The sequence below is a fragment of the Plecotus auritus genome (assembly GCF_963455305.1).
Source record: "Plecotus auritus genome assembly, chromosome: 8".
Taxonomy (NCBI): Eukaryota; Metazoa; Chordata; class Mammalia; order Chiroptera; family Vespertilionidae; genus Plecotus; species Plecotus auritus.
Genome location: NC_137782.1, coordinates 102,383,450 through 102,520,795, shown reverse-complemented (window position 1 = coordinate 102,520,795; position 137,346 = coordinate 102,383,450). Strand labels below are relative to the sequence as shown.

At 45.6% G+C, this 137,346-nt stretch overlaps 2 protein-coding genes and 2 long non-coding RNA genes across 7 annotated transcripts; 2 read left to right on the top strand and 2 right to left on the bottom strand.

Moving 5' to 3' along the window:
• Positions 1-24,256: 24,256 nt before the first annotated feature.
• On the bottom strand, positions 24,257-33,151 carry LOC308257407. Its single transcript, XR_013961582.1, has 3 exons — positions 32,932-33,151; positions 29,832-29,916; positions 24,257-24,882 (listed from the first exon to the last, which is right to left on the bottom strand). It is a non-coding gene; the product is annotated as an uncharacterized lncRNA (long non-coding RNA).
• Positions 33,152-33,239: 88 nt separating this feature from the next.
• RNF149 (ring finger protein 149) lies at positions 33,240-71,829 on the top strand. 4 transcript variants are annotated; one of them, XM_080683463.1, is made up of 9 exons: positions 33,240-33,851; positions 47,863-48,113; positions 50,385-50,453; positions 54,976-55,058; positions 57,511-57,607; positions 61,034-61,232; positions 67,684-68,737; positions 69,901-69,972; positions 71,478-71,829. In XM_080683463.1, exons 1-7 carry the CDS (start codon positions 33,392-33,394, stop codon positions 67,737-67,739), a joined length of 1,215 nt encoding a protein of 404 aa, XP_080539589.1. In that variant the 5' UTR covers positions 33,240-33,391; the 3' UTR covers positions 67,740-68,737; positions 69,901-69,972; positions 71,478-71,829. The 4 variants fall into 4 exon arrangements, with proteins under 4 accessions (XP_080539589.1, XP_080539588.1, XP_080539591.1 ...); XM_080683462.1 differs by having other exon boundaries at positions 67,684-69,972; positions 71,478-71,828; XM_080683465.1 differs by lacking the exon at positions 50,385-50,453 and having other exon boundaries at positions 33,243-33,851; positions 67,684-69,972; positions 71,478-71,828.
• Positions 71,830-73,539: 1,710 nt separating this feature from the next.
• CNOT11 (CCR4-NOT transcription complex subunit 11) lies at positions 73,540-90,569 on the bottom strand. The gene is made up of 7 exons (XM_080683461.1): positions 90,027-90,569; positions 87,429-87,593; positions 82,340-82,492; positions 80,281-80,483; positions 77,740-77,942; positions 74,682-74,778; positions 73,540-74,600 (listed from the first exon to the last, which is right to left on the bottom strand). The coding sequence occupies exons 1-7, from the start codon at positions 90,544-90,546 to the stop codon at positions 74,403-74,405; spliced, it is 1,539 nt and encodes a 512-aa protein (XP_080539587.1). The 5' UTR covers positions 90,547-90,569; the 3' UTR covers positions 73,540-74,402.
• Positions 90,570-90,667: 98 nt separating this feature from the next.
• Positions 90,668-101,305, top strand: LOC308256990. The gene is made up of 3 exons (XR_013961495.1): positions 90,668-90,816; positions 93,951-94,090; positions 98,606-101,305. It is a non-coding gene; the product is annotated as an uncharacterized lncRNA (long non-coding RNA).
• Positions 101,306-137,346: the final 36,041 nt, after the last annotated feature.

The window sequence follows — 137,346 nt, the reverse complement described above, 5'->3', positions numbered from 1 at the left end:
TGAAGAAGAACCAAGAAGAAATGAAAAATGACATCGCTGCTGTAAAGAACTCAATAGAAAGCATCAAGAGTAGACTAGAAGAAGCAGAGGACCGCATCAGTGAGCTAGAAGACAAGATGGAAAAAAATACCCAAGAAAAGCAACTTCTAGAAAAAAAAATTAAAAGGCAAGAGGAGAGTCTAAGGGAACTTTGGGACAACACGAAACAAAACAACATCCGCATAATAGGGGTTCCAGAAGGAAAGGAAGCTGAGCAAGGAATAGAAAACCTCTTTGAAGAAATAATGACAGAAAATTTCCCAGATATAGGGAAGAAAAAACACACACAAATCCAAGAAGCTCACAGAGTCCCAAGCAAAATGAATCCCAAAAGACCGACGCCAAGGCACATTATAATTAAATTGGCAAACAACAACGACAAAGTAAGAATCTTAAAAGCAGCAAGAGAGAGACAGAAAGTTACATACAAAGGAACCCCCATCAGACTAGCAACTGATTTCTCAACAGAAACTCATCAGGCCAGAAGGGAATGGAATGAAATATACAAAGTCATGCAAAGGAAGGGGCTGAATCCAAGAATACTGTACCCAGCAAGGCTGTCAATCAAAATTGAAGGTGAAATCAGGAGCTTCACAGACAAAAAAGGACTAAGGGAATTTATTACCACCAAACCAGCAATGCAAGAAATGCTAAAGGGTCTGCTGTAAAAAAAAAAGAAATAGGAAGTGAAGAAGTAACACAGGGGTAAAGAATAGGAATGGCGACAAATAAGTACCTATCAATAATAACTTTAAATGTAAATGGATTAAATGCCCCAATCAAAAGACATAGGGTAACGGATTGGATAAGAAAACACAACCCATATATCTGCTGTCTACAAGAAACCCACCTCAGAAAAAAAGACGCACACAGACTGAGGGTGAAGGGATGGAAAAAGGTTTTCCAGGCAAATGGAACTGAAAAAAAAGCTGGGGTAGCAATACTTATTTCTGACAAATTAGATCTCAAACTGAAGGACATAACAAGAGATAAGGAAGGCCATTTCATAATACTAAAGGGAGCAATCCAACAAGAAGAAATAACTCTGGTAAACATATATGCACCCAATACAGGAGCACCCAAATACATAAAAAAACTCCTGGAGGATATCAAGGGAGAGATTGACAGCAATACAATCATAGTAGGAGACTTTAATACCCCACTATCACCATTGGACAAATCCTCTAAACAAAACATCAGCAAAGAAACATCAATCCTAAATGACTCACTAGACCAGATGGAATTAATTGACATCTTCAGAACATTTCACCCCAAAGCCACAGAATATACATTCTTCTCAAGTGCACATGGGTCATTTTCAAAGATAGACCATATGTTGGGACACAGGCAAAGTCTCTTCAAATTCAAGAAGATAGAAATCATATCAAGCATCTTCTCAGACCACAGTGGCATAAAAGTGGAAATCAACTACAATAAAAACAACCCAAAGAAATCAAACACATGGAGACTAAACAGCATGCTATTAAACCATGACTGGGTTACCAGAGAGATCAAAGAAGAAATAAAAAACATCATGACAACAAATGACAATGAAAACACTACAATCCAAAATCTATGGGACACAGCGAAAGCAGTCTTGAGAGGGAAGTTCATAGCTCTACAAGCCTACTGCAAAAAACAAGAAACAGGGGTAATAAATTACCTAACCCAACAACTCAAAGAGTTAGAAAAAGAGCAACAAGAAAAGCCCAGTGTAAGCAGAAGGAAGGAAATAATAAAGATCAGAGCACAGATAAACGACATAGAGACCAAAGAAACAATTCAAAAGATCAACAAGACCAAGAGCTGGTTCTTTGAAAGGATAAACAAGATTGATGAACCTCTAGCCAGGCTCACCAAGAAGCAAAGAGAGAGGACCCAAATAAACAAGATCAGAAATGAAAGAGGTGAAATAACAACAGATCCCGCTGAAATACAAAGGATTGTTAAAAAATACTACGAACAACTCTATTCCAACAAACTGGACAACCTGGAAGAAATGGACATATTCCTAGAAAAATATAACCTTCCAAAACTCAATCAGGAAGAATCTAAACAGCTCAACATGCCAGTAACTATGGAAGAAATTGAAGCAGTCATCAAAGAGCTTCCGGCAAACAAAAGCCCGGGGCCAGACGGCTTCACAGGAGAGTTCTACCAAACATTCAAGGAAGAACTAAAACCTATCCTCCTCAGACTATTCCAAAAAATTCAAGAGGAAGGAACACTTCCAAGCTCCTTCTATGAAGCCAGCATCACCCTAATACCAAAACCAGATAAAGACAACACAATGAAGGAGAATTACAGGCCAATATCCCTCATGAATGTAGATGCCAAAATCCTCAATAAAATTCTAGCAAATAGGATCCAGCAGTACATCAGAAAGATCATACACCATGACCAAGTAGGATTTATCCCAGGAATGCAAGGATGGTTCAATATCCGCAAATCAATAAATGTGATACATCACATAAACAAATTGAGAGATAAAAATCACATAGTCATATCAATTGATGCAGAAAAAGCATTTGACAAAATCCAACACCCTTTCTTGATAAAAACTCTCAACAAGGTGGGAATAGAAGGATCATACCTCAACATAATAAAAGCTATATATGATAAACCCACAGCTAACATCATACTCAATGGGCAAAAACTAAAACCATTTCCCCTAAGAACAGGAACAAGACAGGGATGCCCACTCTCACCACTCCTGTTTGACATAGTACTGGAAGTATTAGCCACTGCAATTAGACAAGAAGAAGAAATAAAAGGCATCCAAATTGGAAAAGAAGAAGTAAAGCTGTCCTTATTTGCAGATGACATGATATTGTACATAAAAAACCCGAAAGACTCCATAAAAAAACTAACAGACTTAATAAATGAATTCGGCAATGTAGCAGGATACAAAATTAATGCCAAGAAATCTATGGCATTTCTATACACCAACAATGAACTTACAGAAAGAGAGACTAAAAAAGCAATTCCATTTTCCATTGCACCAAAAAAATTAAGATACTTAGGAATAAACCTAACCAAGGAGGTAAAAGACCTATATGCGGAAAACTACAGGACACTGAAAAAAGAGATAGAGGAAGATGTAAACAGATGGAAGAACATACCATGTTCATGGATTGGTAGAATCAACATCATTAAAATGTCCATACTACCCAAAGCAATCTATAGATTCAATGCACTCCCCATTAAAATACCAACGGCGTATTTCACAGACCTAGAAAGAACTCTCCAAAAATTCATCTGGAATAAAAAAAGACCCCGAATAGCCACAGCAATCCTGAGAAAGAAGAATAAAGTAGGAGGGATCTCAATACCAGATTTCAAGCTGTATTACAAAGCCAATGTCCTCAAAACAGCCTGGTACTGGCACAAGAACAGACATATAGATCAATGGAACAGAATAGAGAATCCAGATATCGACCCAAACCAATATGCGCATTTAATATTTGACAAAGGAGGCATGAGCATACAATGGAGTCAAGACAGTCTCTTTAATAAATGGTGTTGGGAAAATTGGACAGATACATGCAAAAAAATGAAACTAGATCACCAACTTACACCATACACAAAAATAAACTCAAAATGGGTACAGGACTTAAATATAAGACGGGAAACCATAAAAATACTAGAGGAATCCACAGGCAGCAAAATCTCAGACATATGCCAAAAGAACTTTTTCAGTGATACTGCCCCTAGGGCAATGGAAGCCAAACAGAAAATAAACAAATGGGACTACATCAAAATAAAAAGCTTTTGCACAGCAAAAGAAACCATCAACAAAACAACAAGAAAGACCACTGTATGGGAGAACATATTTGCAAATGGTATCACTGATAAAGGTTTAATTTCCAACATCTACAGGCAGCTTATACAACTTAATAAAAGGAAGATAAAGGATCCAATAAAAAAATGGGCAACGGACCTAAATATAATCTTTTCGAAAGAAGACAGAAGGAAGGCCAAGAGACACATGAAAACATGCTCAAAGTCACTAATTATCCGAGAGATGCAAATCAAAACAACAATGCGATACCATCTCACACCTGTCAGAATGGCTATCATCAACAAATCAACAAACGACAAGTGTTGGCGAGGATGCGGAGAAAAAGGAACCCTCGTGCACTGCTGGTGGGAATGCAGACTGGTGCAGCCACTGTGGAGAACAGTATGGAGTTTCCTCAAAAAACTGAAAATGGAACTCCCATTTGACCCAGTAATCCCACTCCTAGGAATATATCCTAAGAAACCAGAAACACCAATCAGAAAGGATATATGCACCCCTATGTTCATAGCAGCACAATTTACAATAGCTAAGATTTGGAAACAGCCTAGGTGCCCATCAGCAGATGACTGGATCAGAAAACTATGGTACATCTACACAATGGAATACTATGCTGCCGTAAAAAAGAAGGAATTACTACCATTTGTAGGCACTTGGATGGAATTAGAGAACATTATGCTAAGTGAAATAAGCCAGTCAATGAAAGAAAAATACCACATGATCCCACTCATTTGGGGATAATGAAAAACATTATAAACTGATGAACAAAAAAATAGTTACAGAGGCAGTAAAGCATCAAACAGACTGTCAAATTACAGTGGTAAGGTTAGGGAGAGGTGGGGGAAATAAGAGATCAACTGAAGGACTTATATGCATGTATATAAGAGTAAGCAACGGATACAAAACATTGGGGGGTGAGGGCATGTATGGGAGTGGGGTGGGAGTGGGGGGGCAATGGTAAGATATGTACACGTATAATACCTTAATAAAAATTTGAAAAAAAAAAAAAAAAAGAAAAAAAAAAAAAAAAAAAAAAAAAAAGAAACAAGAGTGGTAACTGAGGCCACAGGCGGTCCCTCCTCCTGCACCCTGACTCCTGAGCCACCGCGCTGGACCGGTGGGCCTCCTGCCCGGCTCCTCTCGCCCTCATGCAGGCCTGCCCAGGCCCACGGGAAGCCACGGGGGATGACGCCAGTGTAACAGGCAGCTTTACACCGAGGTGCCACCCAGCACTTCACACTCAGTCCTCCTTCAGTCCTCACACCAAGTCTTATAAGGGTGCGTCTTACAGAACTTGCGGTGACTGTGGCTCAGAGAGCTCCAAGGCTGGCGGCCTCACAGGGATCAGAGTGTGGGGCCTGCCTGGAGAGCTGACACACACGCCTCCTGGTCACCCCTGGCAGCCGGGGCAGCCCGCACCACGTGCCCAGGCTCATGTCTCATGCAAACAACCCCTGTGGGCTCCAGTCCTGAGGTGGGCGATTGTTAGACTTCTCAGTGCTCCCGGGAGTGTGTGAGTGTGTGGCCTATGGCAGCACTGCCTCGCTGTGCAGCGTGACACACCTCCCCCCCCCCCACCCCGCAACACACACACACCCAGGGGCGCACCGGGAGAGGAGAAAGGCGGGCTCACACATGACCTCGGGAGCTGCGCTAAGTCATTCCCGCCTTCAACCTGAGGTCCCTGTTGTGGCAGCGCTGTCACTAAGAACAGCAGCACAAAGCCCAGGGACAGGCTGCCCCCCCCCCCCTCCCAGGGCCCTGGTCCATCCAGGAGGGGCTGCCCAGGGACACTGGACTCAATCCCTGGTGCACAAGGGCCCTGCTTGGCATCTGCCCCAGGCCCTTGGCAGAGTCCTCCAGGGACAACTGGGCCCTGCTCTGACATGTAGGGTGGCTACAGGCCTGCCTTGCCCAGGTCTCCATGGAAAGTGAAACCGGACATCATGGGCCAAAACCCATGAGGCAGGGTTGAATCCTATCTGAGCGTTTATTCCAGTCCTGCCGGCAGCATGGGGAGCAGCAGGTCACCCTGGAAATTCTGCTCTGACCCCCTCGCCAGCTGCTGGTTATACACACGAGGGGAGACAGCTACCTGTGAAAGGGCAGGGAGAGACCGACTCCATGTTCCCTTTGTTCCATGTCCTCCACCTCATAGAGTCAGGTTCCCGCCCTAGAACCTCTCCAAGAGCCCAACCCACACTTTTGAATTAGCCAATAGAAATGCAAGAGGAAAGTAAGCCGTGCCCTGCCCCCATGTGCAACCTGATCCCGATCAATCAGCGGAGGCCACACTACCTCACCCCTCCTACCTCTCCCAGGCCCCCTATAAATCAGTGCATTTGGGGCCTGGGACTCTCTCTCTGCCTCCTGCCGCTGTGTCAGCGAGTGTGGTGGATGGGGAGCTCGAGCTAGCTCGATTAAAGGCTCTTTGCTTTTGCATCGGACTTGGCTCCCTGGTGGTCTTTGGGGATCACGAAATCTGGGCATAACACGTGCAGCACCAGTGTCACAGGGAAAGGGGAGGGAGGGACCCCAGTCGGCCTTCGGGAGCTCAGAGTCCAACAACAAGGTGGCTAATCTTCTGTGATGTTACACACTGTTACACACAGCTCAGCCCGCGCCTGCGCCCCAAGGACGGTCAGCCTTCCTTCCTCCCCTTCCCACCTTCCCCCTTCCCCTGTCTCCTCCCTCCCCCTCCTCCCCTTTTTTTCATCTTCCCCTTTCCCCTCCTCCTCTCTTCCCCCTCTCCTCTCCTTCCCCCCTGTCCTCCCCTTCCTCCTCCTCCCTCCAACTTCCCCTCTCTGAGGCTAATGAGGAGGAAGGACTCGCAGAAGCTCCTGGGGCAGTGAAGAAACTGACAAGGATGCCCAGCCACACAGTGCTCAGGCCAGCACCCCACTTCCCTCTGGGCAAACCTGCCTCTCACGTGTTTCTCCGACCAGCTCATCCCCCACTGCTCCCTTCTGTTAACTGGGTCTTCTCCAGGAAACCTCTGCCCCCACAGAGGTGGGTTCTGGTGGTGCTGCCTGATCACATGATGGCTCAAGCCAGGCACACCCCACCCCCACACCCACCCCCAGGCACACCTTCACCACCCTCCGTGGACAGATAGCATCATCTGGGTGTGCAGAGAGCTTGGGGAGCCGTTGAGAATGTTCTGGAACTAGGCAATACTGTGACTGTGCTGGGAGTCCCTGAATTGCAGTTTTCAATGGCTGAATGGTAAGTTCCAAATTAGATGAATTTTACCACTTTAAAAAAAACAATTAGGCTGAGTGATAAAAAAAAGGGGGGGGGGCATTGTTTGACCTGAAGTTCCTCCCATAAGTGCATGATAATGAGTCATGTTCAAAAGAAAATCTACTCCGCCTCCTGCCTAGGACAATGGTAGCAAGCAGGACAGGATGCGGCAACACCTGTTCTCTGCTTTTGAACCAGTGGAGGCAACACCTGCAATGACCCACCGTGACCACATGTTGTACCAGAGAGGCCATGCACCCACCCCAAGGTAGGGTCTGGGGAGGAACTACCCTTCTGGTTGGGCCGGTCGTGCCATCTGCATCGAGTCCTCAATGACCTTGGAGATGCAGGATGCCTCGGCCAGAGGGGCCCTAGAGGTGGCACAGGTACCAGAGTGGAAACAGAAATGCAGCGTCTGGTGGAAACGTGGGCAGCAGGTGGGCTAACTGCCTCTGGGACGCCTGGGTTCTGGTGGAAACGCGGGCAGCGGGTGGGGTAACTGCCTCTGGGATGTTGCGGGAGGGTCAGCCCTGCGAGCTCGCCCAGGGAAGACCCTCACAGCTGTGAGGATCCCGTCCTGTCCCCACACTTCACACTAGCGAGTAAGCGACTCTCATCAAGCTGGGCCACCTGAGGTAAGGTGAGCATCTGGAAGGGCTGAGTCCAGAAATCAGCGCACTTCTCTGTCCAAAGGAACTTTTTTCCAGAAGCCCCCAAAGGTGCTGGTAATATGGATGGCAGCCACTGCCACTGGTTCGCACTCGCTCTGGGAGAATCCCACGAGGGACTGCTGGTGTCATCGCCGCTCTGAGGGAAAGCAGGACCACCAGACATGGGGCCTGGGTGACCCTCAGGCAGAGCAGGCATGGAAACAGCTGGCCTCCCCTGGCCCCACCCTCACACCCTAGGCTTCAGCTCTCCCTCGCCTCTTTCTTGTCTGGCTGCTTTCCTCTGCAGTTCTCATGGGCTCCTAGAGGAGTGTCCAGGTGCAGGTGCAATGAGATGTGAGTGAGTTTGCTGTATGGTGGCCAGTGATTGCCTAGACGTTTGGCCCAGGGGCAGACGTGGTCCATGGCAGCAGAGGGGAGGGGGGCAGATGTCCAGGGAAGGCAGCAACGTGCATCTTCCTGGTCTCCCAGGGCTTCCCCAGCAAGCCTGCGCTGCTCACCAAGGCCCTGACCCAACTCAGGCCAAATACTCAAGGAGCCAAACATTCAAGGACTGACAACTTCAACCTGTGCTCCTCCCTGGTCACCCCCACCCGCAGGCTGATGTCTGCCTTTGTGTTAATGTACTAACATTTTCAATTTACATATGAAGATCAAATACTTATACTTTTGCCCTTTACAATTTATTTAATCATTATGATCAAATTCACCTCTTCAGAGTAATACTTTCTAATTGAGATATATAGATATATACATACACACACACACACACACACACACACACACACACACACATATATTCACATACTGAGTGGCCAGATTATTATGACCACCCCATCAATACTTCGTTGGGCCACCTTTTGCCTTCAATACTGCAGTGATTCTTCTTGGCATTGACTCCACCAGATGTTGAAAGGTGATGCGACGAATCTGACACCATGCCTGATGAATAGCACTGTCCAGTTCTGTGAGATTTGATGGTTGTGGAGCCAGCTGCCTGATGGCTCTTTTAACTTCGTCCCACAAATGCTCAATTGGATTGAGATCTGGTGATTGTGGGGGCCACCTAAGCAAGGTAAAGTCTCCCTCGTGTTCTTGAAACCACTCCTGCACAATACGAGCACCGTGGCATGGCGCATTGTCTTGTTGGAAGAAGCCATCTCCATTGGGATACGCCATCAACATGATAGGATGAACTTGATCAGCAACGATACTTAGGTATGTTGTGCTATTCAGACGTTGTTCCACACGAATTAAAGGGCCCAAATCATGCCAGAAAAACATGCCCCAAACCATAACACTGCCCCCACCAGCTTGAAGGGTTGTACTCATGCATGTGGGGTGCATGCTTTCATGCTGTTTCCGCCAAATTCTCACTCTGCCATCAGCATGATGCAACTGGAAATGTGATTCATTGGACCACATGACTTTTTTCCAATGCTCGACTGTCCAATCCTTGTGTTCCTGTGCGAATTGGAGACGTTTTATCTTGGTAACTGCAGACAGCAAAGGTGTTCGAACAGGCCTTTGGCTTCCATATCCCATACGATGCAGTGTACAGCTAGGTTGCCTACAAATGTCAGGTGGTCATAATAATCTGGCCACTCAGTGTATATTCACTTACGTATTTTTTAAACTTAATGGATTTTCAGCTTAATAGATTTCCTAATATAAATAACCCCGGGTGACCTTCACAGCCTTTGAATTCCTGCTTCATTTTTCAAAATGAATGGCACATAGTTGCCTGATCAAAATCATCCGCAGCCCCTCTGAGAGAGCCCACGGTCTGCGCAGCTTACTGCAGAGCCGCGTGACCCCCTAAGCGAGCATGGAGACGCGACAGGCTTATTCACTTAGATCTTGTGGGAACCACACCAAGGTCCCCAGATAATCAAGGCCAATGGGAGCACAGAGGCCTTGTCAATACACCAGAATGGCCAAGGTTACTCTGAGCATGAGCCTAACTGGGCCAAGATACCATGCTCAGGTGCAAGGACACTGTGCCCTTCTGCAGCCAAATGATGGATGTCACTGTGGGCAGCCAGCCTTCTTTGTCTTTGGATAATAGACAGGCTACTGACCAGAGCGCCACTAGAGAGCAGCTGGGCAGAGCAGAGCAGAGAGAGCGTGGAGAAGCAGAGGCAGTAGGTGCAGAAGATGTAGCTCCTACGCGTGCAGGAGATTTCCTGGCATGATTTGGGCCCTTTAATTTGTGTGGAACAACATCTGAATAGCAGGAGAGAGTAGAGCTCAGGCAGCTGAGAGCTGGTTCTGCTGCAATGTGAGGCTCCGAGCTCACAGAGAGCTCAGATACAGCTGCCACGCTACCTCACCAGCGTGCTGGGCTGCAGAGGCTGCTGAGGCTGAGGCTGCAGGTCTAGGGAAAGCGCAGGCACGGTTGCTGTGTAAAGTAGGGGTCTCGGGGGCAGCGTGCGGCTACTCAAATAATCGCTGTGGGTGCAGAGACTGATGCTGTTTTGTGGGAAGATAGACATGTTCACCAGCCCGTGTCCAGCTGCCTGCCTGTTTAGGATTGCTGTGCCACTGGCTTCTGCAATAAAGACTTCGTTTTATACACCCAGAACCTCTCATGGCTTCTCCGTCTAAGACCCGGCGTCCAAGGAGGTCCAGCCCCAGGCAGGGGGGCTCGGAGCCAACACCTGTGACTAGTGAGCAGAGGACAGAGGAGGAACTTGGACTAAGTTCCCAACAGTCGGCACAGAAGGACCTGCCCTGGTGCAGTCGGGAAGCATTGAGAAGAATACATGGACTCGGAGCAGCGGTGCCGTGCAGGGCTCCTGCTGCCTCTGACAGGTCTCTGCCTCTGGCTCTTCGTAAACTTTCCCCAGTTCCCAAACAGAAGATGGGTTTGTTGTTGGGTCACACCTAGCAGGGTTTTTCCAACGTCAGTGTGCATAGGAGCCATGAGGAGAGCTGATGAGAACCACAGACCCCTGGGCCCACCCAGGAACAGCGGAGGCTAGGCGGCCAGGGACCCCATTTCAACAGGCGCTCCAGGAGACCTGCGGGCACTGTCTGGAGTTAGACTTGGAGGGAGACCATCCTTGCATGATGTCACTCACCACATGTGCTGGGGATGGGACAGTGCTCCTGAGAAAACCCTGAGAGTGTGGGCACTGGGGTTTGCCCATTCTATTCGTATCAGCAGCCACAGGGGGTATCTTCCAAGAGAAAAAGAACTTTTAAAGTAAAAATAGCGAGAGATGTTTAAAACTTGGTTTGAAAAGGGCCTGCAACAGTGTGATTAAGGAATGGAGGGAAATCCTTGATCAAGTAAAGCTGGAGTCAGGATGAGAGGGCCCTGCTTGCCACGTCCGTGCTGCTCAGATGGGTAAGCGGCTCCCGCGGGAGGCCAGGAGCTGAGCTCAAGAGGAACTCTGAGCAGGGAAGCCCCTCTCGCTGCACTGGCTTCCAGGCGTTACCTCCTGGGCCCTGCCATCGGAGAGGAGGGCCGTTTGAGAGGACTCTGGTTTCCCCCCTTTTATGTAGAAAAATAATTTGTAGTATGAACTGTGATGGAGGGCAGTGGGGCATAGACGTGTAAGAAGCCCTGGGTGTCACTGAAGTGTTAATTATGACACTCTTCCTCAAGTATCTGTGATCTGTCTTTGGAAAGTCCCAGTGCCCCCTGACCCATCACCACAGAGAAAAGGTTAATGGCGTGGTTCATCACTAATGTGATCACCAAAACACTCCTGCCTGTAGGCACATGCTGGGATTGTTCTCCCTGTGCCCCTGCTACTGGTGGTGGCCATTGAATTGCTTTGGTCAATACTGAAACATGAGTGAAAGTGACGTGTGTCCATCCTAGGAGGAGGCTTGAAAAACCAGGACATGATTTACCTCTTTCTCTCCCCCTCTACCCCCGCACCCGCCCCAAGGCAAACAGAAATACTCCAGATGGTGGCTGATCTATTAGCTTAACCTAATGAAGAAGACATGGGGGAGCAGAATCCCCAGCCAGCCCACTGTGGATATGTACACACATGAGAAATAAACCTCATTGATCTGTATCAGAAACTTGGGGGGTTGTTACTGCAGCCTGACCTAGCACAGCCTTACTGATTCAGTGGTAATGACAATGGTTCATGGATGGCCTTTTCAAGAACAAGGACCTCTTTTCATTTTAATATTCATTGACAAAGAAAATACTTGTTGTCTAAAACCAACTCAGGCCCTGGCCAGTGTGGCTCAGTTGGTTAGAGCATCATCCTGGACACCAAAAGGTCGTGGGTTTGATTCCCGGTCAGGGCGTATACCCAGGCTACTTGTTCAATCCCTGGTCGGGGTGTGTGAGCATGTGGGAGGCAACTGATTGATGTTCCTCTCACTCTCTCTCAAATCAGTAAATAAACATATCCTTGGGTAAATTTAATCTACTCTGAATTTAATAATATTTTAATACATTTTTTATTAATCATAACCTTTACAGGAGAAACCAAGATGGCAGCATAGGTAAGCACCTAAATTGCTGCCTCGCACAACAATTTCAAAACTACAACTAAAAGACAGAACAGACACCATCCAGAACCACAGGAAAGCTGGCTGAGTGAAAATTCTACAACTAGAAGGAAAGAGAAAAGCTCACAGAGAATTGGAGGTACGGCAAAGGGTCTTTGTGCGTGCAGAGAGGAAAAGTGGCTGAGAACCTGGCTGACTTTCTCTGGCGGAAGGGGGAAGGAAGCCCCCGACCGCACTGAACCCCAGCTCTGACTGCATTGAACCCCAGTCCTGGGCAAAACCCCGTGGACCCAGGCTCATACAGGGGGAGTCTGGACTGTCAGGTAGAGAGAAAGGCACCCGGAGACTCGGAGACCCGGGGGAGCCCCGGCAGGCAGGGTTCTGGAGGCGCGTGCGCGCCAGTGTGCACAAAGGCTGCGGAGGTTGCCACAGGCTTTCCCTAGCAGAAGGGAGTCCGAAGCTCCTGACTGCACTGAACCCCAATTCTGACTGCACTGAACCCCAGTTCCAGGCGAGCCCCTGGGTACCCGCGCTCTTACAGGGGGGAATCTGGACTCTCGGGCGGAGACTCAGGAGCCGGGGAAGGCAGAGGTCTGCAGGCGCGCACGCGCACAAGGGCAAGGCTGACTGGAAGCCAAGACTGTCTGCTCCGCCCTGAGACTCCACCCCATCCAAGCTGAGCACAGAGGCTATTGCAATTTGGCAAGTCTAATCCTATAAGGCTGTCTCCAGCACCGAACTTCTCCCAGCGTAGACACAGCTGATCCTTACAGCCAACTGGCCTGGAGGTCAATTCCTCCCAGTGATACCAACAACAATCAAGACTTAACTACAACAAGGCTGTACACACAGTCCACAAAGAGGTGCACCAAGAGTGTCCACCTCAGGTTAACTGGGGAGGCCGACCCACTGGGCCATATAGGAAACCTAGCACACAAATTTACCCTACCAACTCAGGGAAGCAGTGAAAATGAGGCATCAAAGAAACAGATCACAAATGAAAGAAATGGAGGAAAACAAACGACTGGATATAGAATTCAAAACCATGGTTTTAAGGCTTTTCAAGAATATCCTAGAAAAGGCCGATAAATATAATGAGACCCTCGAAGATATGAAAAAGGACCAACTAGAAATTAAACATACACTGACTGAAATAAAAAATATTATATAGAGACCCAACAACAGACTAGAGGAACACAAGAATCAAGTCAAAGAATTGAAATACAAAGAAGCAAAAAACATTTAACCGAAAAAGCAAAAAGAAAAAAAAAATCCAAAAAGTTGAAGATAGTGTAAGAAGACTTTGGGACAACTTCAAGCGTACCAACATCAGAATTATGGGGGTGCCAGAAGAAGAGAGAGAGCAAGATACTGAAAACCTATTGGAAGAAATAATGACAGAAAACTTCCCCCACCTGGTGAAAGAAATAGACTTACAAGTCCAGGAAGCGCACAGAACCCCAAACAAAAGGAATCCAAAGAGGACCACACCAAGACACATCATAATTAAAATGCCAAGAGCAAAAGACAAAGAGAGAATATTAAAAGCAGCAAGAGAAAAACAGTTAATTACCTACAAGGGAGCACCCATATGATTGTCAGCTGATTTCTCAACAGAAACTATGCAGGCCAGATGGGAGTGGCAAGAAATATTCAAAGTGATGAATAGCAAGAACCTACAACCAAGATTACTCTACCCAGCAAAGCTATCATTCAGAATTGAAGGGCAGATAAAGAACTTCACAGATAAGAAAAAGCTAAAGGAGTTCATCACCACCAAACCAGTATTATATGAAATGCTGAAAGGTATTCTTAAAGAAGAGGATGGATCTGGAACCGGAAAGTGGAGCTTATCGGAAGCCTGAGAATCCACACCTGCGGCACCCACGGAACAGCTGCAAGCCCCAGAACAACGCTCCCCAATTGGCGCAGACGCCCGGGTTCAGAGGAGCTCTGCACTCCACCATGGAAAGGAGAGAGAAAACTACATAACCAGACACCCAGAGAAGAGAGACCATGGGGAGACAAAGACACAGCCCGCATATGAAAGAAAAGCAGGCATCACCAGAAAAGGAAGTAAACGAAATGGAGGCAAGCAACCTTCCAGAAAAAGAATTCAGAGAAATGGTCATAAGGTGGCTGAAAAGAATGGAAGACAAATTCGACAATATGAGCAAGAACCAAGAGGAAATGAAGAAGAACCAAGAAGAAATGAAAAATGACATCGCTGCTGTAAAGAACTCAATAGAAAGCATCAAGAGTAGACTAGAAGAAGCAGAGGACCACATCAGTGAGCTAGAAGACAAGATGGGAAAAAATACCCAAGTAGAGCAACTTCTAGAAAAAAAAAATTAAAAGGCAGGAGGAGAGCCTAAGGGAACTTTGGGACAACACGAAACAAAACAACATCCGCATAATAGGGGTTCCAGAAGGAAAGGAAGCTGAGCAAGGAATAGAAAACCTATTTGAAGAAATAATGACAGAAAATTTCCCTGATATAGAGAAGAAAAAACCCACACAAATCCAAGAAGCTCACAGAGTCCCAAGCAAAATGAACCCCAAAAGACCGACGCCAAGGCACATTATAATTAAATTGGCAAACACCAACGACAAAGTAAGAATCTTAAAAGCGGCCAGAGAGAGACAGAAAGTTACATACAAAGGAACCCCCATCAGACTAGCAACTGATTTCTCAACAGAAACTCATCAGGCCAGAAGGGAATGGAATGAAATATACAAAGTCATGCAAAGGAAGGGTCTGAATCCAAGAATACTGTACCCAGCAAGGCTGTCAATCAAAATTGAAGGTGAAATCAGGAGCTTCACAGACAAAAAAGGACTAAGGGAATTTATTACCACCAAACCAGCAATGCAAGAAATGCTAAAGGGTCTGCTGTAAAAAAAAAAAAAAATGAAATAGGAAGCAAAGAAGGAACACAGGTGTAAAGAATAGGAATGGCGACAAATAAGTACCTATCAATAATAACTTTAAATGTAAATGGATTAAATGCCCCAATCAAAAGACATAGGGTAATGGATTGGATAAGAAAACATGACCCATATATCTGCTGTCTACAAGAAACCCACCTCAGAAAAAAAGACGCACACAGACTGAGGGTGAAGGGATGGAAAAAGGTTTTCCAGGCAAATGGAACTGAAAAAAAAGCTGGGGTAGCAATACTTATATCTGACAAATTAGATCTCAAACTGAAGGACATAACAAGAGATAAGGAAGGCCACTTCATAATACTAAAGGGAGCAATCCAACAAGAAGAAATAACTCTGGTAAACATATATGCACCCAATACAGGAGCACCCAAATACATAAAAAAAAACTCCTGGAGGATATCAAGGGAGAGATTGACAGCAATACAATCATAGTAGGAGACTTTAATACCCCACTATCACCATTGGACAAATCCTCTAAACAAAAAATCAGCAAAGAAACATCAATCCTAAATGACTCACTAGACCAGATGGAATTAATTGACATCTTCAGAACATTTCACCCCAAAGCCACAGAATATACATTCTTCTCAAGTGCACATGGGTCATTTTCAAAGATAGACCATATGTTGGGACATAGGCAAAGTCTCTTCAAATTCAAGAAGATAGAAATCATATCAAGCATCTTCTCAGACCACAGTGGCATAAAACTGGAAATCAACTACAATAAAAACAACCCAAAGAAATCAAACACATGGAGACTAAACAGCATGCTATTAAACCATGACTGGGTTACCAGAGAGATCAAAGAAGAAATAAAAAACATCATGACAACAAATGACAATGAAAACACTACAATCCAAAATCTATGGGACACAGCGAAAGCAGTCCTGAGAGGGAAGTTCATAGCTCTACAAGCCTACTGCAAAAAACAAGAAACAGGGGTAATAAATTACCTAACCCAACAACTCAAAGAGTTAGAAAAAGAGCAACAAGAAAAGCCCAGTGTAAGCAGAAGGAAGGAAATAATAAAGATCAGAGCACAGATAAACGACATAGAGACCAAAGAAACAATACAAAAGATCAACAAAACCAAGAGCTGGTTCTTTGAAAGGATAAACAAGATTGATGAAACTCTAGCCAGGCTCACCAAGAAGCAAAGAGAGAGGACCCAAATAAAAAAAATCAGAAATGAAAGAGGTGAAATAACAACAGATCCCGCCGAAATACAAAGGATTGTTAAAAAATACTACGAACAACTCTATTCCAACAAACTGGACAACCTGGAGGAAATGGACATATTCCTAGAAAAATATAACCTTCCAAAACTCAATCAGGAAGAATCTAAACAGCTCAATATGCCAGTAACTATGGAAGAAATTGAAGCAGTCATCAAAGAGCTTCCGGCAAACAAAAGCCCGGGGCCAGACGGCTTTACAGGAGAGTTTTACCAAACATTCAAGGAAGAACTAAAACCTATCCTCCTCAGACTATTCCAAAAAATTCAAGAGGAAGGAACACTTCCAAGCTCCTTCTATGAAGCCAGCATCACCCTAATACCAAAACCAGATAAAGACAACACAATGAAAGAGAATTACAGGCCAATATCCCTCATGAATGTAGATGCCAAAATCCTCAACAAAATTCTAGCAAATCGGATCCAGCAGTACATCAGAAAGATCATACACCATGACCAAGTAGGGTTTATCCCAGGAATGCAAGGATGGTTCAATATCCGAAAATCAATAAATGTGATACATCACATAAACAAATTGACAGATAAAAATCACATAGTCATATCAATTGATGCAGAAAAAGCATTTGACAAAATCCAACACCCTTTCTTGATAAAAACTCTCAACAAGGTGGGAATAGAAGGATCATACCTCAACATAATAAAAGCTATATATGATAAACCCACAGCTAACATCATACTCAATGGGCAAAAACTAAAACCATTTCCCCTAAGAACAGGAACAAGACAAGGATGCCCACTCTCACCACTCCTGTTTGACATAGTACTGGAAGTATTAGCCATTGCAATTAGACAAGAAGAAGAAATAAAAGGCATCCAAATTGGAAAAGAAGAAGTAAAACTGTCCTTATTTGCAGATGATATGATATTGTACATAAAAAACCCGAAAGACTCTATCAAAAAACTAACAGACTTAATAAATGAATTCGGCAAGGTAGCAGGATACAAAATTAACGCCAAGAAATCTATGGCATTTCTATACACCAACAGTGAACTTACAGAAAGAGAGACTAAAAAAGCAATCCCATTTTCCATCGCACCAAAAAAATTAAGATACTTAGGAATAAACCTAACCAAGGAGGTAAAAGACCTATATGCGGAAAACTACAGGACACTGAAAAAAGAGATAGAGGAAGATGTAAACAGATGGAAGAACATACCCTGTTCATGGATTGGTAGAATCAACATCATCAAAATGTCCATACTACCCAAAGCAATCTATAGATTCAATGCACTCCCCATTAAAATACCAACAGCATATTTCACAGACCTAGAAAGAACTCTCCAAAAATTCATCTGGAATAAAAAAAGACCCCGAATAGCCACAGCAATCCTGAGAAAGAAGAATAAAGTAGGAGGGATCTCAATACCAGATTTCAAGCTGTATTACAAAGCCACTGTCCTCAAAACAGCCTGGTACTGGCACAAGAACAGACATATAGATCAATGGAACAGAATAGAGAATCCAGATATCGACCCAAACCAATATGCGCAATTAATATTTGACAAAGGAGGCATGAGCATACAATGGAGTCAAGACAGTCTCTTCAATAAATGGTGTTGGGAAAATTGGACAGATACATGCAAAAAAAAATGAAACTAGATCACCAACTTACACCATACACAAAAATAAACTCAAAATGGATACAGGACTTAAATATAAGACGGGAAACCATAAAAATACTAGAGGAATCCACAGGCAGCAAAATCTCAGACATATGCCAAAAGAACTTTTTCAGTGATACTGCCCCTAGGGCAATGGAAGCCAAAGAGAAAATAAACAAATGGGACTACATCAAAATAAAAAGCTTTTGCACAGCAAAAGAAACCATCAACAAAACAGCAAGAAACCCCACTGTATGGGAGAACATATTTGCAAATGGTATCACTGATAAAGGTTTAATTTCCAACATCTACAGGCAGCTTATACAACTTAATAAAAGGAAGATAAATGATCCAATAAAAAAATGGGCAACGGACCTAAATAGAATCTTTTCGAAAGAAGACAGAAGGAAGGCCAAGAGACACATGAAAACATGCTCAAAGTCACTAATTATCCAAGAGATGCAAATCAAAACGACAATGCGATACCATCTCACACCTGTCAGAATGGCTATCATCAACAAATCAACAAACGACAAGTGTTGGCGAGGATGCGGAGAAAAAAGAACCCTCGTGCACTGCTGGTGGGAATGCAGACTGGTGCAGCCACTGTGGAGAACAGTATGGAGTTTCCTCAAAAAACTGAAAATGGAACTCCCATTTGACCCAGTAATCCCACTCCTAGGAATATATCCTAGGAAACCAGAAACACCAATCAGAAAGGATATATGCACCCCTATGTTCATAGCAGCACAATTTACAATAGCTAAGATTTGTTAACAGCCTAGGTGCCCGTCAGCAGATGACTGGATCAGAAAACTATGGTACATCTACACAATGGAATACTATGCTGCCATAAAAAAGAAGGAATTACTACCATTTGTAGACACCTGGATGGAATTAGAGAACATTATGCTAAGTGAAATAAGCCAGTCAATGAAAGAAAAATACCACATGATCTCACTCATTTAGGGATAATGAAAAACATTATAAACTGATGAACCAAAAGATAGTTACAGAGGCAGTAAAGCATCAAACAGAGTGTCTAATTACAGCGGTAAGGTTAGGGAGAGGTGGGGGAAATAAGAGATCAACTGAAGGACTTGTATGCATGCATATAAGAGTAACCAACGGATGCAAAACATTGGGGGGTGAGGGCAGGTATGGGAGTGGGGTGGGGGGGGCAATGGTAAGATATGTACACATATAATACCTTAATAAAAATTTGAAAAAAAAAAAAAGAAAGGATGTACAATCTTAAAAAAAAAATAAAATAAAAGCAAAGAACCTTTTAAAATAAAAAAAAAGAGGAAGAAGAAAAAAGTAAACATAAAAATTATGAACAACAAATACATATCTATCAACAAGTGAACCTAAAAATCAAGTGAATTAAAAACTTGAGGAACAGAATAATCTGGTGAATATAATAGAATCAGGGGCATAGAAAGGGAGTGGACTGATAATTCTCAGGGGGAAAGGGGTATGGGGGGTTCAGGAAGAGACTGGACAAAAATCATACACCCATGGATGAGGACAGTGGGGGGGAGGTAAAGGCAGAAGGTGGGGTGGGAACCGGGTGGAGGGGAGCTATGGGGGGAAAAAGGAGAAACAATTGTAATATTCTGAATAAAGATTTATTTAAAAAAATATATCATAACCTTTACATACATTTGAAAACTAGTACCAAACCCATGAGTGGCAGACATCAGTGGCAGACAGTTCTTCGTGAGCAGGTAGATTTGAGGGCCCTGTGCTGTTTGCGTTGCCCAGGGTTCAGGTAACATAGCCTTATCCCGGGAGACAAAAGCCAAGAGGTTTTTGGAAAGTGCAGCCCTGCCTTCATTTCACCGTGCGCTTAGAGATGGCAGTTTCCTTGCTGTGCGGGCGGTAGTTGTCCACAAAGCAGCGATACGCGATACGCCGCCTGTCCCCTCATTCCACAAGGGATCCCACAATAGTGTGATAATAAGTAAGAATTTTGAAATCAGTAAGAGCGATTTTAAAGTATATAATATTATTTCCGTTCCCAAGTTTGTACATAATATTATTTTCCGTTCCTCAAATGACATTTAATCTTTGCCTTAAAAAAATACCCAAAGAAAATGGCTTCAATGGCAGTGCTGTTATAAACTGTCTGACAAATAGAGGCAAGTTCATTTGTCCTTTCAAAATAGTGCCTCATGCATTCACAACCAATATCTAAACCTCTGAAATACCGACAGCTAAGCAAAGTCTCAACATTATTTCAAGAAATGAAGGAAGAGAAACTAGCAAAGCTCAAGCATGAAAGCAAAATAATCAAGACATAAACAGTGAATTCATGTACAGGGGTGGGCAAAAGTAGGTTTACAGAGTGTATTTTTGTAATATTTATTCTGGTATTATGTATTTGTAGTACAATGGTAAACCTATTTTTGCCCACCCCTGTATAAGCATAACACTAGAGTTTATCATTTCTCAAGGGACAAGGTCAAAATCCAAGTATAAGAAAACATCATGTTTAGGAAATTAGTCCGTGGTCCTCCAAGGCAGTGTGCATCGGAAACTCCTGAGGGCTTGTTCAGGGACTGCGGGCCTCCTCCCTCCACCCTTGCCCCAGGTTAGGGTTCAGTAGGTCTGGGGTGAGCCCAAGAATTTGTATTTCCAATAAATTCCAGGTGATGGCCCTTTGAGAACCATACAGCCACCTGTGGCCACCCTCCCTGCTTGCCTGGACCGGATGTGCTGGCAAGAAGGAAGATTCCCAGATGCCCCTCCGAGGTGCTCTGGGCACAGACCAGGGTTGAGCTATTATCCATCTGCTCACACTAAGGCTGCCTCGCCTGACAGCCAACAGGGGCCTCTCTGTCACCCTGTAATGCCCCCGGTGTGCCTCAGGGAGTCAGGCATGACTAGTCTGGGGCCCTGGGTTAAAAGCAGGTTGAGGCTCCAACGCCCATAGTAAGGCAGTGGCTCAACCCCACGTGCTCACGTGAAGCACCTGAGCTCCTTTCAAAGAATACCCAGTCCTGGCTCCACTCCAGGCACCTTATCAGAACATCTAGGGCAAGCGGCTGGGGCTTGTCCTGGTTTTTTGGCTTTTGTTTTTAATCAATAGACTTTATTTCTTTTTTCTTTTTTAAATATATTTTATTGATATTTTAAAGAGAGGAAGGGAGAGGGATAGAGAGCTAGAAACATCGATGAGAGAGAAACATCGATCAGCTGCCTCCTGCACACCTCCCACTGGGGATGTGCCCGCAACCAAGGTACATGCCCTTGACCGGAATTGAACCAGGGACCCTTCAGTCCGCAGGCCGACGCTCTATCCACTGAGCCAAACCGGTTTCGGCTAGACTTTATTTCTTAGGGCAATTTTATATTTACAGACAGAATGAACAGAAAGTACAAAGCATTCCCATATACTCCCTTCCACACTCCACCTCCTCTCTCCTATTAATAGTGCATTGGTGTGGTGTACTTGTTACAACTGCTGGCCACTCAGGAATTGGTGAACATTGGGAGGTTATTATTAACTAAAGCCCATCGTTTACATCAGCGTTCACTGTTGTACAGGTCTGTGGTTTTGGCGAATGCATAATGTCATGTATCCACATTGTGTATCACACACAGTGGTTTCAGCCTTGCTGTTTAAAAAAAACAAAACAAAACAAAACAAAAAAAAAAACAGAAGATTCAAAGGAACAGCCAGCTGAGAACTAGTAATTTAACAATTATCAAGAACAGGTAACAAAATATTATTTCCGTATATAATAACCCCATCTTTGTTATTTCTTTAAATTCCTCATCTGGTTCCAAGTAATGATGAACAGCAAAATCAAAAGGGACTGGAGGTCAATCAGAATAAAAAGCAATAAAGAGATGCACACCAAATAAAGCCACTTGGATGCTATCTGCCAGTAACTGGCAGAGGCCTAACGTTTGCTAACACGCCGCATTGGCATCCCCCTGCTGGGTGCCACTAGTGGAGTGGAAGCAGGTAAAACTTCTTTGGGGGAGTATTTTGGCACTATCTACCAAAGTACAACTGCACCAACCCTTGTGCCCACCAATTCTGCTTCTAAAAATCTATTGTGTAAAGGGGCAGAGGTGCAAGGTTATTTGTTGCAAAATTGTTGGTAATGGCAGAAGATTGATAATGATAAGCTGAATGCCCATTAGCTGGGACTGGTTAAATAGATGATGGAACATTCATGAGGCACTATACAGCCTAACAAAGGCTGCTCTTTGTGAGCCATTATGCAAAGACCTTCAACAAATAAATACGTGAAAATGCAAGGTGCAATGCAGTTTATAATATTCTACCCTTTGGGGAAGAAAGAAGGATAAAAAGTAAATACATAAATTAATTTGTTGTATAATTATAAAAGTAATCATATTGGAATAATCTACAAGAAACTGATTGGTTGCCTCAGTATGGGGTAGCTGGGACAAGGGTTGCAAAGAGTATACTATATTTGTACCCTTGAACTTTATTATTTTTTTTAATATATTTTGTTGATTTTTACAGGCCGATGCTCTATCCACTGAACCAAACCAGTCAGAGCTGTACCCTTGAACTTTAAATCATCAGGATGTATTATACTAAAAAGAATTGGTGTTGTTTTTTAATATGTTTGTATTGATTTTAGAGAGAGAGGAAGAGAGAGGAATAGAGAGATAGAAACATCAGTTGGCTTCCTCCTTCCTCTATCCCCAGTGGATCGAGACCAAAACCCTGATTGGGAATCAAACCCATGACCTCTCGGTTCATGGGCTGACACTCAACTACTGAGCAACACCAGCCCTGTAAGAATTTGTTTAATGGGCCCATTTTTAGGTCCAGCAATTTCAATTTTAGGAACTGATTCTATGGGAGAAGAATTAAATTATTGTGCAATTTTTCATTGATAAGTACTATAAATTTAAAATCTACATTATAAAAGGCCAGGGGCCGTCATGACCTAAACGACCAGATGGATGACTGGTCACCAGGAAGTGCATGGAGTATCTCTTGGCCCCTCCCTCGCGGCCCACAGGCTCCTATCACAGCAAGGCTGGCAGCCAGCAGGCAGATGGTGCAGTGGGGGGTGGGTGGGGCAAGGTCATTAGCCTCTGGCCCAGGGCCAGGCCAGAGGCCTAATGAGCTCGCCGCTGCCGCGGTGGCTGCAAATCAGGCCCAGAGAGAGGCCCAGAGAGAGAGGCAGGGCCTGATCCGCAGCCACCTCGGCTGCTGGTGAGGCCCAGAGAAAGAGAGAGACAGGTCCTGATCCTCAGCTGCCGTGGAGGCTGCAGATCAGGCCTGGAGATAGGCCCGGAGATGCTGACTGGCATAGAAACTGACCAATCAGAACCAAATCTGGGTGAACTGCAAGGAGCCAATGGCTGCCTAGGAGGCGGAGCTTTTGATGCTGACTGGCATAGAAACTGATCAATCAGAACCTAATCTGGGTGAACTGCAAAGGCAGAACCTAAGGTGGGGGCTGAGGAGGAGTTTTAAGAACAACAGCTGTTTGGTGTAAGGTATAAGAAAGCAGTTCAATTTTTTAATGACTGGTTTGGCAGTATAGTGCATATGGCTGGCTATCAGTCCAGATATAGGAATTATGCATTTTTGTCTGCCAAGAGCATCTCCTCCTGCTGAAAAAGGCTTTTCCCCCCAATCAAGCAATCCTATCCTATACAATCTATCTATACTAAGAGTAATATACTAATTAGACCGGGTCAACCGGCTATCTTCCAGACGTCCAACTTCCTTCTGGACAAAGCCATGGTGGTGGGGGCCGAGGCAGATGCAGTTAGGGGCGATCAGGCCAGCAGGGGAGAGAGTTGGGGGAGAGATCAGGCCGGCAGGGTATTAGGGGCAATCAGGCCAGCATGGGAGGGCAGTTGGGAGCAACCAGGCCAGCAGGGGAGGGCTGTTGGGGGCGAATTAGCCAGCAGGGGAGCGCAGTTAGGGGCGACCAGGATGGCAGGCAGAGAGGTTAGGGGCTATCAGGCAGGCAGGCAGAGGGATGAAGGGCAATCAGGCAGGCATGCAGAGTGTTAGGGGTGATCAGGCAGGCAGGCAGGGGAGCGATGAGGACCCAGCGGTCCCAGATTGCGAGTGGGATGTCCGATTGCAGAGGGTGCAGGCTGGGCTGAGGGAACCCCTCCTGTGCACGAATTTCATGCACCGGGCCTCTAGTATTATTATAAATGATAAGCAGAAAAATTTATAATATATAAATTATAATACATTATAAATTATAAACAAAAAAATCTGGTTTTATTTATAATATGAAAAATAAGAAACAACTTAATTGTCCAAAACCAGGAATTAATTTTGGTTTTGGAAACAGTGCTGCTTTCGAATGCTGAAATACCATGTAGCCATTTAAATGGTAGTGGAGAAGTATATTCATGGTATAGAAAAAATGTTCATGAGACTTGACTGAGTTTTTAAAAGGCAAATTAAACAAACAATATGCATTGTATTTTGTCATTTAAACAAATATTTACAGGGTCATAGAAATAAGACTAGAATGTGGTTTACCAAAATTTGATAGTATTTCTCTGGTATAATTACGATATTTTTATTTTTTTCAATTTATCTATATCTTGTGGATCCTTTTACTTTTACAATGAACATGTATTAGATATATTTTTATTTATTTAGTTAGTTAGTTTTACAAAGCCAGGGCACAGATTGTAGCCTTTAAAAAAGCATTTTATTTTAAAAAGAAGAAGATTCCCGATAGAAATGGCTGCTGGTCAGCCAACTTCAGAAAGCAAGGAAGACATCTAAGAAGCCCATCGGTGGCAGAATGTGAACTTCAAGAATAACATCAAGGAATTGGATCTTTGGAGGGAGTTGGGGATTCATTATTCTGAAAATGGAGAAATAAAAGAATTAAACATTTAAACTTGCACTTCTATTGGTTGAGGGGTAATTTCTTTTTACAGTATTCCAGCTCATAAATGAAGAAGGAATGATAGAATTAGAATATCACTACTTTGCAAATCCTTAAAAAATAATAGATTTAGGTAATGACCATCAGTGGCCACTAACATTACAAAACAGAAAGGCACCCAACATAATGTGCTCTCAGATGGAAGTGCCCAGCACCACCTATGAGGTGTTCTTGCCAAAAATCTAAGCTGTATCAGATCAGATCTCATCCTAACTACCAGTTCTGAGAAAATACAGGGAACAGAAGAATATGCTGAACTACCATCAGCCAAAATATCAGCCAAATACAGAAAGGGGGAAATTATGCAGGATGAGATTGGATAAGGGGACACAGAGCCCAGAAGATCTAGGACATGGATTGGTTAGGGGAAGGACCCAATGCAGCAAGCCCCTGCAGGCCTAGGAAATTGATTGGCTGGTTTCAAAAAGCACCTCGTCCTGCCCTGCCCGGTAGGCATGGCTCAGGGGTGGAGCATTGACCTAGGAACCAGGAGGTCACCGTTGGATTCAGGTCAGGGCACAAGCCTGGTCGCAGGCTCGATCCCCAGGAAGGGACAAGCAGAAGGCAGCTGATCCATGATTCTCTCTCATCACTGATGTTTCTCTCTCTCTCTCTCCCTCTCCCTTCCTCTCTGAAATTAATATATATATATATATATATATATATAATGTATGTATATTTAAAAGCGCCTAGTCCTTCCCAAGCTTAAAGCAGCCACCTGGGACCCACAGCAGACCACATGGGCCCCAATGGTGCCTAGGCACAGTGCAGCCCACGTGCCAGCCTAAGCCAGCCGGATGGGGCCAGGGACTGAATTGCACTGAGCCCATGGCACAGAGTTTCTGGGCCTGATGACAAGGAGGCTGGACTTTTTCCAGAGCAGGACAGACAGCTGAGACCTGGGGACATTTATTTCAATCCCAACGAATCTTATCACTAAACCTTATTCTCCCATGTGTGGGTCCCAGAAATGCTTTTCTTACAACTCCATGAAAAGACCCCATTTCCATCAGCAACAGAGCTATGGACGAATTTTTTGTGTGATTATGTTTTTGCTTTTTAAAAATTGTGATATCGTGATTATGTTTTGCTTTTGAACATTAAAATGTTTAAAGGTAAGATGATATGATGTTGTATAGGTAGAGAAATGGTTTTCTTTTCTAAATTCTTCTGGCTGGACTAGTAATCAAATTAACATGAGACAGATTAACAGGATAAAATTACCAAATATATATATTAAATATATTTTTATTGATTTTAGAGAGGAAGGGAGAGGGAGAGAGAGATAGAAACATCAATGATGAGAGAGAATCATTGATCGGCTGCCTCCAGCACACCCCCCACTGGGGATTGAGCCCACAACCCGGGCATGTGCCCTTGACCAGAACCAAACCTGGTACTTTTCAATCTGCAGGCTGATGTTCTATCCACTGAGCAAAACCGGCGAGGGCACCAAATATATTATCGAAAGGAGTTTTTTTGGGTAAAATATGAGTTTTTAGGGGTGAAATAGGCAACTTTAGGAAATTTTAAAAATTAAGGGGTCCATGAAAAAACACACAAGGCCACAGAGTTGCAAAACAGTACATTTCCATAAGACAAGGGAGCAGCAGAAGTTACATTTCCATAAGAGAAGTGAGCTGGGAGTAGCAAAAGGTACACATTTACAGAATAAAGGGAAGGAAGAAGAAAGCCCAGAGGGAATAGAACAATGAGGGAGGAGAGACCACATGTCCCACGTGAAGTTCCCATGTGAGGTTCGACCTTTGCGCTCAGGAGTTGCTATAATGACCAAATCAGAAGGGGATGGTGACCAATCAGAGGGATATCAAGGCACAAAGATCTGCAGCCTTTATAAACTACTAGAGGCCCAGTGCATGAAATTTGTGCACTGGGAGGGGGGAGGGTGTCCCTCAGCCCAGCCTGCACCCTCTCCAATCTGGGACCCCATGAGGGATGTCCGACTGCCCGTTTAGGCCCAATCCTGGTGGGATCGGGCCTAAACGGGCAGTTGGACATCCCTCTCACAATCCAGGACTGCTGGCTCCCAACTGCTCACCTGCTTGCCTTCCTGATTGCCCCTAACCACTTCTGCCTGCTAGCCTGATCACCGCCTAACCACTCCCCTGCCAGCCTGATTGATGCCTAACTGCTCCCCTGCCAGCCTGCTTGCCCCTAACTGCCCTCCCCTGCAGGCCTGGTCACCTCTAACTGCCCTCCCCTGCAGGCTTGATCACCCCAACTGTCCTCCCTTGCAGGCCTGATCCCTTCCAACTGCCCTCCCCTGCTGGCCTGATCGCCCACAACTGCCCTCCCTTGCAGGCCTGGTCCCTCCCAACTGCCCTCCCCTGCTGGCCATCTTGTGGTGGCCATCTTGTGTCCACATGGGGGCAGGATCTTTGACCACATGGGGGCAGCCATCTTGTGTGTTGGAGTGATGGTCAATCTGCATATTACTTTTATTAGATAGGATAGAGGCCTGGTGCATGGGTGGGGGCCAGCTGGTTTGCCCTGAAGGGTGTCCCGGATCAGGGTGGGGGTTCCCTTGGGGTGTGGGGCGGCCTGGGCGAGGGGCCTGTGGTGGTTTGCAGGCCGGCCACACCCACTGGCGACCCAAGAGGAGGCCCTGGTATCTGGGGTTTATTTATCTTCTACAATTAAAACTTTGTAGCCTGGAGCAGAGCCAAGCCTTCTGCTAGCTCCATGGCAGCAGCCATTTCTGTTGGGATTTATTTATCTTTTATAATTGAAACTTTGTAGCGGAGGCCAAGGCAGGCCAGGGCTTCAGAAGCTTGGCTTCCTCCATCGCCGGGGGTAACCCTAGCCTCCTGCTCTCTCCAGCTCTGTGGCTGCCACCATTTTCATTGGGATTTATTTACCTTCTATAATTGAAACTTTGTAGCCTGGAGTGGGCCAGCCAGGGTGTGCGGAAAGCTTGGCTTCCTCTATCACCGGGGAAACCCAAGGCTCCCTCCTGCTCTCTCCGTGGCTGCAGCCATCTTGGTTGGGTTAATTTGCATACTCGCTCCTGATTGGCTGGTGGGCGTGGCTGGTGGGTGTAGCGGATTGATGGTTAATTTGCATATTACTCTTTTATTAGATAGGATAGGGAAAAGGGACTTGGTGGGACTCTTTCCCCCTCCCCACGTGGGAGTCTGTACTTGTTCTTCAATAAATTTTCACCTTTGCTATACTATCTTCCATCCATGGTTTCATTCTTCTACTGAAGCACAGTAACTTACATCGTGTATAAAAAACTGCTGTTTGGCCCTAACCGGTTTGGCTCAGTGGATAGAGCGTCAGCCTGTGGACTCAAGGGTCCCAGGTTCGATTCCGGTCAAGGGCATGTACCCTGGTTGCGGGCACATCCCCAGTAGGGGGTGTGCAAGAGGCAGCTGATCGATGTTTCTCTCTCATCGATGTTTCTAACTCTCTATCCCTCTCCCTTCCTCTCTGTGAAAAAATCGATAAAATATATTAAAAGAAAAAAGGAAAAAAACCTGCTGTTTGAATTCTCTGCTATTGTTAGATAGTCCCTAGTCCTGTAAACTCTGTCACTTTAAAGACAGTCTCTTATTCTATAAAATGACTTTGTTTTTAGTTCAAATAATAGAAAAAGATAAACTTAACTGTCTGACCTTGCAAGCTACCCATCCAATGTAACAGACTAATATAGACTAATACTGATAATAATTCCCATATTCTTATGCCAAGTACTAACTCATTATGTATTCAAGATTACAACTGTCTGTAACAATAACTCACACAGAGCCCTTTGTAATATCTGCAAGCAAAGAGGCTCAAAAAGTATAAATACGGGAGACTTCCTGTATGTGGTGCTTAGAGATTTGGAAGAGACACCTCCCTCTGGGCCTCGCGCAATAAACGACTCCTAATTAATTGGTTCATTAAGGTGTCTTGTATCTCATTCAATGATTTATGATACAACACTACTCCAATGGACAAAGAGCTGGGAAAAAGCCATCCTGCCCAGGGAACACCGTGCGATCCAGTCCAAAATTCCTGTTTCATTATGTGTGTACATATGAGACCCAGGACACACTGGGCAGTTGAGATCTATATGCCATCTGGACAACGGAGAAGGAGGCAGGGGTCTGGGATTTCAAAGGGACAGTAGGTAATTCATAGGTCAATGAGAAGGGAAACACATTCTTTCCAGGCCCCCCAGAAACAACAGGATACAGAGGGGGTTCTAATAAGAATGACTTGGGTCCTCCCTGTCTGCCATGCTTAATTCTTACGTGGTAAGGTGAATATGCTAAGGCTCTCTTCCTGAAGCAGGTCTTTCTATCTGAATTCCTTTAGGGAGGGAAGGGGGAGAGGGCAAAGTTTCTAAGTCTTTTTTATCTTAAAAATAACCACCTTAAAATAATCAATATTCCTCAAAGGCATATTTTGGGATGGCAAACTGCTTCCCCTCAATATCTGGGATTTCCTTCAAAATAATATCTAATAGTGTCAAGTGGAAGTGACTGGGCGTGCACTACAAATGAAATTAGCCGTGAACTGATCATTGCTGAATCTAAGTTATAAGTGCATAGAGCTTCATTATACTTTTAGAAACAGTTGATATTTTTTCATTATAATACAATTAAAAGAAAGATAATGATGCCTGCCTACCCTGTCCCCCCACTCCCAGCACAGAGAGTGGTGGGCTGAGGCTGCCAGCTTGGCTTCTGGGACAGAAGGGAGGGAATTGAAGAGGCTGAGCACACTTGGCAGCTAGTATCGGTGAGGAAAGCTGGCCGGTTTGAATCAGTGGGGAACCAGCTGAGGCCTGAAACTGGTCATGAAAAATAAAAACCAAGGACTGGGGTGGGCCTAGGGGCTCAACAACTGCTCACCTGTTGGTCTTCACGGTTGGTCTTCCTATTCGCCTGTTGGTCTTCACTGAACAACATGCCTGTCAACAACCATGAGTCCTTGACTCTGAAACAGTCAAAAGAGCATTTTACAAGTTTTAGGCACACCTGACACTCTGCTAGCTGAAGGAGATTCATGAAAACAGCAAAGACAAAATCCTGACCCTCAGGAAACTCAGCATTATAAAAAGGCTAAAGGCTGTATTGGAAAGCAATACAACTTGAATGTGTGAGCATGACCTACACAAGCAACATGGAAATAGGAGGAGCATCGAAGCTTGCCTTTAGGAACCAAGGAAGGTCTCACAGAAGAAATAAGTTTTGAGTTAAAACTTGAAGACTGCCCTGGCTGGGTAGCTCAGCTGATTAGAGCATTGTCCCCATTCATCAAGGATGTGGGTTTGATCCACCAGTGAATGCAGGATAAGTGGAATAACAAATCAATCTCTCTCTCTCTCTCTCTCTCTCTCTCTCTCTCTCTCTTTTTCTCTCTCTCCTCCCCTCTCTCTTTCTCTACCTTCTTCTCTCTCTAAAAATCAATCAATAAAGGAAATTTTGGGGGGAAAAAACCCACAAAACTTGAAGAGTTAAGTCGGTATTTGCCAGGACAAGAGCCAGGAGCAGGATTTCATGAAGTAGAGAAGGAATTTGTAAAGCATAGCATGGAACTGCAAGGCTTGCTCTGGGAACTACAAGTATTTTGTTTTGCTGAAACATAGCAGGGGGGTCCTAGTAATACCATTGTACTTACCCAGCTATCCTATATAATAAAAGAGAAACTGTAAATTGATTGTACCTCCACTATGCTCACCAGCCAATCAGGAGTGAGTATGCAAATTAACCTGACAAAGATGGTGGGTTAATTTGCATACACAGGCGCTGGGCAGAGAGCAGAGCTGGAGAGCCGGTGGAGAGTGGAGTGGCTTGGGGAACTTGGCCTCCCAAGCCACCAGACAGAGAGCAGAGAGGAAGAGCTGGCAGCTTGGAGGACTTGGCAGAGTGGGTGGCCATGGGAGGAAGACAGAGCAGGAAGGGAAAACCAAGAGTGTGGGGAGCACCAGGAATGCTGGGAATCGTAGTTCTGGTGGCATACGGATCTCCTAGACCAGTGGTTGGCAAACTGCAGCTCGCGAGCCAGATGCAGCTCTTTGGCCCCTTGAGTGTGGCTCTTCCACAAAATACCACGGCCTGGGTGAGTCTATTTTGAAGAAGTGGCGTTAGAAGAAGTTTAAGTTAAAAAAACTTGGCTCTCAAAAGAAATTTCAATCGTTGTACTGTTGATACTTGGCTCTGTTGACTAATCAGTTTGACGACCACTGTCCTAGACACTAGAGCAAAGTGAGCCTGGAGCAGGTTACTGTTGCGGTGGGGGATGGAGGGAAAGCAAAGATAAGAGACATAAGTAAAATCAGAGTGTTTAGGAAAAATTAAAGGGAAGATATCCTAAAACTTCCAGGAAATCTCTACCAATAAAGCAAAGAAAAAAAATGCCTCTATTATTCTGTGAGCAACAAACCAAACTGGGTTGGGGTCTCAGACAATTCGCTCATATGATTGCAAAGACAGACAGAAACTCCCAGCTTGGAGAGGGCTCCCCTGAGGGCTCCCAGATTGGAGAGGGTGCAGGTCGGGCTGAGGAGCCCACCCCCATGCACGAATCTTCGTGCACCAGACCCCTAGTTAGTTAGCTAACAGGAAAGGAGCAAAGGGGAGGCCAGACAATACAGGTAGCCATTTGTGCCCAAAAGCTGCAGTTTAACACTCTCCAAATCTGTTCCCCACAGACCCTGGGGAAAACTGAATAGAAGCATGCCCAGTGCAGTCTAGGTGGCAGGGAAGGGTGCTTGCCTGTCAGTCATCCCTGGGAACAGGGCATTGGCCAGAGTAGGTGTACAGGCATGGTCCCTGCAAGCACAGGAAGATTTGGTATTTAAGCTCCTAACTGAAACAAAGCGTAGCTCCTGCCCTTCTCTCTCGCTGCTCCTGCCTGACTCCTGGCATGTGGGGCTCTCATGCCCTGCGCTCACCCCTGTGGCCCACAGCTGTGTGGACCCCACACGCCATGTACTAATGGACTACAACTAGCCTGGTGCCCTGCCGACTCAGCTCCACCAGGGAACGGAAACTGGACACTGGCATTGCTTTTAGCTCTGCTGACCCCCAGTTTCACCCTTTCCAGGACTAGTTTAAGGGAAACGGGACTTTGCAAATGGAGGAATGTAATCCACTCAAATAAAGATTTCCACCACATATCATCCTCCTCTGGGGGCCTCCGGAAATCCTTATTCCAGCGGCGCCCTAAGAACCCCACTACCACTAGCAAGGGAGAAACTCCACAGCACAACTCTCCAGGAGCATTGTGCCTTACTTACCTCCCTCTCCCAGGCATGCGGTCCTTCCCGCCTTTTAAACCAGTTTCCTGATGCGAAAGGGACATGAAATTTCAACTTCCAGGGAAACTTAGGGATGTGGGCCAGGCTGCGTTTTGGAGCACAGTTTTTAAACACAGTCCAAGACAGATTGATAACAAACAGAAAATGTGAGAGGGTTTAAGGCCCAAAAGAAAGACCTGGTGGGAGTGGCAACAACCTACTTGACCAGTATAGGAGCTTGTACAAAGGAGAGAGGTGAGTTAAAATCAACTTCTTTTCCTGCAGAAGTTTTCAGGGCAGGTTTATTTATGTCCAAACTAGTTCTTTTGTTTTTTTATTTATTTATTACTGTACAATTTAAGTTTGATGCACTTACTTCAAAACTACATTTTATAGCCCTGACTGGTTTGGCTCAGTGGGTAGAACATGGGCCTGCGGACTGAAGGGTCCCGTGTTCATTGCAGTAAAGGGCACATGCCCAGGCTGTGGGCTTGATCCCCAGTAGGGGGCCTGTAGGAGGCGGCCGATCAATGATTCTCTCTCATCAATGTTTCTCTCTCTCCCCTTTCCCTTCCTCTCTGAAAGCAATAAAAAAAATTAAAAATTAAATGGTTTTAAAAAAATTCTTCATGAACATCCGCTGAGTGGTTTTACACAATCCCGCTCCCACGCCTCGCGGAGAAGCTTCCCGTTTCTCGGCGGTCACTTACCCGTGGCTTCCGGGGCACCGGGGGTCCCCTTGCACAAGGCTGACCGGTGGCTACGGCCGCCTGGGCGCAAGCGAGGGCGTGGGCTACCGCGTGAGCTCCTCGTCCGCGGGCTCCTCGGGCTCTTGGACCGTGCCACTGAGAGTCACCCGGGGCTCCCGCAGCCCATTGCCCCTCCCTACGCAGCCCCTCCTATTGCCCCCATAGCTCCGCCCATTGCCCCATAGCCCCGCCCCTCCAGTCACCTGGCCCCTGCGCTCCTCCTGTAGCCCCGCCCCCTCCTGTCGTCTTACCCCCGCCTCTGCTCCACACCCGGTGCGCGTGCGCTGCGCCCGCCCACCATTCGCGCTCTCCCGCTGGCGGCGGACGCTCGGCCCTCGCTCCTCAGCTTCCTCCGACGCTGGCGCTCCTGCAGGCCCGGGGGAGCCCCGCCCGGCCGCTCCTCCTCGCTGGTGGTGGGTCCATGGCGCGGCGGCCCGAGGCTGGCGGCGCGGTCCGCGGTGCGCTGGCGCTGCTGGCGCTGCTGGTGCTGGCCTTGTGCGCGCCGGGGGCCGGGGGCCAGGCGCTCGAGTGGTACTCGGCCGTGGTGAGCCTCCAGTACGTGGACCGGCAGACGAACAGGACCGTGTGTAGCGTCTCGGAGAGCGGCCGCTTCGGCGACAGCTCCCCCAAGGAGGGGGCGCTGGGCCTGGTGGGCGTCCCGCGCGCTGGGGACGGCGACCCTGAGGGTTGCACGCCGGACACACACTTCGTGGTACCCCCGCCTGGCGGCCACGGAGCCGCGCCCTGGGTCGCCCTGGTGGCGCGTGGGGGCTGCACCTTCAAGGACAAGGTGTTGGTGGCGGCGCAGAGGAACGCCTCGGCTGTGGTGATCTATAACGAGGAGCGCCACGGGAACCTCACCGGGCCCATGTCCCACGCGGGTGAGCGGGCTGGGCGCTCTAGCAGGGCGGGGGTCGGTCCCAGACTCAGGGAAGCCCTGGATTTGCTGGGCGACCCCCCTGGGGTGCTGTTAGGAGGGACGCCAGCCTACCCACAGATTATACCTTCGCCTTGGGCCCTTTTCCGAGGGCCGTGGGGGAGGGGGGCGAAAGAAATTGAAATCCACAGGGGGAGGAGTGTGATTCTAATCTGGATAGTCTCATGATTGCTTATCGTGGGTCCCTTTCCACTCGGCGTCCCCCAGAGTCGGGTGGGGCAGGAACCTGAGCTTCCCCCAGGTCACTGAAGGGCTGGCTGTCCCTTCCCCAGAGTAAAGGGTGCTTGGTAGCACCGGTTTCTTGACTTTCTGAAAACATGTCTGAGCATTCTCAACTGAGCCGGAAAATCGGACTTACCTCTGAGCCAAAAAGCCTGGATTTAAGTTTGGGTATGTTGTCTCACTAAATGTAAGGTTATGATACTGGCTTGACTGCCAATCAGATTCGTTTAGCCTTGAGTTTAGATGAAATTTTTAATGCCGTGTTGATTCAAGAAAAGATCTTGCTTTTTGCGAGGTGAGCCTTCCTACTTACTCATTCCCCAGGGCAACAGGTTGCTTCTTCAAGAAGTAACGATCGTTTAAAAGTCGTCTTTTGTAAGATATCGTCAGAATTGAATCCGAGTGCCTTTTGACCAGTATGCAGCAGAACTGTTTTTCTGTTCTTGCAAGATCATGACTCATTCTGAACTTACTGTTATTAAAATCTTTTAAAGTTTCTGCTACTCCTGCAAGTTTTTCACTCTATTTTGGCTTTCTGAATGCAAGTTCAGAACCTGACAATAAAGTGAAGACAGGAAAGTGTCTTTGGATTTGTCCTACTTTAGCCGAGTGATAGGAACGGAAGTCAGTTGAGAGGTGAGGATGTGGACACAGGTTGCCTGGAAGGGTTTGGGAGGTGCTGAGACATGGGCAGAAACTGTGGGCCAGGGTGGGTGGGTGGCGGATGATGAGGCATATTTGAAGTGGGAAGGGATGGTCTGCTAGAGATGGGATAGAGAAGAGGAATCTGGCAGAGGAGGGTCTTTGAGAGATGGTGTCCAAGACACTTGTGGAGGGCTTGACCTCAGATGGTAGAGGCAAAATTCCTCAGTTGCAACAGAAAGGAAGTGGGTTTGGAGAGGAAATGGAGATGTCCATTTAGAGTATTGGGCAGTTATTCCAATGATTACAAATCTACCCAATTGTCATTGTACCCAAGCCTCTCATGAAAAGTCCTGCCCATTAGATTGCACATAGCATTCCAGATACATCCGATCCAGAGTGTTTCCCGAGTTAGGCAGTTGTGTTAGGATTCCCTGATTCTGGGTCCTTTCAATCACTTCTCAGTCTACAACATCTTAATGTGGTAATTTTCTTTCCAATGGCAGACTCATCAGCCTGCAGTTTCCTAAATCTGCATTGTTTTAAAAATATGTTTTCATTGATTTCAGAGAGTATGGAAGAGGGAGGGAGAAACATCAGTGATGAGAGAGAATCACCGATCGGTTGCCTCTGCACACCCCACACTGGGGATCGAGCCCACAACCTGAGCATGTGCCCTGACCAGGAATTGAACCATGACCTCCTGGTTCATAGGTCGTTGCTCAGCCACTGAGCCACACTGGCAGGACTTAAATCTGCACTTTTTTATAACAACACTAACACCTTTCCAGACTAACAGGACTGGTCCTAACTATGGTTCAGCAACCTTGCTTGTATTATTGACATACAGTTTATCCAGGCCCAGGAAAACACTTATTTTAACTCTTCTCCTTGTAAGCATTTGTTCCCATTATCAGTGTCCATTCTAGCCTTGTTGCCGTGAGAATAATTCTGTTTGAGAAAAATGAAGAAAGGAACAGCAGTTTTTTTAATGTGTGAAAGTACCCAGTGCTTAGGCATAGCGCTCAGTGTTCTCTATACCAGCGGTTGCCAGACGGTGGTCCGCCGACCACTGGTCCGTGAGGTCAGAAAGGTTGGCGACTGCTGGTATACAGCAGCTCACATAATCCTCCTGACAGCCCTTTATGGTGGTATTTTAGCCCCATTTTGCCAATGAGGAAACTATTATTCAAAGAATTTAAATGCAACAAGGTGATATAAGGTCATATCATTCTTTGTTGTGGGAGGGACTGTCCTGTGCATTACAGGATATTTAGCAGCATCCTTGGCCTCTACTCACTAGTTGTGACAACATGTCTCCAGATATTGCCAAGTGTTGGGGGCAGGGGCGGGATGAGGAGTGAGAATGACTAAATCATCCAACTTTTTGCACCACTGAAAGGGAGATGAACAGTTTGGTAGCAGTATGACTAATGGATTAAACATAAGAAAAACTGGAAGTAGAGAATCCAGTTAGACTGTTGGGCTAGTCCAAGTAGAAATATAAGGGCCAATATAGTGGTGACTTTAAAGATGGAAAAGAAGGACCCTCACAGAACTTGATCCAATTGGGGGTAAGGGTACAAATGTATCATGACTTTTTGAGAATGGGATAGAATTAAAATAAAATGCATGTAATTAAGTCAGAAGAACCAGTTCTGACAAATTTGAATCTGAAATGTTACACACAACCTTGAAGGCAGTGCAGACTTAGGCTTCTAGTATTTTGTCAGAATGAGGCTAGAGCCAGTAAAAACCTTGGATTCAGTGGTTCTCGGTGCTCCTGTGTAACCCTGGTGTTAGACAAAATTGGTGGAGATGGCCGCTTCTCAAATTGAATCATGAGAGTCTCGGAGAATTTCTCCAGTTTTTCTAAACATGTTGCTTGATTCTACTAGAATTCATTATAAGACATTTTGGGTTTATATCAGTATTATAGTGTGTCTTTAAAATAAAGCATGACTTTAAGATAATTATCTGTCAGAACAGCTATAAGAAGTGTTACACTAATGCCCAGAGTGGATGCCCTTTAGCAAACAGGTATTGAGCCAAGTATTGTGTCTTCTCAGAGACAGAAATACATAAGACATATGCCTGCTTTGAGGAGTTTGTGCCTAGTGAGAGCAATAAGCAACAATGAAGATATTGCAAAGATGGCTAGAAGTCAGTTTGAAAATGATCAGTAAAAATTGATACAAGTCAAATAATTGAAATGAAAGCACTAGAGGCCCGATTCACAAAATTCATGCAAGAGTAGGATGTCCTTCCCCCGGCTGCCGGCACCAGCTTCCCTCGCAGAGGGAGGCCCCACCCACCGCAGCCTGCCTGTTGGTGGCCCGGACCTCCCTCTGCGGAGCAATAATGGGGTGATGGCCGGGCCCCCGACCAATCACATTGCACCTGCCTTGGCTGGCCTTGTGCCAGTGGGTGTCATAGCGTGGTCCCGGATGGTTGTCCGGAAGGTCATCTGGACGGTCGTTCGCTGTTCAGCCATCTGGTCTAATCAGCATATTATGCTTTTATTATTATACACTAGAGGCCTGGTACATGAAATTCATGCATAGGGAAGGGGGTGTCCCTCAGCCCAGCCTGCACCCTCTCCAATCTGAGACCCCTAAACGGGCAGTCGGACATCCCTCTCACAATCCAGGACTGCTGGCTCCCAACTGCTCGCCTGCCTGCCTGCCTGATTGCCCGTAACCGCTTCTACCTGCCAGCCTGATCACCCCTAACCACTCCCCTGCCAGCCTGATTGACGTCTAACTGCCCTCCCCTGCAGGCCTGGTCACCCCCAACTGCCCTCCCCTGCTGGCCTAACTTCCCTCCCTTGCCGGCCTGGTTGCCCCTGACTGCCCTCCCCTGCTGGCCCAATTGCCCTTAACTGCCCTCCCCTGCCGGCACGGTCGCCCCCAACTGCCCTCCCCTGCAGGCCTGGTCGCCTCTAACTTGCCGTCCCCTGCTGGCAGGATTGCCCCTAACTGCCCTCCCCTGCCGGCCTGGTCTCCCCAACTGCCCTCCCCTGCTGGCCCAATTGCCCCTGACTGTCCTCCCCTGCCAGCCCGATTGCCCCTAACTGCCCTCCCCTGCCAGCCTGGTTGCCCCCAACTGCCCTCCCTTACAGGCCTGGTTCCCCCCAACTGCCCTCCCCTGCAGGCCTGGTCCCCCCCAACTGTCTTTCCCTGCAGGCCTGGTCCCTCTCAACTCCCCTCCCCTGCTGGCCTGATCGCCCACAACTGCCCTCGCCTGCTCACCATCTTGTGGCGGCCATATCGGGGCGGCCATCTTGTGTGTTGGAGTGATGGTCAATTGCATATTACCTCTTTATTATATAGGATTGGCCTTAGTGTAGTTACTGTCGGTTAATAAGTTGGATGATTCTTTAGCTGAAATCTTGGTATAGCCTTTTAGGATTGGTGCTTTCATTCTGTTGATAGATGTTTACTAAGTGCCAAGTATGGCAAGGCTTAGAGCTGCGAGCTGTGTTTGAGGAAGAGGCTATAGTAGGAGTGGAGGGAGATGACAAAGATGTGTAAGAAGTCTTTGACCTTCCCCCAACTTGCTGGCTCAGTTGATTGTAGCATCTTCCCATATATCAAAAAGGTTGCAGGTTTGATTCCAGGTCAAGGCACATACCTAGATTGTGGGTTCAATCCCTAACTGGGGCATGTATGGGAGGCAACTTATCAATGTTTCACTTTCTACATTGATGTTTCTGTCTCCCTCCCTCCTTCTTCTCTTTCTAAAATCCATAACCATATCCTCGAGTGAGGATTTAAAAAAGAAGTCTCTGGCCTTAAGAGAGATGTGCATTTTGTGTTTGCAGAGCACAGTAGTCTTTTATGAATAACACTTTTATTTTATTTTATATAATTCTTATTTTTCAGTTACAGTTGACATACAATAATATATTCATCCCAGGTATACAACCCAGTGATTAGACATTATATAACTTACTAAGTGATCATCCTGATAAATTTCATACCCAGATGACACCATACATAGTTATTAGAATATTATTGACTATATTCCCAATGCTGTACTTTACATCTCCATGACTATTCTGATACTACCAATTTGTACTTCTTAATCCTTTTATCTTTACATCCATCCTTCAAATCTCCTCCCTGGCAACTGTCAAAATGTTCTCTGTATCTCTGAGTCTGTTTCTGGTCTGTTTGTTCATCTGTTTTGTTTTTTAGATTTAAATGTTGATAGATACATGTTTGTTGCCATTTTATTCTTTTTCTTCTTCAAGAAGACTCTTTAACATTTCATGTAATACTGGTTTCGTGGTGATGAACTCCTTAAGCTTTTTCTTGTCTGGGAAGCTCTTTATATGTTCTTCAGTTCTAAATTATAGCTTTGCTGGATAGAGAAATCTTGGTTGTAGGTCCTTGCTTTACATCACTTTAAACCACTTCCTTCTGGCCTGCAAGGTTTCTGTTGAGAAGTCAGCTGACAGTCTTATGGGAGCTTTCTTGGAGATAACTAACTGCTTTTCTCTCACTGCTTTTAAGATTATATCTTTGTCTTTAACCTTTGGCATTTTAATTATGTGTGTTGGTGTGGGCTTCTTTGGTTTCATCTTGTTTTGGACTCTGAACTTCTTGGACCTACATGTTTATTTCCTTCACCAGATTAGGAAAGTTTTCCAACATTATTTTTTTTAAATATATTTTTTTGATTTTTTTACAGAGGAAGGGAGAGGGATAGAGAGTTAGAAACATTGATGAGAGAGAAACATCCATCAACTGCCTCCTGCACACCCCCTACTGGGGATGTGCCCGCAACCAAGACATATGCCCTTGACCGGAATCGAACCTGGGACCCTTCAGTCCGCAGGCCAACGCTCTATCCACTGAGCCAAACCAGTTAAGACCCAACATTATTTTTTCAAGTAGGTTTTTAATTTCTTGCTTTCTTTTCTCCTTCTGGCATCACCATTTTATGAATGTTGGTATGCTTAAAGTTGTCCCAGAGGCTCCTTATACTATTCTTTTTTATTTATTATTTATTCTCATTTTTTGAGTTCTTTTTTCTGTTCTGATTGAGTGTTTTCTGCTTCCTTTCCTTCCAAATACCTGATTTGATCCTCTGCTTCATCTATTGTACTGTTGATTTCCTGTAATGTATTCTTCATTTCAGTTCATGTATTCTTCATTTATGACTAGTTCTTTTTTGTGTTTCTAGTTCCTATCTCTTTATTGAAGTTTTAAGTTCATCTACTTTTTCCCTAAGTTCATTGAGCACCCTTATAACAAGTATTTTGAACTCTACATCTGGCATATTGCTTGTCTCCATTTTGTTTAGTTCTTTGGGAGTTTTGTCCTGTTCTTTCATTTGGAACATGTGTCTTTGTATCCTCATTTTGGCAGCCTCCCTGTTTGTATCCATGTATTAGGTAGAGCTGCTGTCTCCCATGCTTGATAGAGTGGTCTTACGTTGTAGGTGTCCAGTAGTAGAGTCCAGTGGCACAGTCTCCCCAGTCACCCGAGCTGGGCACTCTAGGTGCACCCCTGTGTGGGCTGTGTACACCTTCCTGTTGTAGTTGAGCCTTGATTGCTGTTGGCACATTAATGGGAGGGATTTACTCCCAGGCCAGTTGGCTGCCAGGACTGCCTGTGACCACCATGGAATATCAGCTGTGCAGGAGCTGGCCCCACAGAGTAGGACTTAGCAGGGCTCTCATGCCCGCTAAGTCTGCCCCTAGAATGTGGTGCTTGTGGAGGTGGTTGGGTGGTACTTCAATGTGGTCTGAATCTCAGACCTCCCAGGAGGTGCAGACCAAGGTCAACTGCCACCTTTGCCCTGCTTAGAGCCACCCATCAGGACCTGCAAAGCAGTCTGCAGATGGCTGCTACTTGTGCTGGACTTGGAGGTTCCCAGGATAGGCCAAGCTACAAACTAAGGCCAGCCGCCACTAGTGCTGGGGCAATTTAGTGAGAGATATGAGGCACACCAAGGCCAGATGCTGCTTGTTTGAGAGATTTTAAGAAAGTCTGAGCATGAGCCAAGACAGGCCATTCATTTGGAAAAGCCAATGAAAATAGATTGGGTGGACTCAAAAGTTGGATGGAGCAGGGCTTCAGGGAATCACCATGGTGGGGCAATAGCTTTAGCTAAGTTGATGGAGGCTCAGTTATGGTGCCCACCTGCCAGCTCTGTTGGGGGAGGGCTCATCATAGGAACAATGGCCTCTGCCAGCATTTCTGTCTGGAAGAAAGCTGCCCGTCCAGCTCTCACTCTGGTGCTGGACAATTTAGTTTCTCACTGTATTTCCTGATACCTTTTGAGCTGCTGCCCCAGTGCTGAAGCTCAGAGGGAGTGAGTCCTAGTAAGTCTGTGTGCCGGCCCTTTAAGAGGAACTGTCTGGGACTCCAGCAGCCTCTGTCTCAGCCACAATAGCTGCAGGTTTTTACAGCCAGAAGTTTTGGGACTTCTCTTCCTGGCATTGGAACCTTGGGCTGGGGGGACCTAGTGTGGGGCTGGGATACTTCACCCTGGGGGTAGGGGGGGACCGCTGCACCTGAGATATCCCTCCTGATTTTATCGGCCACACATAGGTGTGGTACCAGCCTCTTTCATTCTGCATCTCTTCCCTTCCTACCAGTATCAATGTGGCTGCTTCTTTAAATCCTTAGTTGTAGGAACTCTGTTCAGCTAGATTTCAGGTGGCTCTGAGTGATGGCAGTTCTGCGGTTCTGTTGTAATTTTGTTGTGATTTTGGGAGGATTCAAATACTGTCTCAGCCTAGACTGATAAATTCTTTTTTTTTTTTAAATATATTTTATTGACTTTTTTACAGAGAGGAAGGGAGAGGGATAGAGAGTCAGAAACATCGATGAGAGAGAGACATCGATCAGCTGCCTCCTGCACACCCCCTACTGGGGATGTGCCTGCAACCAAGGTACATGCCCTTGACCGGAATCGAACCTGGGACCCTTCAGTCCGCAGACCGATGCTCTATCCACTGAGCCAAACCGGTTAGGGCTAGACTGATAAATTCTTGATGATCTTTAATGCTCACTCCCACAAACGATCTAAAAATATAGCTTTGAATTTAGTAAGTATTTTGGTGCTATAACAAAACAGAAATGACAGCTGGCAGCTTCATAGAACGTGGCATTAATTAACTAGGACAGTTCGCAGAAAGATTGAGTTTTGAAGGACAAGTTAAGATGATAGAGAAAGTGTCTCTGGGGATGTGTGGTGTGAGGTAGGGGTGGCAAAAGGCTGAATGATTGAAATAAAGTAATGCATTTAGGAAAATTACAGAGTTCTCAGCAAGATTGTTAAGTAATATATTCACTAAATACAAAATACTTTTAAGCAAGCCAAATTATTGAAAACATAATTTAACATTCCAGGAAGAGAATTGCATTTGTTTTGGGGTCCTCTTCACTCTGAGCCAACCATAAAAATGTAAAATAGCTTCAAATTTCAGAGACATTTACATTTATATTTAGTGTACTATTTCCCCTTATTGGGTCATTTCAACTATAATACCAGAAGATAAGCCAGTTTTTCAGATTGATTCATTCAGAAACCCTTCTCTTGGTCATCACTGTTTGGTGCTGGGCTACAAAACTAATAAATAAGAACAGGTAGTACTGGTCTAGTGAGGAAAGAGACCTATAAAGAAATTATAGTAGGTATATTAAAAGAAGCGTATCTAAGAGGCTTTCACGCATTGCATACTCTAAGGGGTAGATGGTGCTGAAAGGCCTTAGGTTGAGCTGATACTGAACCTTAACCTGAAGTCTCCAGGTGAAGGGGGAGAGAGTATAGAAGTTTGTTTTTGGAAAAAGGAAACCTGAAAGTTCATGGGGTTTTCTTGCTAGACCTTTAAAATGTATTCCTTGCTGCCTGAATTAGTTTTCTAGAACAGAAATCTAATCTACTACTTTAAATATTTCAGTAGTTCCCATCTCTTTCAACAGAATGTTGAGATCTACTTTAAGTAGTTTCCTTGGGAGGAGAAATGGTATGCTAGACTCAAAGGTAACCCTCTAGAATTTTGAAGCTATTGACTGCAAACCAGATTTTTTTTTTTCTTTTTAAAATTTTTTTTTACATTTTTGACAAGGTGTAGGAGGAACACAGAAATTTGAAAGGAAATGGCAATACATCCAATTTTATTTTGGGCATACAAGAGTTTTGTGGATAATTTGTTTTGCCAAAGAATACTTTATTTAATATTTATTATTATTTTCAAGTGGGTTTTTTATTGTGTACTATGTGCAAAGACCTTGTGCTAAAGAGTAAGACAAAAATAAAGCAAACTGCCTCCAGTTCTCCTGTCTGATGTTGATGTGTATAGATTTGGGGGCAGGAGGTGGAGGAGGGTTGCACAAGATGACTTTCTTAGTCAAATGTTATTGATAGCAAGCAATGGTAAGGCCTAAGGAAGAAAAGTAATTCTAAGGGCTTTTTCTCACCTGTCCCAAGTCTTTAGGTGTGTGTGCCTTCTGTGAAGAAGCCCAGCTATTTAGTTTGGGAGTGAGTTGTGATGTGCTGTCATATGCCACTGAGGCCCCTTGGGAGTGAGAGATGCTTCAGGAGAAGGGCAGGGCCAGCACCCTTGGGGTTGTGCAGGCAGTGACCCAGCTAGTGCATTTTTACTCAACTGCCCTGCCTCCTGTTTATCCCAAAAATATCCCAGAAAAGCAAATCACAGGACAGAATGAGTCTTCATTCTGAGTTTTATTAATTTAAAGTAGTTCTCTTAAGTAGTCTTACTGATGTAATTACAGTATACACAGCAAACAGGTTAGCCTTCATCCTAGGCACAGAATACATTTTAAATTATTTCTTTTAACTCGCTAAACTAAGATTAATTTCCTAGGTGAAAATTTCAGGTTGCTATGACAAGTGTTTTCAGTTCAGGGGACCCTTCTCATGAAGAGCGTGAGTTGCCTCACCCCTCTCCCACTTGATTTTAGGTGTTGAAGAACCTCTCTTCTTTCAGTACCTTTTTCACCTCTCATTCATTCATTCATTTGTTTATTCAACAAACATTTACTATGTGCCAGCTTCTATGTGAGGTGCCGGGGTTCTTGTCCCAGCCTTACAAAGGGTTCAGCAATCTGGAGAAAGGAGCTGCACGTAGATTCAAAAAGGAGTCCAAAGATGAAAGATAATTTTGAAAGGCATTGGGGGTCAGAGGATCTTCAGCTAAAGGAGCTAGAAGACTACCCCTTGTCTAAGGACCCCATGTTATTTATTAACACAATTTGTCCTAAGGCCAGGTGGAGACATACACTTCAAAGGGTAAGGTTTCAAAGGGTAGGGTTCAGAAGCATTGTTACTTTGGGGAATAGCCTACAGCTGTTCAGGTGTTTGGCCAACAGGAGGCAATAAAATGCCCTGAGCTGTCTGGCAGCAGACAATCTTATTCAGGTTTGGGGGAAGTGCCGTTTAGCCGTTCCAACAGGTAATTACATTTGACTCAACCCTTATTGAGCTCCCCAAGCTTCACCAACCTTTCGGTGAAACTCTTGTAATTATGCCATGCTGGAATTGGTTCCCGGCAGTGAGGCACTAGGATAATGAGATTAATACCTTCGGTCACCCAAACTGGACCAGTTACCATCCCAAATATGTTTTTATGATGGTTTCACAGCCTGGGTGGTTTCACAATTTCCTTTGCTTGTAACCTTTCCTGTCCTCCACGATGTAACTGATATGCCTGTCACCCCAGGTAAAACAATCAGCTCATTTCTGCAGCTCTGTTTTCCTTTTTAAACAAGTGACAGTTCAAAATAAAAAATTCTCCTCTCCGTTTTGTAGCTGGAGATATATTCTCAGAGAAGATGGATTCTCCTGACCCGGACAGTAGTAGCAGAATGAGGCTGAACCCAGGCTGTGGCTTGGAAACCTGTGTCCCCCATGATGGTACAGGTGCTGATTTTTCCAGACCCGGCTTTTCCGGGTGCTGGACGACACTGAGCAGCTCTTAAGATTTCCGAGCCCTCCTCTGTAAGATGATCGTGTGGCCTCTTTCTGCTTCAAGTGAGATGTAAACGTGGAAGTGCTCCAGAGTGTTTCTCTGCACTGTCTCACGAAGAACGTCGCAGCGGTGCCAGATGTGAATGTGGCTGTCAGCATGGCAGAGACAGTTTTGTTTTCTGTGTGAAGGTTATGAACTGAGACTGGTCTTCCTGCATTAGTATGTTCCTGAAAACTTCCACAGAAAGGAGCTTTATATAAAAGGCTTTCGGCTTGTGAAGTGCCATGTGATTACAAGTGGTAGAGCTAGCATAGTTGTTTCTATACGTGTCTTTCTTAGCTACCAGATGTTTATTTTCCTGAAGGCTGGAAATGCCCAGCGGTTGTGGGAGTGCTGAGACGTCAGTTCTTTCAAAGTGATGCTTGAGGCCCAGGTCACAGGATCAGCTTCCAAACAGGAGCCACTTAGAAGGGTGCCCTTCTGTTGTTTCAGTAACTAAATTCCATGGCGGAGGGTCACAGTGGATTTGCTACAGATTAAATTTCTCTCAAGATAAAATGGTGTTAACAGTGTGGTTTCAGTGTAATGCCGGAAAACATATATGGATTTTTAAATTAATTTTTGAGTAGTAATATGTGCACACAGTACAGAATTTTTCCTATGCCAACTCCTCTCATAGAGGCTGCAGTCTCTGGGGCCGCCTTCCAGAGGTGGTCTAGACCAGCAGCCGCCAACCTTTCAGACCTCTAGACTGATAACAGCCATGTAGATCTCTGGTCCACACAGTGTTACATGATGCGTTTTTCTCATCTGTATAGCTTGAGTGCTATCAGTATTGACAGAGCTGCTGCCTCCATCTATGTACATACACTGTTATTATAAGCTGCTTTCTTACTGATGGATGTTTAGATTGTGATAGAAAAAACATTGGCAATCAATATCTTTCTAGATACCTCACGTGTACATATGTATGTATATCTATGCCATTAAGTTCTTGGATGTGGAATCAATAGGTCAAGAGACATGTGTTTAAAAAATGTGTTGATACCCATTGCCCTCCACCCCAGATTGTAGTGATTCGCTAGCCCTCAGTGTTAAGGGTGCAGATTGGTGCGCACTCTTGTCCGTACGGTGTGTCACACGTGTTTATCTTCGGCAGTGTCACAGGTAAAATGTTTTATCTATTCCACAACTTTTCATATGTCTAAAATCCACTTATTGGAGAGAAACTGTACAGCTTCTTTTTGAGATGATAAAAATGTTATGGAATTAGAAAGTTATGCTTTCATACTTTTGTAAATATACTTAAAATCACTGGATTGGACCCATTAAAAAGGGTGAATTTTGTGGCATGGGAATTATACCTTGCTAAAGCTGCTATTTTAAAAAATAAAACCCATTTGTATTTTACTTTCTGCACACTGACTTCATTTCCTTTGTTTCTCTATTGTTCTTTTTCTTATAGGAAATTAGTTTTGTTTTTGTTATGTTTCATGGGTTTTTCCACAGTTGCCCATTTGCTCTTTTAATTTTGATTCCTTGATTTTGCTCTTTAGACATTAGAAAGTTTTCATTTTTATTTATGGTTAGTCAGATCCTTTTTTTTTTCTTTTAAGAAAATTTGAGGTGGTTTTTCATACTTGGAAAGGTTTTTCTTCAATATCATATATATTTAAATTCCCATGTTTCTTCTAGCTCTTTTATATTTACTGTTTAAATATATTTAAATCTTTGCTTCTAAATCTTTAGAATTTCTTTTGGCCTAAGTTCTGAGGAAGGGATAATAGCTTTTTTTCTTCAGATGATACCCAATTGCCCCATACTTAAAAAATAAAAATAATAATCGGCTGCTTCCTGCACACCCCACACTGGGGATCAAGCCCACAACCCAGGCATGTGCCCTTGACCGGAATCGAACCAGGAACCCTTCAGTCCACAGGCCTATGCTCTATCCACTGAGCCAAACTGGCCAGGGCTGAAATTCCACCTTTATCATTTCCTAAATTCTTTTATGTTTTGTGGTCTAAATTCTGGACTTTCTATTCTGCCCCATTCTTGTTATCTCATATGTTACTATCACACTATTTTAATAACTTTAAATATAAAGACTTGTAAAACACTGTTTAAAAGTTTGCCTTATCCTTCTTGATTATTTTTCCCTTAAGTGACATTTTATTGTTCTTGCATTAACTTACAGAGATTTTCATGAACTTGATTATTTCACTCCTTTGCTGTTTCTCTTTTTTCTTGTCTTATTATCTGTTCATTGTCTGTCAGATGGATCTATAATAATAAAAGCAATTCCAAACGAAACTGTGGCAGCAGGGGCCGAGGCAGAGGTGGTTAGAGGTGATCAGGCAGTCAGGCAGGCAGAGTGATTAGGGGTGATCAGGCAGGCTGGCGGAGGGGTTAGGAGTGATCAGACAGGCAGGCATAGTGGTTAGGGGCGATCAGGCAGGCAGGTGAGTGGTTAGGGGCTATGAGGCAGGCAGGCAAGCGGTTAGGAGCCAGCAGTCCCAGATTATGAGAGCGATGTCCGACTGCCGGACATCCTCCGAGGGGTCCCGGATTGCGAGAGGGTGCAGGCCGGGCTGAGGGGACTCCCCACCCTCCCACCCCCCAATGCACAAATTTCATGAACCGGGCCTCTAATGTTAAGTAATAGTGATCACAGGAAACATTCTCAGCTTGCCTCCCTTAGTGTAGTGCACATGCTTTAGGCATGAGATAGTAATATTCATATGTGAAATTGGGCTGTGTGGTTCTTTTGCTTGTTTTTTATTATCAAGTTTGGTTCTGTTGTCTTAGAACTAATTTTAAAATGTATTTTTTAAATCAGCTGTGGAACAATTTAAATGTCATTGGTGTTGCTCATCCTTAAGAGGTTTGGTGGCAGAATTCACTCATGAATTCTGTGTGGGGCTCTTGTTCTTTGGGGAGGCAGTTCTTACTGATCTATTCTACTTCTCATGTAATCACTGTTTTCTCTTTTGGGACCACTATGTTTTCCTTAAAAATTACCCGTTTTATCAAAGTTTTTGGATGTATATGCATGGATGAGTCATAGTATTCTTAAGTTTCTCTTAACTTTTTCTATCTTATTTTGCATTCTCTATATTGATTTCTTTGTTCTTTTTTACAGGAACGGGAAATATAGTGGTCATTATGGTTAGCTACTCGAAAGGAAAAGAAATTTTGGATCTAGTACAAAAGGAAATTCAAGTCAAAATGACCATAGGGGTTGGGACCCGCCATGTCCAGGAGTTCATCAGTGGCCAGTCAGTGGTGTTTGTGGCCATCGCCTTCATCACCATGATGATCATCTCATTAGCATGGCTAATATTTTACTATATACAGCGTTTCCTTTATACTGGCTCACAGTTTGGAAGCCAGGTAATTATGGATAATCCTTTTTAACTTTGCTTTTTTAAAAGATAGTTTGTAGATATTTTCCATATGTATTGCTTGAAGTTCTATTAGACCCTATTCTTAATTTCATTTTCACTCATAATAGTTAAGTATTAATATGATGGTTTTTCTGCAAATAACTTTTAAATTAGAATGTATTAAAATTTTCTGTTCTGTGGGGAATCAGATATCTTTAACTCCAGGTCACTTTTTCCATGTTTTGCAAACATAATGGAATAACACAGAGGCATGAGGTAGAGGGGACCTGGTTCTGTTTAACAAGAGAACTCTGGGCCCTACGCCGAAGAGGACCAGAGGGGGCTTCCCTGTCTTCTGTGGAGCAGCTGCAGAGCCAGAGCTCCAACACCAAATTTCACACTCTGGTCTCAGGTCTCTGGTCTCTGTTGTCTGGAAAAGTCACCCTTCCTGACCTGTAGGCATTAGAGGGTCATTTCTGAGTCATCTTCTACCTGTTGGCTAGGAAGCCCCTTTCCTTTTAGGGAAGTTAATAGGTGGTAGCCCCATCCTTAGCTTACTACTTTGTAGCCAATACTTAAACACTAGAGGCCAGATGCACAAAAATTCGTGCAAGAGTAGGTCTTCCTTCCCCTGGCTGCCGGCACCAGGCTGCCGGCACCGGGTTCCCTCCAGCACCCGGGACCCGGGCTTCCCTCCTCTGGCCGCCCACAGGCACCCGGGACCCAGGCTGGCTTTCCTCGGGCCGCCCACAGGCACCCAGGACCCAGGCTTCGTCAGAAAGGATGTCCGGAATGACGTCCAGAAGACATCCAGTCTAATTAGCATATTACCCTTGTATTATTAGAGGTAAGAATTGGAATTGGCCCTAACTGGTTTGGCTCAGTGGATAGAGCATCGGCCTGCGGACTCAAGGGTCCCAGGTTCGATTCCAGTCAAGGGCATGTGCCTTGGTTGTGGGCACATAACCAGTAGGGAGTGCGCAAGAGGCAGCTGATCAATGTTTCTCTCTCATTGATGTTTCTAACTCTCTATCCCTCTCCCTTCCTCTCTGTAAAAAAATCAATAAAATATATATAAAAAAAAGAATTCTTTAAAAAAAAAAAAAAAGAATTGGAATTGGGTTCTTGTTAGGCATGGAATTGAAAATAGTATCTCCCCCCATTGCAGTTTACATTCAGTATTGTTTTGTACAGCTTAGACAAACATATACTTTATAAAGTGCCCCCCCCATATTTCTAGCACCCACCTGGCACCATTCATAGTTATCTATATATATAAAAGGCTAATATGCTAAGTGTCCGTCTGACCAGTTAGCTATGTTGCTCAGTGCAGGAGCTGTCGAGCTGCAGCAGTGGTTCTCAGGTGACACACCCCAAAACCAGAGAGGAGGAAGCCTGATTCCTCACAGGGCCGCGCGATTCCACCTTTAGCCATGGGTTATGTTGTTGCTGGGGCACTGTCAGCCCCGAATCTAGTTTACTGCACACTTTCATTTGCGTTCCACACTTTGTATGACAGCAACTTTGCAGAGTGCCCTCTCGCACTCCAGGACCCCTCAGGGGATGTCGGAGAGCCAGTTTCAGCCCAATCCCCACAGGCCAGGCCGAGGGACCCCTCTCACTCCGCAGATGCCCTTCGAGCCATGTCACCACCCCAGGGGTGGCCAGCCAGGGAGAGTCCATGGGATGTTGGCTCCAGGGCATGTCTGGCCCAGTCCTGCCCCACTGGCCACCTTCTAATTAATTTCCTTTCAATGTGCACGAATCCGTGCATCAGGTCTCTCTTTAGTTATATTTCCTGTGCTACACTTTGCATCCCCATGACTAGTCTGTGACTACCAGTCTGTATTTCTCAATCCTGTCACCTTTTTCACCCAGTCCCCCAATTCCCCTTCCATCTGGCAACCATCAGTCTGTTCTCTGTATCTATGAGTCTGTTTCTGTATTGTTTGTTTGCTTGTATTCTTTAGATTCCACATATAAGGAAATCATATGGTATTTGTCTTTCTGTGACTGACTTATATGCAACAGCATAGCTGGATCTGAAGGGTATTATGCTAAGTGAAAATAAGTATTCTTGATCAAATAGCTCTTAAGTTATATGTGCTTATACTGTACATTAAGACAAATGGTAATTTTAAAGTTATTTCATTATAGTCATTTAACTTGGCTTTTTAAATGAATTTCTTCTATAAGCTTCCTTATATTTATGAGTTTTTTTAAAATAATGATTTTACATAAATTTTCAATAATAATAATAATTTTTTTCCTACTTAAGAGCCATAGAAAAGAAACCAAGAAAGTTATTGGCCAGCTTCCACTTCATACTATAAAACATGGAGAAAAGGTAATATTTTTGTGGTTTGTGTTTTCTGTTTTGTTTTTGGTTTAGACTAGACTATATGTCTGTCTGTGTGTCTAAGTAAGCCTTTCCAGTCTACTATATTCACAGTGTCGAGCGCATGAAGTTTTAACTGGTTGAGTGAATACTAACTCATTTTATATGTGTTCATTTTAGAGCAAGGTTGTCAGAAATAATTCGGTTGCATATGTGATGAGCTTTTCAGACCTAGGGTAGCCACTAGCCATACACAGCTACTTGAATTAAATTAAACCTAAAATTCAGTTCTTTCGCCACACTAGCTACATTCCAATGCTCCATTAGCCACAGTGGCTGGTAGCTACCACCCTGGACAGTGGTAGTATGTCCATCATTGCAAAACCTCTTCCTGGTGGTCAGACTTAGGTGACGCTAAAGAAGATAAAGAAGCTAAAGTCCCTACCACAGACCCTTGGAAATTTAAATTCATCTTTTTTGAAGCTGAGACTGTTTATTCTCTCAAATACCTTGGATATGTATTCTCTCAAATTCCTTGGATATGTGAAGAAAGGGAGAAACGATGTTTTTAAAAGTACTTTTTTACAAAAGAAAACATTTTTACATGGCCAACCTGAGACTTAACAGGACAAAATCATACCTCAGTTGAACCATTTTTTAGAATAGGACAGATCCGGGATCTAGAACCTCAAATTTTGGAGGGTAGATTCCTTAAAAGGAAAACATTTGCTAACACAACAGTGTTCATTCTTTTAATAGTCCATTTTTTGTGCCATGAAATGTTGATAACTATGTTGACATAGCTGTAGGTTTGTTCAGTTTTGATCTTCATTTTATCTCACTAAGTTGAGACTCAATCTATTTCACCCTCTAGTCTCGCCTTAAAAAACAAACAAACTGTACTTGTGGTATTTATTTCTTCCTCAGACCTACTTAAAGAATCAAAACAGAAATAACACATTAAATTATAGACCTTTGGTTTGAAAACTTTGGAATCTGATATTAATGGTTTATGTGATGTCTTTCATATTAAGATACTAGAGGCCTGGTGCATGAAATTCGTGCACTCAGTGGGGGTTGTCCCTCAGCCCGGCCTGTGCCCTCTCGAAGTCTGGGAGCCGTCAGGGGATGTCCGACTGACAGCTTAGGTGGGAGCGGGCCTAAGCCGTCAGTCAGACATCCTTAGCACTGCCGCGGAGGCAGGAGAGGCTCCCACCACTGCTGCTGCGCTCGCCAGCCATGAACCTGGCTTGTGACTGGGTGGCACTCCTCCTATGGGAGTGCACTGACCACCAGGGGGCAGCTCCTACATCAGTGCACGTCATAGCGACTGGTCGACCAGTCGACTGCCCCCCTGGTGGTCAGTGCACGTCATAGCGAGCAGTTGAGCGGCCTTAGCATACCATTAGCATATTACACTTTGATTGGTTGAATGGATGACTGGACACATAGCATATTAGGCTTTTATTATATAGAATTCCTGGAATTGTATTGTTGGCTGCCATTCCTTCCCTAAAGCCTTCACATTGTGGTAGCAGTTGAGTTTTAATAGTTTGTGCAAGGGCTCTTACAGATGTACATCTTAAAGGTTAAGGTTGGCCTCCAGTTTATAAAGCAAGGTCCTTGGGGAGAACGTCTCCAGTGGTGAAGGCCTGTGACAGCCACGCCCTTGGTGCAGCCAGTGACCCAACGGGCACAAGGTCTCGTGTGCCTCCTGCACTAGGTCTTCCACTCTCTGTGGCAGGATTTCTCACCCTTAAGTGAGAAGACAGATTATTATGTATAATTTACTGAGTTGAGACTTTGAGAACATAAGTAAATTGATAGTATCCTGTTTCTATACAGAACATTTTGGAAAATATACTCCAAGGATTGGTTTTTGAAAGTTGTCAAAATAGTGGTTTAGAAAAGAGGGTCCATATAAGTGGCCCATGAGATATACAAATGAATTTTTTGACAATTTTATGTTTTAAACTTGTATGCAAAAATGTTTAAATAGATTTATATATACATATATACACATACACATACACACACACATATACACTGAGTGGCCAGATTATTATGATCTCTGAACACATAATAATCTGGCCACTTAGTGTATATCCTATATAATAAAAGGCTAGTATGCAAATTGTCCCTTCAACCAGCAGGCAGGCCGGCCAACAGCCCATGTCCCCTACCCCTGGCCAGGCTGGCCGGACCCCACCCATGCACGAATTCATGCACTGGGCCTCTAAAATATATATATATAGCCAAAACTGGTTTGGCTCGGTGGATAGAGCGTCGGCCTGCAGACTGAAGGGTCCTGGGTTCGATTCCGGTCAAGGGCATGTACCTTGGTTGCGGGCACATCCCCAGTGGGAGGTGTGCAGGAGGCAGCTGATCGATGTTTCTCTCTCATCGATGTTTCTAGCTGTCTATCCCTCTCCCTTCCTCTCTGTAAAATATCAATAAAATATATTTTAAAAATATACACACACACACACACACACACACACACACACACACACACTGAGTGGCCAGATTATTATGCATTCAGAGATCATAATAATCTGGCCACTCAATGTATATACACACACACATTCTGTGTAATAAAAGACTAATTTTCAGATTATCCCCTCGAGAATTCAATCGCTCGCTATGACGAGTGCTGACCACCGGGGGGTGGCGCAGAACAAAGGAAGGCCCTGGCCAGCAGCCAGGGCAAGGAAGGCGCTGATCGGCCCTGATCACCAGCCAGGCCTAGGGAGAGGGAGAGAGAGAGAGAGAGGAAACACTGATTTGTTGTTCCACTTATTTATTCATTCATTGGTTGCTTCTTGTATGTGCCTGACCCCTGACTGGGGATCGAACCCTCAACTTAGCGTACTGGGACAACACTCTAACCAACAGAGCTGCCTGGCCAGGGTCTTCTTAAATCTACATCTTGTTCAGTTCTGGAGGCTAGTGTTCGTTTTCTAACTTTTCTTTTCTTGTGGACTCAGTCACAGTAATGTATACGTTTTTAAGTCATTAGAGACTTTAAAAATGATTTCATCATCTTGCATGGCATATGATAAATAGTAAGTGATATTTACTTTAGTTGTGACATAATTTTAAGTGTTGCTATAAAGTTCATTTTAATATAGTCTTTGATAACCATATCTACATATAAATCAGGTTTTTTTTAATTTTTTGGGTTTTTTTAAATATATTTTATTGATATTTTACAGAGAGGAAGGGAGAGGGATAGAGAGCTAGAAACATCAATGAGAGAGAAACATCGATCAGCTGCCTCCTGCACACCTCCCACTGGGGATGTGCCCGCAACCAAGGTACATGCCCTTGACCGGAATCAAACCTGGGACCCTTCAGTCCGCAGGCCGACGCTCTATCCACTGAGCTAAACCGGTTTCAGCCATATAAATCAGTTTTTATTGCTTATTTGTTAACAAGTGATATACATGGCTAAATGTATTTTAAAATAATTACGGTCTAACCGAATTCCATACAATTAACTTGCCAAAGTCGCAGCCACCTGACTGATCGGTGATTCCTGAATCCTCGTCCCAAAAGCTTGGGAATAAGCATCTCCGTCTCCTTGGTCTTTCTGGGTCAGAGGGTCATCCAGCCCCACCTGCTTTGGTTGATGGGATGAGGCCAGGTGGGTAGACCCTGAGGGACCCGGGAAAGTGTCGGGTAGTAAGGTTGACTCATGGATTCTTAGAAGTGGAAATGTCAAAAGACAGCTCCTCCCCTGCAATTTGTGTTTCTTTTACCTTTGTTAACTTGATAGGTGAAAAATTGGTGACATTTCAATGTGTAATTCTTTCATCACTGCTGAGGCATTTCCAGAGTCAGCCATTTGCACCTCCTCTTGCAGATTGACTGTTTAGCAACCTCTCATGACCGTGCTCTAGTTTTTCTTTCTGGTGATTCCAGAAAACAAGCAGCCTGCTGGATATTCTTCCTCTTTGTAGACTTTCCTACAATAATTAATTTTATCATAGTAAAGCAGGTATTTGCATTTTAAAGCCCTTAAAACATGAACACTTTAAAAAATGAAAACCATGAACACTAGCCTAGTACCGTGGTCGGCAAACCGCGGCTCACGAGCCACATGCAGCTCTTTGGCCCCTTAAGTGTGGCTCTTCCACAAAATACCACAGCCTGGGCGAGTCTATTTTGAAGAAGTGGCATTAGAAGAAGTTTAAGTTTAAAAAATTTGGCTCTCAAAAGAAATTACAATCGTTGTACTGTTGGTATTTGGCTCTGTTGACTAATGAGTTTGCCGACCACTGGCCCTAGTATATAAACGCTGTTTGCGTCTGATTAGATAGACAGTGACTTTTTTTATCTTTTCAGCCAAATTCTTTAAATATGCTCTTGATAGTGGTAAAAAGGAAGTGCCAAGTAGAAATGGTTTGTTTAGTTTCAGGCTGTACCCAAGTAACACTGAACTGGAATCCATCCCAGTTACCCAGGGTGCAGTGAGCTGTCCCAGGACGTGCTGCTGTGCCCAGGTTAGTAAATCCTCCTCTTTTCACAGGGAATCGACGTTGACGCTGAGAACTGTGCCGTGTGCATTGAGAATTTTAAGGTGAAGGATGTTATCAGAATCCTGCCATGCAAGTATGTTCTTTTACCTCCTGATTCACGACTTAAATGAATCCGGCTTCCGGGCCCGCAGGAGTCTCGTGTCTCTAGGACATGAACACCTAGCTGTCACGATGCCTCGTGGCCTCCTCCTCTAGAAAAGACGGTTCCCTGTATCCTGTAGCGTTAAAATGCTTGGCTCAGGAGTCTGGGGGGAGACCTGGGAGACCCCTGCTGTGTCTTTGTCATGGATTGGCTCTTTCAGGGGTGCTGTGTAAGGAGAGGGAGCTGCAGCCTGACAGGCGAGGCCCTGGCCTGGTGCAGGGATGGGGTGGCAGGAGGAGGGGAGATCAGCGCTTTGCTGTTGCCTGCACCCTGGGCTTGGGTTCCTCTGGGGGTTGCATGCGGTAAATATCCCCCCTTACTCTACGTACATTAGGGCTGGATTGTTTTTAGCAACAGAAAGTTATGTTTCCTTTTTAATAATGGGATATTTGATGCCTCTTTTTAAAAATTGCTTTGTTAGCAGAAGGGTGTGCAAAATTTATATGTTCAGGTGTGACCAGTTTTAATTATAGTTCACAGCTATTAGAAGCAAGTCAGGAGTTCATACAGGTGGGGTCAAAGTAGGCTTACAGTGTGAGTATGAGAAACACAGAGTTTATTCTTGTTATTATTTATTAATTATTGAAGCATTTCCCATGATGAACTGTAACCCATCATACTTATGCCCCACCCTGTATATAATTACATTTGCTTTATGTTTGCAAAGTATTTTAATATATAAACAAGTATTTTATAATACATTAAGTTCTCAATAATTGTAGAGGAAATGAATATCAGAATAACAAAATAAAAGTTTCCTCAATAAAGATGTATAACTTAAATCTATAGGCATTTACAGGGGGTTGGTGCAATGGGTACTTAATGAATTGGAGTCAGTATTATATATTGCCCATGTCCTCTAGAAAATTTAAAATAATTTTTAAATGTATTTGTATTGATTTCAGAGAGAAAGGGAGAGGGAGAGAGAGAAACATCAATGATGAGACAGTCATTGGTTGGCTGCCTCCTGCACACCCCCTACTGGAGACATGTGCCCTTGACCAGAATCGGACACGGGACCCTGCCGTCCACAGGCGGTGCTCTATCCACTGAGACACACTGGCTAGGGCTAGAAAGTTATTAAAATAGAAAGGTATTTTAACTCTAGGCTGGTTTAGGACAAGTCTTCACAGAGAAGCAAGCTAAGGCTGATCTCATGTTATGTGTAGCAACAGGTACATCCTGACAGTGGAGCTGCAGTTTTTACCTGACCCCCCATAAGCAAACGTGTGACGTGCACACATTTCCTCGTCTCTTTCTGAGATTCTTGGGGGTTTTGACTTTTTCCTCCATTTTCTCTGGTGCTTTATTGAATGGCTTTTCCAGTGTGGCCAATGTGTTTTTTAAGTTTTTGTAAAAATAATTCCTTTGGGTGAGTCAGTTTCAAATTGAGGCTGGAAAGGTCAGAAGAGAGGCTGGACTAGAGGGTGTGTGAGGGCTACTGTTTCTAACCACACCAGCAGGCTGTGCAGGTGCCCAGCTCCTGTCTGTGTGCCCAGCTCTGCTGCAGGCACATATATGTGTGCTCCTCTCAGGGCCTTGGTGCAGGTGCCAGGAAGTTTGGGACAGGTGCAGAGGCACAGCGTCAGGTCATAGTGCTGGTATTTGAGCCCAGCCTGTCTGATCCAACACTGTACTCTTAACTCCTCACCTTCATCACATAAGAGCCAACTAAGACAAGTCAGTAAAAGAAAAAAATGTGCATGCGATTTATTTTTATTCTGAAAGTGATGTGTTTGTTACAGAAAATGTTTTTTAAGCCTGCAACCCAAAGATGATTTGTTAATATTTTGCTGTATTTCCATTTGAGTCATTTTATAGACAGATATAAGATGCTATCAGTTTGGTATTAGTTTACTACTAGTTTACTGTTGGTTTACTTATGCCTCATTTGTTTCCAAAGGGCTTCAAAAACACACAAAAATACAACCTAGCATAATGTGAAAGTAAACCATGATATTTTTTGTGGCATAAAAGGGAAATTTCTCTGTAAGATTCTGTTTAACATGGAAAATAGACTAGGTAAGAACTTAGGCTAAGTGAATAGACTAGAGTGTTGTTTGCATTATTTTAAAAATATTTTTTTATTGATCTCAAAGAGGAAAGGAGAGGGAGGGAGAAAGACCAATGATGAGAAAGAATCATTGATTGGCTGCATCCTGCACACCCCCTACTGGGATTGAGCCCACAACCCAGGCATATGCCCTGACCAGGAATTGAATCGTGACCTCCTGGTTCGTAGGTCAATGCTCAACCACTGAGCCATGCTGGTTGGGTGGGAAGTTATTTAATTGTAATGAGAAGATAAGTTGTTAGAATGTGTTGTTTCCTTGATAAGATGTAAGCGTTGCTTGTAAAACATTAACACAACTTACTTTTTCAGGCATATTTTTCATAGAATGTGCATTGACCCATGGCTTTCTGATCACCACACGTGTCCAATGTGTAAGCTCGATGTCATCAAAGCCCTGGGATACTGGGTTTGTTGCCTTTTGTTTATATTCAATCTTTGCCCCATGCTTCCTGAGGGATGCAGTGTCATTACTGACCAGAGGCCAGAGGGACTGACTACAGACTCCTTCTCTGAAGAAATTTTCCTCTTCGTTAAAAATGAATTCTTAAGATATTCCAAAAAAAAGGAGTGACCTAAATTTGTGATTGTAGAAGAATACGCTCTGTTTCCTCAGAAAGCTGGGAATTGCTGGAAGCAGTGTATTTGGGAAAATGCACTGCAGCGTGTATGTGCTGGCCAGTCCCAGATGAACAAGGCTTAGAAAAGGTTTCCAGTGGGAGGAGCCACAGACATCCTATGGCTTCAGGTGCACGTCCTGCGGGGGAGGAAGCCAAAGCCAGGGCTTCCTGATAGCCGTTCTTCCGAGTCCGGGGCCAGAGTCAAGTCCTGTCAGGGAGTGGTCCTGCTTTGACTTTGCTCCCTCAGCGTGGTCCTTAGAGGATCATAGGGCCTTCCTCAGAGAGCAGGCCTCAGGGCATAGGAAACGAGCAGGTCACGTGCCATTAGCTGCTGGATGCATGCACGCCGTTGCAGTGGCCTCACAGCTTCTAGGATAAGTACTGCAATATCTCTGTTTTGCTCATTAGAAACTCAGGTTTAGGAGATGCTAAGTAGCTCACCCAGGACACAGCTAGTTAATGGGGAGTCAGCTTTCAGAAGCAAGTTTCCTCAATTCCAGGGTCCAAGCTCTTAACTACTGTTCTACCCAAAAGTGGGCAAATAGAGGGAAGAAAACAGATTTTTCTGGCTTGTCCTATTTTTTATTGTTTTTAGAGTCTTTATATAATCAAATCAGTGTTTCCAAATATTCTTGATTTGACAGTCATTAGTTTTGAGATAAAGATCTTTGAAAGAAATAATATAAAATGTTTTTTTTTTCTTCTTGCTAGACATATTTTTAGAGTTGGGTTTTTTTTGCCAACTTTCTATTTTCCAAGTAACATAAACAAAAACCTGATACCTATTATTTAAAGTAATTTCATAAGATAAAAAGATATTTTAACGTCCAAAATGCAAAATGAACAAACAAGATATCTCCTGACAAAGACTGAGCCTCTCAATTGAACACATAGAATTTTAGGAGAAACTCACATTGCTGATGGGGTGATACTAGTCCAACTGCATAAAAAGACGCCGCTCACTGACACAACAGTGTTTCACGTGATCAGGACACTGCTCTGCTGCGTGTAAAGATGCCTAGAGGGAGGCAGTCTGTGTTTGGCGTTTTCTCATCTTGTAACTTCGCTTATCTGCCAAAGGTGGTTAAGAGACCACTACCTGAATAGCCAGCATAATTCTCTATGAATCACGTATTTCAGGTGTGAGATCTGGAATGCCCGCGCTTAGGTACACGTACACAGAAGGGTCAGCATTCAAGGACAGCTCTCAGGGCATTAAATCTCTAGAACTGTTCTCTAGGATTCCTAACATTCGTTTATTCAGAGTTTTTAATGATGATGCCTCTGTTCAGCATGTCGTCACCTGCTTTCCTAGGAACTTGCTTATCCCCTCTGCTCTGGCGAGAGGCTGTGCTGTCGGAGATAGCAGGGACACGGAGCCCAGCAGAGTGGCCTCCTCCCTTCCCTTCCTCAGATGCACTCTGACGCTCATTTCAAGTAACTTACTTTATGAGTCAGTGATTTTTTACCTGCTTTGCATTTCTAAAAATTGGTATAAAAGTGATTTCACTGACAATTAGTATTGAGACTTTAATCCTCATGAGTTTTAGTTTTGGAAATTCATATATTAAAAGTCAAGTTTCTTCATTTTACATCAGGTTGGGTTGCTTTCTTAGAATGTTAATGTCAGAAAGCTAGACTCTGTGTCCCCAGGAAGCTTACTTTCTTTTTAAAGAACAGAAGCCTGTAGTAACTTTAAATCAAACTAAGTCGTTAACTTGTCTTGCCTTTAATTTTTCAAATCTTTTGACAAGTATGCCATTTCCTTTAGGTCATTGGCCCCTCCAGTGTTGGGTAGCCTTGACACGCTCTCATGTAGCAGCTGTAACTAGTGTACTAGTTGTTGTTTACAAGGAAATGTCCACAGCCTAGAGCAGCCACTGTCCATCACGCAGACCACAGGTGGTCTTTGGGTTAGCACCTGGCACCACTATTCTCATTGACTCAGCAAGCATTTATCAGAGGGCAGCAGTCTAGGGGCTGGACCTCAACTGGGCCCTGGGGAGACAGGGATGAATAAGACACAGCCCTTCCACTCTGTGTGGACTGGTGGGGCGAGGGCATCACCCAGACCCAGCAGGACAAAGAGGTCCCCGGAGCACCGGGGGAGCGGGACCACTGCCAAGTGCAGCGGGGAGGGACGGGGAGCAGTTTCTCTGAGGGGCACCTGGCTGGGTGTCAAAGGGTTTGTGGACCGATGAGTAACTATCTTGCAGACTGTGAACATGTGGGGTTTAAGACTGGCAGGTAGCAGAGTTTTGCAGGTACTTAGAGAAATGTCTGGGAAATGATAAGAATGAGCTCAGCGGGTCTGGACAGTAAGGCAGTCAGCAGGGTTTGGCGTGAGGTATCAGGAGTCATGTTCTGAGGTTTTCACTACTGAGAGCAGCCATGTGCCATGGGGTACTCAGGAGGTGGGTTCAAGAACACAGGTGGAGCTGCAGGCCAGCAGGCCCTCAGCCCTGAGAGCCCAGACAGGAGTGGAGTGGAGGGAGTCCAGGGTTGTCACTCAAAGCACAAGGTGACAGTTTCAGCCAAGGCTCACATAAACCCGCCGTCACCCTCACTTCATTGCCACTTACCCAGCAGTTTCATCCAATCACAGCACAGCTTCGACTCTGGCATCAGTCAAACAAGGTCTCTGGATAGCCCCCAAGTTGAGACTTAAATGTAGTAATCATTCTAGAGTCTTGGTCCTCACTTTCGTTATTTTATTTTCTTTAAAGCAGCAAATGGGAGGAGGGGAAGTTAGAAGCAAATTGACAGCTGATGTTTTTAAGTGAACCCAAGTCCAGTGTAGGCCCTGTCCAGGGCTCTGTGAACAGCTGCAGTGAGGGGCGGGGCGGGAGTGGGCCAGGCCGGGAGTGGCCGCAGCTGGCAGCCGGCTGGTCCCCATCATCTGTTCCAGAAGGCAGGAAAGTGTGTGTAATAAAGCTTCACTTCCTGGCAACAAATAATAAAAAAGGTGGTGTTGCTTGTATCAGGGGAAAATGGTGGTTAGAATAAAAATGGCCAGATCTTGGGAAGCTGCTTTTTGAGAAGTAATTCACTGTCTGATGATGCTAAATAAAGTAGATATTGTGTGCTTTTTGCTATATTCTGTGTATAAGTAAACATTTATGAACAAAATACGATAAATGTGTGAACAAAAGGTGATAAATAAGCTTTGATTGTTTGACTTAGAAAATACATTTCCTTTTTTTCTAACTCCCAAGGGAGAGCTTGAGGATGCCCAGGAGATGCCCGCTGCTGAGGCAGCCCCGGGGGGTGCTGTGGCTGCAAGTGTGAGTGTTACTGTTCGCAACGAAGACAGAAGTGTCAGGAGCCCCTCCCCGTCGCCCTCCACCAGTGACCCTGCGCCACAGTGCAGTGGGTATCCTAAGGAAGATGCAGGGGAAAACATAGCCTTACTCGGTGAGTAGCTTGCAGATTTCAAAACAAGCTGACATTATTGGGTACTGAAAAAGAAGAAATAACATGAAATGCAGAAAAACTAAAGGAAAAATGAAAACCATCATCTCACACCTGGAAATACTACTTTAACATTTTGATAAATACATTTTTGAAGGTTTTTTGTGTGTTTGATGATGGGGAGAATGTCATTTATATGCTACTAGGTAACCTGTTTTTTTTCTCTTAGTGTATGAATATGTTTCTGTATGAGCAGAAATATAATTTTGTACAGATGCATAGTCTTATATTTTGGATTTACTCGAGTACTTTCTTCAAGCCACACCCTGTGTGTGGCTTTTGTTAGTACGTAACACCTTCATACCACTTACCTAATTTGTTTTCTGTCATTCTTATTGATAAAATAGAGTGAATTGCATTTTTTTTAAAGATTTTTTTATTGATTTTTAGAGAGAGAGGAAGGGAAGGGAAGAAGGGGAAGAGAGAGAAACATCAGCATGAGAGCAAAATATTGATTGGCTGCCTCCTGCACAGGATCGAACTAGCAACCTTTCAGTGCACGGGACAGCACCCTGTCAGCTGAGCCACACCGTCCAGGGCTGAATTGCATTTTTTTATTATTCATGAGATTACTTTCTTTTCATATTTGTCAGTCATTTGTTTCTTTTATGAGTTGTCCCTTTCATTCTTAGCTTTTCTATAGAGAAACTAATCTTTCATACTGATTCTAAGCACTTCGGTCTTTGTCATATGTATTAAATATCACCCCCTTCCCCCAATTTCTGTATACTTTGACTTTCTGAGGTATTTTTCTTAGATACAAAATTTAAAATTATATCTAATATTTGTGGTTTTGTACTTTACATTTAAATCTTTAATCCACATAATTTAAGGGGAGATTGAGCTAACATTTTCCCCAAAATGTTTAACCAATTATCCTAATATTGTTTAGTGAATAGCAATTATTTATGAACAACATGTTTTGATATTTGCAAGGCAATGCAAATTCCTTCATCTTCATTCTTTTTTTTTTTTTTTAATTTCTGGCCTTTTCTGTATTTTTTAAGGTTAATGTTGACTCTGATAACTGTTTCCTTCATATTGGGGCCCTGCTGGCAGGACTGAGCCCTGGTAGTGATCGCATGGAGGGTAACGACCTGGCTGAAGTTAATCTTCCTTCTGTGTACTTGCCTCCTGAATTGGACCTAAGTGACTGTATTTCTTTTTCTCATTTTAGTATTATACACTTTCTTTATCTTTAAAGTATAAATACGTACACAAAATGTAAATAAATACAAGGAATTCACTAAATGCCACCATTAACAATTACTGTGTAAATAAAACTTGTAAGCAGAGTAAGTACTTGAAATAAGTTTTCATTACTTTGCGACTCTCTGCTTTATTTAACCACATTTGGAGAAAAAAAGGAATAAGCTTTTTTCTTGCCAGATTTCTCTTCCAAGGGGTGCACTAGCCCTTCAGCCTCTTGAGACTGACCATACTGGCAGCTTAAATACTGTAAATCTCTGTCTGCCCTTGAACCTCCCATTTGGGCAATATGGGGTTCCTCACATAGTTAGTATAGGACAGTTTTTCTTTTGGTCAAAGTATATTTTCAATTAAAACATAACTTTTCCTATAGTCCTCAAGATGATATGAAACGTAATGTGATGTTTCATTTGTTTGCCATATATAATTTCTCGCTGTGTCTTTTAGCCCAGGTCTATATTGTATTAGTTAAGTGCTACTAGAAGATAACAGTAACTAGCATAGTTCTCTCAAGTCTTAGAGCATAGTCATAGTTTTTACTGATTTCATTTGCATTGATGACCTTCATATAATGTTACTGGTTTGAGTATATTTGACTTTAAAGGTTAGGTAGCATTTTCAAAAGGGTATTTTTGAGTCCTGTGACTTCAGAATAACGGTTTTCATGGTAGCTTAGGAACTCACGCTATTTTTATCTAGAAAAGTCATCGTTTTAGAGTCCATACTGTTGGAGGGAATAATCCTAAAGGATATAATAATGGAATAATTTATCTTCATAAAACCATATGGTTTATTTTGAGTCATTTCCTTTTTAAAAAATGTTTTTATTAATTTCAGAGAGGAAGAAGGAGGGAGAGATAGAAACATCAATGATGAGAATCATTGATTAGTTGCCTCCTGCTCAACCTACTGGAGGTTGAGCCCGCAAGCTGGGCATGTGCCCTTGACTGGGAATTGAGCCTTGACCTCCTGGTTCATAGGTCAATGCTCAACCACTGAGCCATATAGGCCAGGCACTTTGTTTGGAGAAGATAAAATTATTTTGTATTTCCATAAGCATATTCAAACAGCAGAGATTGGTATAAAAGAGGCATAAAACATGTAAGTTAGTGTTGGAAAATCAGATTTTAATTTACATTAACTAATTGACACAGTTCTCAGAAAACAAAGTCTGACCTCTGGTTGAAAAACTGATTTTTGTATTGAATTCATATTATTTTGGTGTCAAAGCAGTGTTTAAAATATGAATTCCCAAATGTAGTAAAATTCATTAATTAGAACTTTACTGCTTCACAACGTTTAAAAACAAAAGTTAAATAGAAGTTTTTAAAAGTTTTAGGGAAACAGAGACAGAAGCCTAGCCCTTTTAAAAATATCGTTTGCTTACTAACAGTATAACTGGAGTAGAAGTGAGCTTCTTGGTGCTTTGAATGAACACGGGAGCATTTGTGTGATTCTGTGCCAAGCAGTGCCTCTTACTCTTTTGATAGGTTAAATAAAGTTACAGCATTCTACCCGTCACATTGATCTTCCTTGGTTCCACTTAATGAAGTTCTACTATGTGCATTTCATTCTGTGTGTTGGGTTCACCTACACTAATAAAAGAGAATATGCAAATTGACCGTACTTCTGTGATGCCCACCAGCCAATCAGGAGTGAGTATTCAAATTAACCCAACAAAGATGGTGGGTTAATTTGCATACATAGGCACGAAGTGAAGACTGAAGGCTCCGGCCCGAGTGAAGACTGAATACTGAAGCGGCTTGGCTTCTCCGCTGCAGCCAGAGCGAAGGCCTGGGTCTCGGAGGAAAACCGGTGCCAGCAGCCAGAGTGAAGGAAAGCCTATTGCACGAATCTTTGTGCAATGGGCCTCTAGTCTATATATATAAAAGGCTGAGCGACCGTCTGACAGGCTGGTAGGTATGACGTGCACTGACCACCAGGGGGCAGACGCTCAACGCAGGAGCTGCCAAGCTACAGTGACTTGGCAGCGGCGGTTCTAGGGTGATGCACCCTGGAACCAGAGAGAGGGAGCCCGATTCCACCTTCGGCCGTGGGTTATGTTGTTGCTGGGGCACTGTCAGCCCCGAATCTGGTTTACTGCCAACCTGTGGTGCCCGCCGACGCCCTTTGAGCAGTGGCACCGCCCCAGGTGCAGCCAGCCAGGGTGGAATCACGGGAGGTTGGTTCCAGGGTGTGTTAGGCCTGTCTCGCCCAGTCCCGCCCTAACGGCCACCTTCTAATTAATTTCCTTTCAATGTGCCCGAATCTGTTCACTGGGCCACTAGTCTTCTAATAAACATCAGGAAGAAAATTTGACTTTTTAAAAAATTGCATTGTAAAAGTATTTCATTTGTTGGAACATTTAAGTAAACAGTACTTTCATTATTTTTTAAAAAATATATATTTTATTGATTTTTTACAGAGAGGAAGGGAGAGGGATAGAGAGTTAGAAACATCAATCAGCTGCCTCCTGCACACTTCCCACTGGGGATGTGCCCGCAACCAAGGTTCGTGCCCTTGACCGGAATCAAACCTGGGTCCTTTCAGTCCGCAGGCTGACGCTCTATCCACTGAGCCAAACCGGTTTCGGCTCATTATTTTATTTAAAGTAAAATGGCTTTTTGTACTATTGCAATTTATTTGGAAAATTACTTTGTAATAAAAATGTAAATGGTAAATATATATTCATATATAAAATTTACAACATTTATTCTCATTTTCCTCTTCAGGCATAATATTATACACAATGGTATATTATAAAAGCAGAAAGTAAAACTTTAGCCCTAGCCGATTTGGCTCAGTGGATAGAGCGTCAGCCTGCCGAGGGAAGGGTCCAGGGATTTGATTCCAGTCAAGGGGCGGGTACCTGGGTTGCAGGCTCCTCCTCAGCCCAGGCCCTGGTCGGGGCTTGTGCAGGAAGCAACCAATCAATGTGTTTCTCTCTCATCGATATTTCACTCAGTCTTTCCCATTCTCTTCTACTCTCTCTCAAAATCAATGGAAAAATATCCTCGGTGAAGATTTAAAAAGAAAAGAAAGTAAAACTTTAAGTTTTCCTAGTCTAGGCAGTATTGATAATCAATATTGCAAGTAAATGATGTATTTTGCTTATCAAATCCCAAACCTTTTAATTTTAGCATCTATATTCTTTTTTTTATTCAGGTGATTTTGAGAATACACTTATTACAGCTGAGACAGTGTAACAAGGAAAGCAGCAACAGGAGAGCCTGGGCGGGCTGTTGTCAGCTCACTGGGAAGTCATAGAAAAGGGGGCCTTGGGGACAGGTTTAGGGGGTGAGTCTGGGATGAGCTGTCATTGCTCAGCCCTTCACTGGTTGCAGGTCTCATGGGGTCCTTAGAGTTTAGGAGATGCATGCCTGTTGGGGAAGAAGAGGGAGAAGGGAAAGACAGGGCTGCTCTGTGGAGGGAGAGGGCCAGCATCCATATTCTTAAGAAACTTTGAAAGGGAAGTATTTACTTGATTAAAACCTTTGTAGAATGTAAAAGACTTGGAATACCTACCCGTGTTTAGACTTTAATTTGAGAAGATAAACTGGAAAGTGTTTGAATGATAGTGTTTGTTCTAGTCTTAATGAATACCAAGTGATTTCTAAATAAATCGTGCTGCAATGAAAAAACTTTTCCTGGCCTGTTCAACATTTTTTTAAAACAAATTTTTATTGATTTCAGAGAGGAAGGGAGAGGGAGAGATGGAAACATCAGTGATGAGAAAGAATCATTAATTGGCTGCCTCCTGCACGCCCCACACTGGGGATCGAGCCCACAATCTAGGCATGTGCCCTTGACCAGAATCGAACCCAGAACCCTTCAGTCCACAGCCCATGCTCTATCCACTGAGCCAAACCAGCTAAGGCTGCTCTACATTTTTAGATTAATCTTAAAATCATTTTGCCAAGTAAAAGTAATTCCCATCAGAATTTTTACTGTCTTTGAATTATTCTATAAATCATTGCTGCTCTGGTTTAAAATTTGCCATCCTAGAAGAGGAAGTATAGTGAATCAGTTTTTCCATTTTTCCACATTTAGGATCTGTGAGGCAAGGATAGAAATATCAGAGCTTAAGTGTTAAATCAGTACTAGAGGAGGGAAGGCTGCTTTGTGGCAGAAAGGAAGGCTGTTCAGAGGATGCGGAAGTGGGGAGCTTGATCTGTTGGGGGCATTCTTCTAACCAGCTCTGCCCTCCTGCTGGGCCGACACCACCCTTACAGGCAGCGCTTCCCTTATCCAAGCTCCTGCCTTAGGCATGCAGTGTCTGCTCCCACAGCTGCTGTGGCTGCTGTCACTGCCGGCTGTCTGCGGGAGGAAAGGGAATTGCTTCTCTAATACTTGGTCACCCTTGAGATACTTAGAGGAAACTTTTATCCTGACTACACAGCCTTCAAAAGCCTCCAGGGTTCTCTTCATTCTTGTTACTTTTAGTGCATTAGTTTGTCAGCATCTTTCCCAAATGCCCTCTTAAAATGAAGGTGGTTTCAAATAACAGAAATAAAGGTGTGGGAAGAAGCAGATTACAGAATAACAAAGGCAGACACTCCCTGGAGAAGTCGTTTCCTGGTTGGTTAGTGCTCCTTCGTCCTGGTGACCTGCACTTAGCTCTACTGCAGTGAGTTAAAGTATTTGTTCCCCTGTGTCTAAGGAGGTGTTCTGTATCTGTAAGAACCTTGTGTGCTGCAGTTACTTTTTTCTCCTTGTCTTAGTAACATCAGCCTGTTAGGGTTTGAATACCAGATTCTCTTCCAAGGTGCTCACTCTCTGAGCTTCCCTTCCTCGTCTGTAAAATGGGGGTGATGGCATGTATAGTGTGTCCACCTCATTGGGTCAACATATATTGCCCAGCAGATGCTTGCTGGTTTCATAGGCGGGGCATCATCGTCTTTGCCACCAAAGCCACTTGATTTACTTTAGAAAACACTCACCAGCTCAGGCTGCATCGTTCTGTAGCCCCACGCTGACCGCAGACCTGCCGCCCACCCAGGCTGGCACTGGGAGATCTTGCTGCGTGAGGAAGGCGTTTATAGACTTTTCCTGTCTGAAATGGGTTGCCACATTGTATTTTAAATTTTCTGTAATTTGTTTGAATTAGTCTCTAAATGAGTAACTGTTTTTAATTGAAGTCAGAATGTGCCTGATGACTGATGTTGGCCTTTGTTGTTTGTTGCAGAGACCGGCAGGAGCGACCCTCAGGGCGGAGGACCTGTCTCCTTGCTCGGCCACTGACAGCGGCCCGGGTGGAGCTCTGAACTAAAGGACATTTTATTTTTTTTACTTTAGCACATAGTTTATATATTTGAAAATAATGTACCTTTTGATGAATTATTTTACCTTTCATGGTCTGATTTGATATACAAAGGGCTAAATATTTTATTCTTAAAGAGACTTTGATTACTGTTCATATATTTATCTACTGAAGTATATCATTTACAATAAATAACATGTTGTTTTAGATTGTTTATGAGGAGATGGCTAGGAAGACACGCTAGTGTCAGTGTTTCTAAATACTAGGCGAGCTCCTATGGTACTGCATGAGTGAGGCTAATTCCGTCTCGCAAGGGTGGTTTTAGACTCAGCATGCTGAATTTAGATAAGTTGGAGTGGAATTGTGTAATTAAATCCCATAAATCTACCGCATCAGTTTTCCCTGGAAGAAAGGTGTTTTTAGAACATTATACTTGTAAATGAAATGAGAGGAATCTACACCTTGGTATTATATAGAGATATTTCACTTTTTCATTGTTGTATTACCCAATTTCTTGTGACACTTTGATGGGAAGTTTGCTCATTTTTTTTCAACAATTAAAAATGCTCAGAATCTGTGTTTCTGTAAATATTGGGTTCCCCGTTGCCTGTGTGGAAAAGCGATTAGACAGCAACCGGTTTTCTTTGTAAATGATGAATACAATATATTGGTTCGAACAACAACTGATATTTAAAATTGTAAGGGTGAAAGGTGGAGAATTTTTTATTGTTGTAACAAAATAAACAATTAACCAGTTTCCTGATTAATTTTAAAGCAAACTAGTAACCAACCATGCCCTTGTTTAATCAGCTACCCTTTTTACTTTTGTTTGCTGTTCTTACTTGTAGGTGAAAGGAGCAGCAAATAAAAAGCATTTGGAGACTTAAGGTCCATAAAGTGATTAAATAAACACACACACACCCTGCTCTTCTATCACTTGTTGGAGGTGGAAGTTGAAGATAAGGGAGAGTTATTTTGTGTGGGTAAAAAATGTTTAGTAAGAAAATATATTTTAAAAAATTTAAAAGAATTTATTCTTATATCTATCTAAATCTAAGGTTTATAGATACCTTATTTTCTTCAAACTATTTACCACTCATAGTGAATTGAAGTACTTGGTGAGTGAACAGTTTTTCTAAAGTAAACTTTGGCCAGATGCAGCTTGAGAAGCTACTAAAATAGAAAATTTGTCTCATTTGAGCTCTCATTTAAACAGACAGCCTCAAAGTAAGTTTCTGTAATAGTCATTATCTTTAAAATCTGCCTTCTCTGGTTCATGATGATTAGGAAAGTATGCCCTTGATTCTATAACAAGTAGATTGTTTGCTTCTTTGTATTTGAAGAAGCTTCCTAGAACCCTGGTTGGTGTGGTTCAGTTGGTTGAGCATGGTCCAAAGGGTCGCTGGTTCAATTCCTGGTCAGGTACCTTCCCAGGATGCAGGCTTGATCCTGCTTCTTGGTGAGAGAAGTGCAGGAGGAGGCTGAACGATGTTTCACTCTCCCATCAATGTTTCTCTCCCTCTCCCTTTCTCTCTCAAAATCATTTTTTAAAATTTTTAAAAAGAAAGAAATGAACATACTAGGGAGAAATGATTTAACAATTTTTCCCAGTAGTCAATGAGGCTGACTTTTAAAAGAATATGATTTCATAATCAGGTGTCAGATACAACTTTCCTTAATTCAAGTTTGAACACTAAATTATAAATAGAAAAGATTGTGAGAACTGTAGTCTCATCTCTTTAATAGAAGGAAAAAAGATGAACTCTTCAGTACTTCAAAAGGAAAAAGGGTCCTTTGGTAGGCAGTTTAATAAATATGAAGTCAGAAACTACCAGAATTTTGGCTGAAACATCAAGTTGATAGACTAGCCCTGGCCAGGTAGCCCAGTTGGTTGGAGCATAGACCGGCACACCAAAAGGTTGCGGATTCAATTCCCCGGGGGTGGGGGGGCTTCCATGTTTCTCTCTCAAAATCAATAAAAACATGTCCTCGGGTGTGGATTAAAAAGAATGCTGGGAATATGGGGATGTAATTGAAGAAAGGGTATACTAAATCAGGTCGTTGGGTTATGTCAGTGTGATCATTTCCTAACAGTGGGCCTTTGCAAATAATGTATAAAGTGTTACCTTTGAAATTTCGCAGGCAGCCTGTGAAGGAGGCAGTCCAGGCCCCTGCCGCCCCTAAGCTGCGCGGAGCATGGAAGCAGCACGTCAGGTGAGGTTCTTCCGCGTGCGGGGAGAGCGGGGCGGGGCGGGCTCAGGAGCGGCTGTGTTTCTGGGAACAGCCTCCGCGGTTACTGAGGAGTGATGACAGGAAAGGCCGAATTGCAGTGCTCCGCCAGCAGTTTGCTCTCTGCGGGCCACGATGACAAAACCTCCTGAAGCGAACATGGTCTGACCTCAGTAGCAGGACGGAAGCCTCAGGCTTGGGCGAGCTTTCCGAGAAGGGCTGCCAAGGGCTCCGATGGTTTTAAGATAAAATAATGACTCTTGGACAGCACTAGCCCTAAATGAGGACTAAATACCTCTCTGTGTGCTTACGCTGTACTTGCTGAAGCGTAACAGTAACAGAAGCTCGAGAACTGGTGTGTGCCATCTGGAGGAAGGACAGGGTGACCAGTCCCCCGTTCCCAGAGCTCCGTTGAGCAGCAGTTTCTTTGGAGCGCATTGCAGGGCCTCTGCGCCGTGGAGAGGGCTCACGCAGCAGGCGCCGGTCCCTGGCTGGAACTCGGGACTGTGCTGGTGGAAAGCAAAGTCTTCAGACTCAGTGTACACCTGCTTTGCGGTGTACAGAGCAGGATGTGGCCTGAAGCAAAGCTAGTCTCATAGCATAAGACACGTTGTGCTTCTGTGATATAACCAATTAGAAAACCACCCTCACCTTTCCTACTTAATTTTTGAAGTTTTAAAAACAAGGATTTCATTTTCAAAAACACTGATGTGTATTGTGAAAGTGAAATTTCTACAATGTCAACATACAGCTAGAAATTGACTTATTCTAACGAGTATGAAGCTGTGAGTTGAGAATGGCATTTGCATTCATTTAAAATTAATGTGAGACAAGAGCCAGCCCGTTCACGCAGCTGAGCTTCAGCTTGTGCATGTGGCTGCTGAGGGCCTGGCACCCCTGCTCAGCCGAGGGCAGTGCCTGCGTCTCAGGCTGTGGGGCTGCTTTCTGAGCATCTTGGTTTGTTCCTGAGAACAGCAGTGACTTCAGACAGACCAGACAGAAAATGAAAACAGCCAAGTGTCTTAGGTCTTGAACTTGAATGGATATGTAAAAAGTTCTTCCATGCATTGGTTTCCAGACCCTTAAAAGGAATATCACTCAAAATATTATTTAAAATACAGAGTGAGTCAAAAATGGGTTTACAGTTGTTCACATGGAAAGTAATACAGTAACAATACAAGAATAAACTGTTTTGCATACTCAACTGTAAACCCACTTTTGCCCCACCCTATAGGTATGCGACCCTCCCTCTCCACAGGAAGGCGGATCATCCCAGAATGTGTATAATAGTGCATGCTGCTTAGAATTACATGACACTATGTGTGCTCTCTAAAATCAGTGAGTGGTACCATTTCTTACTTAGTCATTGCTTCCATGAATAATTACTGTTAGAGAAGTATATTTCAAATAGTTATAATTTAGGGTCCCAAATATTCTTTTCGAAGTAACTTCTTTTGCCCTATTACTCAGTGTTGTCTTCTTTTTAACAGGTGACTTGAAGACATGAAAGCAATTTAAACTAGGAAATCCAGAGAATTCAAGATGTTGGGGTTTTTTAAATAAGTTAAATTGAATTTGTCTGAGTGGATGTACCAAAAAAAAAAAAAAAAAGGACATCCGTGGGGCCTGGGGCCTGCGGCTACACTCCTCCAGCAGGCAGTGGTGGAAACTGCCATTTAAGAAGTATTTGAATCATGAACTTCTGTTTCTCCATTGCTAATATGCAAAACCATGATGCCCACGTTTAGGGAGAGGAATCAGATGTCTGAAGGTGCTCCTGTCACATCAGCTTGGGTCCTTGTTTAAGCAAATCTATAATAATAAAAGTGTAATATGCTAATTAGACCAGACGTCCTTCAGGACGAAGCCAGGGCTGCAAGGGAAGCCTGGGTCCTGGGTACCAGAGGGAAGCCGGTGCCGGCAGCTGGAGGAGGGAAGGCCTACTCTTGCACGAATTTCGTGCATTGAGCCTCTAGTATATTTATAAGTCCCTTACTTTCATAAGGATATACCTGAGATCAAATTATAAACCTAGGAGTATTACTTTTTAAATGTTACAAGATTGAAACTTGTATTTCAGATCACTAAGCTTGGTTTTCTTGAACTTTTGCTGAAGATTGCACTGGAAAATAATTCCTGTTGAACAGATTATCCTATATAAAACCCTAATATGCAAACCAACCAAATGGCAGAATGACAGGCTGCTATGACATGCACTGACCGCCAGGGGGCAGACGCTCAATGCCTCAGAGGGAGGCGACTGGTGGTGGCAATCAGGGGGCAGGGCTAGCCAGCAGGCGGCACTAGGCTGCCAGCCAAGGTGGGTGCCAGCAGGGCTTGCCCCCCAGTCGCCCCGCCCACCAGTCACCCCACAGACCCTATCCTATATACTGGGAACAGTCTCTTAGATTTAAAAATTAAAACCTGGCAAGGCTACTCTAACTGAAAAAACAAGATGGTGCAGCAATGACATGCATGGACTCTGGCTTGCACCTTTTGTGGTCAGCCCTGATTCTGACACTTATAACTGTGACAAAGCCAATCACTTCTCTCTGCTTCAGTTTTTCCACGCGTAAGATGGGGGAAATGGCACTACTGCCTCAGAAGGATCATGTTATGTACTGCTTTTTATAATCGGGGCAAAAAAATGAAACTGCCCATACAACAGCAAATTGCCTTTCACCTGCATGAAAAGCATGGTCACTGGTACATGCAGCGTCCCGGATTGCAAGAGGGATGTCCTACTGCTGGTTTAGGCCCCACATCCCCCGAGGGGTCTCAGATTGCAAGATGGCGCAGGCTGGGCTGAGGGGGACTGCCCCCCTCAAACCCCATGCATGAATTTCATGAACCAGGCCTCTAGTTTCCCTGTAAAATAGTGGAACCTCGGGCTCGAACTTAATTTGTTCAGAAGGCTGTTCGAGAAGTGATTTGTTTGAAAACTGAACCATTTTTGCACATTAAAAATAATGTAAATGGAATTAATCCATTCCAGGCCCCTAAATGACTCCCTGTGTTAACCTTTCTCATGCACAGTACATGTCTAACGCACTGTTTAATCTATAAACAGACACTTCTTCTCTTACATTGATTGAACCACCTCCTACTAAGCTTAAAGGAATCACTTCCAGCACTGGTCCCAGGGGTGTCTTTCAGGGCAGCCTATGGCATCTTCACTTGTTCACGTCCCTGCCTGGAAATGCTGCCACTGGCTAACTGCTTTTCCTTTATCCAAGTCAAGTTTTCCTACCTCTCCAATTGCCTGTGCTCATTGCTTTCACACCCTTAGCAACATTAGCACTCTTGATGCCTCTTTATGTTTTAAAATTGTGCTAATTATCCATTTCACCAGCAACAAAACACAAAAATATTCACAGCTCAGCAGTCAAAAACCAAAGTTTGGTTCCACAACTGAGACATTTTTCCCATTGAGAACAGAATTGTTTGAGATGAGAGACGTTTAAGAAACAAGGTTTGACTGTATATGCTCTGAAAATACCTTGGTACATGAATAATTTTTTACAACTCAAGAAAAAATGCATTCCGATAATAACAAGTTTATAAAAAACAACTTTAATATAAGGCACTGCTGTCCAGTTAATGCGGATCTGAGCCCACACGACGCCCTCCTGCTTCTCAGTTGGCACCTGCACCCCCAGCAGAGGGCAGAGCCCACTTGGCAAGCAGTTTACAGGGCGATTCCTCAGGAGATTCCTTCCCAAAGCACGGACGATGTTTCTCCTCAAAAATTACAATCCTAGACTAGTAACAGAACTAAAGAACATCTCGAGAAAAAAAACAGAAAACTATACCAGCTATTATAACCCTGACCAAGGTTTCTAAGAGTTCCCATGTTTATAAGAGGCCCAGGAAATGAATTTATTATATCTGTTAAGTCCTCAAAACAAGAAAGGATAAAGTTACAAGTATGTCCTTGGTTCAAACTCTGCTTAGTGAGAAGTTAAAGAGTTACCTGCGTAATGGGTTCAAGGATCAATCTTCTGTTTGCCACTTAACCCAAAAACATTCAACTGATTTTACCTCAAAGTCAGTCTTCATCTTGATTTTCTCTCATTAAATACGTTTAACATCGGAACTTGAGGAAAGCTGGATTCTTGACTTAATCAGAAGCCTCCGTTTTAACAAAAACACCTTGCTTTTTAGTGCTAAGGACCTCACCTACTTTTTTGCAATAATCTTTCTTTTGGATAACCATTCCTTCTGTAAGACACCTAAAGACATTTTTCCAAGTTCTTACCAAAAATTCTTCTGAAGGAAAAAGTCACCCAGGGAAGTAAGACTTTAAGTAGCTAAAGTGTCGTTTTTTATGTATTACAACAAACAACCCACTCAGGGTTATAGCAGTTAAAACTGACATCACAGCCCAGCTGAACACAGGTGGTGCTGATGAGCTACTACTTTGACATTTTGGTCTCGGAAGGCGTGTCTCCAGTGTCCAATGTCTTCAACAACCGGAAAAGGCCGGCAGCTTCTCGGATCCTACTGAACTCAATGCAGAATGCCTGCACTTCTATAAACAAGTCCTGCACATTAATGATTTTGTTACGGATCAAGGATTGGAGAAAGACACACACAAGACGCACCAAACGATTCTGAAAAAGAAAAGAAAAATTTAGTGTGCCCATTTGCTTGGCAGGTTATTTATAAAATTTACTAAAATTTCTATTAGTTACCTGCATATACTTATCCTTAATCTGTTCACAAGTAGAGATGCAATTGGATATATAAAGGTGGATGAACTCAGGAGGTAGGTCAACAGCTGTAGTCAGTCTGTTTCAGAGTAGAAAAGTAGGATTGTTTTATATGCTAACATCCAAGAATATTGTTAACCATAAAATAACACGTTTCCTTTGGTCATTTAGTGTAAATCTCTGATGACCAATTTACCTAGTTTTAAATATACTTATGTAAATAAACCTAAGAGCCATGCCCATCTGTTAATAAATGACACTTGCATTTTCTAAGTGTCACTTTACATTATGCATTGTAATCAAGCAACCAATTCTGTGAGCACCATGTCTCTGTTTTGGCTGAATCAATTCAGTTATTTCTTCCAAGCTCTAATAACCTTGACAATGATTCCATTCATTTACTAAACCCTGATTACATATAAGTGCTATGCAAAGCAGAGGGAGGTGTATTAGTAGCTAAACTGTACAATGTAATTTAAATGCTAAAATGAGGCACTTGCAAAAAGAATAATAATATAAGTGAAAAGTGTTGGGGAAAAGTCTTAAAAGGAGGAATGACTTAAATTGACACTTAAGTGGAGGTGTCAATGGTCTGAGTAAAGCTTGGAGCCAGGGTTTCACAGGGTGCTCAAGACGTTCACCTTCGGACCTTCTGGGGGAGGTGGGGGGCACCTGGCTGAAGATTAACAAAAAGCAGGTTATGGGGAGATCAGTTCAGAGTCTCAAAAGGGGAAGCGGGCCGAAACCGGTTTGGCTCAGTGGATAGAGCGTTGGTCTGCGGACTAAAGGGTCCCGGGTTCGATTCCGGTCAAGGGCATGTACCTTGGTTGTGGGCACATCCCCAGTGGGAGGTGTGCAGGAGGCAGCTGATCGATGTTTCTCTCTCATCGATGTTTCTGGCTCTCTATCCCTCTCCCTTCCTCTCTGTAAAATATCAATATATTAAAAAAAAAAAAAAAAAAAAGGAAGCTGGTATTTTTTAAAGGACTCTATGGAATGTTTATGGGAAAATTAAAACAAGGTATGCATGCTAACTATACATATGCATTTCGGGAAGAAACAAAACGTTCCTAAGTCTAGAACTTTATCCATTGGGCTCTGAGGAAACACCGCCAGAGGCTGCTGTGGCCACAGCTGTTTCACACTCAAGGGTAACTCACGATGATTGGTCAGGGGGCACAAAGAGCAGATCTTGTTCTTGAGATTACTGAGTGATTCTTGGACTCAAGTTACTGTCTGACAGTAACTTCCATAAGAACGTGGCGAGGGGAAGAATGAACCTTCGGTTTGGTCAACCCCATGGACTTAACCGAATTCAGCCCTAAGTAGAGGGCTCTAATGGTATAGGACAGGCCTCAAGGAGAAGGCAGACCGAAGCACCATGTTTTAAATGCACAGCTTGCCAGTTGTGCAAGTACAGCTAAAACCCCAAGGAGCTTTCCCCGCCCCTGTACTTGGGGTCACCAGGCTTCAGTTACACTTTTTTCACTAGTAGTTTAACTTAAAAGGACTTTTTTTTTTTTTTTTTTAAAATATGGAACGCTTCACGAATTTGCATGTCATCCTTGCACAGGAGCCATGCTAATCTGTATCGTTCCAATTATACTATACTAGAGGCCCGCTACACAAAATTCGTGCACTTGAGGGGGAGAGGGTCCCTTAGTCTGGCCTGCATCCTCTCACAGTCCAGGAGCCTTCAGGGGATGTCCTACTGCCATGGAGGTGGGAGAGGCTCCCACCACCACCACTGTGCTCACCAGTCATGTGCCCAGCTCAGGGCGTCTGGCTGAGTGGTGCTCCCACTGTGGGAGCACACTGATCACCAAGGGGCAGCTCCTGCATTGAGCATCTGCCCCCCGGTGGTCAGTACATGTCATAGCAACCAGTCGTTCCTCCATTTGGTTGATTTGTATATTAGCCTTTTATTATACAGGATGTGCTGCCAAAGTGAGCATAGGACATGTTATTTAGTACAACTTCAAATAGGTTAAAAAATAATCCCCAACTCAGAAGCAGGCATTCAAAAAATGTGCTCTCATTGAAGTTCCGTTGGCACGCACTTGGAATGGGTTCCCACAGAGCAGGAGGACCATGTAAATGTAACTGAGCACCCAACACAGCACCATGTGAAAGGCGGCCGAGAAAGGCTAACAGGGACCACCCAAGACACCTGGACATATGGCCACCCTATAAAACAGCTGCACAAACAGGCTCCCAAGCTAGCCCCCAAACCTATTAAATCCTTAATTTACCTAAAACAAATACTTAAGGAAAATGGTATAAAATGTCAGGAAGGGAAGGCATTATACTTTTCTGACAGTCAAGGACAAAGGAGTAAGGAGAGTTAGGCGGGAGAACAGTGCAAGGCCTCCTAGGATGCCTTTCTCAGGACCCTTGCAGCTCTTAACCCCTTTCCCATGACCTAGTCACTAACCAAAACCAACGCAACATCTGTATTTGTGTGGAGGTCAAGAATACACAACTATAGGGAGAAATAAATTTCAGCAATTATGTCTACTAGAGGCCGGCCCGGTGCACAGAATTCATGCACTTGAGGGGGAAGGGAGCAGCCTCAGCCCAGCCTGCACCCTCTCACAGTCCGGGAGCCCTCAGAGGATGTCCAACTGCCAGCACCAAGGCGGGAGAAGCTCCTGTTACCGCTGCTGTACTCACTAGCCGTGAGCCCGGCTTCTGGATGAGCAGCGCTCCCGCTGTGGGAGCACACTGACCACCAGGGGGCAGCTCCTGCATTGAGCGTCTGCCCCCTGGTGGTCAGTGCACATCATAGCGACTAGTTGTTGGGTTGATTTGCATATTAGCCTTTTATTATATAGGATTAATGCTAAATATTTGAAATCCTACCCTCTGGGTTCTTTCCTGGGGATGCTAAATTCACATGCAGTGAACACTAAGGCTCAGATTACTTATTTATTGGGTTTTCTCAGGCTAAGACCAGAAAAAAACTTTGTGGTAGTTTTTCCCTGCTGGCCATGTAATCCGGTCTCTACATGCCCCCATCTGACCATGTGTAGGGACTTACCGGTTCACCACTTCCATGGAATGTAAAGACATATCCATATTGACCAGGACAGAAAAGTACTCAGTGATCTGGCTGGACTGCATCAGCTTCAGCAGCATCTCTATGGCAACGAGAGGGTTGTTCTCCACCAGGTCAGGAAGCTTGGCTGGCGTCAGGCCAATATGATAAACAAGTTTGGGATCTTTTTCCAACTCACCAAGGAGCTAAGTTTTTTTTTAAAAAAAAAGAGAGGTTCTTGAGTCAAAGTAGGCATTCTCTTTGCTGCCTACAAAAATACATATTTTATTTACAAACAGCTACAAAATTACCTGCGTTGAACCAACTTCATAAATTTCTTCCCTGAAATCCATGATCATAATGACTTTATATTTTTCAATTTGCATTTGAATTATAACAATTTTAAAACATAAACACCTCTATTATTGTTATTACTTTTTCCTCACCTGAGGATATGTTTTATTGATTTTGAGAGAGAGAGAGAGAGAGAGAGAGAGGGAGAGAGAGAGAGAGAGAGACATCAATTGGTTGCCTCCTATGCATGCCCTGACCAGGGATCAAACCAGAAACAAAGGAATGTGCCCTGACTGGGAATCAAACCCACAGTCTTTTTGGTGTATGGGATGACACTCCAACCAACTGAGCCACCCAGCCAGGGCAATAAATTAAGACAGTTTCTAAATATGCCAGTGATTCCTCCTGGGCATTAAGCCAGAATCAATATTGTCTGGTTGAATGAAATATTTGTCTGGATTATAACAACAGCGGCCTTAAGTCCTTTGTGTGTTTCTTTTTCTGTCAAAAATAATTTACCAGCCCTAGCTGGTTTGGCTCAATGGATAGAGCGTTGGCCTGCGGACTGAAGGGTCCCAGGTTCAATTCCGGCTAAGGGCACATGCCTGGGTTGCGGGCTCAATTCCCCATAGGGGGCGTGCAGGAGGCAGCCAATCAATACTTCTCTCTCATCATTGATGTTTCTATCTTTCTCTCCCTCTCCCTCTCTAAAATCAATAAAATATATTTTTAAAAAAAATAATAATTTATCAACCAGTTCCCCTAAAACACCCAGACCGTAGAGAATTGAGGGACATCTAAAACAACTGCACAGCCCCACTCCAAGTGGGAAAAGGAAGCCCGGAGAGGGAGCAGGTTGGGGAGAGAGGAGCAGGCTGGGGAGGGGGGAGCAACCTGGGGAGAGGGGGGAGCATCCTGGGGAGAGGGAGCAGTCTGGGGAGAGGGAGAACAGGCTGGGGAGAGGGGGAACAGGCTGGGGAGAGGGGAGCAGCCTGGGGAGAGGGAGCAGTCTGGGGAGAGGGAGCAGGTTGGGGAGAGGGGGAACAGGCTGGGGAGAGGGGGGAGCAGCCTGGGGAGAGGGAGCAGTCTGGGGAGAGGGAGCAGGTTGGGGAGAGGGGGAACAGGCTGGGGAGAGGGGGAACAGTCTGGGGAGAGGGGAGCATCCTGGGGAGGGGGGAGCAACCTGGGGAGAGGGGGGAGCAGCCTGGGGAGAGGGGGGAGCAGCCTGGGGAGAGGGGGGAGCAGCCTGGGGAGAGGGAGCAGGCTGGGGAGAGGGGGAACAGGTTGGGGAGAGGGGAGCAGCCTGGGAAGAGGGGGGAGCAGCCTGGGGAGAGGGAGCAGGCTGGGGAGTGGGGAGCAGGCTGAGGAGAGAGGGAACAGATTGGGGAGAGGGGGAGCAGCCTGTGGGGAGGCGGAGCAGGCTGGGGAGAGGGGAGCAGCCTGGGGGGAGGCGGGAGCAGCTCGGGGGAGCGGGAGCAATCTGGGTGGAGGGGAGCTTTCTTGCAATCCACCCATTAGCAGTATTATGGTTCAAGTCACAAGCATACTTTGTAATTAAAAAACAACTTTTTCCTGCCCAATAATCAATTACTTTTACTTTAAAATTGTCTATGTTCTGTCCCCTATGTGCCTGCGTGTCCCAGAGTGGACTGTGCTCTGGACGGCCTAGGAAGAAAAGTGAACTTCAAACAGCTTCCCCCTGCCTCTGAGAGGAGGATTCTGGTGGTAACTGCACTGGAGGTGTCAGCGTCTCCTGACAGGTTCCAATGTGAATGTGCGACCTGAACAGTTGTCACCAACCAGACACTCCCCACAGGGAGTCCCTACCTTTCCCTCAAGGGTCGCAGGGCCCACTGTGAGCCTCAAACCCACTACTACCCAGCTGTGTGATGGGGTGATTTACCCCACCTGCATTTCCTTCCTCCTCCATGACAGGCTGAGAAATCCGCTCACTCTCAGGAGCCACATGGATTGTCCGGCTGGCACACAGCGGGAGCCAAGTACCCAAAAACAAGCCCCTCCCCCTCCCCCTCCCCCCCCCCCCCCCGAGTCACACTGACCCTAAACCAACTTCAGTACATGATTAGTCATCAACTTCCTGCCCCACCACAGTGGGCGGGCCGAGCAGAGCTTCAGAGACCCCAACACTTCCCACTACTGGCTCCTGTGAACAGGGATCACCCTAGGGGTCACTTATCATGTAATGAGAAAACAAAAATCAACGCTTGACGAATTAGAGAAAAGGTTTACCTGTGTTTGTTGAGGAGAAGATAAGGGGCTTTTGAAGGCTTTGGCCATTATTCGCTTGATCTCTACACCTGTGCTATTCTTAACGCACATGGATTTATCCCACTGAATGGAATGGTCAGGCTCTGTTGGGTTCAGCCAGGCCAGTTCATCCTCACAGATGTGGAGTGGAGGTGGTGGACGAATAAACTCCGGCCGAAAATGGCCTGTAAATGAGAAATAACGTGACTGCTTCTATCAGCGAGCTCACACTGCACACATCTGTATGCATCTCACACACGTTTCACTTAATGAAGTACACTAACACCCTTTTAGTAAGAATAACATGATAAAACTGTGACTTCAGAACCAGAAGCAGAAGGGATATAGGTCAGGGTTTATTCATAATACAAAGAAGAAAGGGAAGCACACACATTATTATGCCAGAGGCCAAATCGCTGTATTTTTGGAGAAGAGAGGCACCATGAGCTGACAACCTTCATTCAAGCATGGTTACCACTCAACGGCAAAAGGACACAACCTACCCTATTGGTGAAAGTTTCTTGATGGGAAAAATGAAACACTATTTGATCTCACTCATCCTATTTTTAGTTACCACTATTTTATCCCGAGACCACTATGGTGTGTACTAGTTCAGCCTTTGCATCTTACAACCTCGAAGTGACAAATTACATGGAGATGAAATGTCAGGGGGAAAAAAATGTATGGTTGCCCAGTGGTTGAGTGTCGACCTATGAACAAGGAGGTCACTTGGCTCAGTGGTTGAACATTGACCTATGAACCAGCAGGTCACGGTTCGATTCCTGGTCAGGGTACATGCCAGGGTTGCTCGCTCAATCTCCAGTAGGGGGCGTGTAGGAGGCAACTGATCAATGATTCTCTCTCATCGTTGATGTTTCTATCTCTCTCCCCCTCTCCCTTCCTCTCTGAAATCAATAAAAATATGTATTTTTTAAATGTATGGTTGACTTGACATTTTCAAATGAATTTTCCATAAATTCACAAGTACCATATTCATTTTCATAAAACAGTAAAAGTACAACAGGAAAATAAAGTGACTCAACACTTCAACTATTTCCTAAAACGTGATTGCTAAGTTAGAAACCCTCTAAAAATGCCGGCTGGGCTTCTGCTAAACAAATGCCACGCCCTGGCCTTCACACGGGGCCTGATGGCTTGTTCCTCTATGGATCCTAGCCCCTGAGAGATCTGAGATTATACTCTAGTTTACTGAAAAGGTCTGTTTTCTGGCTAAGAAGTAACACTTTGTTTCACCATCACTTCATTTACATGCAGAACTAGCACCTGCTGCTCTTTCCAACAGAATCCGCATTTTCCAACACTGCGTGGGAGCACGACACCGTGTGGCAGGTTCCCGCAGGAGGGTGCCTGTGCCCTAATCGGCATCTGCAGGTTTGCTGTCACCTGCCTCCCGTGGCCCACGCATCAACCCTGGGCCTGGTATGTTTGAGCTACACGCCAGGTGCATGAGCTTCAGCACACCTGTGACCAGCTGAGACTTCAATATCGCCCATTTACGCCAGACTTACTGTCAATGGCACAGAGTCAGTGTGAGCTTCAGACTCATGGGGACGCTGCGATCTGAAGAACCTGTTCTTACCCCTAAGCAGAAAGCAGGCCTTCACCAGTAAAACCACATAGAAGCCTATAAAACCAAAAGATGCCACTCTAATACTTCAAGTTCAATAGATGTTCTGTTTGAATTAAGAACTATAAGATCAGGAACTTTACAATGGAGAAATTAATGATAGTGATAAAATTAATAAAGAGGTATAATAACAATAAGCTACAAAATAGTCTCATTTCAGTAAAATCAAGAGAATTTATATCTTCACATACGCTGATGACAGATATGTATAAATATTTGGTATGTGATTTTATTACAGAAGGTAACTTTTACCAAGCGTCTCCACTGTGCTCTAGACACTATACTAAGAAGTTTCTCATTAGTTTCTAGTTTAAGCAGCAATGAAACAATGTTTTAGAAAAGCAACTCAGGACGATGATAAAATAAAACTAAGAGTATAAAATATGTACCTACTTTCAATAGGCGGCTTCGGTCCACTGACTAAAGCTTCCGTGATCTGAGAGGCAACGGAGCTGTCAAATCCAGAATTAGAAGAGTCCGGGTCGGGGTCACTGAGAATACTAGGGAAGCTAGCCTTACTTTGGGTTGGCAATTCAGATTGGCGTTCTGAAAAGGTCAAAAAAGGGGACATTTTAAAATTGAGGGTGCCTCAAGAATGAACAGACAGGCTACTAACTGCGGAAAGCTTCCTGCAACACATAAGCAAAGGGCCAGATTCAGAATATGTGTATTTTTCTTCGAAACTCCTACAAATCAATTTTTTTAAATATATTTTATTGATTTTTTACAGAGAGGAATGGAGAGGGATAGAGAGTTAGAACAACCGTGGGCAAACTATGGCCCGCGGGCCGGATCCGGCCCGTTCGGCTGTTCTATCCGGCCTGCGGAGCCGGAAGAGCAGAGGGTTCTCTTGCTCTCCCCTCCGCTCCTTCACCAGCAGCAGTGTTAACATGGCAACGTCGGGAAACACGGCCGCAGCTCCTTCTGAGTGGGCGGATTTATATCCGCCCATTCAGTAGAAGGAACAACCTCTCAATCTTCCAGAGGCTCCTTGTAATGCCCACGAACACGTCCCCCCGACATCACCCTGGGAATGCGTAGACACGTTATCGTGGTGATGTAGGGAGACACGACCCTGGAGAGCACAGTATCAGAGCATTAGCTAAAAAGGAGACCAACAACACTGTTCCCACTGAAGTTGATGTTTTAAAGACCAAAAACCTTTCAACCCAGTCTACATTGCCATCTACATCTACGTCCCGGGCATAATTTGGAAGTTGCACTAAAGAAAATGTTTAATTTACTGTTTACACATTTTGTTCTTTTCTATTAGTTTTAGTTTTAAATTATTTTATTATATTTAAGTTTAATTTGAAAGGCTTTTGTACCTTTCCTTTGTTAGGCAATTTTATTTTGCCTTTGCCATCTTCAATATAAGGTATGTTATTGTGCTATGATTCCTCCATTTTTTGAAGTTTCAAATTATAATAATTAGTGTTTACATTCTTCTTGTTAAAATGTTTGAAATGAATAAAACTATTGAAATAAAAAAATAAAAAAGACCGTACCCTTTTATGTAATGATGTTTACTTTGCATTTATATTAGTTCACACAAACACTCCATCCATGCTTTTGTTCTGGCCCTCCAGTCCAGTTTAAGAACCCATTGTGGCCCTCGAGTCAAAAAGTTTGCCCACCCCTGAGTTAGAAACATCCATCAGCTGCCTCCTGCACACCCCCTACTGGGGATGTGCCTGCAACCAAGGTACATGCCCTTGACCGGAATCGAGCCTGGGACCCTTCAGTCTGCATGCCAATGCTCTATCCACTGAGCCAAACCGGTCAGGGCACAAATCATTTTTAAAATGGGAAAACATGGGCTAATGACTTCAACAAGCATTTTATTTTTAAAAACCAAAAAGCCTGGACCTGGCTGGTGTGGCTGGGTTGGGTGGAACATTGTCCCATACACCAAAAAGGTCCCCATCGGGGCACATACCCAGGTTGCGGGTTCAATCCCTGGTCGGGGTGTGTGAGGGAGGCAACCAATCGATGTTTCTCTCCCTCCCTCTCCCTTCCTCTCTCTGAAACTCTATAAAAACATATCCTCAGGTGAGGATTAGAAATAACAAAAACCATAAATCCTGAATGGCCAATGAACATTTGAAAAAAATTCTCAATCCCATTAGGAACCAGGGAGAAATCAGTTAAAACACAAGGTATTATTACACACCCACCAGACTGGCAGAAATGAACAAACGTGACATTATCAAATGCAGAGGAGGTTGTTGGGTGACTGGCACACTGCTAATGGGCATGAAAACTGGCAAAGCAACTCGAAAACCAATTTCCCATTACTTGATCAGTCTCACAAGTGCTTATCATCCCACCTAGCAGAAACTTCCATGCGTGCACCAGGACAATATACAACAATGTTCACAGCATGATTACGTCCATCAACTGTAGAGAAGATGAACTTGTATTCCACCACATGGAATATATACTTACAACTCAATATCGAAAAACAATCCAATTAAAAAATGGGCGTCCTGACCAATGGGTGTGGCTCAGTGTTAGGGCATCACGGGTTCCCAGTCCAGGACATGAACCTGGGTTGTAGGTTTGCTTCCCCGACCCCAGTCTGGGTGGGTGCAGGAGGCAACCAACTGATGTGTCTTTCTCACATCGATGTTTCTCTTTCTTTCTTTTTTAAAATATATTTTTATTGATTTCAGAGAGGAAAGGAGAGGGGGAGAGAGAGAGAAACATCAGTGATGAGAGAGAATCATTGATTGGCTGCCTCCTGCATGCACCACTGGGGATCCAGCCCGCAACCTGGGCATGTGCCCTCATCCTGGTTCATAGGTCAATGCTCAACCACTGAGCCAGGACAACCGGGCTCTTTCTCTTTCCTTCCCTCCCTCCCTCCCTCCTTTCTTCCTTTCTCTCTCTCTCTTTCTTTCTTTATCTTTCTCTCTCTCTCTCTCCTTCCCTCCCCCTTCACACCTTCTTCCCCTCCACTCTCTCTAAAAATCAATGGAAAAAATATCCTCTGGTGAGGATTAACAAAACAAAACAAATCCAAAAAAATGGACAAACGGTCTGAATACCCATTTTCCCAAAAATGACAGATGGCCATGAAAGGATGCTCAATGTCACTAATCATCAAAGAAATACAAATCAAAACCACAATGAGATATCGCCACACACGTCAGAATGGCTATTATCAAAAACACAAAACCTGGTTAGGTGGCTCAGTTGGTTAGAGTGTCATCCCAATACGCCAAGGTTGTGTGTTTGATCCCCGGTCAGGGCATATACAAGCAGCAACCAATGAATGCATGACTAAGTGGAACAACAAACCAATGTTTTATTCTCTCTCTCTAAAAAAGAAAATTTAAAAAAAAAAAAAAAAAGCTTGGCTAGTGTGTCTCAGTGGTTGAGCTTTGACCTATGAACCAGGATGTCACAGTTCGATTCCCCATCAGGGCACATGCCCAGGTTGTGGGCTCAATCTCCAGTGTGGGGCATGCAGGAGGCAGCAGATCAATGATTCTCTTTCATCATTGATGTTTCTATCTCTCTCTCCCTCTCCCATCCTCTCTGAAATCAATAAAAATATTTTTTTAAATTCTTATATTTCAAAATATATATTAAAAAAAAGTTGAGATGATACATGCTGGCAAGGATATAGAGAAAAGGGAACCTTCGTGTACTGTTAGAGGAAATGTAAATTGGTGCAGCTACTATAGAAAACAGTATGGAGGTTCCTCAAAAAATTAAAAATAGAGCTACCATATGATACACCAATTCCATTTCTGGATGGATACACACATACATACATACACACACACACACTCTCACTCACCACACCTTTGGTCCATGGATCCCACTGAGAGAGATCTGAGTTTCAGGCCTCTGCAAAGAGGATCTGTGTCGCTAGTTCCAGTAAGATAGGTGGACCTGCCTTTTCTCTTCCCCCATGTGGGAAATGAATGGCTTATGACACCTTAAATTTGGGTAGGGGACAGCAAGCAGAAGGCTTAGCCAGCCACTCGGCCAAGCTTCTCAATCCCACTCTAGTCATATATTCCTTTCTGAGCTTGACATACTTTAAAACTTCTCACAGGCAGACTCAAGTCATCACAAGTTGAGGGGTCAGATTTGATTCTCACATTATTGAATACAAAGCAAGCATCCTCAAGATATGTATTACTTCTGAAGGTAAGGTCATTGAAATTGTCTATCACCTCTGTACCCTGTTTTCATACTATCTTTGGTTCTGGAAATAATCATCTTATTTCTATTAATAGATTGTATCTGGCACTAGAGAATAATAAGCACTTCTGTGTACCTTCAATCTTAAAAGTCTTGAAAAGCTTTTTTTGGATTTCAAAAAATAACCATTATTATACTGTTAGGTAATACCCAGTAGTTAAGAAGTGAGGTCAGAATGCTGCAAGGAAAAAGCAGTTTACGGGAAGGTGTCACTTTATATAAGCAGCCAAATGTCACAGGTGCATTTAGTCTAAGACTGGGGCACTGTCAGAATTAATACTGTGGCTCATTTAGTCACAAGGTCAAGGGCTCACAAATCTGGCTACATATTAGTTTCCCTAATGAATCACTCTCAGCAGTAAGACCCAAGCATCTGTACTTTTGTTTAGAGCAGGCCGCAGGTGCCTCTTCTCCTTCACTCCGACTACCCAGTTCAAGAAGGTCCCCCTATTTTCTATCACCACACACTTTTGTTTCAAGAGTACCCATGCATTTGCTTATATGTATAGCAAAGAAGTTGCCCAAACAATCTTGAAACAGAAGAACAAAATGAAGGTCTCGCACTTCCTATTCTCAAAACTCATTATGAAGCCACTATACCCAAAAGTGTGGCTCCGAAATAAACACAGACACATAAGCCATGATACAGAATAAAAGTGCCAGGAATAAATCCTCCCAAATATGGTCAAATGATTTCCAAGAATGGTGCCCAGAGAACACTGTTTTGGCTACTCAGCATCCCTTGAGATTCCATATGAATTTTATGATGGGTTTTTCTATTTCTGCAAAACATAACTTTTATAGGAATTGCATTGAATGTGTGATCTCACTTTGAGCAGAACTGACATGAGGAACTTTTTTTTATGTTTTTAACAGACTAAATTTTATTCAGTGTTCTTCTTAAATTGAAAAACCAATCCATTCAAGTGAAAACTCAAAATGAACCCAGATTATGAAGGGTTTTTCTATTCTCGTCTCTTGAATTCCCCATGTATCCTACACTCAAGCTGCACAAAATCTCTCAGCTTCTGATTCCAGATTTCAAGACATCCAATACTCCAAGTTCCTTGAGACCTGCAGGGCCTCCCCTTCCCTCCGCACCACCACCTCCAATCAGTACCCAGCAAAAGTACTGGAGCTACGTTTTTCATGGAAAATACTAATCTTTTAGCACAGCCACAGACCTGCATGTTAAGTAGAGTAACTTGAGAAAAAAGTCCTAATATAATACACAAAAATGCCCAAATCACCAATCCCTCCTTACCAGCCAAGGCTAGCTGAAGCCCGCTGATGTCCACAGACTGGCCCATGTTCCCGACATCCATCAGTGCAATCTGTCGAGGTGTCTTTTTGAAGAGTTCCCTTGGGGGTGCCAGCATTAGCTGGGAAAGAAAAAACTTTTCTGGCGGAGTTATAGGAGGTAAAAATCCTGTAAACAAAGATGTATAACAATTTCTCCAGTGGTTATTTTAAAAAATTAACATGAATCTGGTAAAATTAGCATTTGCTACTTGCCATCTCAACTTATGTATGTTTAAAGACAAAATTATTTTAAGTTTCAGTTACTCAAATATATACATTTATGAAAATGTAATTAAATGTCATTTGAAATGCTATGATTTGTGGCAATATCAATGAACTTAAGATTTCTGTAATTATTAAGAATTTTGTTTTTAACATGCCTCAATTCCTGCAAAGGCTAAAGCTTACGTACGGCAAGCAAAAACAAATTTAAAACTACAACATTCCGAAATGCTTTTCCTCTCTGCTACCAACAACTGTGTGGAGGTTAGAGACACAAGGAAGCAGTTGCCAGCAATGCCAATGACTTCACTCCCTGCCTCTCAGTACACAACACAGCTACAAATGTCCCTGTGCTGACGCTGCTTCCTTTTTGCCCCATGTTCAATTACGAACCAAGCCCCATCCATCCCGCCAAAGCAACTCTGCCAGACTCGTTCCCACTCACCGTTCCCTCTTCCCTCCTCCTGCCTGGACCACATACAGGACAGCCTTCCTGGTTTCCCAAGCTCCCAGTTCTGACTCCTGCTGACGCAGTACCCACAATCCACACTCCCACTTACCTTTTAGTTAGATTTCTAGGAACAATCTGCTTACACTACTTAACCTGTTACACTATTTAATGCTGCAGCTGCACAAAATCTCTCAGCTTCTGATTCCAGATTTCAAAACACCCAATACTCCACATTCTTTGAGACCTACAGGGCCCCGCCCCCTCCCTCCCTCCCACCACCTCCAATCAGTACCCAAGCAAAAGGTCACTCCTTGGAGCCTGCATGCCCGCAGGCAGCGGTCCCTGTGCTCCCCAGCATTCTGGAGATGGCATCTGGCAGAGCCCTACCACACTGTGGACTAGGGTTACGTATCCCCAGCCAGCCTACGACTTTCTTGAGTATAGGGAAGCCTTCTTATTTACTTCCAGATACATTCTCAACCCTGGCTCCGCATCAGAATCATCAGAAGTTTACAATATACACCCATTAGAGGCTCACCCTAGGTGTACCGTACCTTACACCTTGGCACTGACATTCCCTGTTGTGTATTTAAGCACCATCCCTAGCTAACTTAATAAAAGTAGTACTGATAGTGGGTAGCACTTACCAAGAGATACTTTTATTCCTCACAGTAATTCTACCAGCTAGGAACTGTCTGCATTTTCAGATTAAAAAACTCAGGTATAGAGAGAAAATAAGCAACCCAAGGATTCCTTCCCTGGGAAAATTGTGTTTGCAATGAAATCTACTGTCTAGATTTAGGTTTAGACTCCTCAGATTTGAGAATGACATCATATAAATCATTACTCCTTTGTCTAACCTGTGTGAGGAAGTCCAAGGGCCTTGTGACCTAAATCCCAGCCTGTCCTGTCGCCGTCCTCTACGGGCACCTTGGGGGGGTGGGGGGGGGGGGGGAGGGCACGCATACATATGTTGTATTCACTCTCGGGCATTCTCAAACTTCCTGGAAGCCAGGTCTAAGGGCATCTCATCCACCGCAGGTTCCCCTCCTGGATCCGCGTGGTGCAGGATACAGGCCAGAAGATGCTCTCCTCCAGGCTTCCAGGCAGGGCCCCAGGCGAGCTTAACGCAGAGCCCTGCTGGGCCATGAAAAACTCCGTGGCATTATCTGAAAACCCACGGCCTTAACCCTGACTCCCGGTATAAGCACCTACCTATGGAATGACCTTTTCCCATGGACTTAAGACCAAGTGCTCCCTCCGCACACTGGTCCTTGGCTGTCTCCCAGGGACCCTCGCATCCCCTGTGCCTTTCTCCTCTGCTGGCTGCGAATCGCATAAAGCATCAACAGTTAAAAAAAAAAAAAAGAGGTGGTCTCCCATCGACCCCCTCGATGTGACTTCACAAATGTTGCACACGCACATGAGATGTTACTGGGCATCTTCTAAAACGCCCTAGGCCTTGAACCTGAGACGACCCTCTGCTCCCATCGCATTATCCAAGGACTCCTAACCGCCAACGAAGCTGGCTGCAAAGTTTCCAAACGCTATTTAACGTGTTTTCGCCAACCACTTCCTCGGGTTCTGAGCAATGGCCCCCGTTTACTCGTCTGAGGCTTAAAACCAGGGGCAGACCCAGAGTGTCCTTAGACGCGTGACATCCCTCGGTGATTTTTAAGAAGCTAAGCATGTCAAGCGCCACACTGCGCGAGACGTGGCCTGGGCTACGGAGAGGAGCATCCTCGGTGGCAAGACCCTGCCACTACACTTTTGCGCGCCGGGGCTGGGGAGGGCGACAAACAAGTCAGATGTCCTGGCCCGCGGCGAAGGCCCCGAGGCGCGGGGCGACCCCGCAGCCCCCTCCCGCACCCGGCGGCGGCCGCCCACCTGACAGCGGAGGCCGGTCGGGCTCCTGGCCGCCGCGGGCGGGCGGCGCGGGGTTGAGCAGGTGCGCGAAGCTGGCGGCGAAGGGGTTGGCGGCGAGCGGCTCGGTGCGGTACATCTCCCAGAGCAGGTAGAGCGCCGTGAGCCGCTGCGCCGCGCTGGGGAGCAGGTCCGGCTGCTGCAGAAGCAACACCAGCACCGAACCCAGGCGGAAGTGGTCCGCCTTGCTGAAGTAGTGGTGGAAGGCGGTGGACAGGCCCTCGAACGTGCTGCCGCCGCCCGCCTCCTCCGAGATAATGCTCAGCAGGCTCGACAGCTCCTTGGGGCTCAGGCTCATCCTGCCCGCGGGGCCCGCGGGGCCCGCGAGGCAACCACGGCCCGGCCCGGGCCCGCTCGCTGCGCCTCTCCCGACGCCGGAGCCCCCTGGGCCGCCCCTGGATGCCGCCGCCGCCTCGCGAGCCCCGCTTTGTTCCGCGGCTGTGGAAAGCCGGCCAGACGCCGCGTCCGGCCCGCCGCCACGCATCCACCTCGCCCGCTGCACAGCTCCCCGAGGAGTGGCTCGGCGCTGGCTCCGCGCCCGGCCGTAAAGCGCGCCCTCACGACAGCGACACACGCCAAGCCGGGAAGCCAAACCGTCACCACGTAGAGGGGGAGGAGCAGGACGGGAGGATCCGGAAATAGCGTCGGCGGGACCGGAAGTGGGTCGGGGTCTTGCGTCACCTCCCCCCCTACACATCCGGCCTACAGCCGCGTGAGCGAGCTCCCCGGGCAGTTTCCGCACCGCAGAGTCGCAGTAAGTGTTGTCAAGGAAAGAAACATTCAAACCTTTTTAATATTTTTATTGGTTTTAGAGAGAGAATTACGGGTTTTATGAGTTTATTTCAGCTAAACTGACTATTGCTGGGAAGCAAAACCTCAAGGGATTGAGAACACGCTCAGGAAAATGGCACTTTTGAACCTTATTTTTTACATTACAATTAGAAGACGTAAGGTTGGCTACATAAAATCCATTGCTGATAGATTAGGGAGGCGGGAGAAAGAAAAGGTGGGGAACCTCTGGGATTGGATAAACAGTGAAGTGATAGACACATGCTTCTTTTACTTAGGTGGGTGCAGGATAGTTAACAGTCAGCAGTTAACATAATGACAATTAGAGGATTTGTGATCTCTGCTCTGGTGGGTGCCTATGATTTGAGGGGTGTGGAAAAAGAGAAGTTACTTAGTTATTGCAAAGGCATGTTATCAGGTCTGTTATCCTAGATGCATAAACAACAGACAGGCTCAGTTCAGGTGAAGATTGACCTTTGTTAGGGAAAAATAGTTTAAAAGTTTTAATTTCACACCATCCTGTGTGGCTACTTCAAGTCTTTGAGTTTGTAAGGCCGCCATGTAGGTCCCCCTCCCGGCCCTGCCCCCCAGCTTGTCAGGTTTAGTATGTGGCCCCTTTAGTACATGAGCTATGTTACTCAACCAAAGTTAATTTCCAGTCTTATACTCCGTTTTGCAGAAATGTAATGAGATTGCATGAGAGCTTTTGTACATGGTCATTTTAACAAGATTTCAGAGAAGTTTTTCCAATAAATACTCATTTACAAAATTGTTTTGCAAATTTTTTTTTTTTTTTTGCAACTCTTTGCTTAGCCTGCCCTAGGATGCTGATTCTGGGTCTTGGTTGCACGTTGAAAGCCCTGAGGTGTCTTAGTGCCTGGTCCTACCCCCAGAGATGATGACTGTTGACTCAGGAATTCTGAAACAAAAAGCAAAACTGAGAAATGCCAGTGGCATTTTCCAGACTTGCCCAGTTCCTTCCTGGACCTACAGAAGCCTGCAGGCATTTCACTCACCAGTGATTCATTTCCACCAGGCCAGTTTTGGAAATCCAGTCTGCATTCAACAGTACTCAGTAATTACCAACTTAAGTGCCACCTTCTAAAGTAAAATTGAAGTGGTGGAAATTGCTGGGTCATGAGGTATGCATATTTTTAAGGCTTCTTCAGTTACTTGATAGATGCCCTTCAGAAAGATCCTGCCAATTAACATTCCTAAAGCAGCTGTTAAAAAAATTCAACCCAGTGAATTTGAAGATCTAATTGGCTTTTTTTTTTAATATATTTTTATTGATTTCAGAGAGGAAGAGAGAGAAACATCAATGATGAGAGGGACTCATTGATTGACTGCCTCCTGCATGCCCTCCACTGGGGACTGAGCCCGCAACTCAGGCATGTGCCCTTGACCAGAATCAAACCTGGGACCCTTCATTCCGCAGGCTGACACTCCATCCACTGAGCCAAACTGGCTAGGGCCTAATTTAATTGCTTTTTTGAAGGATTAGTAAATTGGGCAGTATCCCATCTAATCTTCTATCTAATAAAGAGGGAATATGCTAATTGACCCTCGTGCCGTTGCAAAGATGGTGGCGCCCACAGCCAATAAAGAGGGGATATGCTAATTGACTGCCCTGCCCTCAAAGATGGTGGTGCCCACAGCCAGTAAGGAGGGAATATGCTAATTGACTGCCACACCCTCAAAGACAGTGGTGCCCACAGCCACAAGATAGCAGTGCCCAGTCCCCTCAGCCCTGCCAGGGCAGCAGGCATGCGGTAAGGCTGGGCCCATTCCCAGGCGGGCCCGGCCGCTCAATGCACCTGCCTCCGGAGTCCCCCAGAACCCTCAGCCGTCTCCCAGGGCCGGCCCGAGGCTCAGGCAAGCCTCAGATAGCGGCTGCCCAGCTGCCCAGGGCCACACGAGACTCAGGTAACCAGGGCCAGCTGAGGCTTGCACTGCCGGCAGTGGCAGCAGCAGAGGTGTGATGGGGTGTCGCCTTCCCCTGATTGCCGGGTTCATCTCCCGCCCCTGAGGGCTCCTGGACTGTGAGAGGGGGCAGGCCGGGCTGAGGGACCCCCCACTCCAGTGCATGAATTTTCATGCAACGGGCCTCTAGTATATATATAAAGAGGTAATAAGCAAATGAGCCGGGACGCCGTAACAGTCACGACCGGCTCAGGAGGAGGTTGCATGTGCAGATGGACGGGAGGGGACTGTTTGCGCTGTGAGGCAAGCCATGGATGGCTCAGCCCCAGAGCAGAGAGGCAGGAAGGTGTGCCCAAGCCGCAGCCACCACCTGGCCCCCGCCCACCCGCCTCTGCGCGTGAGCTGCAGAGGAAACACCTTTTCCGACTGCTCATTGGCTTAAGCTCCCAGTATGCCACTCTCAGCCTTCTTGATAACTTGGGTGATAAGAATCCAAGAAGGTGATCTAGGGCTTTTCCACCTCACTCCTGGAGGAAAAAACTAACGTCTGCTGCTGGAGGGACTAAGAAATGTCATATCCTGCCTGAGCCGGTTTGGCTCAGTGGATAGAGCCTCGGCCTGCGGACTGCAGGGTTCGGATTTGATTCTGATCAAGGGCATGTACCTAGGTTGCAGGCTTCTCCCTGGCCAGGGCCCAGGTCAGGGCTCATGCAGGAGGCAACCAATTGAAGTGTCCCTCTCACATTGATTTTTCTCTCTGTCTTTCCTTCTCTCTTCCACGCTCTCTAAAAATCAATGGAAAAATATCCTCAGATGAGGATAAAAAAAAAAAGAAAGAAATGTCATATCCTATGAAAGACACATCTTGAAAATGCCTAGAGAAAGTTGTCATTTTTTTCGTGATGAAGGGACTGGACTCCATGTTGATGAAAACACCTTGGTGGCTGGCAGTGGCAGCAGCAGCAGAGTGATGGGGGTGGCGCCTTCCCCTGATCAGCCCGGTCACCTCCCACGGGGAGTGGGCCTAAGCCATCAGTAGGACATCTTCTGAGGGCTCCCAGACTGTGAGAGGGGGCAGGCTGGGCTGAGGGACCCCCCCACCTAAGTGCACGAATTTCGTGTACCAGGCCTGTAGTCCTATATAATAAAAGGCTAATATGCAAATTGTCCCTACAGGCAGGAATTCAACTGACCAGAAGTTAGATGTGCACTGACCACCAGGAGGCAGCACGAAACATGGTGGCACTGGCAGTGGAGGCGCTGCTGGCCCCAATGGGCCCCGACGAGAGTGGGACTGCGGAGGGATGGTGGAGCAGGTGAGTGGGCAGCAGATTCGAAGGGAGGCCCCAGCCGGTGGCTGGGGCGGCAGGCAGCCAGGGGAAGGGAGGCCCTGGCCAGCTAGGGACCCTACCCATGCACGAATTTCATGAACTGGGCCTCTAGTCTATCTACCTAATAAAAGAGTAACATGCGCCGAAACCGGTTTGGCTCAGTGGATAGAGCGTCGGCCTGCGGACTCAGGGGTCCCAGGTTCGATTCCGGTCAAGGGCATGTACTGTGGTTGCGGGCACATCCCCAGTGGGGGGTGTGCAGGGGGCAGCTGATCGATGTTTCTCTCTCATCGATGTTTCTAGCTCTCTGTCCCTCTCCCTTCCTCTCTGTAAAATATCAATAAAATATATTTAAAAAAAAAAAAAAAAAGAGTAACATGCTAATTGACCGTACCTTCGCAACGCCCACCAGCCAATCAGGAGTAAGTATGCAAATTAACCCAACAAAGGTGGTGGGTTAATTTGCAGGCACCGAGCAGCCGGGGGCAAGGCGGGACGCAGGCGTTCTGCACCACCCCAGCCACTCAGGGCCTCCGGGCAGCATGGGAAGGCAGAAAGGTGGCTCCGGCCAGAGCAAAGGCGGTGCCGACAGCCAGGGGAAGGAAGGCCCATTCTTGCACGAATCTTCGTGCATCAGGCCTCTAGTCCTATCTAATAAAAGAGTAATATGCAAATTAACCATCACTCCACTATACCCACAAGCCATGCCCAGCCAATCAGGAGCGAGTATGCAAATTAACCCAACCAAGATGGCTGCAAGCAGGAGGCTTGGGTTTCCCTGACAATGGAGGAAGCCAAGCCTTCCGCACACCCTGGCCAGCCCAGGCCTCCACTCAAGGCTACGAAGTTTTAATTATAGAAGATAAATAAATCCCAACAAAAATGGTGGCGCCGAAACCGGTTTGGCTCAGTGGATAGAGCGTCGGCCTGCGGACTCAAGGGTCCCGGGTTCGATTCCGGTCAAGGGCATGTACCTTGGTTGCGGGCACATCCCCAGTGGGGGGTGTGCAGGAGGCAGCTGATCGATGTTTCTCTCTCATCGATGTTTCTGACTCTCTATCCCTCTCCCTTCCTCTCTGTAAAATATCAATAAAATATATTAAAAAAAAAATGGTGGCAGCCACGGAGCTAGAGAGAGCAGGAGGCTTGAGTTGCCCCTGGCAATGGAGGAAGCCAAGCTCCCGCAGCCCTGGCCTGTGTTGGCCTTCACTTAAGGCTATAAAGTTTCAATTATAAAAGATACATAAATCCCAACAAAAATGGCTGCGGCCACGGAGCAAGCAGGAGGCTTGGCTCCGCTCAAGGCTACAAAGTTTCAATTGTAGAAGATAAATAAATCCCAGAATCCAGGGCCTCTGCTTGGGTTGCCAGGGGGCGTGGCCAGCCTGCAAACCACCACAGGCCCCTTGCCCAGGCCGCCCCACGCCCCAAGGGAACCCCCACCCTGATCCGGGACACCCTTCAGGGAAAACCAGCTGGCCCCCACCTGTGCACCAGGCCTCTATCCTATCTAATAAAAGAGTAATACGCAAATTGACGATCACTCCAACACACAAGATGGCTGCCCCCATGTGGACAAAAGATGGCCACCACAAGATGACCAGCAGGGGAGGGCAGTTGGGAGGACCAGGCCTGCAAGGAAGTGCAGTTAGGGGCAACCAGGCCAGCAGAGGAGGGAAGTTGGGGGCGACCAGGCCTGCAGGGAAGGGCAGTTGGGGGGGACCCAGGCCTGCAGGGGAGAGCAGTTGGGGGGGACCAGGCCTTCAGGGGAGGGCAGTTAGGGGACCAGGACTGCAGGGGAGGGCAGTTAGGGGTGACCAGGCCTGTAGGGGAGGGCAGTTAGGGGCAAACAGGCTGGCAGGGGAGCAGTTAGGCATCAATCAGGTTGGCAGGGTAGTGGTTAGGGGGTGATCAGGCTGGCAGGCAGAAGCGGTTAGGGGCAATTAGGAAGGCAGGCAGGTGAGCAGTTGGGAGCCAGCAGTCCTGAATTGTGAGAGGGATGTCCGACTGCCCGTTTAGGCCCGATCCTACTGGGGCAGTCAGACATCCCTCAAGGGGTCCCAGATTGGAGAGGGTGCAGGCTGGGCTGAGGGACAGACCCCCCCCCCATGCACAAATTTCGTGCACCGGGCCTCTAGCATATATATAAAAGTCTAAGTGATGATTCAACCAGTAGCTATGACACGCACTGACTACCAGGGCTCAGATGCTCAGTGCACAGGCATGGAAACATGGAACAGACTGATGAATCTCGGGGGAAGTGGGGAGATGGAAGGGCAGGAAGAGATTAACCAAAGATCTTATATGCATACTAGAGGCGTGGTGCACAGATTGGTGCACTGGTGGGGTTCCTCAGTGGGGACTGGGCCAAAACCGGCAGTCCAACATCCCCCGAAGGTTCCCAGATCCATGCACTGGGCCTCTAGTAAACAAAAAGAGAGGTTGCTCCAAGGGCCTGTACAAAATGGAAGGTTTTCCTAGGAAACTCAGTGGGACAAAAAAGTTATAGTAAAAGAAAAAAAAAGATTGTTTCAGGCAAGCTCACCTGTCTTTGGAGGAAAGGTGACAGGGGTCTTATCAACTTATGTTCTCAGATCACATTCCTGTGCTTGCGTGGTATTACTGTTATTTAAGATATTACAAATTATTTGCACATTGTATTCCCCCCCAAAAAAACTCGTTAAAGAGAAAACTACAGTCCCAAAATGGCGTCACTCATGCTAAAAGCCCATGATACCAAACGTAGATTTAATACCTGACATAATTGTTATTTCAACCTCTTCCAGGAACGTAATTTTAATTAACCAGTTGGAATTTTCTGGTCAAGCACCAGTAAGGTAATGTGTCACTCAGTCCTCCATCCCCCATGAAAAGAAGAGGCAATCTGCATAATATACACCTTTCCCATTCCTGCCAAAAAAAATTATGTCCTGCCCCAAAATAAACTTTTATTTTCTTTTGTTAATAGTTGCCTTGGCCCACTTTGCTTCCTGTAAAAACCTTCCATCTTGTATGTCCCCTGAGAATTCCCTTCTGTCTGCTACATGGCATGCTGCCCAATTCAGTAATCACTTAAGAAAGCCAATTAGACCTTCAAATTTACTCAGGTGAATTTTGTTTTTTAATAAACAATACTTTTTTTTTTCTGTAGAAGCATTTTCAAAATTAAGACATCCAGAGCTTCCTGTGTATTCCCTAATCAAACCCAACAAACAGGGTGGCTTAACCCAACAGAAATGTGTTCTCTCATGGTCTGGAAGCCAGAAGTCTCAATGAAGGTTGCAGGAAGCCGTGTCCCTCTGCAGCCCTAGAGAGAGTGCCTGCTGGTCCCCAGCCTCTGCTGGAGGCAGCGTCTCTGCTGGCCCAAGGCTCACAACTGCACGTTCCAGTCCCTGTCTCTGCATCACAGAGGTTTCTTCCAGGGCCTTGCCATGAGGACACCAGTCAGTGGATTTGGGGCCCACTCTAATCCAGTGTGACCTCATCTTAACTAATTATACCTGAAAAGACCCCATTTCCAAATAAGGTCACATTCTGAAGTTCCAAGTGGACATGAATTTTGGGGAGATGCTATTCAATCCAGTAGAAGCCCTAAGCTCTCATAAACATATGTCTTGGTGGTTCACACCCCCCTCATCTCTGCCCTTATTTTAATAACCTAAAAGTAGAAGGCCAAAGTGAGAGGCAGCAGCATTTATTTGAGATCAGAAGCATAGCTATTTGGGAAGCACTGATTCGGGCAGAAACCCAAATGATGTTTCAAGTAGGAGATTAGGAGGAGAAGGCCAGGGTCACTTATGAGACAGGGAAGGAGAACAGTTACATCAATGAAGGAAGGTTTTCCCCAGGTGCAGATAAGCGAACATAGTAATGCTAATTCTAAAGAATGGTTCTAATTTTCAGTCCCATAGGTAGTCATCACTCCAGTAGTCAAAATATCTGCTTTCTTGTTACCTTTGCAAACAGTCCTTTGGTCCTCTCTACTCCGCTGGCTGGCAACCCTGACTTGAGCTTGCAAGGTTCTCGCAGGTCTAGCTCTGGAATGTGGTTTCCTGTAGAGTTGGTCAGTTTTCTCCAGCTGGCTCCAAGCACGTGGGGGAGAGCCTGTTGCAGTTCCCTGGACTAGAGCTATCCATGTGTCCTGTGATAAGGGTTGGCTTGTTTATGACACTGAACACATGATGACAGTAGCATCTTTGGCCTAAAATTTTCAATTGTTAATACTAGAAGGAATGTCGGTATTTCAGAGATCTTGGTACTCTGTGGATGAGTTCCCTTGGGGATTCAGTTTTTACTCGTGCAGTTAGCTGTTTAGGATCTAATGATGCTACTGCAAATCAGCTGATTTAATTTAAACTGTTGGTCAGTCCTCAAGATGGAGCTCCCCGCTTTGGGGACTTCTGTGGGCTCAGCACGTCAGTGGTATGCACATCCGTGTCAACCACTTGTCTACTCAGATCTGAACTTGTGATGCTCACACTTCCCCTTCTTTTCTTCCAGGGCAGCCTTCTGAGATGGTCGACAACAATCCAAGGAAGGCCCAGATTAAAGCATACACAGCCCTAGCTTGTTTGACTCATTGGAGACAGTGTCCGGCCATGGACTGGAGGGTCCTGGGTTTGATTGCGGAAAAGGGCACATACCTCGGTTGCAGGCTCGATTCCCAGCTCTGGTTGGGGCATGTGCAGGAAGTAACCAATCAATGTGTCTCTCACATCGATGTTTCTCTCTCTCTCTCTCTGTCTCTCCACCTCCCTTCCACTCTCTCTAAAACTCAGTGGGAAAATATCCTCGGGTGAGGGTTAACATAAATAAAGCAAGCATGCACAGGCGTCCTGGCTGCCGCTGCAACACAGGGTGTCACATTTGGCTCCAGTCATGTTGGCCATGGTGGGCAGCACAAGAACAAGATAATTTTGATCACACTTACCAAACAGAACTCTGACCTCACAGGGCTCATTAACTTCTCCTGTGAATACTGAATTGGCTTTTGCAGAAATCAAGTGGCACATTTATTTTTTTATTTTTATACTAGAGGCCCGATGCATGAAATTCGTGCAAGAGTAGGCCTTCCTCTCCCCAGCTGCTGGCACTGGCTTCCCTCTAGCACCCAGGACCCAGGCTTGCTTCCCTCTGGCTGCTGGCAGGCACCTGGAACCTGGGCTGCCCTCTGGCCCCAGCTTTGTCGGGAAGGATTTCGGTCTAATTAGCATATTACCCTTTTATTATTACAGATATTTTCATTGATTTCAGAGAGGAAGCAAGAGGGAGAGAGAGATAGAAACATCAATGATGAGAGAGAGTCATTGATTGACTGCCTCCTGCACGCACGCCCCCCCACTGGGGATCGAGCCCGCAACCCGGGCATGTGCCCTTGACCAGAATTGAACCCAGGACCTTTCAGTCTGCAGGCTGACACTCTATCCACTGAGCCAAACCAGCCAGGGCTGCACATTTATTAATTTTGTAATTTAGTAGAACCTTTCATCTTAGTCTCTAAATGGCTTGTGGGACTACATAGGGTGTCCCAAAATATATATATACACACACTTTGAATAATTATAAAGGTAGTGTTTATTAAAATACATTTCATTTTCAAAATTAAGCTATCAGATATTAAAGTGTAAAGTGTATACATTTTGGGTGTACATCTCTGAACACATAATAATCTGGCCACTCAGTGTGTGTGTGTGTGTGTGTGTGTGTGTGTATGTATAATTAGAGGCCCGGTGCATGAATTCGTGCATGGGTGGGGTCCAGCCAGCCTGGCCAGGGGGAGAGGACATGGGCAGTTGGCCGGCCTGCCTGCTGGTCAAACTCCTGGTCGAGGGAACAATTTGCATGTTAGCCTTTTATTATATAGGATTATTATGTGTTCAGAGATCATAATAATCTGGCCACTCAGTGTATATATATATGTAGATATATAGATATACGTATACCTTTCAGAAAAATAATGTGGTAATATGCATTAAGATTCTAAAAAACATTAATATACTTTTTCTAAATAATTCCACTCTGAAAGTCTATCAGAATTAGAAAACCTCTTTTGGCCCTACCTGGTTTGGCTCAGTGGATAGAGCGTCAGCTTGTGGACCAGAGGGTCCCAGGTTCGATTCCAGTCAAGGGCACATGCCCGGGGTTGCAGGCTTGATCCCCAGTAGGGGGCGTGCAGGAGGCAGCCAGTCAATGATGCTCTCTCATCATGGATGTTTCTATCTCCCTCTCCCTTCCTCTCTGAAGTCTATAAAAATATATTTTAAAAAAAAAGAAACCTCACCCAGCTGGATGTAGCTCAGCAGTTGAGCATTGACCCAGGAACCAAGACATCACCGGTTCGATTCCCAGTCAAGGCATATGCCCAGGTTGCGGGCTTGATCCCCAGTCGGGAGCATGGAGGAGGCAGCCAATCAATGATTCTCTCTCATCATGGATGTTTCTATCTCTCCCCCTTTCTTCCTCTCTGAAATCAATAAAAATATATTTAAAAAATAAAAAGAGAAACCTTTTGGATGAGAAATTCAGTAACATATTTTCATCAGCAACACCTAAATGTACAACAATAAGGGAATAGCTACAGGATATCTGCCAGCAAGAATATTATGCAGTCGCCCAGCTGGCGTGGCTCAGTGGTTGAGTGTCAACCTATGAACCAGGAGGTCACAGTTCAATTCCCTGTCAGGGCATGTGCCTGGGTTGCAGGCTTGATCCCCAGTAGGGGTTGTGCAGGAGGCAGCCAATCAGTGATTCTCTCATTGATGTTTCTGTCTCTCCCTCTCTGAAATCAATAAATACATATTTTTTAATATATTTTTATTGATTTCAGAGAGGAAGGGAGAGGGAAAGAGATAGAAACATCAATGATGAGAATCATTGATTGGCTGCCTCCTGCATGCCCCCTACTGGGGATCGAGCCTGCAACCCCGGGCATGTGCCCTTGACTGGAATCAAACCTGGGACGCTCTGGTCCGCAGGCCGACGCTCTATCCACTGAGTCAAACCAGTTAGGGCAAAATATATTTTTTTTAAAAAGAATATGCAGTCATTTTAAATGTTATTTACCAACCACTTAACATTATATGGCAAATCCATACACGGGATACTACTTAGCAATTAAAAATGAATGAACTATTAGATGGATCAACTTGGATCTCAAGGGAACTATGCTTGGTGAAAATAAAAGTCAATATAAAAAAGTCACTTATGATTCCATTTTTATAACCTTTTGAAAATAGCAACATCTTAGAAATAAAAAATAGATTAATGGTTTTTCCAGAGATTAGGGCTGCCGGGGAGCAGAGAGGTGGGAAGACTCAATGGGAGAAGGAATGCTTTTTATTTGCGTGGAATTACATCCCTGGGTTTCTAAAGTTCCATCTCCCTTAGTCCAGTTGTAGAAGATGCAGCTGGAGCTTCAGGACAGCTAGAAGCAAGGACAGTACGGCGTTTCCCTTCTGTGGCGGAGCATCGGGGCCAGCTCAGCATCCGGCTGGCTGGCTGGCTGGCTGCAGTCCATTAGTCCATTGTGTGTGGGGTCCTCGTGGCTGTGGGCCACCTGAGTGATGCAGGGGAGCCCCACAAGCAGTAAGAGCACAGAGAGCCATTTTCTTTGTTGAGGGGCGTAAATACCCCAACTCTTCGGCCCTTGCGGTAGCCACTGTCCTCTGTTCCAGGTGTGATTGACAACAAGCTCCCCTATGTCACCCCCCGCTTTCCTGGGAGTACTTCCCTTCGTACTTCCCTTTGTTGTGCCACACCCTTGGGGAGGGTGAAGCTGCAGCTTCCTGGGGAAGCTGCCCAGAGGGCATGCCTGTAGTGTCTCCTATTGTTTTTGTTTGTTTGTTTTTTAAATATATTTTATTGATTTTTTACAGAGAGGAAGGGAGAGGGATAGAGAGAAACATCGATGAGAGAGAAACAATGATCAGCTGCCTCCTGCACACCCCCTACTGGGGACGTGCCCGCAACCAAGGTACGTGCCCTTGACCGGAATCGAACCTGGGACCTTTCAGTCTGCAGGCTGACGGTCTATCCACTGAGCCAAACCGGTTTCGGCCTCCTCTTCTATTGTTAATAACTAGCTGAGTACAAGGGTATCAGTGCCGTTCCACTGCCCACGTGGAGCCCTGCAACACACTGGCAAAGCCGCCTCCGTCTTCCAGGTGCTAACAGCTCCTGCGTCTGGTTTGTTTCCTGTCCCTCTCAAGTGACTCAGAAAAACTGAGAGGCAAAAAAGGAAGGAGGCGGCTTCAGCGGAAACACTTGGTTTTCTGCCCAGAGATTCATAGTCACCACCTGTGAGTATGTGAATATCAGAAAGCTCTTCACATCTCTGATTCTCCCGCAATTCCCTCTATATTCTGCATGTAGTCATCACTCATTTGGGGCTTCTTCTCAAGTGAGGGCATTCAAATGACCTGACCAACCCTGTCAGAGGAGGAGTGAGCCAGGAAAGTGGGCACAGGCTCAGGCTCACCTGGCCTGCGACATGGGTGCATCAGCATCGCCTGCAGGCCCATGTGCATGTCCCTGGTGCACCAGCTGGGCACAGCATGAAGGAGACCTGTCCCTGCTGTGAGAAGCCTTCAGGCTACTGAAGAGGAGCCAAGTTTCCCCGTTTTGTTAAGTTGCTGACCCTTTAACCCTCAGTTTCCTTTTCTGGGTAACAGAGAAATATCCACAGGAAAGGCTCCCCTCATCTATCTTGAGAAAAAGGAAAAAGAATTGTGTTTTTTAATAGAATTAATCTACCTTTGTAGATTTTTAAGCATAAAACTGGCTTTATTGTTCACCTTCAATCACCTTTTATTTTAGACTTTAAATTACTTCAATGTGACTCTTTTAACTGAAATTAATTTTAAGCATTTTAAAAGCCTTCCAATGAAAAAGACCAAAACCATGAATATACTTTGAACACCCCTTTCACTCCTGCTGAAGAGAATGGGAGCGCGCTTTACTTTGTTAACAGCAGTAACGAAATGGAAAACACCCATATATATGTATATGTATATATAGCACCTTATAAGCTCAAAAGGGTAAACAAAGAACTAAGTGGTGATAGTTTCCATTTCCCTGTTGAAGATAGCTTGCCCTCTTTGCCCTTCTTCTTTTAATTGTGCTGGAATTCATTCGGAACGACCAAACCAACTCAGTATGACCTGCGGTGCAGGCGCTTTGGTATTTGCAGGGCAATAAATAGACAGGACTTCCATGAACCATCTCCATTCATTAGGAAAGACAAGGAAACTGCTTGTGTCCAGAGCATGATGACACAGTTAAGAACTGGGTCTGAAAACCACTCACCAGAACAGCTTTGTGAACTGAGATCTGAGTCTTAGTTTCCTCGTTTGTAAGTGACTGGCCTGTACAGGCACACCTCAGAGACATTGCAGGTTTGGTTTCAGACCACAATAAAGCAAGTCTTAATCTTTTTTGCTAGCAGAGGGTCCTGCATTCAATGTGTAAAAAACACATCAATGAAGCAAAGCACAATGAAACAAGGTATACGTGGTACCAACTTCAGAGAATCGTAAACAGGGTCCGGCACACAACATTCTGGCTCTCTGGTATCCAAGATCATGCCATCCAGGCCCTGGGGCTTTCAGCCCATCCAGCGTCTCTGTCTCCGAGATGCTGCCTCATTGTCCTAGCGCTTCCAGCTCTTCCTTTCACAGACCAGCAGTTCTCATTGAGAACCCCAAAGAGCTCTTGTTTATAGGCTTATATCTATCAAGATTTATCATACTAAAAATTAAACTTCCTCAAAAAACTAAAAATGGAACTCCCATTTGACCCAGTGATCCCACTTCTAGGAATACATTCCAAGAAACTAGAAACACCAATTAGAAAGGATATATGCATCCCTATGTCCATAGCAGCACAATTCACCATAGCCAAGATGGAAACAGCCTAAGTGCCCGTCAGCAGATGAGTGGATTAACAAACTGTGGTACATCTACGCAATGGAATACTATGCTGCAGTAAAAAAGGAGTTCTTACCATTTGCAACAGCATGGATGGAACTGGAGAGCATTATGCTAAGTGAAATAAGCCAGTCAGAGCAAGATAAATATCACATGATCTCATTCATTTATGGAATATAATGAACAACAGAAACATGAACAAAAACAGAGACAGAGAAACATCGATCAGACTGTCAAACCTCAGAGGGAAGGTAGGGGAGGGTGGGGGTAAGGGGGAGAGATCAACCAAAGGACTTGTATGCATGCATATAAGCCTAACGCAATGGACACAGACAACGGGGGGGTAAGGGCATGAGTGGGAGGGATGGGGGTGTAATGGGAGAATAAGGACACATATGTAACACCTTAATCAAGAAATTAAAAATAAATAAATAAACTGATACAATGCTAAAATTTTTACTCACAAAAAATAACGAGGCAAGGCCATCTCTCTTTCTTGCCTTTCCCCACTGCTCTCCCGAGGCACATTCTCTCTGAAGCAGCTGGGACCTTTGGCCTCTGTAACTTGTTTCCTGAACCCACACAGCCAGCTGGTTCACAGGGATCGGGCCTAAACCGCAGGTCGGACATCACTCTCACAATCCGGGACTGCTGACTCCCAACCGCTTGCCTGCCTGCCTGCCTGCCTGCCTGCCTGCCTGATTGCCCCTAATCACTTCTGCCTGTCAGCCTGATCACCCCTGAATCACTCTCCTGCCAGCCGGATTGACGCCTGACTGCTCCCCTGCCAGCCTGATCACCCCCACTGCCCTCCCCTGCCGATCTGGTCACCTCCAAATGCCCTTCCCTGCAGGCCCAGTCCCCCCGAACTGCCCTACCCTGCAGGCCCGGGCCCCCCCAACTGCCCTCCCCTGCTGGCCTGATCGCCCACATGGGGCGGCCATCTTGTGACCATATGGAGGCTGCCATCTTGAGCAAGGGTGTGACCGTCAATTTACATATTACCTCTTCATTATGTAAGATTCTCAGAAAGAGAAACTAAACAATAATCCTATTTACCATTGCAACAAGAAAATTAAGATAATTAGGAATAAACTTAACCAAGCAGGTAAAAGACTTGTGCCCAGAAAACTACAGGACATTTGAAAAAAGAGATAGAAAAAGATGTAAACAAGTGGAAGAATATACCGTGTTCATGAATTGGTAGAATTAACCTCATTATAATGTCCATACTACACAAGGCAATCTACAGAGTCAATGCAATTCCCATTAAAATACCAACAGCATATTTCACAAATCTAGAACAAATACTCCAAAAATTTATATGGAACAGGAAAAAGACCCTGAATAGTTGCAGCAATCTTTAGAAAAAAGAACAAAGTTGGAGGATCACAATACCAGATATCAAGTTGTACTACAAAGCCACCATATTCAAAACAGTCTGGTACTGGCACAAGAACATATAGAACAATATGATAAAATAGAAACCCGAGAAATCGATCCAAGCCATTACACTCAATTAATATTTGACAAAGGAGGCAAGAACATACATTGGAGCAGAGACAGTCTTTTCTTTTTAAATATATTTTATTGATTTTTTACAGAGAGGAAGGGAGAGAGATAGTTAGAAACATCAATCAGCTGCCTCCTGCACACCCCCTACTGGGGATGTGCCTGAAACCAAAGTACATTCCCTTGACTGGAATCAAACCTGGGACCCTTCAGTCCGCAGGCCGACACTCTATCCACCGAGCCAAACCGGCTAGGGCAGAGACAGTCTTTTCAATAAATGGTGCTGGGAAAATTGGACAGATACATGCAAAAAAATGAAACTAAACCACCAACTTACATCATACAAAAAAATAAAGTGAAAATGGATAAAAGGCTTAAATGTAAGTCATGAAACCATAAAAATCCTAGAAGAACCCATAGGCAGCAAAATCTCAGACATCTCTCTTAGCAGTGTTTACCAATACATCTCCCAGGGCAAAGGAAACTAAGGGGAAAATAAACAAATGGGACTGCATCAAAATAAAGGGCTTCTGCACAGCAAAAGAAATGATCAACAAAATGTAAAGGGAGCCTACTGTATGGGAGAACAGATTTGGCAATGATACATCTGATAAAGGGTTAACATCCAAAATATATAAGGAACTCATACAGCTTAACAAAATGTAGACTAACAATCCAATTTAAAAATGGGCAAAAGCCCTAAATAGACACTTCTCCAAAGAGGACATACAGATGGCCAAGAGACATACGGAAAAACGTTCAATGTCACTGATCATCAAAGATATGCAAATTAAAATGACACCTGTCAGGATGGCTACCATCAACAAATCAACAAATGACAAGTGTTGGTGAGGATGTGGAAAAAAGGGAACCCTAGTACACCACCCCAGTCTGGTGGGAATGCAGACTGGGGCTGCCACTATGGAAAACAGTATGAAGTTCCATCAAAAAATTAAATATGCAACTGCCATTTGACCCAATGACCCCACTTCTAGGAATATATCCTAAGAAACCTGAAGCATCAATCAAGAAAGAATGTATGCATCCCTATGTTTGTAGCAGCACAATTTACAATAGCTGAGATCTGGAAGCAGCCCAAGTGCCCATCATTCTTGGCTTTGAATTCTTTTTTTTTTTTTTTAAGTTTTAAAATCTATTGCTTTCAGAGAGGAAGGGAGAGAGAGAAAGATAGAAACATCAATGATGAGAGAGAATCACTGATCGGCTGCCTCCTGCACATCCCCCACTGCAGATTGAGCTTGCAATCTGGGCAAGTGCCCCTGCCCGGAATTGAACCCAGGACCCTTCAGTCCACAGGTCAACACTCTATCCACTAAGCCAAACCAGCTAGGACTTGGCTTTGAATTCTTTAAAAACAAAACAACAATGAAAATGGCCATATATTCCCAAACAAAACACATTTCATGAGAAGAGTGGCATTCCATTTTTACAAGTGCCTTTAATGCCTGGCTTCATGAAAAAAATTCAATTCTCATATCTGCTTCTGTATTTAATCTGTTGGAATATGTTGCTTTGGTTCATGTATATGCAAACAATCCAGCTTTCCTTCGATATTAGATAATGAACTTTTTACAAAACTGTGTCTATTCTCTGATACAACACCAAAACTTAACAAGTTGTAGTTTGCTGTGTTAGAAATAAGGCGAGCCCCCCAAGTCAGGGGTCCTGGTAGAACACAAAACCTACTCGGGAGCCAGGTAGCATCTTTACTTCTATGTAGAAAGGTGCTCACACATGGTCTGGAAGCAAGTGCACACCGAGCAGGCGGGCTGCTCGGCTTTATAACCCCTGAGGCACATGACCTGTCCCTTGCTCTTGACTGGAGCTCAGGTGCACAGTCTTTTGCAATTGACTAATTCAAAGGGAGGGGTGGGCCTTCGCCATTTCAAGATGGCGGCCCCCAGGGAGCTACAAGCCAGGCGGCCAACATGGCGGCTGCCAAGTCACACAGTCAAAATGGCGGCTGTTTAAACTGTTCTTTGACAGAAAAGGACTTGTTTATTCTCACAATTCCCCCCTTTTCTTTATTTAAACTCTTTTATTCAAACTCGGCTGACATCCATTGACTTTCCTGCTCTGCAGTGTCCAGGAGACTAATTTGCTGTTTGGTCAATGCAGTTCCAATTAGCCCTTGGTTAAGACATGGGACTATGTGACACCCCGTCACTGTAACTCCTAATCAAAGGGGTGAAGTGGACACCATCGCTCTAGTGCATCAGAGAAAGGGACTTTGATCCCAGGCTCCAGCTTGCGCATCACTAAAGCTGCCGATGCCTTAGGCTCAGTGACGGTCCGTATGCTGTGTTGTCAGGGATGAATGTGCAGCACTGGCCCCAACATGACACAAGTTCCTCCTTCTTCTGCCAGAACCGTATCCAAGGCCAACCTGTTCTCCCAGCTCACCCTGCTGCTGGCATCTAGCTGTTCAGTTATTCCTCTAACTGCGTCTGGAGTGTAGTTAACGAGCCTTTGCTGGTTCTAGAAAATATAATTAATCCACCACATTCTTGTTCACGGTGGCCACCAGCACCGGACTCAAACCCTGCAGCAATCTGATTTCTAGCCTTAAACTCCTTGGCATCCCTCCTGGAACCCCAATGGGATCTGTGTGTATATGGGGATCAAAGGAGCCCCCTGGACTCTCTCTCCTCTTCCTAGTCTGTCTGTCCATTGAAAAAGGTTACGATGTGCCAACGTGAAAGGGATAGCCAATTGTATCAGAGCGCAAGGTCCACTCCATTCGCTGGGCAAGGCCACAAGTCAGGGTCCCCCATGACACCACCAGACACCAGCACGGGGTACCAACAGTGCAGCACGATGGGCTTCTGAGGGTACTTGGCCGTTTACGCATCTGGATAAGTTTCTCATAAACTCCGAGCACTGTTCCCCCCCTTGAGAGGCAGCGGTATAGTTTACGTCGGAGGACAGGGGCCAGATCTTTACCTCTGTTGGATAGGAACAACAGGGCGAGAGTCTTACAGGAAGCGTTTCCCCAGGCGGTTTCCTCCTGGTACAAGGCAAACACACATTCCATCCCGTTATTGTCTGAGGTCCAACTGAATGGGAATGGGACCACATGGGCCTCCAGACTTCCGGCCGCGCAAGCATAACAGTTGCTTTTATTTAGGGCGCGTACAGAATATTTAATCCATTCCACCCAGGCATTCGTCCCCCTATTTTCTACTTCTGTTTGCATGGTGGTGGCAGTGGCCTACGGCAGTGGTCGGCAAACTCATTAGTCAACAGAGCCAAATATCAACAGTACAACGATTGAACTTTCTTTTGAGAGCCAAATGTTTTAAACTTAAACTTCTTCTAACGCCACTTCTTCAAAATAGACTCGCCCTGGCCATGGTATTTTGTGGAAGAGCCACACTCAAGGGGCCAAAGAGCCGCATGTGGCTCCCAAGCCGCAAAGATTGTACTGTTACCACTAGATGGCAGTAGAAACTCTTCAAACACCACCAGCCAAGGCTTGAGGCCTAGTCTCAGCTAACCATGGACCCATTATTTCACTTCCTTTTATTCTAAAATTAAGCAAAAACAAAACAGAACTGAAATTAACAGTTATATAATTACTTCCAATATAAACACCAACCTTGATCTGATGAAACAAATACAAATCTATAGTAGATGAAATTATTTTTCTGAATTAATTTTGGCTATTTCTAATGACTTTCCCTTAAAGAAATAATTCTAGACATTACCATAATAATAAGCACCTATATGTCTGTCACTCAGGCTAATAAAATAAAAAATACAATACAATTGTAACCCCATGAATATGTTTCTTTTCTCCCTGTTCCACCCCTCCCCCCAGGTTTCCTATTCTAAAAAGCTTAAATCTGGCTGGCAATGTGGCTCAGTGGGTTGAACATAGTCCCACACATGAGTTCTTCATCATGACTCTTCACCCTTAGTGCCTGGCATGGAGCATAAAAAATAAAAGTGTAAGGAATTACACTTTTATTATATAGGATAGACAAAGTATGGAAGCAACCTAAGTGTCCAGCACATGCCCTGTTCTCAGGCTCAATCCCCAGTAGGAGGCATGCAGGAGCAGCTGATTGATGTTTCTCTCCCCTCTCCCTTCCTCTCTCTGAAATCAATAAAAACATATTTAAAAAAAATAAAAAGCCAAAATCTATGAGTATGCTCAAATATGCCTAGAATCCCTCTATAGGAGCCATAGCTACACCAAAAAAAATGTAACCTTATATCTGGGTTTTAAAAGAATCTGTCTTCTCTTTTTACTAATCTGACTTGGTCTGAAATCCTATAAAAATATTTAAAATCCTTATTTTATTATTATAACAGCTTTATTGAGAAAGAATTCACACGCCACACATACGCTTCACCCATTTTCAGTCTACGGTTCGCTGGTTTAGGTGTGGACCCCGTCTCTTTGGGAATTCTCTTTCCCTGGCGGGCTCTGGCCGTAGGAGTGTCCCCTGCCCTGTCTGCACCGGCCATGCATGACGCTCACCCCTAGCACCTGGCTCCTTCGCTCCTTCACAGCCTTCCTCACACACGGTTCCCAGCCCCGGGCGGCTGGGAAGGCCTGGTGGCACTCCCAGCAGACCGCAGGCGCTGAGCGGGACTTAGAGGGTGTCCTTAATAAACTCTGTGTGGTCTGAAAGTTTCCTAAGTGGCATGTCTACTAGTTTAATTTTTTTCAAAATTGTCTTCTCTCTCCCCAGCCTTTGCCTAGTTCTCACCTTCCCCTGGGAAATGCCAGGAGGAGCCGCAGAGCAGGTTCTCTCCAGGCCTGGGACCACTGTGTGGCTTTTCCTGCTGTCACGGGTGGATGGAGGTCCCCACGCTGACTCATCTGCAAACAAAGATGGGGATTCCTTTTAACAGAAAAAAGTACTAGATCAAGACCAGTCCACTGGCCTTCAAAACGGAGTAAACTAAGCGGAACGCGTGTTAAATCCCATGGATGTCCCGACAGCAGCTCCGCCGGTCACTGTGGCCGTGGGCTCAGCGTCCCTGCCCGGGCGCCTGGCGGAGACCCTGCCCCTGAGCGGGGGAGGGGCCGGAGCCCGTGAACAGTGACCTGCTGGCTCTTCCCTGGGAGAGTGCCGTTGGGTCGAGAGCCGTGAGGCACCCACAGGCCAGCCTGCGCCTCACAGCTGCTGTAGGAAGGGAGACGTGGCATCCCTCGCAGCACCAGCGCAGCCAGCAGGCCGCCCGGGCCTCGGCATCCAGGAACACCCGCACCCAGTGGGTACACTGCAGGAGCCTGACCAGGGCTGTGAGCCCCATCCTTTCCAATGGGCAGCAAGCATGTCTGACCTTGTTCAGAGAGGAACACCCTGAGGCCCCTCTCCTTCCCGGCTGCTCATGGTGCCCAGGTCCCTCGCAGGACATCCAAACTAAGGCAGCCAGTGCCCCACTCCGTCGGACCAGGCAGAATCGTCTCTCAGCAACTCGAGGTACTAAATAAAAAATACCCACCATTATTAGTTGCATTTTAAATTAAACAGGGTGCTTTAAAAAGTATCTATATACTACTATATATAAAAGCCTAAGCGACCGTCTGACCGTCCGACCGGTAGTATGACACGCAATGACCACCTGGGGCAGATGCTTAACACAGGAGCTGCTGTGACTTGGCAGCTGCAGTTCTTGGGTGACGCACCCAGAACCAGAGAGGAAGGAGCCTGATTACAGGGTGAGTCACCCCAGAACCGCCATCTTACAATCTGAGACCCCTTGAGGCAGTGGTCGGCAAACCGGGGCTCGTGACCCACATGCGGCTCTTTGGCCCCTTGAATGTGGCTCTTCCACAAAATACCAAGGCCTGGGCGAGTCTATTTTGAAGAAGTGGCGTTAGAAGAAGTTTAAGTTTAAAAAATTTGGCTCTCAAAAGAAATTTCAATCGTTATACTGTTGATATTTGGCTCTGCTGACTAATGAGTTTGCCGACCACTGCCTTGGGGGATGTTGGAGAGCCAGTTTTGGCACAATTCCCACAACAGAATGACCGAGGGACCCCACCCGTGCACGAATCCATGCCCTGGGCCTCTAGTCTTACATAAAATTCAACTCTATATTTCCTTACTAAGCTACTTAGCATCAAACAAAGGCAAAACTAAATTTCACTTTAGACATTTTGAGAGTGTTATCTCTAGGCTGAGGCCTTATAGGAGAGAAACAGTGAGTGAGTAAATTCCTCATTTTCCTACGCAGACAGATCTTCCCTTCTGGCTACTTTGTTACTAGAAAGGAGAAAAATAAATCTTAGCAAATGTGCTTAATGTCAAAATGATTTCAGATAAATTTATCATGACTAGGAAAACATTAGCTCCTGTTCTGCCTTCCTGTGCTGCAGCCTGAGGTTAGAGCTTGGTTTTCCTGAACGTGGTTTGCAAGAGGATCCAGATGGGCAGAGGCACCGAAAGGCCTGGGGAGGGGGGAGTAAGGAGTGTGCAGGAAGAGCGGGGAGAGAGGGAGGGAGGTCTGGACAAGAGGAAATATGAGATTGTAAATTGGTGCAGCCACTATGGAAAATTGTGTGAAAGCTCCTCAAAATATTAAAAATAGAGCTACCAAATGATCCAGCAATTCCACTTCTGGGTATTTATCCAAAGAAAACAAAAACACTAATTCAAAAAGATATATGCACCCCTGTGTTCATTGCAGCATTATTTACAACTGGAGGCCCGGTGCACGAGATTTGTGCACTGGGGTCCCCTCAGCCTGGCCTGTGCCCTCTTGCGGTCCAGGACCCCTCGGGGGATGTGCGCCTGCGGCTTAGGCCCAATCCCCCCATGGATTGGGCCTAAGCCGGCAGTCAGACATGCCTCTCACAAGTCCAGGATCCCTCACTCCTTACTGGCTGCCTTCAGCGGAGGCAGGAGCTTGCCAGCTGTGAGCCGGGCTTCTGGCTGAGTGCTGCTCCCCCTGTGGGAGTGCACTGACCACCAGGGGGCAGCTCCTGTGTTGAGTGTCTGCCTCCTGGTGTTCAGTGCATGTCATAGCTACTGGTCATTCTGTTGTTCGGTCGATTTGCATACTACACTTTTATTATATAGGATAGACAAGGTATGGAAGCAACCTAAGTGTCCATCACTAAGCAAATGGGTAAAGAAGATGTGGTACATATATACAATGGAATATTACCTAGACATAAAAAAGAATGAAATCTTGCCACTTGTGACAGCATGGATGTACCTAAATGGTATTGTGCTAAATGAAATAAGTCAGACAGTCAAAGGCAAATGTGATCTCACTTATATGTAGAATCTAAAAAACAAAGTAAATGAACAAACAAAACAGAAACAAACTCATAGATACAGAGAACATTTTGATGGTGGCCAGATGGGAGCTGGGTGAAAAGTGAAGGGGTTGAGAAGTACAAATGCCAGTGATGAAAACAGTCACGGGGCTGGAAGCACAGCCCAGGGGATGCTGTCAGCAATATTATAATATATGCATGGTGTCAGGTGGGCACAAGGTTTATTGGCGTGGCCACTGTTAGGTTATGTAAATGTCTAGTCACTGTGCTGTGTACCTGAAACTAATATAATACCGTATGCCAGCTGTAATTGAAAAAATTATTTAATGAGGAGCTAGTGACCACCTCAGCAAGTGGAACTTTGGGTGAGAGATGTTATAGCAGATTTTTCTGATGTTTCCTGGTGTGGTGTTGTTGGAACCTTTCCTTTTCCTCTCCATAACATTTTATCTACATTATTTGGGGACTTTTTTCAGTAGTTTGGGGGTTTTAAAAACATATGGCTGGCCCTGGTCGGAGTTGCTTAGTCTGTTGAGCGTTGCCTGTGCTCCGAAAGGCTGCTGGTTGCATCGCCATCAGTGCCCTTGCGGGTGGCAGCCTGGGTGCCCAGTGGGGCGTGCAGGAACCAGGATGGGGGTGGCGCTCTCGCACACTGATGGCTCCTCTGGGGAACCCAGTCAGATCTGAGGACTCTGGTCCGCCTGTGCCGTGCCTGGGAGACACCTGAGAAGAGACTGCTCCGCTGAAGGCAAGGACGCAAACATCTGCGATGAACGAGGGGCTCCCTGCCACGCATTTGCAGAGAAGAGAAGCGCCTGGAAGCACCTTCTCTCCTCACAGCGCCCCTGCTGAGTCTGAGTCTGTTTCTCCATGTTTTTCTGTCCGTCCTCATACTGAGCAGCTCAATAGCCACACACCCCCCATCTGAAACTCCCTCTTCCCTTAGGGTTGCGATCACAGTGACATCTATAATAATAAATTATGTAACATGCTAATTAGGCCGGACATCCTTCCAGAGACCTTCTGGAGGAAGAAGCCCAGGTCCTGGGTGCCAGAGGGAAGCTGGTGCCAGAGGGAAGCTGGGAGTGGGGGTGGGGGGAGAAAGCCCTACTCTTGCAGGAATTTCGTGCATCGGACCTCTACTAAGAATGAAGTAGCAATGTCAGCGTGTGTGCGTGGTGTGCTCACACTCCACGCGGGCGTGTGCCTGCCCAGGAGGGTGGCGACCCTGTTCCTCGCCTTCTGCTGAGCGGCCCGCCCTGGCACCGGGAAGCCAGAGGCTGGAGGTTGGATGGAGGCTGCAGGGAGACAGGTGCCAGGAAGGCAAACCAGCACCAGCCCCGGCAGCACTGCTTCCAGGCTTCACCCACAGCGGCAGGCGCAGGCCCTGCGGGGGCGGGGGACGGCGCACAGGATCACAGTGGGCAGACAGGTTTGGGCTCCAAAGTGGGTGCTCTTTGCCCATTACCTCATCCCAAACCAGCCTCCACCCCCGCCTCCCAGGAAGCGGAATAGCGGCGCACGTGCTCCGCGGCAGGTATTGACTTCTGGTGTAAATTATTAAAGCGTCTTTTAGGCTATTTATGTCCCAATGCTCCAACCACACCAAGGCTTCGCGCTCTGCGAAGAGATGGAGCATTTGCCACAGCATCGCCCTGGGCCTTCTCTCCACTTTGTGACCACGTCCAGGCAAGAGAGAGAGAGAGAGAGAGAGAGAGAGAGAGAGAGAGAGAGAGAGAGAGAGAGAGAGAGAGATTTATGTGAGAGAGCCACATCCACTGGTTGCCTCCCACTTGTGCCCAGGGCCTAACCAGGACCAGGGATCAAACCTGCAACCCAGGTACGTGCCCTCGACCAGGAATTGAACCCTCGACCTTTCAGTCTGCAGGTGGATGCTCTAACCACTGAGCAACCAGCCAGGGAGTAATATTCCATTGTATATGTGTCCCACACCTTTTATTTTTATTAAATATATTTTTATTGATTTCAGAGAGAGAGAGAGATAGAAACATCAATGATGAGAGAGAATCATAGATTGGCTGCCTCCTGCACGTCCAGCACTGGGGATCAAGCCCATAACCTCCTGGTTCATAGGTTGATGCTCAACCACTGAGCCACACTGGCTAGGCTGTTCCACACCTTTTATACCCACTCATCTATTTTTTTTAATAAATCTTTATTCAGATTATTACAATTGTTTCTCCTTTCCCCCCCCCCCCATAGCTCCCCTCCACCCGGTTCCCACCCCACCTTCTGCCCTTACCTCCCCCCCACTGTCCTCATTCATGGGTGTATGATTTTTGTCCAGTCTCTTCATGAACCCCCGCATACTCCTTTCCCCCTGAGAATTATCAGTCCACTCTCTTTCTATGCCCCTGATTCTATTATATTCACCAGATTATTCTGTTCCTCAGGTTTTTAATTCACTTGATTTTTAGGTTCACTTGTTGATAGATATGTATTTGTTGTTCATAATTTTTATGTTTACTTTTTTCTTCTTCCTCTTCTTTAAGAATACCTTTCAGCATTTCATATAATACTGGTTTGGTGGTGATGAACTTTAGCTTTTTCTTATCTGCGAAGTTCTTTATCTGCCCTTCAATTCTGAATGATAGCTTTGCTGGGTAGAGTAATCTTGGTTGTAGGTTCTTGCTATTCATCACTTTGAATATTTCTTGCCACTCCCGTCTGGCCTGCATAGTTTCTGTTGAGAAATCAGCTGACAATCATATGGGTGCTCCCTTGTAGGTAATTAACTGTTTTTCTCTTGCTGCTTTTAATATTCTCTCTTTGTCTTTTGCTCTTGGCATTTTAATTATGATGTGTCTTGGTGTGGTCCTCTTTGGATTCCTTTTGTTTGGGGTTCTGTGGGCTTCCTGGACTTGTAAGTCTATTTCTTTCACCAGGTGGGGGAAGTTTTCAGTCATTATTTCTTCCAATAGGTTTTCAGTATCTTGCTCTCTCTCTTCTTCTGGCACCCCCACAATTCTGATGTTGGTACGCTTGAAGTTGTCCCAAAGTCTTCTTACACTATCTTCAACTTTTTGGATTTTTTTTTTCTTTTTGCTTTTTCGGTTGAGTGTTTTTTGCTTCTTTGTATTTCAATTCTTTGACTTGATTCTTGAGTTCCTCTAGTCTGTTGTTGGGTCTCTGTATAATATTTTTTATTTCAGTCAGTGTATGTTTAATTTTTAGTTGGTCCTTTTTCATATCTTCCAGGGTCTCGTTATATTTATCGGCCTTTTCTAGGATATTCTTGAAAAGCCTTATAACCGTGGTTTTGAATTCTATATCCAGTCGTTTGTTTTCCTCCATTTCTTTCGTTTGTGATCTGTTTCTTTGACGCTGCATTTTCACTGCTTCCCTGAGTTGGTAGGGTAGATTTGTGTGCTAGGTTTCCTATATGGCCCAGTGGGTCTGCCTCCCCAGTTAACCTGAGGTGGACACTCTTGGTGCACCCCTTTGTGGACTGTGTGTACAGCCTTGTTGTAGTTAAGTCTTGATTGTTGTTGGTATCACTGGGAGGAATTGACCTCCAGGCCAGTTGGCTGTAAGGATCAGCTGTGTCTACGCTGGGAGAAGTTCGGTGCTGGAGACAGCCTTATAGGATTAGACTTGCCAAATTGCAATAGCCTCTGTGCTCAGCTTGGATGGGGTGGAGTCTCAGGGCGGAGCAGACAGTCTTGGCTTCCAGTCAGCCTTGCCCTTGCGCACGTGCGCGCCTGCAGACCTCTGCCTTCCCCGGCTCCTGAGTCTCTGCCCGAGAGTCCAGATTCCCCCCACAAGAGCGTGGGTCCCCAGGGGCTCGCCTGGAACTGGGGTTCAGTGCAGTCAGAACTGGGGTTCAGTGCAGTCAGGAGCTTCTGACTCCCTTCCACTAGGGAAAGCCTGTGGGAACCTCCGCAGCCTTTGTGCACACTGGCGCGTGCGCGCCTTGAGAACCCTGCCTGCCGGGGCTCCTCCGGGTCTCCCCCGGGTCTCCGAGTCTCCGGGTGCCTTTCTCTCTACCTGACAGTCCAGACTCCCACTGTATGAGCCTGGGTCCACAGGGTTTTGCCCGGGACTGGGGTTCAGTGCAGTCAGAACTGGGGTTCAGTGCAATCGGGGGCTTCCTTCCCCCTTCCGTCAGAGAAAGTCAGCCAGGCTCTCAGCCACCCTTCCTCTCTGCGCGCACAAAGACCCTTTGCCGCACCTCCAATTCTCTGTGAGCTTTCCTCTTTCCTTCTAGTTGTAGAATTTTCACTCAGCCAGCTTTCCTGTGGTTCTGGATGGTGTCCGTTCTGTCTTTTAGTTGTAGTTTTGAAATTGTTGTGTGAGGCAGCAGTTTAGGTGCTTACCTATGCCGCCATCTTGGTTTCTCCTCTACCCACTCATCTATTGATGGGCATTTGGGTTGCTTCCATATCTTGGCTATTGCAAATAATTCTGCAATGAACATGGGGGTGCATATATTCTTACAAATTAGTGGTTTCTTGGAATATATGCCCAGAAATGGAATTGCTAAGTCATAAGGCAGTTCATTTTTAATTTTTTGAGGAACCTGCATGGTGTTCTCCACAGTGGCTGCACCAGTCTGCGTTCCCACCAGCAGTGTGCGCCAGTTCCCTTTTCTCCATGAGAAACTTTTGTTTAGACTTGTTCATTTATTGCAAAATTTCTCAGAGGTTTTCTTTATTTTTTAAGTCTTTTTAAAAAATATTTTTATTGACTTTAGAGAGTGAAAGGGAGATGAGAGAGACAGATCGGCTGCTCCCTGCACACCCTCTCCCAGGGATTGAGCCTACCCACCCCCCTCCCCCGGGCATCAGACAGGGAGGCAACATTTTTGTGTCCAGGAAGACGCCACCCAACTGCGCCCCTGGCCGGGCTCTCAGAGACTTTCTATTTGGACGTGTTGTGAGTTTTCTGGAGAGGTTGGACAGGCTCTTGTTTGACCACAGGATCCTTTTCTGCAGGCATCTCATGGGAAAAGCGCTCCTAGAAGTCCATTAAAGTGTGAAGGGTGAAACACTGCACTAGAGACTCTAGATCAGTAAGATCTTCAGAAACCAGACAGGAGGAGGTGACACCACTTGCCCCAGGGTGTGTCCTTGGAGGTTTCTGAGACAGTGCTCTGGGGTATGGACATGGTCATCATTACCTCTTTGAGAAGAAAGACAAAAATTGTAATTACAGCAACACACATTTTTTAATGGCATTTTCCAAAGTTTTCAAGGCTCTAGCCTGGAAGAAATCAAAAGAATGTTAGTTGGCTGGCTGCCTGGGGCATTAAGGGGTGCTAAAGCATCATTAGAAGCACAAGCAATGAAATTTAAAAAAAAAAAAAAAGGATAAACTGAACTTCATCAAGATTAAAAAGTTGTGTGCTTCAAAGAACACTATCAAGAAAGCGAAAAGATGCCCACAGCATGGAAGAAAACCTTGGTGAGTTATACATCTGTTAAGGGACTAGTATGCAGAGCACATAAAGAACTCATACAATTTAGCAATGAAATGACAAATAAACTAATCAAGAAATGAGAATCATCTTTCTCCAAAAAAGATATACAAATGGCCAATAAGCAAAGAAAATGGTCAAGCCATTAGTCATTAGGAAAATGAATACCACTTCACCACTATAGGATGGCTGTTTTAAAACACGTGGGCAGCCCTGGCTGGTTTTGCTCAGTGGATAGAGTGTCAGCTCATGGGCTGAAGGATCCTAGGTTCAATTCTGGTCAAGGGCACATACCTTGGTTGAAGGTTCCCTGGCCCTGGTCGAGGTGCGTGCAGGAGGCAACCAGTTGATGTGTCTCTCTCACATTGATGTTTCTCTCTATCTCTCCCTCTCCCTTCCACTCTCTAAAAATCAATGGAAAAATATCCTCAGGTGATGATTAACAAAAGCAAAGACAAAACCAAAAAAAAGATGGGCAATAACAAGTGTCAGCAGGATGTGGAGGAACTGGGGCCTTGTGCATTGCTCTCGGGAATGTAAACTGGCCAGGCAGCTGCTTTGGGAAACATCGATCAGCAGCGCCTCCAAGAGCTGAACATAGCAAAGCATAGGATGCAGCAATTCTACTCAGTGGGATCGGGCCTAAACGGGCAGTCAGACATCCCTCGAGGGGTCCCATATTGGAGAGAATGCAGGCTGGGCTGAGGGACACCCCCCCCCTCCCCGTGCACAAAATTCGTGCACGGGGAGGGGGGGTATGTGTCCCTCAGCCCAGCCTGCACCCTCTCCAATCTGGGATCCCTCTCATAATCCAGGACTGCTGGCTCCCAACCGCTCGCCAGCCTGCCAGCCTGATCACCCCCTAACCACTCCCCTGCCAGCCTGATCAACGCCTAACTGCTCCCCTGCAGGCCCGATTGCCCCTAACTGCCCTCCCCTGCCGGTTTGGTCGCCCCTAACTGCCCTCCCCTGCCAGCCTGGTCACCTCCAACTGCCTTCCCCAGCAGGCCTGGTCCCCATCCCAACTGCCCTCCTCTGCAGGCCTGGTTGCCCCCAACTGCCCTCCCCTGCAGGCCTGATACCCCCCAACTGCCCTCCCCTGCAGGCCTGATCACCCCCCAACTGCCCTCCCCTGCAGGCCTGGTACCCCCCAACTGCCCTCCCCTGCAGGCCTGATCCCCCCCGAGGGCCCTACCCTGCAGGCCTGGTCCCCCCAACTGCCCTCCCCTGCAGGCCTATGTCCCCCCCCCCTCAACTATCCTCCACTGCAGGCCTGGTTGCCCCCAACTGCCCTCCTCTGCCAGCCCGGTCATTCCTAACTGCCCTCCCTTGCAGGCCTGGTCCCTCCCAACTGCCCTCCCCTGCTGGTCTGATTGCCCACAACTGCCCTCCCCTGCTGGCTATCTTGTGGTGGCCATCTTGTGTCCACATGGGGGAAGCCATCTTTGATCACATGGGGGTGGCCATTTTGTGTGTTGGAGTGATGGTCAATTTGCATATTACACTTTTATTAAATAGGATATATATATATATATATATATATATTAGAGGCCCAGTGCATGAATTCGTGCATGGGTGGGGTCTGGCCAGCCTGGCCAGGGGGAGGGGACATGGGTGGTTGGCCGGCCTGCCTGCTGGTCAAACTCCTGGTCAAGGGGACAATTTGCATATTAGCCTTTTATTATATAGGATATATACCGAATGGCTAGATTACTATGCGTTCAGAGATCATAATAACCTGGCCACTCAGTGTGTGTGTGTGTGTGTGTGTGTGTGTGTGTATAAAGGTATAGTCTTTATCAGTAGACAATCTGCCCTTTCTGCCCCCACTAGGAAAATGTTGAAAAATATTTAAAGAATGTCAGTTTGAAAGGATGCCAAACTATGCACCAGCCGAGGGTACCCACAGCAGAGTCTGCCGGGACCAGCTCAGATGACTGAGTACTCACCCCGCTGGTGACAGAGCAAGGGGGTGTTGTTTAAAGCCAACCCTCTCCATGCTCACAAGCCCAGGCCCGTGCTCCTCTGGCCGAGTGCTCTCCCAGGTAGGCATCTGCTTCCCCAGCCTCTGGATATGAAGGGGAAATGCCTGTACGGAACTAGTTTTCTGACTGATTACCAGGCTTTTTGTTATCACTACATCTTATTTCTAACTTCCCTTTGCTTCAGACCGCCACACGGATGTCCGTGTGCTTAGAGCCATTATAATGCAGACACTCTGAGGCTGCAGATCAGCAGCACGCTGCTTCCCCACTCTCTGGCCTGTTCAGGCGGCCTCTTCCCCAGGTTCCCCGGAGCTGGAGCCTCATGGTGCCTGTCCCTCTGCTACCCAGGGACTCGGAGGCCTCTGTTCGCAGGGCTGTGGGGGGAAGCTGAGCCTCTGAGTCCCTGGGTAGCAGAGGGACAGGCACTGAGAAAGGGAGGGAAGAGGGACCGTCCGCTGTAGCAGAAAGACAGCTGAGCTGCGAGCCCCCACTCTGGTCCTTGGTTGTCGCCTTTGGGTGGTAAGACCTTGGGCACGTCCATCCCTTCTCTGGGCCTCTTTCCCTCCCTCTGCAAAAGCGACCGAATCACATGACCGGAGAAGCCTCTTTTAAATCGAGGTGTTGCTCATCAATCACTTGGGAAATATTGTGAAATGTTGAATGAGCAGTGACTCACCTGGGGGACCTCTAACACCGTCCTGGTTATTTCCAGTGCAGCGGGTGAGGCGGGGCTGCATCTGAGAAATGCATTGCTAGGTGATGTCATTGCAGCAACATCCTGGATGGCACTGCCACAGCCTGGCCGCCGCCAAGGCCCAACCATCGCTTCTAGACTACAAGCCTGCCTAGGCTGTGACTGCTGAGTACGGTAGGCAACTGTAACACAGTGGTAAGTATGTGTGTATCTGAATGTTAAAGGGGTAGTGAAAACACAACCTGGGAGATGAAACGGCCACCGTGTGGGGCACTCAGCATGGACGGCGCCTGCAGGGCTTGAGTTTTCTCTGGGTGAGCAGCACACGCAAGAGGAAGACCTCAACCAGGTGTGCGGGTCCTGGTGCCCCGCCTGCCACTCCCCCTGAAGCCTCTGGGTCGCTCCTGGGACCACAGGGTCTGGGTGCCACAGCTCGTCAGGCACAGCCGCGTGGCCTGTACTCCACATTGTGTCTGCTGCTATAATAGGTGTGAACAATATTACCATTTGGTGTTAGAAATAAGTATTAACTTGATTTTGCCATTTTCTCTTCATACTTTGGAGCCCATAACATTTCTTACAGAACACAAACATTTTCAAGGGCCCTTAAACTGCAAGCAGGCGCCCTAGCCGGTTTGGCTCAGTGGATAGAGCATCAGCCTAAGGACTGAAGGGTCCCTGGTTTGATTCCTGGTCAGGGCACATGCCTGGGTTGCAGGCTCAATCCCCCGTAGGGGGTGTGCAGGAGGGAGCTGATCAATGATTCTCTCTCATCATTGATGTTTCTATTTCCCTCTCCCTTCCTCTCTGAAATCAATAAAATACGTGTTTTTAAAAAATGCAAGCAGGCTCTGGGCCTGGCAGCTGCCCTCGCAGCTCTGCTACCTTTGCTGACTGGCTCTGATTGTGTCCACATCCGGGCCCAGTGAAATCTATCAGGTGGTGTCTGATGGCGGCTGTGGTAAAGGGGCTAGCAAGAGTCGGGCAGGCGCAGGGGCCTGGAAGCTCACAGCAGACACACATTCTCCATGAGCGCCTCCAGGGAGCCGACTTCAGCAGAATCATGAGTGTCTGCTGCGCTGTGCGTGGTGGGAGGAAGGAGGGTGTTTTCCTCAAAACAGAAGCACACACCAGCCAAAGAAAGGCAGCCAGCTGACCCTGCTTACCCCAAGGCCGGCCGCCAAGTGACCCAGTTGAGAGAGATTGGGAGGCAAGGAGAACTGGGGCCACTGGACTGTGGACAGGGCAGGAAGTGGGGAGGGAGTCCAGGATGCTTTGAGCAGAACTCGGAGAGCAAGCAAGCCTGAGCACGTTTCCCCCCAAAAATTCAGCCACCACTGTCTGTGCTGGGCAGCTCTTAGAAGACACGGTGCAGCATCCCTCAGCATCAGGCATCCTCTGGGCCCAGCCTCGGCTGGTCTGGGTCCCCATCCCCGGTGAGGGTAGGACTAGGGCTTACGAAGTGAGAAGCCAACCCCCGCAGGGCTGAGCCGGGCTGGTCCGCATTGCCCCCGGCCGCCACCCCTGTGGACTCCTGCCCACACCTGCGTGGTGGTTGCTGTTAACACTGACGGCTTAGGAAGCCAGTGCTGAGGTCCTACTGCGTTCTTTCCCCGTAAGGACGAGCGCTGCTCAGCGTGCTGCTTGTTGAATTTCTCTGGCTGCCCAGGCCCATGCATGGCCAGTGAGCCACGGGGTGGGAAGCAGCCCAGCAGCAGTGTCGCCTCAGAACTCTTCCTGCTGCTACTGAGCCAAGGAAGGGGTGGCTCTCGGGGACAGTGGAGGGTGGGTGGAGGGTGTGGGCCTGCCTCTGCCTCATGCTCCAGCAGTCAGGGCCCTGCTCCAGGTAGGGGTCCTGCAGGGGGAGGCGGGGGGGGGGGGGCGGAGCCCAGGGCTGTCTGGCTGTGAGGACAGAGGAAACGAGGCCACCTGGCAGGCCCCCTGAGCTCGGGGCTTTGACTGCACAGCTGGAGGCAGAGGTGAAGACCCACCTGTCCCCCGGGCTCTGCCTGCTTAGCAGGGGACTGAACGGGGCTGGGGACCAACAGGGGACCCCCCAGGACACCCAGGCTTCAGCCGGGCAGGCGTGAAGCAGGCGCCTTCCTCTGGTCCTCAGGGCCTGTGAGGGACCAAGGGAACTAGATGGGGGTGGGGGTGGGGGGAAGTGAGGTGACCTGAGAGGGTACTTCCCACTCCACGGAGGCAGCCCTCACATGTGGTCCGTGGTGCCCGGCTGTGTGATGGAGTGAGGAGGACCCCGGGGTTGGAGCACCGAGGGCAGGGGGCAGCCGGGGGGCAGGCAGAGGGAGCCGGTGTCCAGGAGGTAGAATCACAGGGCACCCGGGAGCTTGGAGATGGTCCCTCAGTAATGGATGGTCACACCTGCAGGGGTAGCTGCTGGCGGGGGTAGGGGAGAGGGGGCGCCACTGGGGAGAGAAGGGATTGAACTCAGGAAAAGAAACTCAGAAAGAGAGAGAGAGAGGGAGGAGAGGAAGGAAGGGAAATACTAAGGAGGGAAAACAGCAAACGTCAGTGCCCAGTAGGATGCCAGTGACTTGGGTACAGAAAAGGCTGAGCTGCTGTGACGCAGGCCCTGGCAGGCGCGGGCCAGGTCCTGCAGAGGCTCAGCTCCATGTCCTGGGTTGGGACAGTCCTGCCCTGTCTCCCTCCCGCTCCCAGCAAGAAGGAGGGGAAGGGCAGGAAGAAGAGCCATGGAGGCCTCACATCCAGGCCCGGAGGTGCCCCATCCTTCTCGCTTCCACGGGGACCACTTGGTCTCGGGGTCGCTCCCAGCGAGAAGGGGAGCAGAAAGTTGTGCTCTGGCCTCGGGCTCAGGAGGAAGGGAGGACTGGGTTTTGACGGACATCCAGCAGCCTCTGCCTTGGTAGGTAATATTGGCTTCAATCAAAACAGGACATTTAAAGGAAATACTATACACTAGGTCCCAGAGTTCAGCTTCTTCTCCCCCACCCTTCCACCCCCCGCCATGTCCAGGACCCTCAGAACTCCCCTCCCCTTTCACCCCAGGACTGCCCCTCCTTCGCCTCCTGGGAACGCGAGAGCTGTGAGCCAGGAGGCTGCGGCCACATTTGAAGTTTATCCCATGGATGAAGCATGAAGCTGTGGCTGTGCTGTAAGCCCAGTCATTCTTTTGTGAGGTCCTGGAATCAATGTGCTGGGTGTCCAGTGAAGCCAAGGACACTCAAGAAATATCTCTCCCCTCAATGACACTGAAAAGCTATCACGATTGTCAGAGGCAAAGCCCAGCCTCGTGGTAATGAAAACTACAAATACGCTTGCCAAAGGGAGCTTTCGATTGTGTGCACGAGACGCGCCTGGGGCCGCGCTGAGGGGAGGACCTTGCAGAATCTCGTCCAAGGCGCCCAGCGCCCAGCGCGGTCAGCGCCCATAAGCCCGCTGGCCGCTTCCTGGAGCTGTATCAGCCTCTGCAGGTGAATTCTGAGCAGGAGAGTGACACCATTGGATAAGCATGGGGTACACCTAGATGTCATTTCCAAATTGCACACTCTTTAGACGGCTGTGACTTTTGGGTTTAGGACAGGGGTGGGCAAACTTTTTGACTGGAGGGTCACAATGGGTTCTTAAACTGGACTGGAGGGCCAGAACAAAAGCATGGATGGAGTGTTTGTGTGAACTAATATAAATGCAAAGTAAACATCATTACATAAAAGGTACGGTCTTTTTTTTTATTTCAATAGTTTTATTCATTTCAAACATTTTAACAAGAAGAATGTAAACACTAATTATTATAATTTGAAACTTCAAAAAATGGAGGAATCATAGCACAATAACATACCTTATATTGAAGATGGCAAAGGCAAAATAAAATTGCCTAACAAAGGAAAGGTACAAAAGCCTTTCAAATTAAACTTAAATATAATAAAATAATTTAAAACTAAAACTAATAGAAAAGAACAAAATGTGTAAACAGTAAATTAAACATTTTCTTTAGTGCAACTTCCAAATTATGCCCGGGACGTAGATGTAGATGGCAATGTAGACTGGGTTGAAAGGTTTTTGGTCTTTAAAACATCAACTTCAGTGGGAACAGTGTTGTTGGTCTCCTTTTTAGCTAATGCTCTGATACTGTGCTCTCCAGGGGCGTGTCTCCCTACATCACCACGATAAGGTGTCTACGCATTCCCAGGGTGATGTTGGGGGACGCGTCCGCGGGCATTACAAGGAGCCTCTGGAAGATTGAGAGGTTGTTCCTTCTACTGAATGGGCGGATGTAAATCCGCCCACTCAGAAGAAGGAGCTGCGGCCGTGTTTCCCGACATTGCCATGTTAACACTGCTGCTGGTGAAGGAGTGGAGGGGAGAGCAAGAGAACCCTCTGCTCTTTCAGCTCCGCGGGCCGGATAGAACAGCCGAACGGGCCGGATCCGGCCCGTGGGCCGTAGTTTGCCCACGGCTGGTTTAGAATGTAAGCAAGAAGGGGCTGTATTTACAGCACCACACACCTGGACACCATTATAAAGGCCTCATAAATCCACACGCTTTCCAGCGGTCAGCCTTCCCATGGTAACAGCCGGCCCAGGGTGTGGGCATCTAACTGTTTCTCTCCTTTCTTCTTGGGAGGCCCCATGGTGGTTCTGTGACCAGCGGGCGGCAGGCTAAGGAAGGATGGACCTAAGAACTTAAATCAGCCATCACCCTGTCTTCTGCGCCCGAGCGTGATCGGACACGCGATGGAAATCAGGCTCAGGCTGTGTCTCAGACACAGGGGTGGGTGCCCTGTCAGCCACTCTGTGCCGGCTCCTGTCAGGTAGTCCTCTCTTTTCTGCGTCAGGCAATGCTCTGGAGACCTGATCTGGAGGGCAATGTACTCAGGAGGAAACCCTTGTCAGGCTTCCTCAGCAACCAATCCCAGGGTAACTGCTCTTCATCCCTGACCCCTCTAGCCAAGGAAATCCACTCGAGTTCCAGAAGCGGGGGACGGCATGGAGCGAGCTCTGTCGGGACGCGGTCTGAGGCACCGATCTGGGAAGTTAAGACTGGCCCTTCACAGGGCTTCTCTCCGGTGCCTGAGGCAGCCTGGCCTTGGCGAGCAGCCACCAGGAGACCCGTGCAATGCGGGGCCCCGACAGCCTCACCTCTGCGAGCATCTCTCCACTCAGGCAACCGTTCTCTTATGTTTTGGTTTTTTCCAAGGAAGAAGCTTGAGCATCAGAGGGGGGGTTTGTGTGCAAGTGCTAAGGGGAAAGGCCTCGGTGCCGGCTGTTAGAGAAAAGAAATGGTCAGTCCGCTTGCTTCTGCATCTGCTTCCCTTTCCTTTAGTTCCCCAGAGAGGCTGGTAGGGCTGCTCACCCGTGTCCAACTGAGCATGTCCACCCGTGTCCAAGTGAGCATGTCCACCCATGTCCAGGTGAGCATGTCCACCCATGTCCAGGTGAGCATGTCCACCCGTGTCCAGGTGAGCATGTCCACCAGTGTCCAGGTGAGCATGTCCACCTGTGTCCAGGTGAGCATGTCCACACGTGTCCAAATGAGCATGTCCACCCATGTCCAAGTGAGCATAACATGTCCACCCGTGTCCAAGTGAGCATGTCCACCCGTGTCCAGGTGAGCATGTCCACTCGTGGCCAGGTGAGCATGTCCACCCGTGTCCAAGTGAGCATGTCCACCTGTGTCCAAGTGAGCATGTCCACCAGTCCAAGTAAGCATGTCCACCCGTGTCCAAGTGAGCATGTCCACCTGTGTCCACCCGTGTCCAAGTAAGCATGTCCACCCGTGTCCAAGTGAGCATGTCCACCAGTCCAAGTAAGCATGTCCACCCGTGTCCAAGTGAGCATGTCCACCTGTGTCCAAGTAAGCATGTCCACCTGTCTCCAAGTATGTCCACACGTGTCCAAATGAGCATGTCCACCCGTGTCCAAGTGAGCATGTCCACCCATGTCCAGGTGAGCATGTCTACCCATGTCCAGGTGAGCATGTCCACCCGTGTCCAGGTGAGCATGTCCACCAGTGTCCAGGTGAGCATGTCCACCTGTGTCCAGGTGAGCATGTCCACACGTGTCCAAATGAGCATGTCCACCCATGTCCAAGTGAGCATAACATGTCCACCCGTGTCCAAGTGAGCATGTCCACCCGTGTCCAGGTGAGCATGTCCACTCGTGGCCAGGTGAGCATGTCCACCCGTGTCCAAGTGAGCATGTCCACCTGTGTCCAAGTGAGCATGTCCACCAGTCCAAGTAAGCATGTCCACCCGTGTCCAAGTGAGCATGTCCACCTGTGTCCACCCGTGTCCAAGTAAGCATGTCCACCTGTGTCCAAGTATGTCCACACGTGTCCAAATGAGCATGTCCACCCGTGTCCAGGTGAGCATGTCCACCCGTGTCCAGGTGAGCATGTCCACCAGTGTCCAGGTGAGCATGTCCACCCGTGTCCAAGTGAGCATGTCCACCCGTGTCTAAGTGAGCATGTCCACCCGTGTCTAAGTGAGCATGTTCACATGTGTCCAAGTGAGATATTCACACGTGTCTAAGAGAGCATAGTCACATGTGTCTAGGTGAGCATGCCCACCTGTGTCTAGGTGAGCATATTCAGGCCATGAAATGGGCAGAAAGGAAAGGAAAGTGAGAGCTAAGTGATGAAAAGCTAACGGGAGATTTTGTAGAGAAGTTTTAATGATCATCAATATAAGGAAACTGTTTTTTCTTTTAAAACTGTTGGCAGTGTGGCTCAGTTGGTTGGGCATCGTCCCATGCTTCAAAGGGTTGCTGGCTTGATTCCCAGTCAGAGCACATGCCCGGGTTGTGAGCTTGATCCCCTGTGTGGGGTGTGCAGAAGGCCGATCAATGTTTCACTCTCATATCAATGTTTCTCTCTCTCTCCCTTCCTTTCCCTTCCCTTTTCTCTAAAAAAAAACAAAAACAAAACAAAATACCACACAAACAAGCAAAAAGCAAAAAAACTATTTCCCACAAACCTTCAGCAGTACAACTCCATTTAAAAAATGTTTATCCAAATCAAAACAACAATGAGGTACCATGTCACACCTGTCAGAATGGTTATCATCAACAAATCGACAAATGGCAAGTGATGGCGAGGATGCAGAGAAATAGGAACCCTTGTGCACTGCTGGTGGGAATGCAGCTGGTATAGCCACTGTGGAGAACAGTATGGAGTTTCCGCAAAAAATTAAAACTGGAACTCCCATTTGACCCAGTAATCCCGCTTCTAGGAATATATCCCAAGAAATCAGAAACACCAATCAGAAAGGATATATGCACCCCTATGTTCATAGCAGCACAATTAACAATAGCTAAGAAGGAACTTTTATCATTTGCAACAGCATGGATGGAACTGGAGAGCATTATGCTAAGCAAAATAAGCCAGTCAGAGAAAGATAAGTATCACATGATCTCACTCATTTGTGGAATATAATGAACATAAACTGATGAACAAAAATAGAGCCAGAGCCAGAGAAGCATTAAACAGACTGTCAAACCTAGAGGAAAGGCGCGAGGGCGGAGTGGGGGGGGGGGAGAGGGAAGTTTGGTTATGGGGAGTGTAAGAGATCAACTAAAGGACTTGTATGCATGCATATAAGCATAACCAATGGACACAGACAGTGGGGGGGGGGTGCGCGAGGGCATGTGCTGGGGTGGGAGAGGGCTGGGAGAGGTCAATGGGGGAAAAAGGAGACATATGTAATACTTTCAACAATAAAGAATTAAAAAATGTTTATCCAGAAAAAAACTGTTTATGCAAATTCCATTAGGATAGACAACAAAATACTTAGGAATGGGTTTAATGAAAGAAGTGCAAGATTTGTATACTGAAAACTAAAAATATTGTTCAAAAAAATTGAAAAAGACTGAAGTAAGTGGAAGAACATGTTCCAGGATTGGAAGATTTCATGTTAAGATGGCAACAGTACCTAGAGTGACAAACTGATTCAATTCATTTCCCATCAAAACCTCGGCTGGTTTGTTTTTTGCAAAATTGACAAGCTTATCTCAAACTCCTATGGAAATGCCAGAGACCAGAGTAATAAAATCAATCTTGAAAAGGAACAAAGTTAGGGGACTCACGTTTTCTGATTTCAACACTATCTACAAAGTTGCAGCAATTAAGACTGAAGTACTGGGATAGCATAAACACAAAAATCAATGGAACAGAATTGAAAGTTCAAAAATAAACTCTGACCTTTATGGTCAATTGATTTTCGTCAAGTGTGCAAAAAATTTAAGGGAGAAAGAACAGTCTTTTCAACATATGATGCTGGGAAAACTGGATATATATATATATATATATCCAGTTTTATGAATGAAGTTGGACCTCCACCTCACATTTTATCAAAAATTAACTCAAAATGGGTCTGTGAAGCCGCAACCAGCATGGCTAGTGTTCAGGATCTGAAGAAGGGGCTGATGCACAAATGAAAACACTAGACAAGAAATATGAATTTAGAAATCATGGGGGAGTCAGGTGTAAACTTCCCTCTAACAGAGAAACTACTGGAAACCCTGAACCTGGCAGCTTTTTATTCACTTGAATACACATTTGCCCTTTAGGAATGCAAACAGGCATATCAAAGGTAAAGTTCGGTAAACAGTAAAAGGATTATCAGGTTAGGGGATTGCCTTGAGCCATTTGGCCAACAGCAGGGCAATATTATGCTGATTTTCAGCCCTGCTGAATATCAAAGTCCATTAGCCTTCTAGTGGGACTTTTCCCATTAATACGCTAAATTTGCCTCCAGCATGGGTCAAAGACATAACTCTAAGAGTTAAAAGTATAAAACTCTTAGAAGCATAGATGGGGTAAATCTTTGTGAGTTTAGATTAGGCAATGGTTCTTATATATGACACCAAAAGTATAAGCAAAAATAACAATAAGCTAGACTTCATAAAAATAAAAAACTTTTGTGCTTCAAAGGACACCATCAAAAAGTGAAAAGACATTCACAGTGGAGACAATGGTTGCAAATCATACATCCAATAAGGGACTTTGTTGTGGACTGAACTGTGTTTCCCAATATTCATATTTTGAAGCCCTAGCCCCCAGTGTGATTGTATTTGAGGCAAGGCCTTTAACAAGATAATTAAGGTTGAATGAGATCATAAGGGTGGGCCATACTCCAATATGATTGGTGTCCTTATAAGTAGAGGAAAAGACACCAGGGATGTGGACACAGAGAAAAGACCATGTGAAAACACTGCCTACAGGTCAAGGAGAGAGTCCTCACCAGAAACCAACACTGCTGGAACCTTAGCCTTGAACTACCAGACTCCAGAACTGTGAGAAAATAAATACATGCTGTTTAAGCCCCCGATTCTGTGGTATTTTATCATGGTAGCCTGAGTAGATTAATGCAGACTTGTATCTAGAATATACAAAGAACTATTACAACTAAAAAAGAAAAAGACAGGCCAATTTAAAAATGAGCAATGTATAAAAAGAAAAAAATAAATAAATATGAGCAATGGTCTAAATAATCAGTTTTCGAGAGAAAACCAAGATGGCGGCATAGGTAAACACCTAAACTGCTGCCTCGCACAACAATTTCAAAACTACAACTAAAAGACAGAACGGACACCATCCAGAACCACAGGAAAGCTGACTGAGTGAAAATTCTACAACTAGAAGGATAGAGAAAAGCTCACAGAGAATTGGAGTTACGGCAAAGGGTCTTTGTGCGCGCGGAGAGGAAGGGCGGCTGAGAGCCTGGCTGACTTTCTCTGGCGGAAGGGGTAAGGGAGCCCCCGACCGCACTGAACCCCAGTTCTGACTGCACTGAACCCCTGTTCCGGGCGAGCCCCTGGGGACCCACGCTCTTGTGGGGGGAGTCTGGACTCTCAGGCGGACACTCGGGAGCCGGGGAAGGCGGAGGACTGAAAGTCCTCTCGCGCCAGTGCGCACAAAGCCTGCGGAGGCTGCCACAGGCTTTCCCTAGCGGAAGGGAGTGAGAGGCTCCTGACGGCACTGAACCTCAGTTCTGACTGAAGTGAGCCCCAGTTCTGACTGCAGTGAACCCCAGTTCCAGGCGAGCCCCTGGGGACCCACGCTCTTGTGGGAGGAGTCTGGACTCTCGGGCGGAGACTCAGGAGCCGGGGAAGGCGGAGGACTGAAAGTCCGCTCGCGCCAGTGCGCACAAAGGCTGCGGAGGCTGCCACAGGCTTTCCCTAGCGGAAGGGAGTGAGAGGCTCCTGACGGCACTGAACCTCAGTTCTGACTGAAGTGAGCCCCAGTTCTGACTGCAGTGAACTCCAGTTCCAGGCGAGCCCCTGGGGACCCACACTCTTGTGGGGGGAGTCTGGACTCTCGGGCGGAGAATCGGGAGCCGGGAAGGCAGAGGACTGAAGGCACACACGTGCGCGCAAGGGCAACGCTGACGGGAAGCCAAGACTGAGACCCCACCCCATCCAAGCTGAGCACAGAGGCTATTGCAATTTGGCAAGTCTAATCCTATTAGGCTGTCTCCAGCACCAGACTTCTCCCAGCATAGACACAGCTGATCCTTACAGCCAACTGGCCTGGAGGTCAATTCTTCCCAGTGATACCAACAATAAAGACTTAATTACAACAAGGCTGTACACACAGTCCACAAAGGTGTGCACCAAGAGTGTCCACCTCAGGTTAACTGGGGAGGCAGACCCACTGGGCCAAATTGGAAACCTAGCACACAAATCTACCAACTCAGGGAAGCAGTGAAAATGCGGCGTCTAAGAATCAGATCACAAACAAAAGAAATGGAGGAAAACAAACGACTGGATATAGAATTCAAAACCACGGTTATAAGGCTTTTTAAGAATATCCTAGAAAAGGCCGATAAATATAACGAGACCCTCGAAGAGATGAAAAAGGACCAACTAGAAATTAAACATACACTGACTGAAATAAAAAATATTATACAGAGACCCAAAAACAGACAAGAGGAACACAAAAATCAAGTCAAAGAATTGAAATACAAAGAAGCAAAAAACACTCAACCGAAAAAGCAAAAAGCAAAAAAAAAAATCCAAAAAGTTGAAGATAATGTAAGAAGACTCTGGGACAACTTCAAGCGTACCAACATCAGAATTATGGGGGTGCCAGAAGAAGAGAGAGAGCAAGATACTGAAAACCTATTTGAAGAAATAATGACCGAAAACTTCCCCCACCTGGTGAAAGAAATAGACTTACAAGTCCAGGAAGCCCACAGAACCCCAAACAAAAGGAATCCAAAGAGGACTACACCAAGACACATCATAATTAAAATGCCAAGAGCAAAAGACAAAGAGAGAATATTAAAAGCAGCAAGAGAAAAACAGTTAGTTACCTACAAGGGAGCACCCATACGACTGTCAGCTGACTTTTCAATAGAAACTATGCAGGCCAGACGGGAGTGGCAAGAAATTTTCAATGTGATGAATAGCAAGAACCTACAACCAAGATTACTCTACCCAGCAAAGCTATCATTCAGAATTGAAGGGCAGATAAAGAGTTTCACAGACAAGAAAAAGCTAAAGGAGTTCATCACCACCAAACCAGTATTATATGAAATGCTGAAAGGTATTCTTAAAGAAGAGGAAGAAGAAAAAAGGAAAGATAAAAATTATGAACAACAAATACATATCTATCAACAAGTGAACCTAAAGATCAAGTGAATTAAAAACCTGAGGAACAGAATAATCTGGTGAATATAATAGAATCAGGGGCATAGAAAGGGAGTGGACTGATAATTCTCAGGGGGAAAGGGGTATGGGGGGGTTCATAAAGAGACTGGACAAAAATCATACACCTATGGATGAGGACAGTGGGGGGTAGGTAAGGGCAGAAGGTGGGGTGGGAAATGGGTGGAGGGGAGCTATGGGGGAAAAAAGGAGAAATAATTGTAATAATCTGAATAAAGATTTATTTAAAAAATAAATAAATAATCAGTTTTCTTTAAAAGATATACAAATGAAAAAAAATAAAAGATATACAAATGGAATGATGCTAGATATCATTAGCCATCAGGAAAATGAAAATGAAAATGAAAACCATAATGAGATACCACTCCACATCAGTTAGGATGGCTATAATCACACGACAATAGCAAATGTCTGTAAGACGTGGAGAAATCGAGCCCTCATACACTGCTGGTAGCTGCTGTGGAAAGCAGTTTGGCAGTTCCTCAAAAAGTTAAACAGTTTCCATGTGACCCAGCAACTTCACACCTAGGTTTATATTCAAGAGAACTGAAAATGTGTCCATAAAAAAACGTGTACATGACTGTTCATAGCAGCATTATTCATAACTGCTAAAAATTGGAAACAAGCCAAATGTCTATCAACTGATAAATGGGTACACAGAACATGGCATGTCCATAGATGGGATATTATTCAGCCATGAAAAGAAATTAAGTATTGATAAATGCTGGATGAGTCTTGAAAATAGTATACTAAGTCAGTGGTCGGCAAACTGCGGCTTGCAAGCCACATGCGGCTCTTTGGTCCCTTGAGTGTGGCTCTTCCACAAAATACCATGTGTGGGCGTGCACATACAGTGCGATTGAAACTTTGTGGCCCATGCGCAGAAGTCGGTTTTCGACTCTCAAAAGAAATTTCAGTCGTTGTACTGTTGATATTTGGCTCTGTTGACTAATGAGTTTGCCGACCACTGTGCTAAGTGAAAGGAAGCAGATACTAAAGGCAATATATTGTGTAATTCCATTTATATGAAATGCCCAGAATAGACAAATCTACAGACAGCAGATTGGTGGCTGCCAGGTGCTGGGAGTGACTCTTATGGGTCCTGGGTTTCTTTTGGAATATGTGACAAAAATGTCCTGGACTTAGATGGCAGCAAAGGATGTACAACCTGCAAATATGCTAAAAACCACAGGATTATATCCTTTTCTGTTTTTTAATTCTCACCTGAGGATATTTTTTGAATTGATTTTAGAGAGAAAGAAAGGAGAGAGAGAGAGAAAGAGAGAGAGAGGGAGAGTAATAGATGAATTGGTTGCCTCCCATACGTGACTCAACTGGGGATCAAACCCACAACCTAGGTGTGTGCCCCTGATGGGAATCTTTTGGTGTATAGGACAATGCTCCAAACAACTGAGCCAACTGGTCAGGGCTGGGTTCTATTCTTTAGAATGGTGAATTTTATAATGTGTTACTTATCTATATATATATAAAAAGCCAGTGACCATAATGGCCATAATGACCAGTCACTATGATGCCTACTGTAGCCAGTGAACCAGCCGATCAGGGGCAGGGCAGGCCAGCCAACCACCCATGTCAGCCTCCCCCAGCCGGCCCAGCCCTGATCAGATCCAATCATTGCGGGCCAGCCGGCCAACCTCCCACCATCTCTTTCTCCCTACAGTCCCAGCCCCAATTCACCCCAATTGGGGCTGGGCCAGCCAGACCCCATCCGTGCACGAATTGGTGCACTGGGCCTCTAGTATCTTATAAAGCTGTTATTTAAGAAACTTTGCCAAAACCAGTTTGGCTCAGTGGATAGAGCGTCGGCCTGTGGACTGAAGGGTCCCGGGCTCGATTCCAGTCAAGGGCATGTACCTTGGTTTCGGGCACATCCCCAGAAGGGGTGTGCAGGAGGCAGCTGATCGATGTTTCTCTCTCATCGATGTTTCTAGCTCTCTATCCCTCTCCCTTCCTCTCTGTAAAATATCAATAAAATATATTTTTTAAAAAAAGAAACTAAAAAATATTTATGCAGATATACAAATTAAAGGAATTTTCAAAATCTAAGTATAGTAGCCTACATATTGTTTTGTCCACTAGGTTAAAATCTCCAGGCCACTTAATTTGGTTTTTGTTTGTTTGGGTTTTTTTCTTTCTTCCCCTTCCTTGTATGGGTGCTGTAGGATGCTGGTTCTTTCCCATTTTTCTCCTTTGTCTAGAGTTGTGTCCAGAAGGCATGCTCTGCTCTCAGCAAGCAGCAGGGCCCCCCTCTCCTCCCCATGCCTCCTGAGGGGGGCGGGTCAGGGCAAAGGTCAGGCTAGTCTGTGTGTCTTGTGCTCCCCTCCCTCTCCCTGGATCCTAAGCATGGTGTCCAGCTCCCCTTTGCAGGGGTGACCCCTGGTCGCAGCCTCTGGAGGGTATAAAATGTGGATGACGCTGTGCATGTGGGACCTGGGACTGGAGGTGGGTGGGTAGGTGGAACATGTCTTTGCAACAGGTATCATTTGTAGTTTGAGTTTTTATCACATGCTACAGCTGAAATTGTGTCTCATCCTCCCACCCCCAACGCGTACGTTGAAGTCCTCTTTCTCTAAAATCAACTCAAACATATTTTTGGGTGACGATTAAAAAACATATATATATATATATACACACACACACACACATATATATATATATGTATATATGTACACATATACATATGTACACATATACATATATACATATACATACATACATATCAAAGTACGTAATTTTAGGAGACATATTGTTTTTAGATTTATAACAACAGCTCCCTTTCCCATCCCCTGTCCGCTCTCTTTACAAACAGCCTCTTTCAACCCTTTTGCCCTTCCTTCTGCTATTTACTTCCCTATTTCTAAATAACATCCTCATACCACTATTTCTTGATTTTTAACATATTATCAATTGACTTCCTGTTATGAAACATGAGAATTCAGGTTTTCTACTCTTTCCCGTCCCCAAAACCATACACTACCCTCACTGTAGTCATAATACAATATTTAGTTAAAACAAATATTCAGTGATTGTTATTTTGATTAAACTAATATGTTCACAGCCAAGCCATATTTGTATATGATTACATTTCTCCCCTTGGAAACTTAGTCTCCATTGTGTTAAACATTTCCTCATCTTTAAAATATGCTGTTTTCTATGTATTTGATGCAAACTTTCTCAGTCTCTGTCGGTTCTTCCCAGTCAGACAGCCTCTCGGGTTCATAACTCTCCTGTCTCCTCAGACATCCGTCCCCACACAGGACTTCCGGGCCCTTGCTGGGAGCTCCTGCTGAGTCTCCCGTGTTGAGTCTTCTACTTCCCCTTTTAAAATTTACTCCCTTTCCACATTCTTCATTATTTCCTGAGAACATATATTTGGCAAGTACATTATTTAAATATCTGAAGATACCTTCCTGTGATTAACAAATTGTACTGGTTAGTAGCTGGGCTGGGTATAGACTTCCTAGCCTAAAGCCATTCTCTGTCAGATGTTGGGAGGTTCTGTCCCACTACTTTCCAGCTTGTAGTGTTGCTGTTGAGAAGTTATTGCTCTGATTTCTAATCTTTAGTTTGTGGTCTGTTTCTTCTCTTTGGGAGGTTTTAGGATTTTTTTTTTCATCCTGGGTGCTGTGAAGTAGTATAAGGACATGCCTCAGCATTTGCCTTTGTTTGTCAGGTTAAACTCTTCAAATTAGGACCTTAACTTTATCCGCATTTACGGTGGGTCCTTGTTAACATCAACAAGTGTGGAGATGCCCAGCCGGCATGGCTCAGTGGTTGAGCATCAATTTATGAACCAGGAGGTCACAGTCCGATTCCCAGTCAGGGCACATGCTCGAGTTGTGGGCTTGATCTCCAGTGGGGGGTGTGCAGGAGGCAGCAGATCAATGATTCTCTCTTATCATTGATGTTTTTCTCTCTCTCTCTCCCTTCCTCTATGAAATAAAAAAAATATATATTTAAAATATATAGGTGTGAAGAAGTGGAAGGGAAAGGCTCTCCATCTATTCTAGTTAGTAACAATTACTGTACACCAAATGAGAAGAGGTACCCTATTTTATTGGTTCAATGGTGGCTGAATGTGCACAGAAAACATTTTTTTGGTAAAATCCTGGGCTCTGAGAAAGAGTAGTGTAACTTGCATCTTGCAGGAATTATAGTTCATGAAGGTCCTTTCAACTGCTCAAAAGCCCTTTCCCTGAGGTTGTGATTGAAACAGCATGTGGATTCTGTACCTGCTGTCCATCAGAATTGCCCGCAGAGAAGAGACGGCACAGGTGTGCCCAGGGTTGGGTTATCCCAGAGGAAATTGTAACAATTGGCATTTGAAAGATGTACCGGAGATTACTGTTTAAAATAATCTGTCGGGGACTCAGCTGGTCGGAGTGTTATCTCATGCCCCAAGGTGGTGGGTTTGGTTGGGTTAGGGCACATGCCCAGGTTGCGGGTTCACCCCAGTCAGCGCGCATATGCACGTATGGGAAGCAACTGATCAAAGTTTCTCTCTCACATGGGTGTTTCTCTCTCTTCCCCCCTTCCTCTAAAGATCAATAAGAAACATATCCTCTGGTGAGGATTAAAAACATAAAACATTAAATACATGTGTGTGTGGATTGTTTCACTTCTAGGAACGTGTGTCCATTTAGTGATAATGACTGACGTTTACCGCGTGCTGTGAGCCAAGTGCTGCACCCAAACACATCAAACACTGGGTGGCACCTGTCAGGAAGGTGCTATGCTTGCCTCCGGGTTGGAGATGCCCAT

What these genes read in the sequence shown, in the direction of transcription:
- RNF149 (XM_080683463.1), top strand. Translation starts at nt 33,392, where the DNA reads ATGGCGCGGCGGCCCGAGGCTGGCGGCGCGGTCCGCGGTGCGCTGGCG. An exon ending in CTATAAAACATGGAGAAAAG is followed by an intron (nt 50,454 to 54,975) that starts GTAATATTTTTG and finishes CTCTTTTCACAG; the next exon opens with GGAATCGACGTTGACGCTGA. An exon ending in ATCAGAATCCTGCCATGCAA is followed by an intron (nt 55,059 to 57,510) that starts GTATGTTCTTTT and finishes TTACTTTTTCAG; the next exon opens with GCATATTTTTCATAGAATGT.
- CNOT11 (XM_080683461.1), bottom strand. Translation starts at nt 90,546, where the DNA reads ATGCGTGGCGGCGGGCCGGACGCGGCGTCTGGCCGGCTTTCCACAGCC. An exon ending in CGACCGGCCTCCGCTGTCAG is followed by an intron (nt 87,594 to 90,026) that starts GTGGGCGGCCGC and finishes CTTTGTTTACAG; the next exon opens with GATTTTTACCTCCTATAACT. An exon ending in ACCGAAGCCGCCTATTGAAA is followed by an intron (nt 80,484 to 82,339) that starts GTAGGTACATAT and finishes TCTCATTTACAG; the next exon opens with GCCATTTTCGGCCGGAGTTT.